The 114,057-nt window shown below is 39.1% G+C and overlaps 4 protein-coding genes, 1 long non-coding RNA gene and 2 pseudogenes across 11 annotated transcripts; 4 read left to right on the forward strand and 3 right to left on the reverse strand.

The window, feature by feature from the left end:
• The first annotated feature begins 1,362 nt into the window (after nt 1-1,362).
• Nucleotides 1,363-4,761, forward strand: LOC143869976 (uncharacterized). The gene is made up of 5 exons (XM_077376512.1): nt 1,363-1,648; nt 2,246-2,640; nt 2,917-3,057; nt 3,277-3,597; nt 4,174-4,761. The coding sequence occupies exons 1-5, from the start codon at nt 1,363-1,365 to the stop codon at nt 4,759-4,761; spliced, it is 1,731 nt and encodes a 576-aa protein (XP_077232627.1).
• A 9,820-nt stretch (nt 4,762-14,581) lies between these two features.
• Nucleotides 14,582-39,780, forward strand: LOC143869977 (chaperone protein ClpB3, chloroplastic-like; annotated as a pseudogene).
• Nucleotides 39,781-49,361: 9,581 nt separating this feature from the next.
• LOC143869978 (pentatricopeptide repeat-containing protein At3g29290 pseudogene) lies at nt 49,362-53,480 on the reverse strand (annotated as a pseudogene). The gene is made up of 2 exons (XR_013244917.1): nt 51,898-53,480; nt 49,362-49,775 (listed from the first exon to the last, which is right to left on the reverse strand). The product of XR_013244917.1 is annotated as a pentatricopeptide repeat-containing protein At3g29290 pseudogene (transcript).
• A 3,144-nt stretch (nt 53,481-56,624) lies between these two features.
• On the forward strand, nt 56,625-69,073 carry LOC143857118 (chaperone protein ClpB3, chloroplastic-like). The gene is made up of 11 exons (XM_077367395.1): nt 56,625-56,948; nt 57,499-57,717; nt 58,578-58,649; nt 58,780-59,023; nt 60,660-60,855; nt 61,005-61,059; nt 63,115-63,265; nt 64,015-64,323; nt 65,755-66,020; nt 66,735-67,652; nt 68,306-69,073. The coding sequence occupies exons 1-11, from the start codon at nt 56,715-56,717 to the stop codon at nt 68,624-68,626; spliced, it is 2,985 nt and encodes a 994-aa protein (XP_077223510.1). The 5' UTR covers nt 56,625-56,714; the 3' UTR covers nt 68,627-69,073.
• Nucleotides 69,074-70,456: 1,383 nt separating this feature from the next.
• LOC143863702 (uncharacterized) lies at nt 70,457-73,470 on the reverse strand. The gene is made up of 3 exons (XR_013240951.1): nt 73,272-73,470; nt 72,140-72,288; nt 70,457-70,887 (listed from the first exon to the last, which is right to left on the reverse strand). It is a non-coding gene; the product is annotated as an uncharacterized LOC143863702 (long non-coding RNA).
• A 3,374-nt stretch (nt 73,471-76,844) lies between these two features.
• LOC143857106 (chaperone protein ClpB3, chloroplastic-like) lies at nt 76,845-90,781 on the forward strand. 2 transcript variants are annotated; one of them, XM_077367382.1, is made up of 10 exons: nt 76,845-77,120; nt 77,656-77,874; nt 78,735-78,806; nt 78,937-79,174; nt 80,802-80,997; nt 81,135-81,189; nt 86,317-86,467; nt 87,223-87,818; nt 88,522-89,433; nt 90,085-90,781. In XM_077367382.1, exons 1-10 carry the CDS (start codon nt 76,893-76,895, stop codon nt 90,403-90,405), a joined length of 2,988 nt encoding a protein of 995 aa, XP_077223497.1. In that variant the 5' UTR covers nt 76,845-76,892; the 3' UTR covers nt 90,406-90,781. The 2 variants fall into 2 exon arrangements, with proteins under 2 accessions (XP_077223497.1, XP_077223501.1); XM_077367386.1 differs by lacking the exon at nt 78,735-78,806 and having other exon boundaries at nt 90,085-90,780.
• A 2,952-nt stretch (nt 90,782-93,733) lies between these two features.
• On the reverse strand, nt 93,734-102,753 carry LOC143857085 (pentatricopeptide repeat-containing protein At3g29290-like). 5 transcript variants are annotated; one of them, XM_077367376.1, is made up of 3 exons: nt 100,644-102,753; nt 99,655-99,833; nt 93,734-93,814 (listed from the first exon to the last, which is right to left on the reverse strand). In XM_077367376.1, exons 1-2 carry the CDS (start codon nt 102,240-102,242, stop codon nt 99,666-99,668), a joined length of 1,767 nt encoding a protein of 588 aa, XP_077223491.1. In that variant the 5' UTR covers nt 102,243-102,753; the 3' UTR covers nt 93,734-93,814; nt 99,655-99,665. The 5 variants fall into 5 exon arrangements, with proteins under 5 accessions (XP_077223491.1, XP_077223485.1, XP_077223480.1 ...); XM_077367370.1 differs by lacking the exon at nt 93,734-93,814 and adding an exon at nt 95,150-95,418; XM_077367365.1 differs by lacking the exon at nt 93,734-93,814 and adding an exon at nt 97,660-98,441.
• Between the last annotated feature and the right edge of the window lie 11,304 nt (nt 102,754-114,057).

Below are 114,057 nucleotides of genomic sequence, written 5' to 3' on the forward strand. Positions count from 1 at the left end.
GATTTTGGAGAGGATTTGGTCCGCCACTTCATGAGTAGCCGCAGGCCGAAGAAAACGACAGCATCCCTGATGGCCTTGCGGCAGGACGACAATGAGCCTCTGAAAGTGTTCGTCCGCCGATTCAACAGGGAGGCACTTCAAGTGCCAAATCTAGATCCCTCAGCAGCCATGAACGCGCTCCTCGCGGGTGCCAGGTCTAATGATTTCCGTCAAGCTGTAGCTCGACAAAATCCGCACTCATTGGCGGACCTCATGGCCGGGGCAGAGGAGTATATAACGGTGGAAGACACACTAGCAGCTCTTAATTCAAATCGGAGGATAACCTCTGAATAGAAGAATCTCCCTAAGCAACGCAGGGAGGATAAACCTCCCCGGAGAGAGAAGTCTCCGCCTCCTCAGAGAAGGGAAGAAAACTTCACGCCTCTCAACACTTCCAGAAAGCACATACTGGCGGCGATCAGTGAAGAGAAATTCGTTAAGTGGCCCGCTAGAATGATCTCCAAAGGAAACATGAGAGATCCTTCAAAGTACTGTCGCTTCCACAAGGACCACGGCCACGACACAGATGATTGTTGGCAGCTCAAAGAGGAAATTGAGCAACTCATCAGCCGCGGTTATTTGAAAAAGTATATCCGAACTGACGGCCGCAAGCCGGAGCGCAAAGGAAAGAGTCCCCAGAGCCGCAGTCCTCGGAGATCGCAGCCACCCTCTGCTCGGGACAAGACCTCTCAGCCCGTTAATGCGCATCCTGAGGCACCTCGATCTCAGCCAAGGGGGGTCATCGGTACAATAATGGGTGGACCAGCCACTGGGGGCACATCCTCTGCTGCCCGCAAAGCATATGCGCGACGAGTTAACGCCGTGCACACAACCAGCAAAAAGACGAGAACGGATAATGAGATCTCCTTCTCAGATGCCGATCTGGACAACCTTATTCTACCCCACGACGATGCACTGGTTTTAACCATGCTCATTGCCAACTGGGAGGTGAAGAAAATTCTCGTAGACAATGGAAGCTCAGCGGACATTCTATACTATCATGCCTTCGAGAAAATGATGATAGGCGACGACCGTTTGAAGCCAGCGAACTCAGATCTATTTGGCTTCTCCGGAGAGGTCGTGAAAGTAGTGGGGCAGATTGAGCTCCCCGTTCTCGTCGGAGACCAACCTTGCCAAGCGTTCGCCATGGTCAACTTCCTGGTAGTAAGGGCTACTTCGGTCTATAATGCTATCCTGGGACGGCCTGGACAGAACCTGATTCGTGCAGTGGCCTCGGCCTATCACCAAAAAATGAAGTTCATAACGCCCCATGGTGTGGGCGAAGTTCGAGGAGATCAACCTCAATCCAGGGAGTGCTACGCGATGGCACTCAAAGGAAAAAATGCAGTAGAATCACTGCCAATCGAACTGCTCGATGTAAGGGACGAACTCAGGGGGAACCAACCCGCTGAAGATCTCATCTCCATCCCACTATGCCCAGAAGATAGTGAGAAGGTGGCTCTGATCGGTTCCTCTCTCAGCAGTAGTATTCAGTATCAGCTTACTGAGTTTCTCCAAGAGAATGCAGATGTTTTTGCATGGGTTCCTGCTGATATGCCAGGCATTGATCCAGAGATCAGCACACACCGGCTTGGTGTTGATTCAACCTGTAGACCGGTCAAGCAGAAGAGGAGACATTTCGCTTTTGAAAGGCGACAGGCAATAAAGGAAGAAGTGGAGAGGCTTTTGAAATCCGACTTCATTCGCGAGATTCGATATCCCGACTAGTTGGCAAATGTAGTCCTAGTCAAGAAGACGAATGGAAAATGGAGAACCTGCGTCGATTTCACCGATCTGAACAAGGCCTGTCCTAAGGACAACTATCCGCTCCCGAAGATCGATCAGCTTATCGATGCTACTGCATGTCACGAATTGTTGAGCTTCATGGACGCCTTCTCCGGATACAACCAGATCAGGATGTACGAATCAGATATACCAAAAACCTCCTTTGTCACAGATCAAGGGACTTACTGCTACCGTGTTATGCCCTTCGGCCTTAAAAACGCCGGAGCTACTTACCAAAGGCTGGTGAACAGACTCTTTCAGAACCAGATCGGCCGTAATATGGAAGTCTATGTAGACGACATGCTGGTCAAGAGTAGTAGCGCGCAGGACCATGTATCTGACCTCAGAGAAACATTTCAGGTCCTGAAAAAGCACAGCATGAAGCTCAATCCCACCAAGTGCACCTTTGGTGTCAGTTCAGGGAAATTCTTAGGGTTTATGGTAAGCCAGCGGGGGATAGAAGCAAACCCGGAAAAGATTAGAGCCGTGATGGAGCTCGCTGTCCCAAAAACTATCAGAGAAGTCCAGCGGCTCACGGGAATGATAGCCGCACTGGGGCGCTTTATCTCTAAATCAGCGGAGAGGTGCCTGCCCTTCTTCAGCGCAGTCAAGGAACTCAAGACTGCGCCCTGGACGGGGGAGTGCCAGACCGCGTTCGAAGAGTTGAAAAAGTATCTGTCCTCCCCGCCACTATTAACAAAGCCGGAGCCGGGCGAGGAGCTATTTCTCTACCTCTCCATCAGCTCCACGGCTCTGGCAGCTGTCCTTGTCCGCGAAGAGCATCGCCAGCAAAAACCTATCTATTATGTCAGCAAGGTTCTTCACGACGCAGAAACACGGTACCAGCGGGTCGAGAAGTTGGCTTATGCGCTGGTAATGGCGGCCAGGAAGTTGAGGCCGTACTTCCAAGCCCACACTATAAAGGTATTGACTGATCAACCACTCCGGCAAGTACTCCATCGACCAGATATCTCCGGGCGACTTGTGAAATGGGCCGTGGAGCTGAGCGAGTTCGATATCCAGTACGCACCTAGGCCAACCATCAAGGCTCAAGTGCTGGCAGATTTCGTAGCTGAGTGCACCATCCCCCAGCCGGTCGCCGATCCTGAAGCTGTGCAGTTCCCAGTTGCAGAGAAAGCAGTTCCTGAAGAATGTATATCAGGGGAAATTCAGACGAAAATCAGGCAACCACCAGCCGAGCAGGGCTCCATAGCCAGCACATCGACTTGGGAAGTATATGTCGACGGGTCTTCAAATAAAAATGGCTGTGGAGCCGGCCTCATCCTCACTGGGCCTGATGAGTTCACTGCGGATTACGCCCTGAGATTCGGATTCCGTACGTCCAACAATGAGGCAGAATATGAAGCCCTCCTTGCCGGAATGAGCCTAGCAATCCAGATCGGCGCCCGGAAATTAAAAGCGTACTGCGACTCTCAACTGGTTGTAAACCAGATTCAATGGGTCTATGAAGCCCGAGACGAGCGTATGATTAAGTACCTCACCAGGGTTCGCCAACTTGCCAGCACGTTCGAAAGCTTTGAGGTCATCAGAGTCCCCAGAACAGAAAATGCCAAAGCAGATGTACTGTCGAAGCTAGCTGCCTCTGGATATACCACTCTTGGAAGCATACGCATGGAGTTCCTACAAAGATCCAGCATCGAAAGTAAAGCTGCAGAGATAATGCAGGTGGAGGATGAGCCGTGCTGGATGGATGAGATCGTTAGTTACTTGTGCGACGATAAGCTCCCCGAAGGGAAGAAGGAAGCCCGCAAAGTGATACAGAGAGCTGCCCGATTCTCCCTCAGTGGCGATATTTTGTATAAAAGATCATATACTCTCCCATATCTGAAGTGTCTGAGACCGAGCGACGCCGCGTATGCACTGCAGGAGACTCATGAAGGAATCTGTGGAGAGCATCTGGGGGGCAAAGCCCTGGCGATCAAGGTGCTACTCAGAGGTCTGTATTGGCCCACCATAAGGCAGGACTCCTTGAGCCTGGTTAAAAGGTGTGAGAAGTGTCAGAGATTCTCTCCCACCATCCACCAGCCCGCCTTAGCAATGGCCCCTATTATCAGTCCACTCCCCTTTGCAGTATGGGGGATGGACATCCTAGGTCCTTTCCCACCGGCCTCCGGAAAGCGCATGTTCGTGGTAGTGGCGATTGATTATTTCACCAAGTGGGTGGAGGCAGAACCTCTAGCGCAGATCACTGAGCAAAATGTGCAGAACTTCTTCTGGAAATCGGTAGTTTGCAGATTTGGGATCCCCCGCGCCTTGATAACGGACAATGGCAAACAGTTCGACTGCCGGAACTTTCGGAAGTTCTGCTCTGACTTACAAATTGAACAGAGGTTCACTTCAGTAGCTCACCCCCAGACCAATGGGCAAACAGAGGTGACTAATAGGATCCTGCTTCAGGGGATAAAGAAAAGACTGGATGAAAAAGCCGGTCGCTGGGCAGACGAGCTCTACCATGTTCTATGGGCGTACCGCACCACTCCTCGAACGCCGACTGGTGAATCGTCATTCAACCTCTCCTTTGGTACAGAAGCCGTGATACCGGTTGATATAGGCACTCCATCTTCCAGAGTCACCAGCTTCAACGAGCAGCTTAATAGCGACGGGCTCCGCGCCAATCTCGATTTACTAGAGGAGATCCGGGAAGAATCTCGAATCCGAGTCGCCGCTTATAAGCAGAAAGTATCTAACTACCACGACTCCAAGATACGTCCCAGAGAATTCCGGACAGGAGATTTGGTTCTAAGGAAGGCAGCTGTCTCCAAGCCAACGAAAGTCAGAAAACTCTCCCCGACTTGGGAGGGACCATATCGGGTGAAAGAAGTCATCCGCCCAGGAAGCTACAGGCTAGAGACACTGGAGGAGTATTTATTACCCCACGCATGGAACTCCAAAAATCTCAGGAACTATTATCAATAGTCAAATTGCCCGGCGTAAAAAGGTGACTTTGTAAATTTGTAAATTTGTTATTATAAATAAATAAATTTTTTTTGCAGACTCAGTTTCACCCTTATACACTGGAAACCCAGTTCACAAAACTTGGGTACTCATTGGAAACCCAGTTCACAAAACTTGGGTACTCACTGGAAACCCAGTTCACAAAACTTGGGTACTCACTGGAAACCCAGTTCTTAAACTTGGGTACTCATTGGAAACCCAGTTCACAAAACTTGGGTACTCACTGGAAACCCAGTTCACAAAACTTGGGTACTCACTGGAAACCCAGTTCTTAAACTTGGGTACTCATTGAAAACCCAGTTCACAAAACTTGGGTACTCACTGGAAACCCAGTTCACAAAACTTGGGTACTCACTGGAAACCCAGTTCTTAAACTTAGGTACTCACTGGAAACCCAGTTCACATACTCACTGGAAACCCAGTGCACAAAACTTGGGTACTCACTGGAAACCCAGTTCACAAAACTTGGGTACTCACTGGAAACCCAGTTCTTAAACTTGGGTACTCACTGGAAACCCAGTTTATAAAATACGGGTGCTCTCAGTCAAGCAGAATAAGTTACTCAGCTAAAGCTTATCGGAAAGAGAAGATCAGATATGGACAAGTATGATTTCATTGATCAGAATGTAGGGCCTCGAGGGCCATTACAAAATTAGCCTCAAAAGGCTGTCAAAATTCCAGGGTCTCAAGGACCATTACAAAAGAAAAAGAAGAGAAGTAAAGCAGAAAAAATGCTAAGAGGCATCTGAAAGAGAGGTAACGTCAGCGGGAGCCTCAGCAGCAGAATCTGGCTCCTCATCAGCAATCTTCGGCCTGGCAGGGAGAGTCAGGTTCGCCAACACCAGGTTCGGGTTGCATGCCTGGAACTCCTGGAGGCAGTCGTAGTATCCGAGACTATAGGCCTCACTCGACAAGCTGAAGAGTTCAGCCTCCTTCGCCTCTGCGGTCTCCTTAACTGCCACCTCTTGCCTCTCCTTGGCTCTCCTCCTCTGAGAGTCCATGGCTTCGGCAGCTTTGTCTAACTTCTGCTTCTCTTGGGCCAAATCCTCCGCCAGCAGCTTCTTTTCAGCCTCAACCCGTCCGATGCTCGTTTGGAGCTCTTGGACCTCGCGGGCCAGCTTTCCATTCACCTCTTCAGATTTGGTGATGGCCTCAGAGAATTTCTTGCTCTTCTGGTTGAGATCGTTGTAGTAAATCCCAATCTACAGATAAACAAATATCAGAGAAAGGAGAACGTAAAGATGGACAGAAAGTAAACAAATCCGTCACCATCATCTCCTTACCTGGTAAAGAGAAGAGAACACCGCCTCTTCACCAGTAGCCGGCGGTTCGTGGAGGACATTCTACTTGTCCTTCCGCAGAAGACACTTGGTCATAATCTCGGCCGCTACCCGGCTCTCGCCTATTGCAGTATCGTCCTTCTGAACGGCCCAGTTGGGTCGAAAGACGTTGTCACTCAACCTCGCAGGAGGACGGGCTCCCGCTCCAGCTCCAGTGGAGGTGCCACCGGATTTAGAAGACCCACCCGCCTGAGCGAAGGGGCCAACTAACCGCACTGTAGTCTTTGCCCTCTGAGCAGGGGGTGGGGGAGTGTCTCGCGATGGGGCTGGACTCGCCAGTTTAGCCGCTTTTCTCTTTTGGCGCTCCTGGAATGCCTGTTGAGCTCCTTCTTGCGCCCGTGGCTGAGCCCCCTGTCTTATTCTTTCAACAGTCGATTGTTTCTTCATCTCTGCAAGTAAGAAAGCAGTGAGAAGCCAGCAAACAAAAGCAAACAGATCTCAAAGACAAGTCTAGCTACATACGTTCCGGAGTCGCGGCACTTATACCCAGTCCGACCAGCATCTCCTCTCTCGAAAACTCCGAGCAGCGGATAACGCCTGTTTGTTCAACCTCCTTCCGCATCAAGGCGAATGTCTTCGCGTCTTCTCCCTCAAGAAGTGGTTTGCGACTTAGTCCGGTGGCATCCGGAGTATCCCACACTAAAGGAACAGGCCAGGGCTCACTGGCTTCCTTATCCTCGACGTAGAAGAACATATTCTTCCACGAGTGTATCGACGAGGGGATGCCAGTAATTACTTTCAGATCAGGGCGCTGGCTGATGTAGATCCAGCCCCCTTCCTTATGTCTCTTCAGATGTGCACAAGCACGGAATAGCGGCAAAGTCATCCTTCTCTCTAGCCGGCCGTGGATAAGATATAGGAACCCAGTCAGTAATCTCCACGAGTTTGGAGCAACTTGGGCGGGGGCCAGTCCGTAGTATCGAAGCACCGCTGTGAAAAATGGGTGCAAAGAAAATCGGAGTCCTGCCCTCAACGACTCCTCATAAATACAGAGATCCTGGCTCTCGTTACAGGCTCTGTCTCCCTCTATAGCTGCCCTCAGTTCAAATCTTGGGGGCACGCAGTATTTATCTCTAATGTCCCCCAGCATGGACTTGGTGAGGTGATTTTCCTCGACTAGAGCTCGCAGGTTGTACTTTGGGTTGGCATCCATTCGCGCTCTAGCGATGACCTCCACTGCCCGGCCAGGAAGGAATGTTGTGGACGCCTCAGCAACGTCGCTTTCAACACTCCCTTCTGCTCGGGGGAGGCTCTCAGTCGGAAGAGGGGTGGTGTTTAAGTCTAAAATCACCTCGTCCTGATCCCCTCCGTCGTCGCTATCTATAATGTCTACTCTAACGGACGGATTAGCCATGACGGGCTCCTGAGGCGGCCTAAATCCTGAACTACTACTGGTGGAGGACTCAGAGCCGGACTCGGAACTGAAACTACTATCAGACATGTAGTAAAAAGAAGGGCTGAGAAGAATACCGGTGAGTAGGGAGCTCATAGAATCCGTGCGCAACTCCAACCACGAACTGCGAAGTCGAACTCACAGTGCAAGAAAAGAAGAGAAGATAAAAAGTGGAAAGTGAAAAATGAGAGGTGAAAACCTCCTTTTATAACTTTTCAAGAGCGGTGGGGCATTAAATGCGAAGCACGCATCTCGAAGGCACCCAAATGGTGCCACGTGTCCCTCATTAATGACGGGCACATTCTCCCACTCGAGAATACGATCAAGCACGCGGGTATTCCTGCGCGCGTAAATACTCGCATCTTCAGAATGGGTCTCACTGGATTTCCGCACTGGATTTCCGGACTTCGGACTGGATATAACACGTTTCAACAAAACGACAAAAACCAGTCCGGCCCAAGCCGTACTGGACGCAAGACGACAAAAATCAGTCCGGCCCAAGCCGGACTGGATATAACGCGTTTCAACAAAACGACAAAAACCAGTCCAGCCCAAGCCGTACTGGACGCAAGACGACAAAAATCAGTCCGGCCCAAACCGGACTGGATATAACTGTGGGACCCGATCCCGCGAGAGGGGTGGGGCGCGAGCCGCCACGATCTCTCTTGGTCTCTCGTACCCACGCGATTGGCTTGTGCATTTTTATTGTTGATTTTAATTCGTCTTTTATGTTTACTTGGGATCACTAAGGCAATCCGAATTCCACACAAAAGAGACTGACAGAGTCGCCACCTAGATGTGGGATCTAAGACCCATAATTAACCAGAAATCTAGACTCGCTACCTGGTTACGAGAATGGAAGGTATGGGGAGTTATCCACCACATGCACCATTCCTGCCCGATAATCGGTCTTCGATTCCAAAAGTTAACTCTTTTGAATTCCTTTTAAATGGCTCATTTAACTCTCTTTTAACGTGCGAACTATGTGACATGCATCCTATGATCTAATTTCAATGTAGATCCTAAGTGTGTATATTGATTACTTTATTTGTTTGAATTCAATCTAAGTGAAAGTTCTCCTAAAATTCTAATTTCATGAAAAATCCTAAGTGATTTGATTAAGCATTTACAAGAAAATTAATATACAAAACACCACAATTTGTTGTAGTGCCGACTCGCGGTTGGTATGCCATCAGACATCCAAGCTGCCTACGTACCCAAGCCTCACTGGGATCAGAGTCGACGTAGTTCGGTGCACCTAAGCTAAGCTACTTATGCCTAACTCAACTAAGACACCGACCTAGACGGGATTGATTGTTTCAACAGTTTTAGGAGAAGTTATTTAATTCAAGTTGAGGATTTTATTATCTTAGGATTTCATTTAAGATGCTATATGATTCTTATCTAAATGCAAGTTGTTCCTTAGACTAATGCAGGTTAGCCTACATCCTAGTTTACTAGGCTTGTCCTAGGGAAAGATTGGGTGACTAGTGTAACTAGACCTATGGCACGGTTGCTATCCATAGCAAGCGTCCGTGATGAGGATGAACTCCTAACTCTAGGACTCCCTAAAACCTAGAACACAACGTGACGTGAGTGTTCCTAAAGGGCTCTAAAGGATCCTACGATGGGAGACCGCAATCCAACGGTTCCAAAGACATGGATTAAATCAATTCAGTTTGTTGAAATGAAAGATTTTCAGCTCTTTAAAAGGTTTCTGATTCCTAACATCTAAGGAATACCAAAGGCTCTAAGGCTTGATAAAATTCATGCTTAGATCGCATTCATGAAAGGGAATCGTGCGCTCTCACCTCGCACAATTTAACATCTAAGTTATAGTACGTTATTGCCTGGCATGTTTCTCAGGATTTCCGTGGACAGTAGACCTCGGAGCCAATATCGTACTATAATTTACATGCTCAAATTGTCAAGGATTGATCACAATTAGTATACGATTATGAATGCGATTTCAACCATTAAACTATCACAGCAACAGGATTTTATAAAGGAAATCAGTGATTCCTAAGATTTCTATTTTGATAATTTAATGATTGAATATGTGATGGAATATTATGATCATCTGGAAATTTTTAAAACAATTTGATTTTAATTCGATTTACTTAAGGATTTTAAAAGGTTTCAATTCAGATTGTAGATTTACACATCAACATATAGCAAATCTTTTCAGAACAAGATGAAATGTTTACAGTAACTTCTCCTTAATTAGATAAGATTACTATAAAAATTTCATAGATTTTAAATGTGTTTTGCTATTAGTTTTTCAATGTTGAAAGTTTCTGTCCAGATTGTAAATTAACACAGTAACGTATAGCAAATCAATTCAAAACAATATGAAACTTCTACAGTAACTTTATTATAATCAGAAAGGATTACTGTAAAAGTTTCATAAATTTTAAGAATGATTTACTATTAATTTACGATTTTACAAATATCTATCTAGATTATGAATTAACAAAGAAACACATAGTAAATCAAATTCAAATCAGTTTAAATTTATGAAAAACTGTAATTCCAGTAATAATTATCAAAAAAATATTTTCAGAAGTTTGTATTGCAATTTACTATTTTTCTCAGATTTAATACAGCATGCATGATTTGACATAAAAATCATAAACAAATATCCAACAGCAACCAAAAATCTTGAAAAATTCACAGGAGATTAGATTAGATTTAATTTGCTTCTCATCCAAATTTCACTTTTGAAAACCTTATAGATTTTTCGAAAATTAGTTTTTTCCAAAAATACCCCTAGAGTTAAATGAATTTTTAAACCCTTTAAATCAAATCAAGAATTCATCAAAAAATTCGTACTAATTTAAAATCTTAAAATTATGTTATTTTTAAATTTTCATTGATTTTGGATCTGTTTTGACATCTTTTTAAATTCAATCTTTAGAATTTTACCCCTTTGAGGGTAAAGTTCAAAAGGTCAAATTGCGGTCAAAACGAAGTCAAAATTCTTCGAAATTCCAGATTTCTACACTTTTTAATGTGCAAAACACTCAGAGATTGAAAAATTCAAAAAGTTGTAAAGGTTTGTTATAATTGCTTTGTAAATTGGATTTTAAACCCTTTTCTTTCCGAAAATTCAATTTTAATATAAAAAATAGATTTTCCAAGAAAAATTTCAGATTATGAAATAACTTAAACTTGATCTAATCTCCTTAAAATTTCACATTCAAATTCTTTAATATTCATGACTTTAAAAAAAAATCACAAATTCAATCATAGCATGCTTCTAGTTTAAGATATATGAAAGAGGGTTTTGGAATACCAACCTTGCTAGCTCTCCTTGTCTCTAGGGTAAGTAATCATCGGATATACGCTTTGTCTTACCCTTTCAATTAGCAAAGAAAACCCCCAAAGAATATCTCCAATATGTTGATTATGTCGAAGAAATATGAGAATTCTTTTTGAAGAACCAAGTAGAAGAGATGAACACTAAAAGAATGGAACAAAATTCCAAGAAAGGAGCAAGAGAGATGCATGAATTTTCAGATCTTCCCCTAGGGTTAGATGAAGTTTCAAGAAGAAGGCCAAAGGTTGTGTGTGCTTGCTTTTATAGAAAAGATTAGGGTTGAGAGAAAATTAGTAGTTTCCAATGTGAGAGCTTCTTTCTTTAGCATGTTTCCAATTTGTGCTTCTTGCTTCCTTTCTTTCTTATTTTCAAATTTAATTAGATTCAAATCTTAATTTCTTGTCAAATAAGACATGCTAAATTACACAATATAGATCCTTCAAGATTAATCTAGAAGCCTTCTCACATAGGAAACTAGCTTTTATGAATGATTTTCGTCCAAAGAGGGCTGTCCACGTTTGAGCTCATTTTCGACTTATTTAGGGGCTGATTCAGAAAAAGTGATAAACTAGAAAGTTGTAGATATTTTTGAGACGTTCGAAACAAGTATAATTATGAATTTTTTGAATAAGAAAGTAAAAAGTTATGGCAATTTTACTAACCTGACTTTACTAGCCCTTTCTAATTATAACTCTTCTTTTCTTTATTATTTTTTTAAAGCAAATATGATGTCACCAACCACCTCATCCCATGTTGGACGTTTTTGCATGTGGCCTCCCCATGTGGGCCACCCACTTATGTGGCCAACCCACATGGGTGGGTCCACATGGACCCCCACCTCATGGGCTTTAGCCCAATGGGCCATATGACATGTATTTCGGGTTTTTTTTCAATGAAAATTCAATAAAATCCTTTAAATTCAATTTTTTTCATTGATGAACTCAACCCATATGACATTCATGGTGTACCCTCGACATATGGTCGAACCATCCCCTTTAGAAAAATAATTTTTCGGACCAAAATACCCTTATTCGATCAAAACACCCAAAAGTGACCAAAATGACCTTAAATTGGATTGCCCCCAAAGGGGAAAGTTAAAAATAGAAAGTCTTCATGGTCAAACCTAAAAAATAGAAAGTTTTTAAGTTTGCTTCTTTTGGTGGGCAATATCAAACATGATCATTTGGTACCCCCTGAAAATATCTAAAATGCCCTTCGCACACAAAATTTCCAAGTTAAGTAAAACCCCTGAGAAATTCTAAATTTAGCAGGTTTTTCAAAATTCATGAAATCATCTATAATCTCTCAGACACATTTCGAGAATCAAAAGAATAACAAAGGAAAATACCAAAATACCCTTGAAGTGCAAAAATGGGCAAAAATGAGGGAAACCCTGGAAATTCTAAAAATAGCAGGTTTTTTCACTTGCTTGAAAACTTGAACTTTCATTTTCCAGATACCATTGGAACACCCTAGAAACCTTTAGGATTGCGAATCAACTTCCAAACACCTAAAATGAGATGAAATCTACCATAAAATGCCTTGATGCCTGATCTATTGCGGAATATAGACTCGAGACTTGACAAACTACCGAATCTTTTGCTTTTTAAAGCGTAGCAAAAATCAGTCCGGCCCAAGCCGGACTGGATATACTGCGTTTCAACAAAACGACAAAAACCAGTCCGGCCCAAGCCGTACTGGACGCAAGACGACAAAAATCAGTCTGGCCCAAGCCGGACTGGATATAACGCGTTTCAACAAAAAAACAAAAACCAGTCCGGCCCAAGCCGTACTGGACGCAAGACGACAAAAATCAGTCCGGCCCAAGCCGGACTGGATATAACGCGTTTCAACAAAACGACAAAAACCAGTCCGGCCCAAGCCGTACTGGACGCAAGACGACAAAAACCAGTCCGATTGAAGCCGTACTCCGGACTCCGGACTCCGTACTCCGAACTGGATATGACGCGTTCTACAAAACGTCAAAATCCAGTCCGGTTGAAGCCGTACTCCGGACTGGATATGACGTGTTTCAGCAAAACGTCAAAAACCAGTCCGGTTGAAGCAGTCCGGTTGAAGCCGTACTCCGAACTCCGGACTCCGTACTCCGTACTCCGGACTGAATATGACGCGTTTCAGCAAAACGTCAAAAACCAATCCGGTTGAAGCAGTCCGGTTGAAGCCGTACTCCGGACTCCGGACTGGACCTCCTCCAGCCTGACTCCGGACTGGACCTCCGGACTCAACTTCCACGCCTGCTCGTCCAGATAATCGATCAACTACACTTTCCCAAGTCACTCAATGACTTGGAAAACTGGGGGCAACTGATGGGGTGTAAAAACTCCAGGCACTCACAGGCTGCCACCTGTCCCAGAGTAGGTGAACTCTAGCCACTCACAGGCTGCCACCTGTCCCAGAGTAGGTGAACTCCAGCCTCTCACAGGCTGCCACCTGTCCTGGAGTAGGTGAACTCCAGCCTCTCACAGGCTACCACCTGTCCGGGAGTAGGTGAACTCCAGCCACTCACAGGCCGCCACCTGTCCTGGACACCTGTACAGAACACCTCACCAGGTTTTCCCCTATAAATAGGGGTTCAAAGCTCAAACCAATGGGTAATGAACAAACCCTCTTCTCCACCCAAAACTCTTAGACTCTCCCCTTCACTCCTGCTCATACTAACTTGAGTGTCGAAGGGCCTGTCCGGAGTAAAACCCGGGTTGGTCTTCTGACCTCGCTTGCCTTGTGCAGGACTCAGCCCTCATAGCAGGACTCAGCGACTTCGCTCCACTTCACTCCGGTCCCTCAGGACTCAGCTCCTCTCGCCATCCAGCTCAGCTCTTACGTCACTGTCGTACCTGTTACCGATTTCCGGTCTAACATATCCAAACAATCAACATAGTGTCCCACTCAAAGACATGTCTCATTAGGATTGTTGATGTTGTGTGGACCCACACATGATCCTAGTTCCATGTCGAATCGAATGATCTGGGCTCGCCCCACTATGTAGTTGGTTGACATGGTCAACTTTATGAAAACCATCACTTTTTCGAGGGCCAATCATTACATATATCAAAACTAATCTCTCAATTAGTAAACAATTGCAACATGTTTTATTTTAAAAAAAGGGGATTTGCTAGGCAATTTTGCGGAAAGCCATTTCACGGCTAGCTTTTGCATGTGAGAACAGCCACATCAGATGAATTAAATGCACAAGACAAGATCTCCCAAAAAGTCAACATGTGTGGCTGCTCTTAGATGCAAAAGCCAGCCGCGAAATGGCTTTCCGCGAAATTGGCGTATGCATTTTAAAGGATAGAAAGAACAGACGACAAGATTTCGTCCATAGGCAGATGTGGATAGATATCAAGCCAGGGCAGCATCCCAGATTCCTTAAATAGTTCCTACTTACAGTTCACAAGTTTAAGAACATTATATTTGATCTTCTTGGTGGATGATCTTTGTTTAGTCATGGGTGGATGCATAAACCATTAGTCATAGTAATGGAAATTGGAATAAGAAAACCACATCAGATGATAATCCGATGCGAACCCAGTTAAGTCAATAGCATGAACATACAGAGCCAACTAGTCTATGTAACAGTTGGAAGTATCCAAACACAGTTTGAAATCTACTCAATCCATAGTAGGTAGGCTGACTTTCATAGAGGAGGATTTCGTTGAAACAACTCTTTTGGCAAGGAAGGATGCCTCCCTTATAAGCAGATTAGAGATGGTAGTGGAGCAACTGTTAATAGGACCCCTTGTTGTGTAGATTTTGGGATTCTAAAAGGGAAAAAATGAGGAATCAAATAAGAAGTTTTCTTCTTCTTTTTGCAGCTTGGATTTTTTTTTTCATGATAAATTAGTGTCTGCAAGTGATGGGGGGGCGGGCGGGGATGAGAGATTTGAGAGTAAACGAATGCAATGAGGATGAGAAGTGGGTAAAAAATCAGTAAACAGTCAATCATAATATGAGTGGAGTTTTTTGTTTCTTAAATTTTCAGGCTTTTCTTGCCCTCTCCTCGCCCAGTTCCTCTAGTACCTATCCCTCTCCCACCGTCCCTCACCATTGGTAAGCTAATATTCCGGAGAAAAAAATTCAGGGTAGCCAAACGTGTCCTACAAAATTATTTAGTTTCTCTGGATGTGCCACTGTGGATACCTTATTCAATCAAGGTTCTAGCAAAAACTACACAATATTATTAGGAGATATAAACCGTTCATTCGTTGGGCCCCCCTTGACATGTATAGGTTGTGCCATATCAACTCACAAACATGTGACATGCATAAACCTATATGCACTTTTTTTTTTTACTTTTTTTTAAAAAAAAATTATTAAATTGCATATTTAAATCATACTTATAGTAACATAATATATATAAAGAGAATAGAGTTCCTGAGGTTACGCTCACAAAACATAAGGCGCCCACTTTGTTTGGATGATCCAAACCATTCATTTGCAAGGCCCCCATCATAGATAGGGTGTGTACCAAATATCAGCTCCATTGGATCATCCTAACCCTTCCAAAAGTGGAGGCAAAAAATGGGCAGATTTGTGGACAAAAAGTGTCTATCCATTTTGCCCTCCACTTTTGGATGGGTTAGGATGATCCAATGGAGCTGATTTTTTCTACACACCCTATCTATGATGGGGCCTTTCAAATGAATGCTTTGGATCATCCTACCAATGTGGGCCCCTTATGTTTTGTGAGCGCTACCTCATATAAGTTATATGAGGTTAACCTTAGGAACCTTTTCTCATATATAAATTCCTATAATTCAATTATTTGTTGAATGGGGTATTTAATATCCATAGAGAAATTAAAATTTATAAGGTTTTGAATAGCCGGAGGGCTTCTCGCATTCAACATAGGTTTTTATTTAATATAATATTCTAGTTATATAAAATAATAATAATTCTCACCGAAAACCCTAAAAACCTAAACAATAATAATTCTCACCGGAAAAACCACAGTTCTCGCAGGAATCCTACTCTCTCGGTTTCCCTACCAATACCCTAAAAAAAGAACCCTAAAAAACCAGTAGTTCTTGCAGGAATCCGTCAATGGCCGCCGCAGGATTCCATCTTCGTCTTCTGCCGTCGATAAATCACAGTGAAAACTCACTTTTAGCTGCTCCTCTCGGCCTCACATTGGATCCCAAAACCCTAAAACTCGTAAAAACTTCAAAATCTTTACAATTTTTAAACAAGAATGATCTTATTTGGACGATAAGTGCAGAGAGTTTCGGAAAGAGTTCGCGATCGGTCATTATTCGACGTGAAGCTCAGAAAGATGGAGGAAGGGTACTCTAATTTTCTCCTTAAATCTTCGAATATTCTTTCATTTATCCTTTTTTCACGATTTATTATGATTAATGTATTGGCTGTATTTCGTCTATCACATAAGAGAAATTTGTTACAAACCTGAATCGGTTCGTAATGTGATTAGATCTTCTTAGAGGGAAGATCAACCTCTTGATCCACTTCGAGGGAAGGATCAATCCTCCTTTGTCAAAAAAGACACAATTTCTAATATAGATTTCTTCATTCCTTTACATTAACAGTAACATCTGCATCTGCTTATATAAAGCACTCAAAGATAAACCTAGAAAGATCTTATTATAAGAATAGAAATAGCTAATTAGAGACCCTTCTAATCTAACCTAACTGCTAAATATATCAAGATATGATCTTATTCACTAAAATATCTAATTAATCTATTCCACTAAGTGGGACCCATCTAGGTACGTATCAAAATTCTGCGTATCCTGTACGCATTTTCTCGACTTTTGCAATTTTTGAATTTTTAATGGTTTTATTCAGGTCCCGTCTTTTTAGTTTTTTTGTATAGTATAATTTGGTCGAATGCGTTTAAAAAAGTATAATTTTTCTTTTTAGGATTTGAATTTCATGATAGATTACTCAAGAATTTACATGGAATTGAGGGATAAAAGAGAGTGGATGGATTTTACTAAAATCACATATTTGATTTATTTATTTGTGTTTATGATTAATCTTTAGGCTGTTTTTCATCATCAAATATGAGAAATTTTGCATATCCTATACGAGTTTGGTGAAATTTCACGTTTTTTGAAATTTGTTAAGTATACGATTGTTCGAACTTGATGAGATTTCACGGCGTTGATTTGGGTTTGGATTTCATGATAACTCAACACGAATTCACAGAGATGGCTTGGCAAGGGGTTGTTTCATATCTAGAAGTGGGAAAAGTGGAGACCGAGCATTTGATGAAGGCGCTGTTGGAACAGAAGAATGGGCTTGCTCGGCGCATCTTTTCCAAGGCAGGAGTTGACAATACCCGTCTCCTTGAAGCTACCGATGAGTATATTCAGCGGCAACCGGAGGTAATTTCTACTGTTTTTATGTTCTATGTTTTTATAGGATGTAGGCTCTTGTCAATTCATAATTTCATCATGTGGATAAGACAAGTTATGTGTTGTAGGGCCTCTCTATCTAATTATTTATTGGACTGACCTCGAGGCAGAGTGTTATACTATAAGAACGTGGTTTGCATCTGAGAACAGCTTAACTTTCTTAGATTTCCTTGGCTTGTATTTATCATATGGATATTGCTTGTACCACTTTATTTTGATCCTATGATCAAAATGCTTTTATCATCCTAAATCCTAATACTTTGTTCTGCACTGATTTATGGTATTGATCAGTCGATTGTTTAAGTTGCATGGTATAATGCATGATGTTTGATAGGGGTGTTCATTATTCGGTTTTAACTGGTTCGGTTCGGTTTTTTGCTAATTCGGTTCGGTTTCGGTTTTTATTTTTGGTTAATTCGGTTATTCGGTTTCGGTTATCTTGGGAAAAAAAACCGGTTAACTGAATAACCGAAATTAACCAAAAATAAACTTATTTTTTCAAAAAACTGGTGTTTGGGCACTCCGTAGGATGATCCAAACCGTCCATTTGATTTATCACAACTTCAATAGGTTGTGCCTAAAAAACCGTTTCGATAGATTGATCATAGCCCTCCATTCAAAAAGTCCAAATAGATTTTTTTGTCTTTTTCTATCACTATTCGGTTCGGTTTCGGTTCGGTTTTCGTAAAATTCGGTCCGGTTTCGGTTTCTGAAATTTGATAACCGAAATTATTTCGGTTATTTCGGTTCGGTTATAACCGATTGAACACCCCTTGTTTGATGCTTGCTTATCTAAACTCAAAATGATCCTGATTAATAGTGTATATTTCCAATGTTGCCTGACTTTGCTGAATGTTCTTAGTGCCAAGCATGATCTACCCGAATCTTCTCTACAATAATTAATTGTTATATGTTCCTTGTCTTTACATTCTCTTGTCCTTTCCTTTCTTAGGTCCCACAACATTTGGTTCTGTCTCCATCTTCCAATTTTGTCAATTAAAGCTTCTTGAAAACTTTAGAACCTATAATGGTGGGTGTATCATATCTTGTTTGATTTTCTTGAGGATAATGAAGCTTTGTTTATTTGACTTGTTATTCATTCAATGTTTAGAGTAGAAGTAATATTTTTAGTTAGGTCCACAATTTTTCCTTTAATGTTATATTTAAAATTTATTTTGGAGTCCTTTGTTTTCACTCTCTGTCTACAATACTTTCAATTGTCCCCCCCCTTTTGACTTACATTATTTGGCAATTGATCATAGGTTCTAGGTGAATCTTCTGGTTCCATGATAGGACGGGACTTGGAAGCTCTCATTCAGCGAGCCAGGGACTACATGAAAGAATATGGCGACTCTTTCGTATCAGTTGAACACTTTTTACTTGCATTCACCCAAGATCAACGATTTGGAAAACAGCTATTTAAGGATTTTCAAATTTCTCTTGAGACCCTGACATCTGCCATACAAGCCATAAGAGGATCCCAAAAATTGCATCTGAGAAACAATTTTTAACTTTCTTAGATTTGGGTTTTGACCATGGCTTGGATTTATCATATGGTTATGTTGATGGATATTGCTTATACCACTTCATTTTGATCCTGTGGTCAAAATGCTCTCATCCTACAACTGGGTTCTACACTGATTTATGGTATTGACCAGTCTATTGTTTAAGTTGCATGGTATACTGCATGATGTATGATGCTTGCCTATCTAAACTCAATTGGATCCTGATTAATAGTGTATATTACTATATTTCCAATGTTACCTGTATTGGTTGAATGTTCTTAGTGCCAAGCATGAACCTCATGGTGGATTTTCTCCCAAGCCCCAACTTTTTGGGTGCTTCCAAGACTTGGACGATAGGGTGGCCCTGTCTGTATTCGTCTACCAATATCTTCTCTACATCAATTGTTATATGTTCCTTGTCTTTTCCTTCTCTTGTCCTTTCGTTTCGTGATTGGAGTATAGTTAGCTCCCACAGGATTTGGTTCTGTTCCAACTTCCAATTTTACCAATTAAAGCTTCTTGATATCTTTAGAAGTTATTCTTGTGGGTATATCATATCTTGTTTGATTATCTTGAGAATAATGAAGATGTGTTTTCTTGACTTGATATTCATTCAATGTTCAGGGTAGAACTACTATCTGGAGTTATATCCACAATTTTTCCTTCAATGTTATATTTTTAAATTTATTATGTAGTCCTTTGTTTTTACTTTTCTCTCTACAATACTTTCTACTGTTTCCCCCATTTTGACTTACATTATTTGGCTATTGATCACTGGTTCTAGGTGAATCTTCTGGTTCCATGTTAGGAAGGGAGTTGGAAGCTCTAATTCAGCGAGCCAGGGAGTACATGAAAGAATATGGCGACTCTTTCGCTTCAGTTGAACACTTAGTACTTGCTTTCACACAAGATACTCGATTTGGAAAACAGCTATTTAAGGATTTTCAAATTTCTCTCAAGACCCTGACATCTGCCATACAAGCCATAAGGATCTCAGAAAGTTATTGACCAAGGTGATAACATCTTTCCTTGTTCCACCTCCACCCTATGGTGGCAATTGCTCCTACAGCTTACCATGTCATTCTATACATCAACCTAATTTCTCGTGACTTTTTATTCTCTATATGCTTTGGTGTCTATGATTATTGATGGGTTTCAAAGTTATTAGCATTTTATTGTATCTTGAAAATCTAATGCTGGAAAGCTTGCTGATCAGCTTAGAACTCGGCTGAATAGACTTGTCCGGTGAGCCCCAAGAGCCAAAAAATACAGGAAATAGGGTAAATTAAGCAAAACATGTTGCAGGCATTTGAAAATTATTTAATTTTAACATACTTAGTGGATTTTCGGCTGGAGGAAATCAGCAATAGTAGTCATCATATTGAGACTCCATCCCCAGAATGGATGCCACTGGATACGGTTTGGAGAAATTTGAACTTCGACGGATCCAACTTTGGTAATACTGGGCTGGTAGGTATCGGTCGTTTACTAAGGGATGAGAATGACATCATGGGCATTTCGGGGCCTAACAGGATAGCAGACTCTAATGACGTGGAAGTTGGAGCAATTAATCATAGGTTGAGGAGTTTACGTGAGCCTATTTGATAGTCCCATACTTGAGGGTGACTCACTCAATGTCATTAGATGGTTGGAGGGAAGTCACCTGATTCCATGGAGGTTCACGCATTGGTTTGACGAGATCCAACATCGTGTGGAGGGACATTCCATAGCCTTTCACCATGTTAGCAGATCGGCTTACTTGGAGGCCGATATACTAGCAAGGGATGGTGTTGTTAGGGAGGGTCTTTAGTTCTTTGATTTTCCTCCCCCTTTCCCCTTGAAGGGTTATTTATGTATTTTATATTCTCTTGTTCTCTTCCCCCATTCTTGACTTTTTTTGGGTGGGTAAGCTGGGATTGAACCTACGTACTCTTAAGTCGAAGAACAAAGCCTTGACCATTGAGGTGGAGGTCCAATCCCAATTCTTGACCGTGTCGGTCATTGGGGTCATTGTTCTTTCCTTATCTCTTTAATATATATTTTCATCATTAAAAAAAAAATTCTTCAAAAAACAAATACTGGATTTTCTAGTAAATATTAGGCTGTCATCGGTTGGTTGTATACATCTTGTACGCACGGATATAGTGCCAAATACACACTTATTGGATCTTCTATGATCTTTTGCATCTAATATTAAAAAATAAAAATGAAAAAGAACATGGTATATTGGTATGGTTATATATATATATATATATATATATATATATATACTTTATTGGATCTTTTTTTTTGGTAGGTAAGCTGGGATTGAACCTGCAACCTCAAGGTTGAGAAACAAAGCCTCAACCGTTGAGCTACAGACCCAACCCACACTTATTGGATCTAGTGCCAAATACACCCTTATTGGTTGTATACTCCCTTGACTTGATAATGGCACTCACACTATTAAAAACTATGGTCTCTCTGATTGGAAAGGATTATGAAATTACTCTTTTAAGAAAAAAAATAACGACCTAAATCGAAGGCACAATCTTAATCATGAGGAAACATGTAAGAAGTGTGTGAAGAGTGCATTTCCGCTAAATTTGGGAAACGAGAAGACCTTAACTTCCAAAGCGAGCTTGCCATTCGTCTAGAAAGTTTTCGGTAACCACCATGGGTTAGATTAAGTGTAATGCTAAAGTTGCTTGGGTTTTTTTTTTTTTTTTTTTAAATGCTGTAGTTGCTATTATATACTGGAACCAGTTCCCCGTGCATTTTGGAACTTCTTGTTTATGTTGTGTTGATGCTTAAGATTTTTTAATTTTAAACTGGAAGGTTATTTTTGATGTCTCACTTTTTGAATATGTTACAGATCCTGAGGGGAAGTATGAGGCCTTAGATAAATATGGAAAGGATTTGACGGCTATGGCACGGGAAGGGAAGCTCGACCCAGTCATAGGAAGGGATGATGAAATTCGTAGATGCATGCAGATTCTTTCAAAGAAAACGAAGAACAATCCGCTACTGATTGGTGAACCAGGTGTTGGTAAAACTGCAATTTCTGAAGGGTAAAGGCTGTCATGCCTGTTGAATTCTTTTTGATGTAACAGATCCCATGAATGATAAGTGGAACAATATTTTTTTCCTTCCCTGAAGTTATGACCTGGGAAGCCCTTCTCTTGCAATAGACGCTTATATAATCTTTACTTTCTCAACAGGCTTGCCCAGAGAATAGTGCAAGGGGATGTGCCTCAAGCTTTGATGAACCGCAAGGTCTGCACTTTTTCATCTTGAAAGATCTTATTAACGAGTAGCTGCTTAAAACTTGGTTATTGCAGTTTTCGACGGCAGAAATTCAGGCACCTCAAAAATAATGTATTTTATTTTAGTTGCTTTACTATGTTGGTGAACGAATTGAACTTTCTGAGCAGTAGCATAAGTTTTATGTTTTTGCATATAGATATTGCTAAGTTGTAGGAGTTACATTTGGAAACTCCAAAAAATTAGTCACCGGACCAAACTGACTCTTCTCCAAGAAGAATTGTTCTGTTCCCTCGAATCTCTACAGAGCGAAAGAGCTGCCTGATGATCCCTTGGATGCAATATGTGCGCGTCGACTCCTTGTGCCAACTCACTCGACTCAGATATAAGCATTTTCTTTTTTGGTAAAGCACAGTCGATGAAAACTGATTTATTTTTCAAAGAAAATCTGACTCAATCATGTCATGCTAACTACTTACGAAATAAGAGGTTGGACTCACCACTCGGAGCCTGACCATACTGAGTCAACTCGGCAGAGTCAGGCAGCAATTTTTGGTAAAGCACAGTCGATGAAAACTGATTTATTTTTCAAAGAAAATCTGACTCAATCATGTCATGCTAACTATTTACGAAATAAGAGGTTGGACTCACCACTCGGAGCCTGACCATACTGAGTCAACTCGGCAGAGTCAGGCAGCAATTTTTAAAAAAAAAAAATTTTTGAATGGTCAGGCAGCAAGTTTTAGAACACTGATTTGAATAGTTAAGGGTTACTTATATCTAGCTTTAAGGGATTTACTTAGCCGTGGTTAGTTGATAACTGGGAACCATTATGTAACTATTATAGGACTCCTCTCTCTCTCTCTCTCCCTCCAAAAAAAAAAAAAAACCAAAAAAAAACTCATAATCTAGAACTTAAGCTAAATTAGCGTTCTTAATTGTTGCTTCCTTGTCATCAGTGTGGCAGGGATTCGGATCCGCACGTCGGGATCCGACATGGATTCCAGGTGTAGGATTCGGCAAACCCCCCAAAGTAGGATTCAGATTCGGTAATTTTTGAATAAAATAAAATTTTCTAAATTTAAATTATATATATATATATATATATGAGGAAAGGGTTCCTGCTAACGTTAGCAGCTAAACTAGCGCTAACGTTAGTCGGGGTGGGCCCGCATTTTTTGTGGATCCAAAGAATTCATTTGATGGGCCCTATCATAGATAGGGTGTCCACAAAAAATCAGCTCCATTGGATCATCTAAGGGTGTCCATTTGTGGAGGGAAAAAATGGGCAGATTTGTGGACAAACAATATCTGCCCATTTTTTTCCCAAACTAGATATGCCCATATAATACAGTGGGGGCCACATTGTTTGGGTGATCCAAAGCATTCATTTGATGGGCCCTCACATAGATAGGGTGTGCCTAAAAAATCAGCTCCATAGGATCATCCTAACCATTCAAACCGTGGAGGCAAAAAATGGACAAATTTGTGAAGGTTTATACACGTCCATTTTACCTCCACAAATCCTAAGGTTGAGATGATCCTATGAAGCTGATTTTTTGGGCACACCCTATCTATGTGAGGGCCAATCAATTGAATGTTTTGGATCACCCAAACAATGTGGGCCTACATTGTATTTTAAGCTAGTGTGTAGATAATTTATCTACACTTGTGTGTAGAAACCGTTCTCTCTCTCTCTCTCTCTCTCTCTCTCTCTCTCTCTATATATATATATATATATATATATATATATATATATATATATATATATATATATGAGAAAACGGTTTCTACACACTAGTGTAGATAAGTTATCTACACACTAGCTTAAAATACAGTGGGGGCCCACATTGTTTGGGTGATCCAAACCATTCATTTGATGGGCCCTCACGTAGATAGGGTGTGCCCAAAAAATCAGCTTCATAGGATCATCCTAACCCTTCGAACCGTGGAGGCAAAAAATGGACAGATTTGTGAAGGTTTACACACGTCCATTTTACCTCCACAAATCGTAGGGTTGGGATGAGCCTATGGAGCTGATTTTTTGTGGACAACCTATCTATGTGAGGGCCAATCAAATGAATGGTTTGGATCACCCAAACAATATTCCCTCCACTGTATTTTAAGCTAGTGTGTAGATAACTTATCTACACTTGTGTGTAGAAACCGTTCTCTCTCTCTCTCTCTCTATGTGTATATGTGTGCATATATATATATATATATATATATATATATATATAGAGAGAGAGAGAGAGAGAGAGAGAGAGAGAGAGGAAACTGTTGGTGAGCTTAAGCGCACCAAACTTATGGTGCGCTTAAGCTCCCCAATCACATGGGTCCCACATTTTCTGTGGTGATCCAAACCATTCATTTGCAATGCCTTATGATAGATAGGGGGTGTACCAAAAATCAGCTCCATAGGATCATCCTAACCCCTCCATTTGTGGAGGACAAAAAATGGGCAGATTTGTGTCTGTCCATTTTTGTCCTTCACAAATGGAGGGGTTAGGATGATCCTATGGAGCTGATTTTTGGTACACCCCCCATCTATGTAAGGGACTTTCAAATGAATGCTTTGGATCATCCTAACAAAGTGGGCCCCCATGTGATTGGGCGCTTAAGCTCACCATAAGTTTGGTGAGCTTAAGCGCACCAACAGTTTCCTCACATATATATATATATATATATATATATATATATATATATATATATATATATATATATATAACTCAACTCAACTAAGCCTTTGTCCCAAACTAGTTGGGGTCGGCTAATGAATCCTTTAGAAAATTTTCATGAAGAAGGTGAAAGGATCTACCTGGGTCAAATTGACTAAGTCTAACCCTGACACTAGTTGGGTTCGTCTACATGGATCATTTTCTTCCATTCTATTCTATCCAAGGTCATGTTCGATTATGTTGCTAGTCCTCAAGTCTTTCCTCATTGTTTCTACCTAAGTTGTTTTCGGTTTGCCTCTACCTCTTTTTACTCCATCAAATTGGCACGAGTCATGTCATTCAAAAAAAAAAAAACTTTGCACGAGTCACTTCTTCTCACTGGAGCATCCAAAGGCCTATGTTGGATATGCCCAAACCATCTTAAGTGGTACTCTCTTATCTTCTCCTCAATTGGTGCCACCCATACCTTTTTACGGATGTCTTCATTTTTAATTCGATCTAACCTTGTGTGGCCGCACATCCATCTAAGCATTCACATCTCCGCTACACTCATCTTATGCACATGCTGCTTCTTGGTGGCCCAACATTCTGAGCTGTACAGCATGGACGGCCTCGCAATTGTCTTATAAAACTTTCCCTTCAACTTGGTAAGTATGTTACGGTCGCATAGAACTCCTAAAGCATGCTTCACTTCAACCAACCTGCTCTTATTATGTGGTTAACATCCTCTTCAGTCTCTCCTTCCTTATGTAGGATTGAACCAAGATAGCGAAAGATATCCCTCTTAGGTACTTCGTGTCCAGTCATATTTACTACATCATCGCCCCGTCTCCTTACATTACTAAAGTTGCACTCCATATACTCTATATTAGTCCTGCTCATAGTTACCAGGGTGGGAAACGGAAACGGGAAACGCATGAAAAAAAATACAGGGGAAACGAGAAACGAGAGAAAATCGTACGATAAACGTCTTATGAAATTATGTGTTTTTTCCACAATGATTTCCGTAAGTTCCACACATGTTTCCTACGCGTTTCATATGCGTTTTCTACGACTGTTGCATATGTTTATCACACGTTTACACATTATTTACATAAGTTTTCCATATGTTTTCCATGTGTTTTAGAAATATTTCTCGAATTTTGTATCATATTTTGGAAACGTTTCCGAAACGTGTTTCCCTCATTTTAGAGGAAACAAGTTTCCCAACCGCGAGAAACGCGTTTTAGGGGAAACGGGTTCCCCCCCCCCCCCCCCCCCTCCCCCGCCCAAGGAGTTTCCGACAACTATGGTCCTGCTCAGTCTAAAACCTTTGGATTCCAAAGTAGTTCTCCATAACTCTAACTTAGCATTAACTCCTACTTTGGGTTCTTCAATTAATATTATGTCATCTACAAATAACATACACCACGGCACGTCGTCCTGGATACCCTCTGTAACTTCATCCATAATTAGAGTAAAAAGATAAGGGCTTAGAGTTGATCCTTGGTGCAATCCTATTGTAATTGGAAACTCACTAGACGCGTCACCTGTAGTTCTGACGTGTATGTAAATATATTCATGAATATTTTGAGGGTGGATGGTTGAGGCGAGTTTTGTATTAAGAGAGTTGAAGGAGGAAGGGGACGATGTTCGAGGGTTTATATTAAAAGAGTACATGTTGTGCTTTCATATTAAAACAAGTTAAGAAGAAAACATGTTTAGAGGGAAAATATACATGATTAGCATTTTAAAAGAGACAACGATGAATCGGATTAGCCCGAAAAAAACAGGATTCGTTCGGGACACGGCTACAATAAGAATCCGGATGTGTCCCATGTGAATCCATGTCCGATTCAGATGCGGAGACATGTCAACACGGATTCAGCATAGGGGGGCAAAGAATCCATGCAACATAGCTTGTCATCCTTAGTGTAGTCATTGTCCGTCGTATGCTTCTTACAAATAAAGGACTGAGATGCTCATGTAATTTTGTTGAGCGCAGATACTTGTTCAACATTTTTAACTTTTTGTTCTAACTTAACGAACCAGTTGCTACAATGTGCAAGAATTACCGGAACGAGTTGATAAGGGCGCTAATTTACTGCTGCTCAAATTGTCCACTTAGGGTGCCATTGACATAGGACAGCCAACTGATAGACTCAGATTAATCAAAAGGATTGGGGAAACAAGTTTGAGCAAACTGGGTTATGAAAAGTCATGGATTCTTATGACGGTTTGTGGTAGGTGGTTGGTGAACTTTTATGGATGACTAGTCGGTTTTTAGGGGTATAGGATCAATCCAAAACAAACGAATAATTTATAGTTATGAGTAATAGGCTTGTGAAGGGTTTTGGGTGTAATAGAGGACTAGACGTAAAGGATTGGGAAATGAACAATTCACAGTTCAGGATTGTGGATGGTTTTCAGGGACTGGATATGGGTCTCAAAGGAACTGATGGGCCTAGACATAGGAAAATTCTGTAACAGGGTTTAGAGGACTGATTTTATGTTTTGTAGGATGATTGGTGGATATATAAGAGATACGAGTGTTGGAATCTAACATGGGTATCGAGTGTCGGATTCAGCAAACCTCGAAAAGAATAATTCGTGGATTCACCAGTTTTGAAAGACAACGATGAATCGGATTTGCTCGAAAAAACAGGATTCGTGTGGGACACGGCTACGACAAGAATCCGGGTGTGTCCCATGTGAATCCATGTCCGATTCAGATGCGGAGACATGTCTACACGGATTCAGCATAGGGGGGCAAAGAATCCATGCAGCATAGTTTGTCATCCTTAGTGTAGCCATTGTTCGTCGTAAGTTTCTTACAAATAAAGGACTGAGATGCTCATGTAATTTTGTTGATCGCAGATACTTCTTCGGCATTTTTAACTTTTTGTTCTAACTTAACGAACCAGTTGCTACAATGTGCGAGAATTACCGGAACGAGTTGATAAGGGCGCTAATTTATTGCTGCTCAAATTGTCCACTTAGGGTGCCATTGACATAGGACAACCAACTGATAGACTAAGATTTGTAGAAAATCCGAGAAATACTTCTCAACACAGATCAAACACGATGTGCAATAATATAGCAAAAGAACGATGCAGAGAAGCACAGTCACACAAGAAACAAAAGATTTTACGTGGTTCGGCACTACCTACATCCACGGGGGAAGATTTTCAGTATTTCGGTTTAGGGTTACAAAGTCTCTTCTTCTTGGCCAAGAATACACAAAAGAATAAAAACCTTAATCCCGCAACCCTAACATGTGGCTTATATATCAACGCCACTACATGGAGAAATCTACCGAAATACCCTTAAGAGAAAACCCAAAACTTATGACAGTTTTGGTGCTCGACCCATGGTTTTCGACCCGCATGTGCGTCGTCGCGCACATTAGTCCGTCAGGGTCCTGTAGAATACAAGACATCTGCACAACAAGATTAATCAAAAGGATTGGGGAAACATGTTTGAGCAAACTGGGTTATGAAAAGTCAAGGATTCTTATGACAGTTTGTCGTAGGTGGTAGGTGAACTTTTATGGACGACCGGTCAGTTTTTAGTGGTATAGGATCAATCCAAAACAAAAGAATAATTTCTAGTTATGAGTAATAGGCTTGCAAAGGGTTTTGGGTGTAAAAGAGGACTAGACGTAAAGTATTGGGAAATGAACAATTCACAGTTCAGGATTGTGGATGGTTTTCAGGGACTTGATATGGGTCTCAAAGGAACTGATGGGCCTAGACATAGGAAAATTCTGTAATAGGGTATAGAGGACTGATTTTATGTTTTGTAGGATGATTGGTGGATATTTAAGAGATACAAGTGTTGGAATCTAACATGGGTATCGAGTGTCGAATTCGGCAAACCTCAAAAAGAATAATTTGTGGATTCACCAAAATTTTTTTTTAATATCAAGTTTTAATTTTTTTTACATAAAATTCTGATAGTAACAAGTAATATAATGAAACTTTTAATAGGCTAAGTAAATATAATGTTTTATTTCCATATAAAAAAATTATTAATAGGATGGATAAACCTCAAAACATGCGGTAATTGTAAAGTTGTTGTAGTAGTACTTAGAAGCAAAAAACAGATAAAAGAGATGTAGAAGTATCACGGTGAATCCTGAAGTATTGGATTTCGACACATATCCAATGATGGTACTTCACCCATTCAGAAGAATCTGTGTAACACGGATTAAGGGTAAGGATGATATCTAGGATGTTCTACAGTCAAAGAATATGATCTGTAGGGGCATGTAAGTTAATAGCGGGGTTTCCGGTCCATGACAGTAATAACTTAAGGAATTATGTAGGCTTTTAAAAGTGTTTATGGGTTACAGGTTAAATGATCAATTTTCTTCTGACTGACTTGGCCTGGTCAATCTCTCTGTCAAGTTATTCTGGTACCAATATTTCCTGAAATGACCTTATTTACATTTGAAATCGGGTGAGTATGTTTGAATTCTTATAAGGGAAGGATGCTTTAATCGCTAGCTACAATATATTTAATTTGAATCCTCATCTTGTTTGCTTTGTTTTTGCAGTTGATTTCCCTTGATATGGGTGCACTCATTGCTGGAGCAACATTTAGGGGAGAGTTCAAGGATAGACTGAAAGCTGTACTGAAAGAAGTGACTGAATCAGATGGACAGATAATTCTCTTCATTGATGAGATCCACACTGTTGTTGGGGCAGGTCACTATTTAGTTAGCATGCTTCGTTATCTAGTTTTTCAATACCTTAATTCTTGAGGTTCTTTGACATGCTTGCAGATTGCTCTGTCCATCTTTCGTTTCGTGCAATTTCATCTGTCACTGTTATATAATCAGTTTATGATTAAAAAGTTATCACTCCAAGTTTTAAAACTCAGCTTGGACTTGATGGGGGCCAAATTATGAGTAGTGAAATATCGCATCAAACGTTTTTCCAAGTATTAAATGCTCCGCCGTTTCTGTTTTATCATTCAAGTATCTGGTCCAGTCTTCGAATAATAGAGTGCTTTAGGGTTTAAAGAAATGACTTAAATCTCCTGAATCGACTGCAGTCATGTCCGAGTCCCATCTACTTGGTGATTTTTTCAAGTACCCACCTAATTTTGTAAACACTGATATAGAAACATTTCCTAAAAGAGATCAATGACATATGTTGAAAGTTGAGTAGATGTTCTTCTGATAATAATGCTTCTATATACCATTAAAAAAATGCTTCTATGTGAATTTTGTTCTTATGCTAGGTCTCAAATGACGTGTTACATGGTTTAAGTGCGTCTATGTCTTGATTCCTTAAACAACCATAGCCACAAATATCCCGACATTTTTTTTTAATATCAAGATCTTTTTTGCAATTTTTTTTATAAACAACAAAATGGAGATATTTTACCAAGATTTTAAAAAATCATCGAGATATCTTCATATGCCTTTATTTTTAGTGCAAAACTATCACGATAAATTCACAATATTATTTGTTGTCCTTTGTTCTTAAATTTAATGTTTTTATATATTTTAAAGGAAAACGCTTCTAAAACAGGACCCCATTTATAAAATAAAGGTGTGAAATTGACTGATGATTTGGTCAATTTTAAATCGATTTTTGGCATTTGTCGGGACTCGTACCCCTTTCTTTGTCTTCATCTGCACGTGTTGCGAAACATAATAAAAAATTGTAAACTCCCAAGAAATTCCCGAGACAAATATTTGTGACTATGACAGCAACACTATCTTGAATGAGATTTTTCTGAATCTTGTAAGTGGAATCAAATGCTGATTAATGTGTTCTTAATTTCTATTGCAGGTGCCACTAATGGTGCAATGGATACGGGGAATCTGTTGAAGCCAATGCTCGGTCGTGGAGAGTTGAGATGTATTGGAGCAACGACCCTTGATGAGTACCGCAAATGTATTGAGAAAGACCCAGCCCTAGAGGGTCGTTTGCAGCAAGTTTTTGTTGATCAACCTTCTGTGGAAGATACAATCTCTATACTATGTGGATTGCGTGAAAGATATGAGCTGCACCATGGAGTCCGCATTTCTGACAGTGCACTTGAAGCAGCCGCAGTTCTTTCGGATCGTTACATTAGTAGGCGCTTTTTGCGTGACGAAGGTAACAATCTAACAATACTATAATTTTCAAAATAGTGCTGGGCTGAACACATGTGATAGATGTTTTGGACATGTCCTGACATGCTTATTAGGACAATATATATCCTTTTTTTAGAGCTATAACAAACCTGAGCCTTATTCCTCATGGTTTAAGGTTTTGGTCGCAACATTTTGGTTTCGTCCCTAACCGACGCGAGCACACGGGTTCGTTAGTGCTATTACAGTATTTTGTTTGATAATTTGACCATTTCGTAAGATTTTGGTTTAGTTTCGGGCAAGGTGGCCATAACAGTGCAAAATGTTGACATTTTGTGGATATTTTCTTTCTTATTTTTAGAAAGAAGAAAAAGGGAACAAAAGTGCCTCTTTTTGCTGTAGATTGTTGACATTTTGTGATATTTTCATTCTTCTTTTAAGAAAGAAGAAAAAGGGAACAAAAGTGCCTCTTTTTGCTGTAAATTGCCATTTGCGCGAGAGAAAGCTGTCAGATTAGCATCTTCAGTCTGTGAGTTAGTATTTGTTTCCGTTCACCCGAGAAGTGATGTTGCCAGTGTTTCCATGAGGAGGAAGGGGATACAGTTGCAGTTTGGATTTTGGTTCACTGTTCAAGCTGTTTCCTTTGCTGGTTTGCCGCTCGCGTGGCATGAGGATGAAGTCTTTTGTGTTGTCTCCTCCTCTGCAACTTTAGTGGGAAAAAATACAGTGGGGCCAACATGATAGGATGATTCAAACCGTTCTTTTATTTGCTCCTCCTCAACAATGCTTTACCCCGAAAATCTTCTCCATAGGATGATCCTAATCCTCTGATCTATAGAGGTTAAAATGGACAATGGATTCATAGATCGAAGGGTTAAGATCAATCCTATTCAAATGTTTTTTTCGGGGTACAACCTATTTAGATTGGGGCCCAACAATTGAATGGTTTGATTGATCCAACATATGGCCCCGCTGTATTTTTTTGGTTGTACTTGCATTTATGAGTGGACACAGTACAAAAACTATGTTTCAAGTCACATATAGCGTAATGTAAAACGAATTACCCTACAAACATTAGCTTATACATATAACGATAAAAAAAATCTATCCAGAAAATTGCTATATTTATAAATTATAACCTATATTTATAAAATTATAACTTATATTTTTAAATTCTAGCTTTTAGATATAAACTTACAAGTTAAGTCGCTTTACGATTGTTAAGAGTGTTGTTAAAGTATAAAAGATTAAGTACCGCCCTTCTCCAACAGCTAAAGCTTTTGGAGAAGTCGATAAGTTTCTAACATGGTATCGGAGCCAAAGGTCTCAAATTCAAACCTCCTCGATGTCATAAAAATCCACATGCAATGGTCGACCCAAGCAAGGTTTTAAATTTTGGCCGAAATCGAAATACAACGAAACCAAAATTGATGAAATGTACAAAATTTCGGCGAAATTTAAAAAAATATTAATTTTTTAATCCTTTACCAAATTTCAACCTAAATTTCGGCCCAAATATTTGAAATTTCGAGCCCCTTTACCAAATCTCGGCCGAAATTTCAGGATTTCGACTTAAATTTCGGTTTCGGTGGGGTCCGAAATTAAGCTCGAAACCGAAATTTAAAACCTTGGGCCCAAGGTGGGACCACATGTGCCACGTGTTTGCCAAGTGGGCCACACGTGAGGGGGAGTGTTAAAGTATAGAAGATTAAGTACTGCCCTTCTCCAACAGCATAAGCTTTTGGAGAAGTCGGTAAGTTTCTAACAACGATAAAACTAGAAACCCTAAAACAGCGGGATCAATATCATCGATCTTCAAAAACTGGTTCTTAAAAGGGTCTATAGGGTGCACATTTTGAGTTTAGAATGAACCTTACTATTTCAGACATTGCCCCGGAGCCCATGTCAATAGGTGTTTGATGCTGTTAAATGACTATGAATGGTTGTCTTGCTTGTGCTGGTTACTAAGTGTGTATTTGTGCGTATTCTAGCATTTCCTGAAGTTCCATCTTAAAATTTTATTAGTTGCATATGTTCATATCTTTTTGTGGTTTTAAAGGAGTTACACTGAAATTTCTATGGTGGCCATAATAGATACTAAAACTGAAACATTATTCCATTCAGCAACTAAAATTTACAGCCAAAAGTAATTTGCGGTGAGAGTTGTCCTGTAATGACTGTGATTCTTCTTCTTTCAAAACTCTAAGATTTAGGCCATTGGATCAGTGAATCTATTTTCAAGGGCGGGGATCAACGATCCATCAATGATCAACCCTTGATCTTAGTTTTAATCACTCTTTTCCCTTTAATTTGTTTTGATCCATAGATCTTAGAATCTAGGGCTATTGAAGGTTATAACTAAATTCCCTAAATGAGAGAAGAAAATAAGTCTTGTTGTAAAAATAATTTCCACGGAAAATATCACTTAAAACGTGGAAAGTCAAAAAAAAAAAAAAAAAGATAAAAAGTTATGGGAAGAAACCCACGTTTTCCCTTGTATGGGAAAACGTGCATATGGTGTGGGCCCACCCTCAATAAATTAAATAAATAAATATATATATATATATATATATATATATATATATATATATATATATATATATATATAAATATATATATATATATATATATGGTATGATGATAGTTAATTTAAAGATGCCTTTGTAGGATTACTAATTATAAGTAATTATTTAGGGAAATATATGTGATTGCTTTTAATTAGCAATCAATGATATGGTGTGATGATAGAAAATTTAAAGATGCCTTTTAGATTTACTAATTATAAGTAATCTTAAAAGGAAATTCCTAGATTTTGGATATCTTAGTTTCTTTAATTAAAAATTCAAAAACTCTTAACAATAGTGGGAACTTTACATTAATAGAAGTAGTGGGATTACTTGGAGATTAAGTAATCTTATGGATGATGTAAAGTGAGAAACTTTAGGGATATAATATTATCATTAATAGTAGATTAGCCAAAATAGCAAATCAAAACAAAAAATTAGGGAATATATGTAATCCCCTCACGCCCAAAATTTGTGGGACGCCCAATTCAAATTTCAAAAAAAAAACCCACGCCCCACTCTTACTTCCATTATATATATTGCATATAGTTGTCTTTAACTTAGTCCCCTTTCACGCAACAACAGTAGAAAAGAAAAGAAAAAGGGAAGAAAAAAGAAGTGGTGCTAGTCATTGTGGTCTTGTGAAACTTTAGAAACTCATCACCCAAGTAAGTACTTCTGTCAAAATTCTTGTTCTCATAATAATTGACTCGAAAATTTTTGGCTTTATGCCAACAGTTGATGCCATCATATAAATCGAAGGATTTTATTGATCTAGTAGTATTAGTTGAAGAGATTTTTTTATGAACTTTTGAATCAAAAGATTTATGATACAAACATATTTTTAGTCATGTGACCTACTAATTTTCCTTTGTACTGATGTATTTTGACTACTCTTTTGGATTAAATAATTTTATTTACAGGATTTGATTTTTTTAGACTTAATGGAACAAATGATTTTTATAAGCATTATCTATTCCATGTACCTGTCATAGATATATATATTGAATTAGTTATCAGTTCTATGTGCCTAAGTGAAAGAAAATGATATTTTGGGAATCTTCTTAACTTCATTAGTGCAATTGAAGTGATATAATAGACAAAAGGTACATATGTCCTATGTAGTACAGAGAAAGAAAAAAAACGATTTTTTTAATCAATGTTAACAGTACACTATGGACATCAAGGACATTTCAAATTGGTGCTATGATCAAAACGGTTGAATAACCATAAGTATCAAATTGAAAATTTTGATCATGACTATGTCTTACGCCTGTTGAACACCCATGTAGGGTCAAATAAAAAAATTTGTAAGGTCGAATCCATAAGTTGACTGATCATGATGGTCAAATAAACTATATAGATAGTTTTGTAATCAACAGACTTGGTGTAAACAGCTAATTACACTGTAGTCTTGTCATATTTACAACCCAACAGTTCTGCATAATTTTGGCAAATCTGTCCATATTTATGTCCTATATATATGAGTATTTAGGTCCAAATTGGACCAGATTTACACCCTGCTGGTCTAAGATTTTTAGGACCAAAAAAAAAATGGACCAGGTTGCATTTGAAAATGAGAGTATCTTATGTCCCAAAAAACAGGGCAGATTTATAATATGTAAGCATGTACTTTCTAGTCCACAATGGACCAGATTTTTGGGTAGTATGTACTTGTATTCTCAAGCCCAAAATAGACCAGATGTATGATTTATAGGTGTGTGTGTGTGTGTGTGTTTTGTTGTCCAAATCAGATCAAATTTATGAGCTTTGAGTGTTTTCCATCATAACTGTATAACTTATCAGTGCATGCTCATAAGAGTATAAGACAAATTTTTCGGGACACATTTCTAAACTAGCAGTGTATGCACAAAGAGCTCCCTAAAATGATTTTTTTGACTACTTCGATCGCATCAAGGCTATACATGTAATAGCTCTAAAGATGATTTGTTTTTTTTATCTAAACAGATCTTATAAAGAAGTATTTTTGAAAGCCTCTTTTATATATCAGATATATATAGGCAGATCTCAAATCTTATGTACGAAGCCAAATAAATCAATTTTCATATAAGTTAGATCATTTCTTCTATCCAATGTCCTTGTACGAGTCGGGTAATTTACAATCCTCTTGCTATTCTCTTAATCTTATATCAAACGTAAATGGTTGGGTATGATTCTTATCTTCAGGATTATTTCCCTCACACTCTCACTTAGAAGCCGTCTCGATATTTACATCCAAGGTTTTACAAGGCAGGTGACAGCTAGACCTTGTGTTGTAATGGTTTCAATATAACTTGTTTCATGCAAAGTAATCTTACGTATACTATTTTCTTTGTGATAACTGTATAGCTCATTATACTAGTTTACTTGAAATGAAATAAATAATAAACTGTTTCTAACCTTTATGTGAAAGGATGCAGGAAAAGAAGGCAAAGGTAACGTACCTTAAAATCCCTAATTGCATATCCTACATGGGGGAGAGTGAAGGGGAAATTAAGGGTGTGGTGGTATCATCCTGGGACCTAAGGTCCAAAGGCCAACGCGAGAAGCGTGTACAGCCTTTCGTTGGCAAACCATCTGAAGGGATAGTATCCCCGAAACGGCTCGGCATTAAATGCGAGACCGAAATCCGAGTCCATAACGCCACTACCTTTGAATAGGGGTAGTGGGTAGTCGTGCGGCAAGGACACCGGCAAAAAGAAGAAAGTTAGAAAAGAACTGATAGAAAAGTAAACTGGGGAAAAGCCGGATGTACCTGGGGAAAGTGCTGTCTCATTTTACATATTCGATGCACACATAACATATCATTCATTATTGTCATTCATTCCTGTTTATACTGATATAGATGGCGTAGTTTTATTCTCCAGTTATTTATTATTGCTTCTAAATGATTGCTAAGGATCTGAATTATTACTGCATGCCCTTTTATATTGTTCCTTTTACTCCGCTCGGTCTCTGGAGGACCCTGCTCTAACGTTGTTTCTTCCACCACAGGGGTTGAGGCGTTAGATGGCGGAGCGTTTGCAAACGAAGAAACCATGGGATAAAGGATCGTGTGATCGGAGAGTTCGCTTCATGGATTATTGCGCTATGACGTCTTGCATCATTTTCTGTTTTATTTTGTCGGGACTTTCTTTAGTTTGAACTTTAGTGATTAAAACTTTACTTTTCATTTGGAGTATGAGTATTGAAAGGACCTCTTGTTATGATAGACTTATAAAAATTAAAAAATTAAAAAATTCATGATTTTTACGTTGTTCTTTTGCTCGTAGCGACTTGATGGAATCAGGTTGTTAAATGTCCCTGCAGTGATGTTGCATTACATTAAACAATATACCCTCTTTAGCTTTTATTTATTAATTATATTGATTCTATTAATTTTTATGCAGTCATATTTTATCTGGAAACTACTACTTTTTTGTTGTTTTTTAATCAATTAAATATATGGACTCACCATATTAGTCTTGCTAACATCATATCTGAGACCCTATGTCCATGTAGGCACCGGCACATGCGCCAATGTGTAAGAAAACAAACAGTATTCCTCCAAAAAAAAAAAAACAATGTGCTTGTTGTTTCAACTGTCAACCTTTGAGGTCGTGTGTTTAACTTCAATCACAGTGTTTAACTTCAATCACAGCTTACCGATCAGAAAAAATGTAAAATAAAAAATTCAAGCAACACTATTTCATAGTCCATTTGGGATGCCAAGTGCTAACGCATCTATATTTGTTCCACCTATTGATCTAGTTGATGAGGCAGCTGCCATACTGAAAATGGAGATCACTTCAAAGCCAACTGCTCTCAATGAAATCAACCGCTCTGTTTTGAAACTAAAGATCCGTCTTTCTCTTACTAATGATACTGACAGAGCCTCCAAAGATAGGTTGAGTTGCATTGAGGCAGAGCTGTCTCTATTAAAAGAAAAACAAGCAGAGCTGACAGAGCAGTGGGGGCATGAGAAATCTGTAATGACCCGAATTCAATCCATCAAGGAAGAGGTATCCTTCTCTCCCGTGTCCTGCTTTAGTATTCTTGAGCTTGTTCAGATTAAAAATATATTCATTAGCTCATAACTTCCTAACCTTTTTTGCGGATAGAAATCTTGGAAAAAGGTTTGAAAACCTAGAATGGCTTGTACTTTGAGGGGCTGTTTGGATACGTAGATTTTAGAATCCTGGTTTTAGGTTGAAAGTGGTGTAAAATTCTAGATTTTACAACCCATTTTTGTTTTTTTTGAATGGTAGGATTTTACAATCCATTATCTTGGATTTTAAGTAAGAAATCCAGGTTTTAGAAATCTCTCCCCCATCTTGAGATTTCAAAAACCTGGAAACATGGGATGATCTCCTACTCTAGCTCGACGGAAAGAAGGGCGAGAAATCAGAAAATGACGGACGGTCTCCTCTCATCTCCCATCCCGGATTTTGAGGAAAGCCAAGATTCTAAAATTGTGTATCCAAATGGCTAAAGGTTCGAGTCCGGGTTTGACTCAGAACTCTGTTAGCGATTGAGTTATGCAAATATGAAAGCTTCTGAATTTTTCGAGTTTTGAGTCTCGATGCAAATCTTGTTTAATCCAAGCCAAGTCTTTGGTGGCTTTTTGGCATTCCATTAGGCTTCTAAGTACTGAAATTGAATGTTAATTATCCACTTTATTTACATGGCTTTTCCTGCTGTAGATCGACAGGGTAAATCTAGAGATTCAGCAGGCTGAACGTGACAATGACCTTAATCGTGCGGCTGAATTAAAGTATGGGAGTATTATTTCTTTGCAACGCCAACTAGAAGTTGCAGAAAAGGAGTTGGACGAATATCTAACTAAGCTCTGGGAAGTCAATGCTGAGGGAAGTGGTAACTGAGTCTAACATTGCTGAAATAGTCAGCAAAAGGATAGGTATTCCTGTTTCCAAACTTCAACAGTCCGAGAGAGTACAGCTGTTAAATTTGGAGGATGAGCTACATAGACGTGTGGTGGGTCAGGAACCAGTTGTGAAATCAGTAGCCGAGGCCATCCAACGGTCCAGGGCTGGTCTGTCCAATCCTCACCGCCCAATTGCAAGTTTTATGTTCGTGGGTCCCACTGGAGTTGGCAAAACAGAGCTAGCCAAAGCTCTTGCTGCATACTTGTTTAACACTGAAGAAGCTCTAGTGCGGATTGACATGAGTGAGTACATGGAAAAACATTCAGTCTCCAGATTGATAGGAGCAGCACCACCTAGCTATGTTGGCTATGAAGAAGGCGGGCATCTAACTGAGACAGTTAGAAGGAGGCCATATGCTGTTATTTTGTTTGACGAGATTGAGAAAGCCCATTCGGATGTCTTTAATGTTTTACTTCAGGTTTTGGACGATGGTAGAGTGACTGACTCGCTGGGTTGCGTTGTGAGCTTTACCAACACTGTCATTATCATGACATCTAACGTACTTTCAAAGTACATACACAATACGGAAGTTGAGTCCAAGGATTTGGGTTATGAAACCATTAAGTAAAGGGTGATGAATGCTGTGAGATCTATCTTTCGTCCCGAGTTTATGAATCGTGTTGACGAGTTCATAGTATTCTAGCCTCTGGACCGTGAGCAGATAAATAGTATTGTGAGGTTACAGGTATGGTGATCCTTCCTTGCAAACATTTTTTTAGAACTTTAAAAATTTATTTTGTGTCACAATGTGTATCGCATAGGAGTTTTTTTAATCAATTTCCAGACTTTGCACTTGACACCTATATGAAAAAAAGTTGTTAGGTTTCAGTAATCTTTTGATTTTTGATTTTTTTTTACTTACAGCAGTTTATCAATCTTTTGTTAGATTTGGTTGCAGCATTGAAATATCACCATATATTTTAGAACTTTCGACTTTTGCTGATTTTTTATTATTCTAGGTCTTTAATTCAGCTTATATTTAGAAGCTTTTGATTTTCTTGCTGTTTGCTGTTTCTGTTTGGATTTTATGGGGCTTTGAATTTCAAGGTATTTGCTAGGGACTTTCATAGAAAGGCATTTCGCGGCTGGCTGTTGAGTGGGAGAGCAACCACTTCAGATGAAGTAGATGAATAAGACAACCTACTGAAAAGTTCCAGGGGGGGATCTTTAGAATGACTACTGCTTAGCTTTCAATTCGCCTCTGACCTTCAAATGATATGCCTTTCTGCGAAAGTCCCTTGCAATTCCCATATTTTAAACCTTTTAATTACTAGCAATTTATTATTTTTGGATCTTTTTCCCCTCTGGGCTTTTTCTAGTGTTCTTTTAAACCTTTTAATTACTAGCAATTTATTATTTTTGTATCTTTTTTCCCTCTGGGCTTTTTCTAGTTTTCTTTTAATATGCTTCTTATTCAGCATATGTTTGCATTCTGCATTACAGTGGCAACGAGTACAGAAGAGACTCAGTGTCCGGAAGATTGTAATTCAGGTGAGCGAAGCTGCAATTGAGTTGTTGGGTAGTCTTGGATATGACCCCAACTATGGATAATGGAAAGCTTCCGCCACTGGTTTGTAGTTAATATAAAAAAAAAACTTACCAGGTTTTTACTTGTCTTTTTTTTTTAGCGATCTGAGACCAGAAATTAGGGTCGTTACAGAGAGCTTTCTCAGAGAGTCTCTGATTGCGTTATTTTCCATCATAAGCCCCATATAAAGCTCTGATAAAAGGTATCCACCTCATAGAAATTACTCTAGTGCAAGCAGGGTGACGAATAAAGTTGAGGAGTTGACAATGTCTGTCAATTTCCTTAGTTTAAATGGAGAAGTTTTAGTTTGGGACTTTTAGTTTATTGTTTGGTTTCAGACTATCAATGTTAAGTCATTTTTAAGTCAATGGTTTGGAATAATGATTACGTCTAATTTAAGGCATTAAATCTGAAATCCCTCCACTCACTACTCTAACGAGAAAAGCTGAGGATTGAGGATCACTGTCTTAGCTATAGTTTCCTTTGAGTAATGTAATAGATTTCAATTGGATAATGGAAAGCTTCCGCCATTGGTTTTTAGTTATGATAAAAAAAAAATACCAGGTTTTTACTTGTCTTTTTTTTTGTAGCGATCTGAGACAAGAAATTTGGGTCGTTATAGAGAGTTTTCTCAGAGAGTCTCTGATCGCATTATTTTCCATCATAAGCCACATATAAAGCTCTGATAAAAGGTATCCACCTCATAGAAATTACTCTCACATCTTTGTATACAATATCTTGTTCTTTCTTTTTTTGAATGGTAACAGAATTCATTAAAAAAGGAAGACTGAGAAGGTCCCCCCCTCAAGTTCTTTTGTTGTATCAACCTCTTGTAGAAATCTGTGTAGAAATGTTTCTGCCCTATTGAGTAGAAAATGACAGAGAATAGATCTATAAACGAATCAAGTCGTAACACGTTCTTTCATTGTGTATTTGCTCTTCTCATCTTAGTGTGCTTGAGATTTGATCGGTAGAAAATTATTGTCATATGCAATCCAACTGCGGCATGAGTTTCAGTTTAGAGAGATCTATTGAGAAAGAGAAATTAAAGTGGTTATAGAAAACTGTGAGGGCTTCACGGTAATTAGTTTTCATCATCTATGCATTATGTATTTTTTGTGCCCTTGAATGAGTGAAATGTGGAAGAAAATATTTCTCTACAGAAGAAGTTGTAATGATTTTCTGCTTAAGCAGATTCAATCAGCATATATAAGCTTCTCTTATTTGAGTGATTCTCATGCAATTTGCCGGAAGAGTACTCTCATTTTCTATTGGAAAACAATTGGCTTATACTGAAAATTTGTGCTGTCATTTCCCCACCTTTGAACTTGTTGACTTTTACTGTAGTCCCATGTATTGCTTTGTCAAGAAGGTGCCCGCTACCTTAAAATCTCATCATTATCATTATCATCTTATGCATCATTATCATTATCATCTCTTTCTGTATTGTCTTGTTCTCCTGCTCCAAGATTCGGGCCCGCAAGAATATTTTCAGGGAAAATAGAAAGAGGAATGTTGAACTTCTCATGATTCTCTCTATTATTAGGATAGTTGTATCAAAGAGAAAATCAAGAAGAACAAAATCAGACATTCTTATTTGATAAGTCTAAGGAAATTACAGATTTATTTTGATTCTGAACAAGATTAGAATTGTTCTTATATTTTAGTCTTTTATTTAAACCCCTTGAGATGGCTTATTGTCAGGAACTATTCTCGTGTTATCTGGTTCTTCTGCACTGATTAAGCAGATATGCAGATTGAACCGATGGGGTCAAAAAGATCCCCCATTCATAGATCGACACGTGGCACCAATGCAAGCTCACATGCTCATCACCCAACAAGGGTTAATAGGGTCATCACAGCCTAAAAGGAAAGATCAAGTGTAAACCTTGCCCAACCACAATCTTGCACCTGTCCAAGGGCATGAAGGAAAGGGTAAAGTTTGATCCACTAATAGGCCGACACCTGTCCCCAAGGGTAAAAGGGTAATCTAATACCCAGAACTCTACTATAAAAGGCCTCCCAAGGCTCAAAGGTAAATGACTGAATCCCAAAGAATCACCATTCCTAGCTTTGGTTCCCCTTTTTGTGCCCGTTAATGACTTGAGTGTCGAAGGGCCCATCCGAAGCAACGACTCGGGGTTGGTCTTTTGACCGGGTGCTCCCTTGTGCAGGGCACAACTCCTTAGCCAGTTCGGACAACTAGGTCTTGCCAGATCAGCTCTTTTGTCACTGCCTCATCTGTTATCGATTTTGGGCGTAACAGATTGGCGCCATCCGTGGGACCCTGAACTAAAAGTCGTTCTAGGTCTCAAGAAAAATGGTAGGTCGGAAGAGTGGTCGAGTACCCTCTGGTTGAGCAGTACAACCAGCATCTCATCACGCCCCTCAAAGTGGACGAATCGCGTCGCAAGTGGTTGTCCCCCCAACGCCAGCAAAGCAAAACCCAGCTCGCGCAGAGCATCCTACTCCCACTTCAGCTCTTACACCCGAGCAAATTCAAACCCTCTTCTAGATGGGTCCATCACTCCAGAAGTGTTATGCTGTCTTAACACATCAAGTTGGCCCATGTGATCTCTAGCTCCTTTAACTCCTGTGTGGTACATCTTCAAGCACGACCAAGTGGTGTGTTGATTCCTCACATGATTGTCCTGTCTTAATACAACACTTCAAGGCAAATTGATTAGTATTAAAAAACATAATCAATTTAGTTTGAGAATCATCAAAACAAGGTAAGAGGATGAGCCATTGGGCTTACACCAATCATGGCGGCCCAAAAGCTGAGGCCATATTTTCAAGCACACGATCAAGGTTATGACTCATCAACCGCCCAAACAGATCCTCCACAGGCCAGACACTTCAGGACGACTCGTGAGGTGGGCAGCGGAACTCAGTGAGTTAGATATCTTGTACTTACCAAGGCCAGCAATAAAGGCCCAAGTACTGGCAGACTTCGTTGTTGAATGTACCTTACCAGCACAAAATGCCACGTCAAAAGCAGATGAGACGATTCAACCTCCGGGTGCAGAGATTACAACTACACCCGGGGGGCAAAGCCAAGAAGGAACGATTCAACCACTAGGTGGGGAGGATACAACTCCACTCGGGGGCAAAGACAAGAAGAAATACTTCTGAACAAGAATGAACTGGAAGAAGCCGATCCAGACAGCAGCACACAAATAAGAGAAGAAGACTACACTCCTCTCAACGCTCCTAGAAGTCACACACTCATGACTATCCGAGATGAGCAGTACCTCAAATGGCCTTTGATAAAATGGAGTAAAAGAGATGAGCCGAAATATTGTCGATACCATATAGATCATGGGCATGACAGTGACGAGTGCCGACACTTGAAAGAGGAGATATATAATTTGATTAGAAGAGAGCACCTAAGAGACTTTGTAGAAAGGGGAGCCCGTCCTCATAGAACACTAGAACGCGGAATTCCAAACCAATCTCCAAGCCCCATAAGTCCCCGAAGACCACAGGAGCAGAGTAGCCCAAGAAGAAAAGAACACCATCAACAACTTGTTGGGGTCATTAAAACCATAATCGGTGACCTAACGGCAGGAGGAACCTCGTCCTCTACGCAGGAAGCTTACGCAAGGCAGGTCAACTCGGTTCACCTCCCTGATAAATAGAAGAAAACAAATCAATTCATCTCTTTCTTCGACAAGGACTTGGAGGGAGTGCTTCTCGCCCAGGACGATGCCGTGATAATCACCATACTTATCGTCAGTTTCAAAGTACACAAGATATTGGTGGACAACGGAAGCTCCGGCTACATTCTGTACAACCACGCCTTCAAATAAAACGGAAAGTCGCCTTCAGCCGGTCAATTCGGACCTGTATAGGTTCCCTAGAAATGTCGTTCGAGTATAAGGGTCCATAGAGTTATTGGTGCTAGTAGGATCCCCAACTTTACCAAACCTCTGCTATGGTGAATTTCCTTGTTGTCAAAGCACCCTCGGATTGGGCCTAAGACCGAGCTCCTCTGTTAGAATAAACACAAGTCCAAAAACCTGAGTCCCAGCTCGGGTTGGACATGCCTAAAGCCTGAGGTCGACCTCGGGTTTGGTCTAAGACCTACCTGCTCGGCTAGAATGAACATAAGTCCAAAAATCTGAGTCTCAGCTCGGCTTGGACATGCCTAAAGCCTGAGGTCCACCTCGGGTTGGGCCTGAAACCGACCCGTTCAGTTAGAATAAACATTAGTCCAAAAACCTGAGTCCCAGCTCGGGTTGGACATGCCAAAAGCCTGAGGGCCACCTCAAGTTAGGTCTGAAACCGACCCTTTCTGTTAGAATAAATATAAGTCTATAAACCTAAGTCCCATCTCGGGTTGGACATGCCAAAAGCCTGAGGGCCACCTCAGGTTGGGCCTGAAACCAACCCGTTCGATTAGAATAAACATAAGTCCAAAAATCGGAATCCCAGCTCGGGTTGGACATGCCTAAAGCCTGAGGCCCACTTTGGGTTGGGCCTGAAACCGACCCGTTCGGTTGAAACTTTAAAATGCTAATTCCTAACTCGATTTGAACGTGCTCGCTTCGGACCAAAAGCCTGCCTCGAGCTAGGTCGAAGATCGAGTCATTACTAATGCAACGATTAAACCTATCCAAAAAAGGATTAGCTGAAGCTCGCCGTGATGACCAGTTTATCCAAAATTCGGCCGATCTGGATACAACACAGCCTTTCACACTTGCCCATAGAGAGAAAGTGGTAGCTCATCCGAAATCCAGGTTCTGAAATCCAGGTCATCTAGAATTTTGCCGACCTGGATATAACGCAGCTTCTACACTTGTCCCACAGAGGATGATTAGTAGCTCTTCCGGAATCCAATGCAATCTCAAGTCGGACGAACTGGACATAACGCGTGGGTAAAACTTAACCTGAAGAAGGCTAAGTTGTAGCTCATATGTTTTTCGGCCGACCTGAGATGGACGACCTGAACCGGCTGACCTGAATCAGTTTCCAGTTCATCCGTTTCCTAAGCCGATCTGGATATGACACAATCCATAAAATTCTGGTCATCTGAAGCCGACCAGGATATAGCGTGATTCGCTACAAGACAAAATTCTGGTCATCTGAAGCCGACCAGGATATACCTCGATGCGCTACAAGATAAAATTTTGGTCATCTGAAGCCGACCAGGATATAGCATGATTCGCTACAAGACAATTCTGGTTATCTGAAGCAGACCAGGATATAGCGTGATTCGCTACAAGACAAAATTCTGGTCATCTGAAGCTGACCAGGATATAACGCAATTCGCTACAAGACAAAATTCTGGTCATCTGAAGCCCACCAGGATGTAGCGCGATGCTCTACAAGACAAAATTCTGGTCATCTGAAGCCGACCAGGATATAGCGCGATTTGCTACAAGATAAAATTATGGTCATCTGAAGCCGATCAGGATATTGCGCGATCTGCTACAAGACAAAATTCTGGTCATCTGAAGCCGACCAAGATATAGCAGGATTCACTACAAGATAAAATTCTGGTCATCTGAAGCCGACCAGGATATTGCACGATTCGCTACAAGACAAAAATCAGTTTATCTCAAGCCGAACTAGATGCCAAGTTTGCACAAAAGGACAAAAAACTGCTAAAGTGAAGCAGTTCGGCCCACTCAGTTCGTCCAACTTCAGTTCGGCCTACTCAGCTCGCAAAAGGACAAAAAACTGCTAAAGTGAAGCAGTTCGTCCAAGCTTCAGTGCTGCCTACTCAGTTCGGCCAACTTCAGTTCGTCCTTAAGCCGAACTGGACGCCAAGTTTGCGCAAAAGGACAAAAAACTGCTAAAGTAAAGCAGTTCTTCCAAACTTCAGTTCGGCCCACTCAGTTCGTCCAGGCTTCAGTGCGGCCTACTCAGTTCGTCCAACTTCAATTCGGCCTACTCAAGTTATCCATAAGCCGAACTGGTCGCACGTTGTGCAAAAGGATAAAAACTGCTAAAGTGAAGCAGTTTGTCCAAACTTCGGTTCGGCCCACTCTGTTCGTCCAAACTTCATTTCGGCCAACTTCAGTTCGGCCTACTCAGTTCGGCCTTAAGCCGAACTAGACCCCAAGTTTGCGCAAAAGGACAAAAAACTGCTAAAGTGAAGCAGTTCATCCAAACTTCAGTTCGGCCCACTCAGTTCGTCCAAGCTTCAGCGCGGCCTACTCAGTTCGTCCTTAAGCCGAACTGGACGCAAAGTTTGCACAAAAGGACAAAAAACTGCTAAAGTGAAGCATTTCGTCCAAACTTCAGTTCGGCCTACTCAGTTCGTCCAAACTTCAGTTCGGCCTACTCATTTCGGCTTACTCAATTCGTCCTTAAGCTGAACTGGACGCCAAGTTTGCACAAAAGGACAAAAAACTGTGAAAGTGACGCAGTTCGTCTAAATTTCACTTCGGCCCACTCAGTTCGTCCAAGCTTCGGTGTGGCCTACTCAGTTCGGCCTTAAGCTGAACTGGACGCAAAGTTTGCGCAAAAGGACAAAAAACTGCTAAAGTGAAGTAGTTCGTCCAAACTTCAATTCGGCTAAGCTTCAGTGCTGCGGCCTACTCAGTTTGGCCTTAAGTTGAACTGGATGCTAAGTTTGTGCAAAAGGACAAAAAACTGCTAAAGTGAAGCAGTTCAGCCAAACTTCAGTTCGGCCCACTCAGTTCGGCCTACTCAGTTCGTCCATAAGCCGAACTGGAAGCAAAGTTTGCACAAAAGGACAAAAAACTGCTAAAGTAAAGCAGTTCGGCCCACTCAGTTCGTTCAAACTTCAGTGCGGCCTACTCAGTTCATCCATAAGCCGAGCTGGAAGTAATGTTTGCGCAAAAGGTTAAAAAACTGCTAAAGTGAAGCAGCTCGTCCAAACTTCAGTTCGGCCCACTCAGTTCGTCCTTAAGCCGAACTGGACGCCAAGTTTGTGCAAAAGGACAAAAAACTGCTAAAGTGAAGCAGTTCTTCCAAACATCAGTGCGGCCTACTCAGTTCGTCTATAAGCCGAACTGGAAGCAAAGTTTTCGCAAAAGGACAAAAAAAAACTGCTAAAGTGAAACTGTTCGTCCAAACTTCAGTTCGGCCCACTCAGTTCATCCAACCTCAGTTCGGCCCATTCAGTTCGTCCTATGCACGAAAAAAAAAGAGTCCGACTATATGCTGATCTGGTACTCAGGATGGCTAACTGATATGCTTCCCCAAGTCGAACACATCGACTTGAGGAATCGGGGGGCAACTGATGGGGTCAAAAAGATCCCCCATTCATAGATCGACACGTGGCACCAAGGTAAGCCCACATGCTCATCACCCTACAAGGGGCAATAGGGTCATCACAGCCTAAAAAAGGTAAGGTCAAGTGTAAACCTTGCCCAACCACAATCTTGCACCTATAAAAGGGCATGAAGCGTAAAATTTGATCCACTAATAGGCTGACACCTGTCCCCAAGGGTAAAGGGGTAATTTAATACCCAGAACTCTAGTATAAAAGGCCTCCCAAGGCTCAAAGGTAAAGGACCGAATCCCAAAGAATCACCATTCCTAGCTTTGGTTTCCCCTTTTTGTGCCCACTACTGACTTGAGTGTCGAAGGGCCCATCCGGAGCTACGACTCCGGGTTGGTCTTCTGACCGGGTGCTCCCTTGTGCAGGGCACAACTCCTTAGCCAGTTCGGACAACTAGGTCTCGCCCAGATGAGCTCTTTTGTCACTGTCTCATCTGTTACCGATTTTGGGCGTAACAGATATGTTACTCTATAATCTTCAATGCTTATCATTTTCTGCTTTCTAGAACGGCTAAACGGGAATAATAGAATCGTGCAGAGCTTTTGTATTTTAAAAAAAAAAATCAGCAGTTTTAGCCATGTGAAATTAAAGATTTGGAGAAATGGGTATAATCGGCCAGGTTTGGTAATCGTTGTTCCCTGGGATTTTCTGATTTTTTCATGTTATACAGGTGTAAAAGCGGGGGTTGGGCATGTAGCTCAATGGTTGAGGCTTTGTTCCCCAACCCGATGTAATCCCAGCTTACCTATAAAAAAAAGTGTAAAAGTGCCGGCCTCAAGGGTTAAAGAACCTAAACTTAGTCGTGCTTGGTGTAGGAACAAAGTTGTCATTGATAAGAACTTAAATTTTGTAGCCAAATTGATACTATCCATGATTTGAATTTTCTGGGTTACACTATGCGGTTGGAGAAAGATCGAAAGATCACTTTAAAATGAGAAATTTTTAGGGAAATGATACCCCCAGCCCCGCCTCTGACGGATAAAATCCCCCCCTTTTAACGGTATTCATTAAGTTTAATAGGCAAAGAAAAATGCTAAAGGGGGTGAATTTATCCTCAACCAGTGAACCAATTTGGGGCGTGGTGAAGAATATCATTTGCCAATTCTTATGGTTGAAAGTTAGAAAGCGGGAATAAATATCATTTCTAGCTCTGAAACCTGTCTCTGGAAAATGGTGAATTATTGAGTTGGAAATATCCATATGGGTTGGATTTTTGTGCACTCCTTTGTTTTGAAAATGGTACTCGATCTTTTTAGTTGGTGTACGCATATCTAGTTGTCACAATTGAAAAGAAACAATTAGACAATAAATTTGGGAAGTGCTTAACAAGGGATTTGCTAGGGTCCATCGCAAAAGGCATTTCACAGATGCTTTGTTGTATGTCAGAGCAGCCAACTCGTGAATGATGACAAAACCTGCTGAAAATCGAGCATCCGTGGCTGCTCTAACATGCGACAGAGCACCTGCGAAATGCCATTTTGCGATGGACCCTAGCAAATTCTGCTTAACAATGTGAGAAGTGCTAGTATCGAATGAAAACATTGGATATTGTAATATCAGGGCCAAATTGAGATTTCAATATCCATGCCTATGCACGCATTGCCATATTTTAATAATTGCACAAACTCACCTTGTCTTTTCTTTCTAAATTAGCTTGTCAGACAAGATGAGTTACTCCAGTTACCAAAACATGGTTGTGCTGATATCATTTCCCTATATTTAGCGTCCATTCAGTCATATCCAAACAATCAGAATTGGGTCCCACTCGAGGAGAAGTTTCATTAAGATTGTTGATGTTGTGTGGACCCCCCACGCATGATCCTAGTTCCATGTCGAATCAAATTATCTGGGCTCGCCCTCACTATGAAGTTGGTTGACATGATCAACTGTATGAAAATCATCACTTTTCATAGGGCCAATCATTGCATAAATCAAAGCTAATCTCTCAACTAGTAAACAATTCAACATATTTTATCAGAACATGGAAATGCGTGGGTAGGCTTGGCTTTTTCTTTTTCTTTTTGCAGTTTCAATTGGTTTGGCTTCCTATCAAACTAGATACTTTAGATTTTGAAGGGAGTATATCACGTTTACTTGAATCATATCAGTATTGTTTGAATATAACTTTGAAGAATTCTCTCTTCAGGAAAAAAAAAAAAAAAAAATTGATGTTCTGGTCATAGAGGTTGTGTTTCCTTATTTCTAATTAGACTAATGGTATAATTCAATTCGATCTCAGAGCAATGGTATTTATTATTCATTTGTACAAGCAATATATATTTTTCTAAAGGATTCATTTAGCCGATCCCAACTAGTTTGGGACAAAGGCTTTGTTGAGTTGAGTTGAGTTGTACAAGCAATATATCTCAGCTGGCATTCATTCCACTTTCCAATACACAATCACTATATGCTGTCGCATTTTGCTTTAGTTACATTAGTTTGACAAATAGATATGCCTTTTCTTTTTAGATTAGCCAAGAGTGATCATACCCCAGTCTTTGATTTGTAGAAATGGGTTCTGATTCTTCGTTTATCTGCTGTACTAAGGATGATGTATTCCTGATGAGGATGAGAATAATACCGGATTACTGTCTAGGAGTCCTTTGGCTGGTGCTGAAGCATCAATGCCCATGTTTCACCGTCAGGTTTAAGTCCGCTGTTGTGCATTCGCTTGTACAGCTTCTTTGACAATGTGGTTCGGCCTCGTAGGCACATGCCATGGATAAGTGCATTATAAAGAGATGCATCTGGTGTGGCATACTGCAAAAATAAATAAAAAACACTATAAGGTATTGGAAAAACAAATTCATGGGTACCAATCTGTGCCCATGTGGGTGTGGTGGACACAAACACATGCTAGAGGGTGACCCATCAACTCCAAAACAATGAATATTAGGAGCAGAAAACAGAATACAGAGTGAAAGTGATTGATGCTAGGGTAAGTAAATCAAGTTCATTAGCCCGTAAGAAGAGCATCTACATTTGGATGTAAAGGGTCAAAACAAATAGAAATACCCCACACACGCATGCACACACTATCTCATTCTCAGATGAAGTAGCAGTCCAGTTCAATTTTCCTATAGAGGAGTTGCTACCTTAGAAAGCAAATTGCCATCACACATGGCTATTGATCCAATAACATCCAAAGAATGTTTTCCGAAGCAAGAAATAATATAGCATTATGCTGCACACATCAAAATCTTCAGCTTTCTTAAACCATTGATCTCAAAGCTTTTTCTCAAGGGGGCTATAGCCTGGAGATGGTGTTTGTCTGTCCAGTCACAATAATTCCATTGTATTTTCTAGGTTTTGCCATGCTTGTAAGCATAACAAATCATCTTCTTTATCTATTCCATAGTTGCATGGATGTTCTACCCCCGGCTACTCAACATGCCAGTCCAGAATATTGAGATGCACACTTTTTTGGGTCTCAAAATAGCATACTTTCTACTTTTTTTCTGCCTCTCCATTTTTGGGTCTCAACATGTACAGCAATCAGTAATTTCAGTGATGATTCTAGCAGGTCTTCATGGCCAATGCACTGCTTCCGCACCCAAGAAATGATGTTCATGCCTTCATGGAGTCCCCTTCCACCTCAAGATTGCTGTGGAAGTGAAGTCATGAGTAAAGAGCTTAAGGCCAGTCATGACACTCCAGGTCAAACTTGTTTCACATACCCACAATTGGGTATGCATATGTCACGCAGACCTCTTTCACATACCCAAATGCCTTCAACCAACCATGTGAGCCACAATCCAAGTCACACTGATTTGGATGGAACTAGATTCAAGATTCTACATGCCATTATCAGTAAATACCAAGATAAAACTTCTTTGCCATGGACTTCCACCATCATTGCAAATAAAACACTATATTACAAAACATAAAAAAGTGGTGGAGGTTTCCTCACACTAAGCGGGAATGTAATTCAACTGCATATTGTCTTGTTAATCTAGGTTTTGAATTTGAAGGGCTTGAACGTTGTAGAAACATTATGCCAACAAGAAACTGCAACTTTACATGAATAATTTATTTATCGATAAACTTCATTCCTTTGGAAAAACCGAAAAACAAGGCAAGCCATGCGTATAATCAGCTGCTTGAGAACATACCAAAAGATGCAAAAACGAAGATCGAACAGACCAATGAAAACAGAACAAATAGATACCGTAAATAAGAAAAGATCCATTACTCAACTCAACTCAACTAAGCCTAGCCTTTGTCCCAAACTAGTTGGGGGAGAAAAGATCCATCACGACTTCAAAATTACTGAAAGGAGAGCTTGAAGATGAATCTACATAAATGTGACAATGAATTTTACACTGAAAATTATTGAACGGAAAGCTTGAAGAAGAATCTACATAACTGTGAAAATGAATTTCCCGAAAGATGCTGGGCACACAAAAATGCACCTTTCAGGACAAATCCTTACTTTATCTCCTTTTGGTATTATTTATGCAGTTAAATTGATTTCTTATTTATCTGGGTATGGTTTCTATATTTTATAATTCTCTAAAATAATATTTACATAATAATCTATCTCCTAGTATAATATGTTAGGCTTTATGAGATCACCATGAATGACGCCAACACATCTCCATGTCCAACTTATAGAAAAGAATTGTCTTCTATTGTGAAAAGGAATCTCTCAAGTCACAGACATGCATGGAAAGTCCAAATGCAAAGTGGTTTAAAATCTGACACAAATAACGTACCATAATAGCATCTCTCAAGTGTCAAGTACTGCATAGTCAAATTATAAACTTGGGCGAGCAAGATTTGGCTCGGAATTTGGCAAACATGTTCAGATGATTTCTTCTAATCATGGAGGGAAAACTAAAAATATGCAGATAACGTAACATGTCAAGAAATGGAAACTTACATCAAGGATTTTCTCCGCTTCAGCCCATAGAGATTCCCAAACGCAAGATCTTATCAATGACAAATAAGTGAATGTGTCAGGGTTGCATTTCTGATGGATCATATGTTTGTAGACTTGCAAAGCAACTTGTGGCTTCCTTGCAGCCTCACAAGCACCAATAACATGATTATACAACACATTCGAAATTGGCATTCCACTTGCTTCCATATGCCACAAAAGTTGCAAAGATCGATCCCGTAAACCAAGTCTCTGACATGACATTAGAGACACATTATAATGATGAGCATTCAAATCAGAGCTTTTCTCCCTACTAATGCTCTCAAAAAGTTGAAGGACATCGGCATATCGATTTCCCCTGTACAGGGCACTAAGCAATGTATTCCATGTATAAACATCAGCTACATGACCCGAAGATTTCAATAGATTATAAATTCTAAATGAAAGATCAACTTCCCCAGCTTTCCCAAGACAATTGATCAATGCATTATATGCAATAGCATTTGGCTTCAACCTACCATCCAACATAAGTTGGAAAACATCAAGTGCCAAAGCCCACTTTCCCTCTTTTGCGCACCAATTATAGCTTTCATCACATCCTCACATGTTTTAGTTTATTCTGAACCATTTCTTGAAAAGCATCAAGTGCCAATTCAGTCTGACCACATCGTACGAAAGTACTAATCAACACTCGATAAGTAACCATTGTTCCACTATAACCATCCTCCTTAAGTTTTCTCCACAGCCCTTCCATTTGAACCCAATTATATGCTTTCCCACAAACTGATATCATTGTGTTGTAAACAACAGCATCAAACCTACTTTTCAACTTTTTTTCCCCTTCCAATTCCATGAACATTTTCAAAGCGGAATCACAACCTCGAGCGCTCACAACTGCTTTGAGGATCAAGCTGTATGTATGACCTGTAACTGTTTCCTTCTCCTTCATTATATCAAACACTTTCAATGCATTATTGAGAGACCCATTTCGCAATAGACACGAAAGGAGAGAGTTACAAGCATGTATATTGGGTCGAAGACCCGACGCCTCAATTGACATATACAATTCTAATGCACTCCTAACCTTGTTTGATAAGTGTCAACATCCTTTTTTATAATACCTCTTCATCCCTTTCCTCTAAAAAATGAAGCTTGGTATCAAAAGTACAGTGACTTCCCTCTAGAATAGAACAAGATGGGTTAATTCTATGTTCTAATTTTCGTTCATCAACGCTCATATTAAGTTTTTCTTCTTTCTCTTGAACTAAATTGTTGACTTCTTCTTCTTCAAAAACCAACCCAGATTCAAAACCAACAACCCTGACCAAATTATCCCTTGTTCTTATAGACCCAAATGCACATTTCACTGCTCTAATTTGCAGTGGCTGAATTCCATGCCCATTACCATATTGCTCTAAGTCATTATTTACAACATATTTTCTACTTGTTTTTCTTCTGTAAGAACTAAAATCTAAGTTACAGTATAAAGATCTGACAAGGATTATATTTTTGTGATTTATTGGGTGGTGTGAAAACCCATTTGGTGTGATGGAAATTGAGGAGGAACTCCTTAATACTTGTATCATAATTTCAAACCAAAAGGAGAAAGTAATTAAAATATGACAACTCAACGTTAGAACAGTAAGAGTGTTAACTTACCAAGTTCTCCAAAAGCTTAAGCTGTTGGAGAAGGTAGTATTTAATCTTTTATACTTTAAGACTCCCCCTCACGTGTGGCCTCCTCTTTTTAGGGTTGGCCTACACGTGTCACATGTGGCCCCTCTTTTGGGTTTTGCCATTACATGTGGATTTTGCTACTAAGGAGGTTTGAACCCAGGCATTTGCTCTGATACCATGTTAGCTTACCAAGTTCTCCAAAAGCTTAAGCTGTTGGAGAATGCAGTATTTAATCTTTTATGCTCTGACAAAGAGAAAGACATCCAGAATATTGAAAAACAGAGCTCCATATCACTGACCAGTTGAAGGGGTGTTCCAAACTCTAAAACACAGAGAAAATTTGGACTTAATCAATTGAGGGGGAAACCCCAATTTATTTAAGAACTTACAATATTAAAACATGCATGAAGAAACAAGAGACTTTTAGATGAATGAGAGAAAACCCAAATCACTAATAGCTTGAAACGTTACATATGTCAGTCGAAGCATTACAGAGTATTTAACATAAATAGGAAAAATGTGATATTTTACCACCATATATAAGGTTCTGTTTTTTGGGGTGAAAGACCTAGAAGACAAGAAACATGAGCGTCTTGTATCAAAACATGGGTTGTGTTGAAATCATTTCCCTATTTTCCCCCTATCTAACTTATCTGCAGCGACCCACCCTATTGAGTTTGGAAAGGAAAATTATTTCTAAATTTTCTCTTGTTTAATGTTAACTCTCTGTTAAGAGGGTCAACAAAACTTCCTCCAACCAAAATTTCTTCCTAGAATACTTTCTTCACCATATAAATAGGGTTCGACTCTACAAATAGTCGTCGTCAAGATCAATCCTAATGATCAATTTTTTGGTACAAAATAGGGTAATTGTGACCGCTGGATCTTGTAAAGACTCTACCCGTACCACCATAAACGGATATCCCATCGATAAAGATAAATGACCACAAAATCAATGGTTTAGCTTGTCTTAGTAGGACCCTAAAACTATATTTTTTAAAAGAGATTTTGCTAGCGCAAAAGGTATTTCCCATATGGTTTGTTGCATGCCAGACCAGCCACTTCGTGAATAAAGACAAAAGCTGCTGAAAAGTGAGCCTGTGTGGCTGGTCTGTCATGCAACACACCATTTGAGAAAATGCCTTTTGCGATGGACGGTAGCAAATCCTTTTTTATAAAAATGTATGTCTCTATCTTAATAGGAAATCATAAGTTAATAATCTGTATATATGTCCTACTAGTACTAGTCTCTAAGATAGAGAGGCTCTATTGTACAAGGCACTACTCTCATAATTTTACATTATTTTAATCATCGGTTAAAGACTATTACAATTCCCAAAGGGCGATGGTATTTTCGGCCCGTCTGCATTACGCATGTGCCCCCATATAAGGTGATTTGAAGTCAAAAGGCATTAAAGTTGCCCTCTTGTCACGTCAAATCACGTTATGGGGGGGGCATGCGTAATGCAGGGTGAGTGAAAATATCATCTTCCAATAAACAATAGGAAAGTGCAAAACAAGTCATCCGTGCCATTATAAAAATACAGCAGTGTGGATATCAGTCTTCAATTATTCATTTCTTTTTACAAATGTTAGCTCTTTATGTGTTTTTTAAAATAAGATACAATAATTAGAGATCTAGTATAAGTATATAATTATAACTAAGGTCAATCATTGGATGGTCAATACTCTCACCGAGCTTAGAAGGGCATGTATTCCTTCCTTGAATCTTTTACCTCTCCTTTCCCTGTCACGAAAAATATGGTGAAAAAAACTCGGGCTCTTTACCATCCCCCAATTGACAAAGCTTTGGCTGAAAAATTGGAAATGTTATCACAAGAGGTCAAAATGATTAGAGAGCACTTTGCTTATTGGCTACAGTGAGCATCTTGGAAATTGTAAAAGAAAATTAGAAAAAAGAGCACACACAAAATATATATGAGAAATAATAAATCTATTTCCTTTTTAGCATTTCTACTCCTCTCTTTCATGTTTTTTTCCTGAAATTGGCTGCGTTTGTACTTCTTTTAACTGTCTTTTACTTTGTTTTAGAGAGAAGATGAACAAAAGAGGGTGGGAATATATAGCGGCCAGGAATTTTTGTTACCTAAAGTTTATCATTAAAATGTTAAGTTTTGCTACCTAAAGTTTATCATTAAAATCATATCAGCTCCACAAATTGAAGGGTTTAAGATAATCCTATGAAGCTGATTTTTGTGAACACCCTTTCTATGATAGGGCCTATCAGATGAATGCTTTAGATCACCACAAATAAGGTGGGACCCATGTTTTTTTTTTCATGATAAATTAGTGTCTCCAAGTGATGAGAGAGGAGTAGGGTGGTGGGAGAATGAGAGATTTGTGAATGCATTGAAGATTAGAAGTGGCTAAAAAATCAGTAAAAAGTCGATCATAATAGGAGTGGAGTCTTATGTTTCTTGATTTTTCAGGCTTTTCTTGCCCTCTCCTCACCCAGTCTCTCTAGCATCTATTCCTCTCCCACCATCCCTCACCATTGGTAAGCTAATATTCCAGTGAAAAAAAAATAATTCAGGGTAGCCAAAAGTGCCCTAAAAAAATTATTTAGTTTCTTTGGATGTGCCTCTGTGGCTGCCTTATTTAATCAAGGTTCTAGCAAAGAATACGCAATATTAATATTAGGCAATCTAAACCATTCATTCGTTGGGCCCTAACATAGATTGGTTGTGCCTCCAAAATTTTCTCAATATAATGGTCGTAATATTATTAGGCAATCTAGTAATATGGGAATTGCTAGCGTCAATAGTAAAAGGCTTTTCGCGGCTGGTCTATCCACGTGAGACCAGCCACCTCGTGAATGAAGACAAAAGCTGTTGTCTCAATTAACGAGGTGGCTGGTCTTATGTGCGACAGAGCAGCCACGTAAACCCTTTTGCGATGGACGCTAGCAATTCCCATTTTATATACGTCTAGAAAATCTTTAAACCACACGATCAATGATCTCCAGAAATTGGTCATTGGGTCCCACCTCATTCGTTTTTTCTTACTAACACTCTCTAGAAAGCAAGCTCGCACTCTCTCTCTCTTATCTCTCTTTCAAGAACCTCCGAGAATTTCCCTTCTAAAAACCCTAAAAAAAAAGTAATTCTCGCCGGATTCCGTCAATGGCCGCCGCAGGACTCCATCCTCGTCTTTCGCTGTCGATAAATCACAGTCAAAGCTCACTTTTAGCTGTCCCTCACTTCTCTCTCCGCCTAAAAACCCTAAAACCGCTAAAAACCCTAAAATCGTTACAATCTTCAAACAAGAACGATCTTTTTTGGACCAGAAGTGTAGAGAGAGTAAAAAAGAGTTCGCGATCGGTCAGTATTCGATGCGAAGCTCAGAAGGATGGAAGGGTACTCTAATTTTCTCCTTAATCTTTGAATTTTCTTTCATTTATCCTATTTTCACGCTTTTTTATGTTTTTATGATTAATGTATTGGCTGTATTTCGTCATCAGGTAAGAGAAATTCTGGATATCCTGTACGAGTTTTCTGAAATTTCGCAATTTTTGAATGGTTTTATTCAGTCCTGTCTTTTTTTTTAATATATTTTGTTAAGTATAATTTGGTCGAATGCCATTTAAAAAAAGTATAATTTGGTCTAAATGGATAAGATTTCATGGCGTTGATTAGGATTTGAATTTCATGATAGATTACTCAAGAATTTACATGGAATTGAGAGATAAAAGACAGTGGATGGATTTTACTGAAATCACATATTTTATTTATTTATTTGATGTTTATGATTAATCTTTAGGCTGTATTTCGTCATCAAATATGAGAAATTCTGCATATCCTATACGAGTTTGGTGAAATTTCACAGTTTTTGAAATTTGTTAAGTATACGATTGTTCGAACTTGATGAGATTTCACGGTGTTGATTTGGGTTTGGATTTCATGATAGATTACTCAACACGAATTCACAGTGATGGCTTGGCAAGCGGTTGTTTCATCTATGAAACTGGCAAAAGAGAGCAAGCATCAGATAGCGGGGATGGAGCATTTGATGAAAGCACTGCTGGAACAGAAGAATGGGTGTGCTCGGCGCATCTTTTGCAAGGCAGGAGTTGATAATACCCGTCTCCTCGAAGCTACCGATGAGTATATTCAGCGGCAACTGAAGGTAATTTCTACTGTTTTTGTGTTCTATGTTTTTATAGGATCTAGGCTCTTGTCAATTCATACTTTCATCATGTGGATAAGACAAGTTATTTGTTGTAGGGCCTCTCTATCTAATTATTTATTGGACTGACCTCGAGGCAGAGTGTTATACTATAAGAACGTGGATTGCATCTGAGAACAGTTTAACTTTCTTAGATTTGGGTTTTGACCTTGGCTTGTATTTATCTTATGTATATTGCTTATACCACTTTATTTTGATCCTATGATCAAAATGCTTTTATCCTAAATCCTAATACTGTGTTCTGCACTGATTTATGGTATTGATCGGTCGATTGTTTAAGTTGCATGGTATAATGCATGATGTTTGATGCTTTCTTATCTAACCTCAAAAGGATCCTGATTAATAGTGTATATTTCCAATGTTGCTTGACTTTGCTGAATGTTCTTAGTGCCAAGCATGATCTACCCGAATCTTCTCTACAATGATTAATTGTTATATGTTCCTTGTCTTTACATTCTCTTGTCCTTTCCTTTCTTGATTGGAGTATAGTTAGGTCCCACAACATTTGGTTCTGCCTCCATCTTCCAATTCTGTCAATTAAAGCTTCTTGAAAACTTTAGAAGCTATAATGTGGGTGTATCATATCTTGTTTGATTTTCTTGAGGATAACGAAGCTTTGTTTATTTGACTTGTTATTCATTCAATGTTCAGAGTAGAACTACTATTTTTAGTTAGGTCCACAATTTTTCCTTTAATGTTATATTTTAAATTTATTTTGGAGTCCTTTGTTTTCACTCTCTGTCTACAATACTTTCTACTGTCCCCCACTTTTGACTTACATATTTGGCAATTGATCACAGGTTCTAGGTGAATCTTCTGATTCCACTCTCATTCAGCGAGCCAAGGACTTCATTAAAGAACTACTAGTTGGAGTTGGGTCCACAATTTTTCCTTGATGTTATATTTTAAATTTATTTTGGAGTCCTTTGTTTTCACTCTCTGTCTACAATACTTTCTATTGTCCCCCACTTTTGACTTACATTATTTGGCAATTGATCACAGGTTCCAGGTGAATCTTCTGTTTCCATGTTAGGACGGGACTTGGAATTGGATGCTCTCCTTCTGCGAGCCAGGGACTACATGAAAGAATGTGGCGACTCTTTCGTTTCAGTTGAACACTTAGTACTTGCTTTCACACAAGATCCTCGATTTGGAAAACAGCTATATGAGGATTTTCAAATTTCTCTCAAGACCCTGACATCTGCCATACAAGCCATAAGGGAATCTCATAAAGTTATTGACCTAGGTGATAACATCTTTCCTTGTTCCACCTCCACCCTTTGGTTGCCATTGCTCCTACAGCTCACCATGTCATTCTATACATTAACCAATTTCTAGAGTCTTTTTTCCCCTCTATATGCATAGGTGTCTATGATTATTGATGGGTTTCAAAGTTATAAGCATTTTATTTTATTGTATCTTGAAGTTCTAATGCTGGAAATCTTGCTGATCAGCTTAGAACTCGGCTGAATAGACTTGTCTGGTTAGCCCCTAGAGCCAAAAAATACTGGAAATAGGGTATAATTGAAAAGAAGTAAAACATGTCGTATGCATTTGAAAATTATTTAATTTTAACATACTTAGTGGATTTTCCGCTGGAGAGAAATCTGCAATGGTAGTGAGCATATTTAGAGCCCATCCCTAGAATGGGCGCCTCCGTGTCCGGGTTGGAGAAAGTTTAACTTTGACGGATCCAGCTTAGGTTCTCCTGGGCTGGCGGGTATTGGTGGTTTACTAAGGGACGAGAATGGTACACCATCATGGGCCTTTTCGAGGCCTATTGGGTTAGTAGACTATAATGAAGCGAAAGTTAGAGCAGCTCATCATGGGTTGAGGAGTTTAGAGTGGAGCATATTTGATAGTCTCATAGTTGAGGGTGACTCACTCAGTGTCATTAGATGGTTGGAGGGAAGTCACTCGATCACATGGAGGTTCGCGCATTCGTTTGATGAGATCCAAGATCGTGTGGAGGGATTTTTCATAGCCTTCCACCATGTTAGAAGGCCGGCTTACTCAAACGCCGATAGACTAGCAAGGGATGGTGTTGTTAGGGAGGCTCTTCAATTCTTTGATTTCCTTTCCTCTTGAGGGTTTTTTTTTTCTTATTTTAATTTTTTTTTTTTTTTTGTATATTCTCTTGTTCTGTGCCCCCATTCTTCACCTTCTCGGACACGGGGGTCACTGTTCTTTCCTTCTCTCTTTAATATGTTTTTTTATGATCCAAGAAAAAAAATTTCTTCAAAAAAATATATTGGATTTTCTAGTAAATATTAGGCTTTCATCGGTTAGTTGTATACATTGTAGATGCATCGATCTAGTTCCAATTACACACTTATTGGATCTTCTATGATCTTTTGCATGTTAATATAAAAATAATATAAAATAAAAAAAGAACATGGTATGGTGGTATACACACTTATTGTATCTAGTGCCAAATGCACACTTATTGGATCTAGTGCCAAATACTCCATATTGGTTGTATGCTCCCTTGAGTTAGATAATGGCTACGGTGTTTCTGATTGGAAGGGATGATGAAAATACTCTTGTAAGAAAAAAAAATAATGACCTAATTGGAGGCACACTCTTAATTAAGAGGAAACATCTAGGAAGTGTGTGAGAAACAAATTTCCCCTAAATTTGGGAAACGAGAAGAACTTAACTTCCGAAGCGAGCTTCTGGGGAAGCAAGCTTCCTATTTGGCTTGAAGGTTTTCGGTGACCATGAGTTAGATTAAGTGTAATGCTGTAGTTGCTGTCATATACTGAAACCAGTTCCTTTTGCATTTTTGAACTTCTTGTTTATGTTGTGATTGCACGCTTAAGATTTTTTAATTTTAAACTGGAAGGTTATTTTTGATGTCTCACCTTTTGAATATGTTACAGACCCCGAGGGGAAGTATGAGGCCTTAGATAAATATGGCAAGGATTTGACGGCTATGGCACGGGAAGGGAAGCTCGACCCAGTTATAGGAAGGGATGATGAAATTCGTAGATGCATGCAGATTCTTTCAAGGAGAACAAAGAACAATCCGGTACTGATTGGTGAACCAGGTGTTGGTAAAACTGCAATTTCTGAAGGGTAAGGGCTGTTATGCCTGTTGAATTCTTTTTTATGTAACAGATCCCATGAATGATAGGTAGAAAAAAATTGTTTGGTTTCCTGAAGTTATGACCTAGGAAGCCCTTCTCTTGCAATAGACGCTCATATAATCTTTACCTTCTCAACAGGCTTGCCCAGAGAATAGTGCAAGGGGATGTGCCTCAAGCTCTGACGAACCGCAAGGTGTGCAATTTTTCATCTTGAAAGATCTTACCAATGAGTAACTGTTTAAAACTCGGTAATCGCAGTTTTCGACGGCAGAAACTCAGGCACCTAAAAAATAATGTGTTTTGCTTTAGTTGCTTTACATGTTTCGGTGAAGGAATGGAACTTTCTGAGCAGTAGCATAAGTTCTACGTTTTTGCATATAGATACTGCTAAGTTGTAGGAGTTACATTTGGAAAGTTCAACAAACCAGTATTCTGACCAAACCAAAATCTCCTCCAAGAAGAATTGTTCTATTCCCTCGAATCGCTATAGCGCGAAAGAGCTGCCTGGTGATCCCTAGGCCGCAATATGTGCACGTTGACTCCTCCTGCCAACTCAGCTGACTCAGAAATAATTGCTTTCTTTTTTGGTCAAGCACAGTCAATAAAAAATGACAATTTATTTTTCGAAGAAAATCTGACTCAATCATGTTATGTTAAATTGCTAACTATTTATGAAATAAGAGGTTGGACCCACCACTCGGAGCCTGAGTTTACTGATGAAAATTGACCATTTATTTTTCAAAGAAAATCTAACAAAATCATGTTTTGCTAACTATTAAGAAGTAAGAGGTTGGACTCACCACTCGAAGCCTGACCATACTGAGTCAACTCGGCAGAGTCAGGCAACAAGTTTTAGAACACTAATTTCTTATATCTAGCTTTAATGGATTTACTCAGTCGTGGTTAGTTGATAACTGGGAATCATTATGTTTCTATTATATCACTCTTCATTTTAAAAAAAACCTACTATATAACTCCTAATATAGAAGAAAGCTAAATTAGCATTCTTATGTGTTGCTTCCTTGTCATCCTTAATGTAGTCATTGTCCGTCGTAACTTTCCTTACAAAAAAGGACTGAGATGCTTGTGTAATTTTGTTCAGCGCACAGATGCCTGTTCAGCATTTTCAACTTTTAGTTCCAAGTTCCAACTAAAAGAACCAGTTTCTACAATGTGCAAGAATTATTGGAACGAGTTGATAAGGACCTTAATTTACAGTTGCTCAAATTGTCACTTAGGGCGCCATTGACGTAAGACTGCCAACTGATAGACTGAGATTAATCAAAAGGATTAGGGAAGTAGGTTTGAGCAAACTGGGTTATGAAAAGTCAATGATTGTTATGACGGTTTGTGATTGGTGGTAGGTGAACTGTTATGGACGACCAGGCAGTTTTTAGGGGAATTGGATCATTCCAAAACAAAAGAATAATTTCTAGTTAAGAGTAATAGGCTTGCGAAGGGTTTTGGGTGTAAAAGAGGACTAGACGTAAAGGATTGGGAAATGAACAATTCACAGTTGAGGATTGTAAATGGCTTTCAGGGGCTGGATATGGTTACCGAAGGGACTGATGGGGCCTGGTAACGGACATAGGAAAATTCTGTAACACGGTTTAAAGGACTGATTTATGTTTAGTGGGATGATTGGTGGATATATAGGAGAAAACTGGTATGTGCATGGACTATTAAGCGCTAGGGTACGAGTGTTGGAATCTAACATGGGTATCGGGTGTCGGATTCAGCAAACCTCAAAAAAGAATAATTCGCTGATTCACCAGAATATTTTAATCAATTATCAAATTTTAATTTTTTTACATAAAATTCTGATAATAACAATTAATGTAAAGAAATATAACAAGAAATTTTTAATAGGTTTAGTAAATATAATGTTTTATTTCCATATAAAAAAATTACTATCAGGATGGATGAACATCAAAACATGCGGTAATTGTAAAGTTGTGGTGGGAGTATTTAGAGAAAAACAGATAAAAGAGATCTAGAAGTATCACAGTGAATCCCGAAGCATTGGAATCCGACACATCCAATAATGGTACTCACCCATTTAGAAGAATCTGTGTAACATGGATGTTCTACAGTCAAATAATATGAACTGTAGGGGCATGTAAGTTAACAGCGAGGATGCTTTAAAATCGGTTGAGTATGTTTGAATTCTTATTAGTGCAGGATGCTTTAATTAATACCTACAATTGATTTAATTTAAATCCTTATCTTGTTTGCTTTCTTTTTGCAGTTGATTTCTCTTGATATGGGCGCACTCATTGCTGGAGCGAAATTTAGGGGAGAATTCGAGGATAGACTGAAAGCTGTACTGAAAGAAGTGACTGAATCAGATGGACAAATAATCCTCTTCATTGATGAGATCCACACTGTTGTCGGGGCAGGTCACTATAGTTAGCATGCATGGTTGTCTAGTTTTTCAATGTCTTAATTCTTGAGGTTCTTTGACATGCTTGCTGATGGCTCTTTCCCTCTTTCATTTTGTACAATTTCATCCATCATAGTTATATAATCATTTTATGATTAAAAAGTTATCACTCAAGGCTCAGCTTGGACTTTAACATTAAAAAAAAAAGAAAAAAAGGCTCAGCTTGGACTTGAGTAGATGGAATTCTTCCGACAGACGCTTCTCTGTGAATGTTCTTCTTATGTTAGGTCTCAAATGACACGTGTTACATGTCTTAAGTGCATCTATGTTTTGATTCCTTAAACATCAACCATAGTACAAATATCTGACTTTTTTTTTTAAAATATCATGTTTTTTCTTTTTTTTGCAATTTTTTGATAAAACAACAAACTGGAGATATTTTCCCTAGTTTTTTTTTTTTAAAATCGAGATATCTTCATATGCCTTTATTTTTACTACAAAAATATCACAAAAATATTGCAATAAATTCACGATATTATTTGTTGTCCTTTGTTCTTAAATTTAATGTTTTTCTATATTTAAATATTTTTCTACTTTTTTCCTGATATAAACCCAAACATAATAGTTTTTTTTTTAAATATCCCGAGGAAATTCCTGAGACAAGTATTTGTGACAATGACAGCAACACAGTCTTGAATGTGATTTCTCTGAATCTTTTAAGTAGAATCAAATTCTGATTAATGTGTTCTTAATTTTTTATTGCAGGTGCTACTAATGGTGCCATGGATGCGGGGAATCTGTTGAAGCCAATGCTCGGTCGTGGAGAGTTGAGATGTATTGGAGCAACAACCCCTGATGAGTACTGCAAATATATTGAGAAAGACCCAGCCCTGGAGCGACGTTTCCAGCAAGTTTTTGTTGATCAACCTTCTGTGGAAGATACAATCTCTATGCTACGTAGATTGCGTGAAAGATATGAGTTACACCATGGAGTCCGCATTTCTGACAGTGTACTTGTAGGAGCTGCAGTTCTTTCGGATCGTTACATTAGTGGACGCTTTTTGCCTGACAAAGGTAACCATCTAACAATCATATAATTTTCAAAATAGTGCTGGCTGAACACATGTGATAGACGTTTTGGCCATGCCCTGACATGCTTATTAGGACAAAATATATCCTTTTTTAGAGCGATAACAAACCTGAGTCTTATTCCATTCATGGTTTAAGGTTTCGGCCGCAACTAACCGACGCAAACACATGGGTTCGTTAGTGCCATTAAAGTACCACTCAAAAAAAAAAAAAAAAAAGAAAAGAAAGAAGGGTCTATAGGGTGGCACATATGTGGGATCATGGTCGTTGATCTTGTAGATTCAAATGGTCTTGATCCCATTCCGGATAACCAAAGTTCGAAAAAAATCTACAATTGTTACTTTTGGCTGAAACTGAAATAGGATTGATGAATCAAGGGCCTCGGATCATATGATCAAGGTGATCTCAATGCCATTTGGCTGGTCTTATTGTTTCTTTTTTGGATGAATAGATCTGATCATGAAAATGAGACAGAAGTTATTTTAAGAACAAAATTTAAAATCTATGTGAGATCAAGATTGATCTTGATCTTCTCATATTTGAGTCCTACAAGAGGCTATTGGGTGGCATGTATGTGAGAGCAAAACAGTTGATCTTGTGGTGCATCATGAGGCACATATGTGAGATCGTCCGTTGATCTTCCTTATATTGTACTTTCTTCATAGAATTAATGAATTGAATGGCTCTTTTCCTACATTTTGTGCTTTTTTGAAGCATATATTTATTCGGTTGTATGCATTTTGAGTTTATAATGAACCTTACTGTGCTTATTCTAGCATTTCCTTAAGTTTCATTTTAAAATTTTTATTATTTGCATATGTTCATATGTTTTTGTGGTTTTAATTTTTGGAGGAATTCACCATTCAAAAAAAAAAAAAAAAATTTTTTGGAGGAATTCAACTGAAATTTCTTTTGTGACGGTGATAGATGTCCAAACCGAAACCTTTTTCAATTCAGTGTGTAAAATTTACAACCAGAAGCAATCTGCGGGACGTGTTGTCCCTGAAGTGATGTTGCATTACCTTAAACAATATACCCTCTTTAGCTTGTAATTATTAATTATACAGATTCTATTAATTTTAATGCAATCATATGTTATCTGGGAACTTTTTTGTTGTTGTTGTGTTTTTATCAATTAAACATATGTACCCACCATATTAGTCTGACTAACATCATATATAAGACATTGCGCATGTGCCAATGTGTAAGTTGGAAAGCAAACAGTTTTCCTCAAAGAAAAAAAAAGAAAAAAAAAACACTAAAGGTTCTTATTGTTGCAACTGTCAACCTTTGAGGTTGTATTTTAACTTCAATCGCAGCTTACCCATCAGAAAAAAGAAAAAAAAAGAATTCAAGTAGCACTATTTCATAGTCCATTTGGGATGCCAAGTTGTAACACATCTATATTTGTTGCAGCTATTGATCTAGTTGACGAGGCAGCTGCCAAACGGAAAATGGAGATCACTTCAAAGCCAACCGCTCTCGATGAAATCGACCGCTCTGTTTTGAAACTAGAGATGGAGCGTCTTTCTCTTACTAATGATACTGACAGAGCCTCCAAAGATAGGTTGAGTCGCATTGAGGCAGAGCTGTCTCTACTAAAAGAAAAGCAAGCAGAGCTAACTGAGCAGTGGGAGCATGAGAAATCTGTAGTGACCCGCATTCAGTCCATCAAGGAAGAGGTATCCTTCTCTTCTGTGTCCTGCTTTAGTATTCTTGAGCTTGTTCAGATTAAAAATATATTCATTAGTTCATAACAGGGGTGCAACTCGGGTCGATTTTTAGGAATTCGGTTGAGATTTTACCCTAAAATTGGGCCGGGTTTGGGGTGATTCCAATTCATTTTCTAGCAAAAGCTCAATCCGACTTTACCCAGGTTCCACCCCTAGGTTCCACCCCTAGTTCATAACTTCATAACCTTCTTTGTGGATAAAATTTTTAGAAAAGGTTTGTAAACCTGAAATGATTCGTACTTTGAAGGCCTGAATACAGATTTGACTCAAAACTCTTTTGAGTGATGAGTTATGCAAGTATGAAAACCTTGTCTGATTTTTTCTAGTTTTGAGTCTCTAGCAAGTTTGTTTATGCAGTATTCAGTTGAGTTTAGTCTTTAATATTTTTTTTGAATGGTAGTATTTAATATTTAATTGAGGGTTTTTTCTCTCTCTCTAGTTACTCAGTAAAGAGGTTTCGGTGTAACAAAAATTTTGAAAATTCGAACTAATTGAGCTTTTTTTTTTGGGTTTATGGAAATCGAGCTCCGTTTATCTCAATGCAAATCTTGTTTAACCCAACCCAAGTCTCCGTTGGCTTTTAGGTACTCCATTAGGTTTCTAATAATTACTGAAATTGAATGTTAATTGTCCACTTTATTGACTGGGCTTTTCGTGGTGTAGATTGACGAGGTAAATCTAGAGATTCAACAGGCGGAACGTGACTGTGACCTTCGTGCAGCTGAATTGAAGTACTGGAGTATTATGTCTTTGCAACCCCAACTAAAAGTTGCACAAAAGGAGTTAGATGAATATCAAAATTCTGGGAAGTCCATGCTAAGGGAAGAGGTAACTGAGTCCGACATTGCTGAAATAGTCAGCAAATGGACAGGTATTCCCATTTCCAAGCTTCAACAGTCCGAGATAGAAAAACTATTAAATTTGGAGGATGAACTCCATAGACGTGTTGTGGGTCAAGACCCAGCTGTGAAATCCGTAGCCGAGGCCATCCAACGGTCTCAGGCTGGTCTTTCAGATCCTCACCGCCCTATTGCAAGTCTCATGTTCATGGGTCCCACTGGAGTTGGCAAAACAGAGCTAGCCAAAGCACTTGCCTCATACTTGTTTTACACTGAAGAAGCTCTTGTGCGGATTGACATGAGTGAGTACATGGAAAAACATTCAGTCTCCAGATTGATAGGAGCACCACCTGGCTATGTTGGCTATGAAGAAGGCGGGCAGCTAACAGAGACGGTTCGCAGGAGGCCATATGCGGTTATCTTGTTTGATGAGATTGAGAAAGCTCATTCGGATGTCTTCAATGTTTTACTTCAGGTTTTGGACGATGGTAGGGTGACTGACTCGCAGGGTCGCACTGTGAGCTTTACCAACACTGTCATTATCATGACATCTAACGTAGGTTCAGAGTACATACTCAATACCGAAGTTGGGTCCAAGGATTTGGGTTATGAAACCATTAAGCAAAGGGTGATGAATGCTGCGAGATCTATCTTTCGTCCCGAGTTTATGAATCGTGTTGACGAGTATATAGTATTCCAGCCTCTGGACCGTGAGGAGATAAATAGTATTGTGAGGTTACAGGTATGGTGATCCTTCCTTGCAAACATTTTTTTAGAACTTTAAAGATTTATTCTGTGTCAAAATGTGTATCGCGGAGCAGTTTTTCTAATCAATTTCCAGACTTTGCACTTGACACCTCTATATGAAAAAAAATTCTTAGGTTTCAGTATATCTTTTTTTTTTCTTCCAGCAGTTTATCGTTCTTTTGTATGATTTGGTTGGAGTATTCAGATTTTCAGCATATATTTCAGAACTCGACTTATGCTGATTTTTCATTATTCTACGTCTTCAATCAAGCTTATATTTAGAAGCTTTTGATTTTCTTGCTATTGTTTGATGTTTCTGTTTGGATTTTATGGGTCTTTGAATTTCAACCTATATTTCAAGGGATTTGCCAGGGACTTTAACAGGAAGGCATTTCGCGGCTGGCTGTTGCGTGAGAGAGCAGCCACACAGGCTAACTTTTCAGCAAGTTTTGTCTTATTCATTTACTTCATCTGAGGTGGCTGCTCTCTCATGCAACAGCCAGACGAAAAATGCCTTTTTGCGAAAGTCCCTAGCAAATCCCATATTTTTAATCTTGTAATTACTAGCAATTTTTTATTTTTGGATTTTTTTCCTCCTCTAGGCTGATATGCTTTTGATTTACCATATGCTTGTATTCCGTGTTCCAGTTGCAACGTGTACAGAACAGAGTCAGTGGCCGGAAGATCGTAATTCAGGTGAGAGAACTTGCGATTGAGTTCTTGGGTAGCCTTGGATATGACCCCAACTATGGTGCGAGGCCTGTAAAACGTGTGATCCAACAGCATGTTGAGAACGAGTTGGCCAAGGGTATTTTGAGAGGAGAGTTCAAGGACGAGGACACCATCATCATAGACACGGAGATCACTGTGTCCTCCAATGGTCAACTCCCCCAACAAAAGCTGGCCTTCAAGAAGCTGAATTCAGTTTCAGCTGGAGAAGATCAGAGAGCCTTCTCAGAGAGTTGCTGATCTTGTTATTTTCCATCATAGGCCTTATTCAGTAGAAAATGACGGAAAATAGATCTATATACGAATCAAGTCGTCAACACGTTCTTTCACTGTGTATGTATTCTTCTCATCTGACTGTTATTGAGATTTGATTAGTAGAAAAATTGTTGTCATAAACAACCCCAACTGCGGCAAGAATTTCAGTTTAGAGAGTTCTGTTGAGAAAGTGAAATTAAAGTAGTTAGAGAAAACTGTGAGGGCTTCACAGTAATTACTTTTCATCATCTGTGCATTCTATGTTTTTTTTGCTCTTGAATCAGTTTGAAATGTGGAAGAAAATATTTTTCTACAGAAGAAGCTGTACTGAGATCCAATCTTCATATATAAGCTTCTCTTATTTGAGTGAATCTATTTTCTCTGATAAGTGGTTATGCACACTGAACCATGAAATGATCTGTTACTCTATAATCTTCAATGCTTCTCATTTTCTGCTTTCCAAAGCACGAATTTTCTGGTTTTTTCAATCTATACAATGAAAATATAGTAAAAGCACGGCCGAAGGTTATACAACATAAACCTAGTCGTGCTTGGTGTAGGAACAAAGATGGATTTGATACTATCCGTGATTGAATTTTCTGGGTTACTCTATGGAGTTGGGGAAGGATCACTTTGAGAAAAGAGGAAAATGATAAATTATCATTGTTGAAAGTTTGAAAGCAGGAACGAGTAAATATCATTTCTAGCTCTGAAACCAGCCTCTGAAAGTTAGGAAGCAGGAATAAGTGAATTGTTGAGTTAGAAATATTCTTATTGGGGTGGATTTTAGTGCACTCTTTTGTGTTGATAATGGTCTCCCTTTTTTGTGTACACTTTTACAATTGGAAAGAGATTGACAATAAATTTTGGAATTGTTTAATGAAGTGAGGAGTGCTATTATCGAAAGAAAAATTCTCATGAACCCACCAAATATTTTCTCCAATGATGTAGGAACAAAGATGTATTGCTTTGAGAACTTAAATGTTCTTTCCAAATTGATACTATCTGTGATTGAATTTTCTGGGTTACTCTATGGAGTTGGGGAAGGATCACTTTGAGAAAAGAGGAAAATGAGAAATTATCATTGTTGAAGGTTTGAAAGCAGGAACGAGTAAATATCATTTCTAGCTCTGAAACCAGCCTCTGAAAGTTAGGAAGCAAGAATAAGTGAATTGTTGAGTTAGAAATATTCTTATTGGGGTGGATTTTAGTGCACTCTTTTGTGTTGATAATGGTCTCCCTTTTTTTGTGTACACTTTTACAATTGGAAAGAGATTGACAATAAATTTTGGAATTGTTTAATAAAGTGAGGAGTGCTATTATCGAAAGAAAAATACAGAAAACTAGAACTCTATTTTGAGTAGAGTATATCTTTTCCTTGTTTTTCAGCTACTTCTCACCCTTACCTCACTCTCAGGCCTCACCCTCTATTCTGTCCCTCTCCATAAACCATTATTCCGAGGAAAATTTTTCTTGAAGCCACCAAATATTTTTTCCAATGATTTTTTTTTTTTTTTTTCCAATCAAGGCCTAGCTCGTTTTGGATTTTGATTACTCTTCAATGATAAGGGCTCGTCCCTCACTATGTAGTTGGTTGACATGGTCAACTGTATAAAAATCATCACAGCCAATCATCGCATAAATCAAAGCTAATCCCTCAATTAGTAAACATTTGCAGTGGATTCTATTTAAAAAACAAGAGAGAGAGAGTCAAAGCACTAAAACATCATGAGATGCTTTTACAAGCCGATAATTTTTTTTTCTCAAAAAAGAAAGAAAAAGAAAACTGATATTGCATTGCAAAGGATAGAAAGAACAAAGGTCGAGATGTTGTCTGTTTATAGAAATCAAGCAATCAAGCCATGACAGCATCCTGGATTCCTCAATTAGTTCCTACTTACACAGTTCACAAGTTTAAGAACATTAGATTTGATCTTCTTGGTGGAGGATCTTTGTTTAGTCATGGGTAAATACATTAACCCTTTAGTCTCATGGTAATAGAATTTGGAATAAGAAAACCACATCAGATGATAATCTGATATGAACCCAGTTTAGTCAATAGCATGAACATGCAGAGCCAACTAGTCTATGTAACAGTTATAAGCATCCGAACACAGTCTGAAATCTACTCAATCCAAAGAAGTGTAGGCTGACTTTCATAGAGGAAGATTACCTTGAAACAATTCTTTGGGGGCAAGGAAGGATGCCTCCCTTACAAGGAGATTCATATTGATGTAAATGGAAATCTTGCATGATCACAGGGAAGCCAATCAACTAGCTTACTTACTTACAGTTCTGGAGAAAAAAAGGCTTTTTATAGGATTCAGTCCTATTCAAGTAAGGTCGGTGTACTGGGCATGGGACATCTTGTCCCTATTTTAATCATTAATGAAATTGTCATTTTTAAAAAAAAAAGAAAAAAGGATTCAGGCTTATGCCTTGTAATTTAGTTCTTCGTGTCCCATCTCTGAGATTCAGTGCTTTATAGGAGAACTTCCTTTTCAGTCATTCCCAATGTCCTTCCTTAGAATGGCTGTTCTCATCTTGGGCTCTTTGTGGATCAGAGATTTGAGTTGCAGGTTGACCCAAGAACATGGGTTCTTTGAGGCTGCGAGAGATGAGAGATTTGGAGATGCTTGGCTCTCTGCGCTGCATATTGCTGCTGAAAATGGTCGGATTGAGGTGCTTTCCATGATTTTGGATCTTTGTTGCATGTATTCGGATTCTTGTGTCGGGATCCGACACGGATTAGAGGTGTTGGATTTGGCAAACCCCCGAAAGTAGGATTTGGCTATTTTTATTAAATAAAATAAAATTTAAAAATTAAAAATTTAAATATGTGTGTGTGAGAGAGAGAAAAGAGTTCCTACTCCTCCGAGTAGATAACTTATCTACTCCGTGGGCTTAAAATACAGTGGGGGCCACATTCTTTGGGTGATCCAAAGCATTTATTTGATGGGCCCTCACATAGATAGGGTGTCCCCAAATAAACAGCTCCATAGGGTCATCCTAGCCCTTCGATTTGTGGAGGCAAAAATGGACAGACTTGTGAAGGTTTATACCCGTCCATTTTTGCCTCCACAAATCGAACAGGTTCGATGATACTACAGAGCTGATTATTTGGGCACACCCTATCTATGTCAGGACCCATCAAATGAATACTTTGGATCACCCAAACAATATGGCCCTCATTATATTTTAAGCCTACAGAGTAGATAAGTTATCTACTTCGTGGAGTAGGAACTCCTCTCTCTCTCTCTCTCTCTCTCTCTCTCTCTCTCTCAAACAATGTGGCCCCCATTGAAAATTTTGAGGGTGGAGGGTGGAAGGGTTGGAGTTATTTTTGAGAGAGTCTGGGGGGAGGGGGGTCGAGGCGCTGGGGTTGTATTAAAAGAGTAGGGATTGTGCTTTGTGCTTTTATATTAAAAAGTTACAAAGAATTAAACTTGTGATTTTCAAGTGAAAGAGATAAAGCATTAAACTTAAAAAGTGAAGTACCAAATTCCCATGAATCAACTGGATATCCCTTTGAAATGGTGTGCTCTATGAAACTGTGAGCATTACTAGAGTTCCAAGAGCCTCCCATGACACCCTTTCTTATTTGATGTCTCCCATTGAGTGCGTTAAGACCAAACGTCACAATTGCTCTGCAACAACAAGAGTTAGACACCAAACACAGCAGCACTTTTGGTAACAAGAATCAATTTGTATTGGTATAAACTTCTAAATGGCGGCGTATCTAATTTTCCTATGAATTCAGTTTGCTTAGTGTTAGAAGGTGTATGTGTGCCTAAGGGCATTTTGGTCATTGTACTCTTCTTCTTACAGAATATATACAATTACATGATGAAACTCTGAGAAAAAGCGTATTGAAATACCATTAATATATATATATATATACACACACACACACACACAGGTGAGGGGAAGTCCATCCCTGACTTACATTCTTCTCCTCCTCTTCTCTCAACATGGTATCAGAGCAAAGGTCCTTGGTTCAAACCTCCTTGATATTAAAAATACACGTGTAATGGCCAACCCAAAAGAGGGCCCACAGGTGCCACGTGTGGGCCAACCATAAAAAAGTGGGGCGACACGTGAGGGGGAGTATTAAAGTATAAAATATTAAAGAACGCCATCTCCAACAGCTTAAGCTTTTGGAGTAATTGGCTGTTTTCACATGGTATCAAAGCACAACTCCTAAGTATAAGCTATTCTCTCCCTTACTTGGATGGAAAAAGTGTCAAGGAGAATATAAACCATACATAGCACACAACAATTCTGTAAAAAATCATTTGTTCTGTAGGAACAATTGTTCACAACTTTCCACAGTTATTACACAACAATTGGCTTTCATCTAATATATTTCTAGGAGCTACTTTGGCAAATGATAACAGCCAAAGGACAAGCTAAAATTTTGAAGCTTATAGCAATAAACTAATGCCTACTAGTTGATGATTATCATATTAATAAGTAATCTGAATACTCAATACTAATAGGTAAACTGAATACTCAATATTTTTATAAAGCATGCATGTCTTGCCCTAAATTGTATAGGTCTAGGTAATATACCCTACATGTTTAAACAGTCACAAAAACAAAAATGAAGTTCTGGAAATAAAAGCATTACCCTGTATTTCTGAAAAAAGAGTTGAGCGCATCCCACCTCTCCATCCGCAAACAACCTTTGGAGAACCCAAACATCCCACCTGCCAACTTTCTAAATGGGTGGCATAGAGGTCCCAGCTTTCCCATGTCATACAATACTTGGTCTTGGAGTGAGCCTCCAATCCTTATTCTCAGACCATGTTCAAAACCTACAATGCCAGAAACAAAGAAAAAGAAAATCAAAGCTAGAAATATGTGTATTGCTTGTATTAGTATCTATTAAGAAATCCAAACAATAACACTTGAAAGGATTGCTTTCTTTTCATCTCCCTTTCCAAAAGGTACAATTGATATATCCGCCCATACTCTTTGCTTGGGACACCCAAAATCAGCGTACGTGACAATCTGGCCCGTTGAACACTTCCCGTAAGTCTTGTCCTCTGCCAGTCATTGATACACTAGATTTGGGTGTCTAAGGAAAAGAAAAGGGTCGCATATATGACTTCCCTTTCCCTGAAAGCTCCCAACAAACAATATAATAGTGCAAAACAAGTCATCAGTGCCATTATAAAAATACAGCAGTGTGGATATCAGTCTTCAATTATTCATTTCTCTTTACAAATTACAAAAGTTAGCTCTATATGTATTAGAGATCTAGTATACGTATATAATTAGAACTGAGGTAAATCATTGGATGGTCAATACTCTCACCAACGTTAGGAGGGCATGTATTCCTTCCTTGAATCTTTTACCTCTCCTTTCCCTTTCATTCCTTTTTTGTTGCACCTTTCAAATCAACCACACCTACATGCATAAATTAAGGGCAACAGGTGTATCACTCTTTCTCTCACTCACGTGGGGGGAGTGGACTGACTCTCCATGTCCCTGTCTCCCTGTTTAGATATGAGATGATGAACAATATGGTGAAGAAAACTCAGGCTCTTTACCATCCCCTAATTGACAAAGCTTTGGCTGAAAAATTGGAAATGTTATCACTAGACGTCAAAATGATTAGAGAGCACTTTGCTTATCGGCTACGGGGAGTAACTTGGAAATTGTAAATGAAAATTAGAAAAAGAGCACACACAAAATATATATATATGAGAAATAATAATTCTACTTCCTTTTTAGCATTTCTACTCCTCTCGTTCTTGTTTTTTCCTGAAATTGGCTGCATTTGTACTTCTTTTAACTGTCTTTTCCTTTGTTTTAGAGAAAAGATGAATAAAAGAGGGTGGGAATATATAGCGGCCAGGATTTTTTGTTACCTAAAGTTTATCATTAAAATGTTAAGTTTTACTACCTAAAGTTTCTCATTAAAATCATATTAGCTCCACAATTTGAAGGGTTTAAGATGATCCTATGAAGCTGATTTTTTGTGGACACCCTTTCTATGATAGGGCCTATCAGATGAATGCTTTAGATCACCACAAATAAGGTGGGACCCATGTGTTTTTGGTCGGCAGACTAGAGAATGATCTCTGGTCGGCAGACTAGAGACACTTTCCTCTCTGTATATATAGAGCTCATTATTCAAACAAACATTGTTAAGATTTTAATGATAAACTTTAGGTAGCAAAACTTCACATTTTATTGTGATTTCATACCTTAAAGGATGTCGCTTTGAAAAAAATAAAATTAAACCCCGTTTTCTTGAAAAACTTTAAAACCACTGATTAATAGAGAATATTTATAAAAAAAATTTAAGTATTAATGTTATTTTGAAATTAAAATTTTGAAAAATCTGCCTTCAATTTTTCAGCTTTTAATTTTAATTGGTTTCTCTATTTTCATGTTTTCACTTATGTCATTTTTAATTTTAATTACCTCTTTTCTCAAGCTGGCATAGTAAGAAATATTTTTCACTCATCATATTAATCTCTCTCTCTCTCTCTCTCTCTCTCTCTCTCTCTCACTTCTCGGTTTTTTCCAACATTTTTAGACCTTTTTTTACCCATAGACATTTTAAACCACATTTTGGTCTCAAAGCGTATTTTTTTTGCCATCATACATTTTTGCAAACTATGGGTATGGCATAACATACATTTGTGATTAAGACAGTTTAGTATGGTAGATCACGCCATTTGTACGTCCCATTTATAAGATCACCACCGAGGCCATGTCTAGCGGCCATGATTATTTTTTTTTCATGATAAATTAGTATCTCCAAGTGATGAGAGAGTAGTAGGGTGGTGGGAGAATGAGAGATTTGTGAGAATACGAATGCATTGAAGATTAGAAGTGGCTAAAAAATCAGTAAAAAGTCGATCATAATAGGAGTGGAGTCTTGTGTTTCTTGATTTTTCAGGCTTTTCTTGCCCTCTCCTCACCCAGTCTCTCTAGCATCTATTCCTCTCCCACCATCCCTCACCATTGGTAAGCTAATATTCCAATCTATGTAAGGGACTTTCAAATGAATGGTTTGGATCATCCTAACAAAGTGAGCCCTCATGTGATTGGGCAAGCTAGCTTACCATAAGTTTGGTGAGCTTAACAGTTTCCTCTCTCTCTCTCTCTCTCTCTCTATATATATATATATATATATATATATATATATATATAGAGAGAGAGAGAGAGAGAGAGAGAGAGAGAGAGAAATAATAATTCTACTTCCTTTTTAGCATTTCTACTCCTCTCGTTCTTGAAATCATATCAGCTCCAAAAATTGAAGGGTTTAAGATGATCCTATGAAGCTGATTTTTTGTGGACACCCTTTCTATGATAGGGCCTATCAGATGAATGCTTTAGATCACCACAAATAAGGTGGGACCTATGTGTTTTTGGTCGGCAGACTAGAGAATGATCTCTAGTCAGCAGACTAGAGACACTTTCCTCTCTATATATATATATAGAGCTCATTATTCAAACAAACATTGTTAAGATTTGTACGTCCCATTTATAAGATCACCACCGAGGCCATGTCTAGCTGCCATGATTTATTTATTTTTCATGATAAAGAGTAGTAGGGTGGTGGGAGAATGAGAGATTTGTGAGAATACGAATGCATTGAAGATTAGAAGTGGCTAAAAAATCAGTAAAAAGTCGATCACATTATGAGTGGAGTCTTATGTTTCTTGATTTTTAGGCTTTTCTTGCCCTCTCCTCACCCGGTCTCTCTAGCATCTATTCCTCTCCCACCATCCCTCACCATTGGTAAGCTAAACCCATTGATTCGTTGGGCCCTAACAAACATAGATAGGTTGTGCCTCAAAAATTTTATCAATATAATGGTCGTAATGTTATTAGGCAATCTAGTAATATGGGAATTGCTAGCGTCCATCGTAAAAGGCTTTTCGCGGCTGGTCTGTAACACGTGAGACCAGCCACCTCGTGAATGAAGACAAAAGCTGTTGTCTCAATTAACGAAGTGGGTGGTCTTATGTGCGACAGACCAGCCACGAAAACCCTTTTGCGATGGACACTAGCAATTCCCATTTTATATACGTCTAGAAAATCTTTAAACCACAAATCTCCAGAAATTGGTCATTGGGTCCCACCTCCTTCGTTTCCTCTTACTAACAACCTCCGAGGATTTCTCTTCCCGCCTCTCTCTCTTTATTTTTCCTTCTTCGGAAAGGAAATATCTCAAAAAAAAAAAAACCCTAAGAACCCTCAAAAAAGTAATTCTCGCCGGATTCCGTCAATGGACGCCGCAGGACTCCATTTTCGTCTTCCGCTGTTGATAAATCACAGTAAAAGCTCACTTTTAGCTGTCTCTCACTTCTCTCCCGGCCTCACATTGGACTGCAAAACCCTAAAATCGTTACAATCTTTAAACAAGAACGATCTTTTTTGGACGAGAAGTGTAGAGAGATTAGGAAAGAGTTCGCGATCGGTCATTATTCGATGCGAAGCTCAGAAGGATGGAAGGGTACTCTAATTTTCTCCTTAATCTTTGAATTTTCACGCTTTATTATGTTTTTATGATTAATGTATTGGCTGTATTTCGTCATCAGGAAAGAGAAATTCTGGATATCCTGTACGAGTTTTCTGAAATTTCGCAATTTTTGAATTTTTCAATGGTTTTATTCAGTCCTGTCTTTTTTTTTTTTTTTGTTAAGTATAATTTGGTCTAATGCCATTTAAAAAAAGTATAATTTGGTCTAAATATATAAGATTTCATGGCGTTGATTAGGATTTGAATTTCATGATAGATTACTCAAGAATTTACATGGAATTGAGGGATAAAAGACAGTGGATGGATTTTACTGAAATCACATATTTTATTTATTTATTTGATGTTTATGATTAATCTTTAGGCTGTTTTTCGTCATCAAATATGAGAAATTCTGCATATCCTATACGAGTTTGGTGAAATTTCACAGTTTTTGAAATTTGTTAAGTATACGATTGTTCGAACTTGATGAGATTTCACAGCGTTGATTTGGGTTTGGATTTCATGATAGATTACTCAACAAGAAGTCACAGTGATGGCTTGGCAAGCGGTTGTTTCATCTATGAAAGTGGCAAAAGAGAGCATGCATCAGATAGCGGGGGTGGAGCATTTGATGAAAGCACTGCTGGAACAGAAGAATGGGCTTGCTCGGCGCATCTTTTGCAAGGCAGGAGTTGATAATACCCGTCTCCTCGAAGCTACTGATAAGTATATTCAGCGGCAACCGAAGGTAATTTCTACTGTTTTTGTGTTCTATGTTTTTATAGGATCTAGGCTCTTGTCAATTCATACTTTCATCATGTGGATAAGACAAGTTATTTGTTGTAGGGCCTCTCTATCTAATTATTTATTGGACTGACCTCGAGGCAGAGTGTTATACTATAAGAACGTGGATTGCATCTGAGAACAGTTTAACTTTCTTAGATTTGGGTTTTGACCTTGGCTTGTATTTATCATATGTATATTGCTTATACCACTTTATTTTGATCCTATGATCAAAATGCTTTTATCCTAAATCCTAATACTGTGTTCTGCACTGATTTATGGTATTGATCAGTCGATTGTTTAAGTTGCATGGTATAATGCATGATGTTTGATGCTTGCTTATCTAACCTCAAAAGGATCCTGATTAATAGTGTATATTTCCAATGTTGCTTGACTTTGCTGAATGTTCTTAGTGCCAAGCATGATCTACTCGAATCTTCTCTACAATGATTAATTGTTATATGTTCCTTGTCTTTACATTCTCTTGTCCTTTCCTTTCTTGATTGGAGTATAGTTAGGTCCCACAACATTTGGTTCTGCCTCCATCTTCCAATTCTGTCAATTAAAGCTTCTTGAAAACTTTAGAAGCTATAATGTGGGTGTATCATATCTTGTTTGATTTCCTTGAGGATAACGAAGCTTTGTTTATTTGACTTGTTATTCATTCAATGTTCAGAGTAGAACTACTATTTTTAGTTAGGTCCACAAATTTTCCTTTAATGTTATATTTTAAATTTATTTCGGAGTCCTTTGTTTTAACTCTCTGTCTACAATACTTTCTACTGTCCTCCACTTTTGACTTACATATTTGGCAATTGATCACAGGTTCTAGGTGAATCTTCTGGTTCCACTCTCATCCAGCGAGCCAGGGACTTCATGAAAGAACTACTAGTTGGAGTTGGGTCCACAATTTTTCCTTGATGTTATATTTTAAATTTATTTTGCAGTCCTTTGTTTTCACTCTCTGTCTACAATACTTTCTACTGTCCCCCACTTTTGACTTACATTATTTGGCAATTGATCACAGGTTCTAGGTGAATCTTCTGGTTCCATGTTAGGACGGGAGTTGGAAGCTCTAATTCAGCGAGCCAGGGACTACATGAAAGAATATGGCGACTCTTTCGTTTCAGTTGAACACTTAGTACTTGCTTTCACACAAGATACTCGATTTGGAAAACAGCTATTTAAGGATTTTCAAATTTCTCTCAAGACCCTGACATCTGCCATACAAGCCATAAGGGGATCTCAGAAAGTTATTGACCAAGGTGATAACATCTTTCCTTGTTCCACCTCCACCCTTTGGTTGCCATTGCTCCTACAGCTCACCATGTCATTCTATACATTAACCAATTTCTAGAGTCTTTTTTTCCCCTCTATAGGCATAGGTGTCTGTGATTATTGATGGGTTTCAAAGTTATAAGCATTTTATTGTATCTGGAAGTTCTAATGCTGGAAATCTTGCTGATCAGCTTAGAACTCGGCTGAATAGACTTGTCTGGTTAGCCCCTAGAGCCAAAAAATACTGGAAATAGGGTATAATTGAAAAGAAGTAAAACATGTTGTATGCATTTGAAAATTATTTAATTTTAACATACTTAGTGGATTTTCCGCTGGAGAGAAATCTGCAATGGTAGTGAGCATATTTAGAGCCCATCCCTAGAATGGGCGCCTCCGTGTCCGGGTTGGAGAAAGTTTAACTTCGACGGATCCAGTTTAGGTTCTCCTGGGCTGGCGGGTATTGGTGGTTTACTAAGGGACGAGAATGGTACACCATCATGGGCCTTTTCGAGGCCTATTGGGTTAGTAGACTATAATGAAGAGGAAGTTAGAGCAGCTCATCATGGGTTGAGGAGTTTAGAGTGGAGCATATTTGATAGTCTCATAGTTGAGGGTGACTCAATCAGTGTCATTAGATGGTTGGAGGGAAGTCACTCGATCACATGGAGGTCCGCGCATTCGTTTGATGAGATCCAAGATCGTGTGGAGGGATCTTTCATAGCCTTCCACCATGTTAGAAGGCCGGCTTACTCAAGAGGCCGATAGACTAGCAAGGGATGGTGTTGTTAGGGAGGCTCTTCAATTCTTTGATTTCCTTTCCCCTTGAGGGTTTTTTTTTTCTTATTTTAATTTTTTTTTTGTATATTCTCTTGTTCTGTGCCCCCATTCTTGACCTTCTCGGACACGGGGGTCACTGTTCTTTCCTTTTCTCTTTAATATGTTTTTTTATGATCCATGAAAAAAAATTTCTTCAAAAAAAAATATTGGATTTTCTAGTAAATATTAGGCTTTCATCGGTTGGTTGTATACATTGTAGATGCATGGATCTAGTTCCACTTACACACTTATTGGATCTTCTATGATCTTTTGCATGTTAATATAAAAATAAAATAAAATAAAATAAGAACATGGTATGGTGGTATACACACTTATTGTATCTAGTGCCAAATGCACACTTATTGGATCTAGTGCCAAATACTCCATATTGGTTGTATACTCCCTTGAGTTAGATAATGGCTACGGTCTTTCTGATTGGACGGGATGATGAAAATAATCTTGTAAGAAAAAAAAATAATGACCTAATTGGAGTTACACTCTTAATTAAGAGGAAACATGTAGGAAGTGTGTGAGAAACAAATTTCCCCTAAATTTGGGAAACGAGAAGAACTTAACTTCCGAAGCGAGCTTCTGGGGAAGCAAGCTTCCTATCTGGCTTGAAGGTTTTCGGTGACCATGAGTTAGATTAAGTGTAATGCTGTAGTTGCTGTCATATACTGAAACCAGTTCCTTTTGCATTTTTGAACTTCTTGTTTATGTTGTGATTGCACGCTTAAGATTTTTTAATTTTAAACTGGAAGGTTATTTTTGATGTCTCACCTTTTGAATATGTTACAGACCCCGAGGGGAAGTATGAGGCCTTAGATAAATATGGCAAGGATTTGACGGCTATGGCACGGGAAGGGAAGCTCGACCCAGTTATAGGAAGGGATGATGAAATTCATAGATGCATACAGATTCTTTCAAGGAGAACAAAGAACAATCCGGTACTGATTGGTGAACCAGGTGTTGGTAAAACTGCAATTTCTGAAGGGTAAGGGCTGTTATGCCTGTTGAATTCTTTTTGATGTAACAGATCCCATGAATGATAAGTAGAAAAAAATTGTTTGGTTTCCTGAAGAAGCCATTCTCTTGCAATAGACGCTCATATAATCTTTACCTTCTCAACAGGCTTGCCCAGAGAATAGTGCAAGGGGATGTGCCTCAAGCTCTGATGAACCGCAAGGTGTGCAATTTTTCATCTTGAAAGATCTTACCAATGAGTATCTGTTTAAAACTCGGTAATCGCAGTTTTCGACGGCAGAAACTCAGGCACCTAAAAAATAATGTGTTTTGCTTTAGTTGCTTTACATGTGTCGGTGAAGGAATGGAACTTTATGAGCAGTAGCATAAGTCTACGTTTTTGCATATAGATACTGCTAAGTTGTAGGAGTTACATTTGGAAAGTTCAAAAAACCAGTATTCTGACCAAACCAAAATCTCCTCCAAGAAGAATTGTTCTATTCCCTCGAATCGCTATAGAGCGAAAGAGCTGCCTGGTGAACCCTAGGCCGCAATATGTGCACGTTGACTCCTCCTGCCAACTCAGAAATAATTGTTTTCTTTTTTGGTCAAGCACAGTCAATAAAAATGACAATTTATTTTTCGAAGAAAATCTGACTCAATCATGTTATGTTAAATTGCTAACTATTTATGAAATAAGAGGTTGGACTCACCACTCGGAGCCTGAGTTTACTGATGAAAATTGACCATTTATTTTTCAAAGAAAATCTAACAAAATCATGTTTTGCTAACTATTTAAGAAGTAAGAGGTTGGACTCACCACTCGAAGCCTGACCATACCGAGTCAACTCGGCAGAGTCAGGCAGCACGTTTTAGAACACTAATTTCTATATCTAGCTTTAAGGGATTTACTCAGTCGTGGTTAGTTGATAACTGGGAATCATTATGTTTCTATTATATCACTCTTCATTTAAAAAAAAACCTAATATATAACTCCTAATATAGAAGAAAGCTAAATTAGCATTCTTATGTGTTGCTTCCTTGTCATCCTTAATGTAGTCATTGTCCGTCGTAACTTTCCTTACAAAAAAGGACTGAGATGCTTATGTAATTTTGTTCAGCGCACAGATGCCTGTTCAGCATTTTCAACTTTTAGTTCCAACTAAAAGAACCAGTTTCTACAATGTGCAAGAATTATTGGAACGAGTTGATAAGGACCTTCATTTACAGTTGCTCAAATTGTCACTTAGGGCGCCATTGACGTAAGACAGCCAACTGATAGACTCAGATTAATCAAAAGGATTAGGGAAGTAGGTTTGAGCAAACTGGGTTATGAAAAGTCAATGATTGTTATGACGGTTTGTGATTGGTGGTAGGTGAACTGTTATGGACGACCAGGCAGTTTTTAGGGGAATAGGATCAATCCAAAACTAAAGAATAATTTCTAGTTAAGAGTAATAGGCTTGCGAAGGGTTTTGGGTGTAAAAGAGGACTAGACGTAAAGGATTGGGAAATGAACAATTCACAGTTGAGGATTGTAAATGGCTTTCAGGGGCTGGATATGGTTACCGAAGGGACTGATGGGGCCTGGTAACGGACATAGGAAAATTCTGTAACACGGTTTAAAGGACTGATTTATGTTTAGTGGGATGATTGGGGGGTATATAGGAGAAAACTGGTATGTGCATGGACTATTAAGAGCTAGGGTACGAGTGTAGGAATCTAACATGGGTATCGGGTGTCGGATTCAGCAAACCTCAAAAAAGAATAATTCGCTGATTCACCAGAATATTTTAATCAATTATCAAATTTTAATTTTTTTACATAAAATTCTGATAATAACAATTAATATAAAGAAATATAACAAGAAATTTTTAATAGGTTTAGTAAATATAATGTTTTATTTCCATATAAAAAAATTACTATCAGGATGGATGAACATCAAAACATGCGGTAATTGTAAAGTTGTGGTGGGAGTATTTAGAGAAAAACAGATAAAAGAGATCTAGAAGTATCACAGTGAATCCCGAAGCATTGGAATCCGACACATCCAATAATGGTACTCACCCATTTAGAAGAATCTGTGTAACATGGATGTTCTACAGTCAAATAATATGAACTGTAGGGGCATGTAAGTTAACAGCGAGGTTGCTGGTTCAAAAAAGTAATAACTTAAGGAATTATGTAGGGTTTATAAAGTGTTTACGGGTTACAGGTTAAATGGTAGCTAGTGTTAAGAACTGGACAGTCCACAAAGATGCACTCTACCAGCGTTTGTTGGTTGCAGGAGGGGTCAATAACGAAACTGGTGGAAGTTTACGAGGTGCAGGTGAGGTACTGGGCGTGTTTCAAATGAGCAACAGGTAGTAGACTTGTTTTCTTTAACCAGTAGAAGCTTACGATGGGCATGGGATATGGTTTCAGGTTTGTTGCAGGTTTCAGATAGGGAAAAGATAGGGTTCTGTGCGGGGCAATAGGATTAAAGGGTTTTAGTTCAAGCTGATCTTTCGTAGGGTTTTCGGAAGGAACGCAGGTTCAGTTTGGCTGCTGGGTTAGTTTGCAGGATTTTTGGGTGGAACAGGCAAAGTTTCACAGGTTCTTGACAGCTGTATAGTTGCAGGGTTTAATGTAATTCAGGGCTGCAGCAAGGCTGGGGTGATGTTAGGTGTTAGTGGGTAGAAGTTCTTTATGCCCAATCTAAATAAAAAAAGAAAGTTGGTTACCACCTTTTGATTAAAAAAAGAAAGATGAATCAGCTCGAGCCTGACCCATCCTGGCAATTACAAGGTCACTTTTGGCACGATTAGTCAAGTCAGCTCCTTGACACCCTTGAGCCAAAATGCTTTTAAATTTCCACCGAAACCGACACAAAATTACCAAAATGTTTCCGCTTCCATCCCCACTGAAACCGAAATGACCGAAACACATAAACCAAAATCGTAAGTGTAATAGGTATATATGATATTAGTATGTATTATATAATTATATTTATAAGTAGTGAATGCAAAATGTGGTACATGCATTATTATAAATTTTTATATGAATTACAAGTGAAATTTGACAAGTACTAAATTGTTTGACATGCGCGACAGTGCATGTCATTAGGTGTTTGATGTTTTTAAACCATTATGGATGGTCGTCTTGCTTATATAATGATTTCTAAGTGCGTATTTCTGCTTACTCTAGCCTTTCCTGAAGTTTCATCTTTAAATTCTATCATTTGCGTATTTTTTTTATACATTTCCTTCATTTTACAGGATTTCCACCCAAATCGAAACGTTTCCGTTTCCGCCACAACCGAAACCGAAACCGAAATTTATAACCTTGCATGCTGACATGTTCAAGTATCAACATCAAATGTATGATGGCCTGGCATGCTTTAGACATATATTTGATTATTATGCTCTATCATTCAAAAGAGGGGAAAATCTCATGTTAGATGTTCTTTCCATTTTCCTTATTTTTCGATTTTAATGCCTAAATTTCATTCTGTTCTGTTTGCCATCTCTGACACCCTAACACCCTGTCGACATGCACATGTCTGTCTGTGTCCAAGTTACTTGGTCCAATCAGGGATTCTGGGTACTCATTTTCATGAGTGCCATAATGGCAACTCATTCTGAAGCATGGTTGATTACTAACTGCCCTCCAAGCGTTGGTGCTAAGGCGGGCTGTACCATCCATGGTTGCTTATTCCACTCTTGGTCGTGCTTGTCATTTGGCTAAGAACTTAGAAATTAGCATTTCTTTGTGACCATCTGGATTCCTATTTTTTTTAAAATTACAATTCCTACTTTATAAATCATGTACTACCTCGTGAAAATTTATGACTGGAGAATCAGTTTGTCTGACTGGATTGGATGGGATGCAAGTCTGACATGATATGACATCTTAGTTGACTTTTCAAACGGCTTGTGGAACTCTTCACATTCAGTTGTCTTGGATATCTAGTCATGTTATTGTTTTACATTTCTCCTCTTTACTTGTTATGGCTTGTGATGGTGTCATTTTAATCTACTTGTGGCATTTCTATGATTTAAAATCATGAACGATTGATTGCTGAGCTGATTAATCTTTAATAACAATATTCATTTTTTCTTTCTGTTATTTATTTGGCCGACTATGTTCATAAACTTACTGGTCTATTCAAAACTAGGCCAGCTGGGTTAAGTCTGGCCGGGCTGTGTAAGTCCGAAATATGTCTTCAAAAATTGGCTGAATCAATCATTTTAGTGGTCCATTGGGTGTATAAATGATAAAGTTTCTTCTGACTAACTTGGCCCAGTCAAACTCGGAAGCAGAAAAACCAATTTCCCACTTGAGCTTGAGTTTTTTAATGTTGAAGCTGACAATTTTCTCTGTCAAGTTATTGTGGTACCAATATTTCTTGAAATGACCTTATTTACCTTTGAAATCTGTTGAGTATGTTTGAATTCTTATTAGTGCAGGATGCTTTAATTTTTTTTTTTTTGAATGGTAACTGATTATATTATAAGGGAGGATCGAAAAACCCTCCCGCACCCCACTGGGCCGAACTTACAAACTGACAGAAAAGAAAAGAAACGAAACAATAATAAACAATTAGGGGGGAAGATAATCGAAAAGTTCCAGAGACTGTTTGACCACCCCCTCTTTAGCCAACCTATCAGCAATATCATTGGCTGATCTCCTTACATGCAAGAAGTCAACCGAGCATCCGACCGATAAGTCCTTTATTTCGTCAAAAATACGAAGAAATCTCCAAGGAGGAGAGACTGAACCCTTAAGCCACCTTATAACGTTGACAGAGTCTCCTTCCACCAACGAGTGCGCTAACCTCTCGCGACCAATCACCAAGAATCCTTGATACGCAGCTCTGACTTCGGCTTCGGTAGAATCAGCGACACCTAATGGCCCAGAAAAAGCCTTTACAACCACCCCCTCTGAATTCCTTAACACGCCCCCGATCCCTGCTGGGCCGGGGTTACCCAGGCTTGATCCGTCGAAATTCAGCTTAGAAAAACCTACAGGAGGTTTAACCCATTGCTGAGAGATTCTAGGAACGGAGACTTGGCTGTTACATACCACTTTCCAACCCGCCCATAAGTCGAAAGCCGAAATAAATTTGAACATCGGCATCGCCCTTGCCCATGAAATCGATAAGACAACTACCTTGATATATAAGTAATAGGGAGAATTGGATCGCCCTTCAAACAGCCTATTGTTCCTTTCCGACCATAACACCCACAGCGAAGCCATTAGAGAGATTGACCACAATACCTTGCCTTTTGACTTCCATTGCAGGATGCTTTAATTAATACCTACAATTGATTTAATTTAAATCCTTATCTTGTTAGCTTTCTTTTTGCAGTTGATTTCTCTTGATATGGGCGCACTCATTGCTGGAGCGAAATTTAGGGGAGAATTCGAGGATAGACTGAAAGCTGTACTGAAAGAAGTGACTGAATCAGATGGACAAATAATCCTCTTCATTGATGAGATCCACACTGTTGTCGGGGCAGGTCACTATAGTTAGCATGCATGGTTATCTAGTTTTTCAATGTCATAATTCTTGAGGTTCTTTGACATGCTTGCTGATGGCTCTTTCCCTCTTTCATTTTGTACAATTTCATCCATCATAGTTATATAATCATTTTATGATTAAAAAGTTATCACTCAAGGCTCAGCTTGGACTTTAACATTAAAAAAGAAAAGAAAAAAAGGCTCAGCTTGGACTTGAGTAGATGGAATTCTTCCGACAGATGCTTCTCTGTGAATTTTCTTCTTATGTTAGGTCTCAAATGACACGTGTTACATGTCTTAAGTGCATCTATGTCTTGATTCCTTAAACATCAACCATAGTACAAATATCTCTGACTTTTTTTTTTTAAATATCATGTTTTTTCTTTTTTTTTGCAATTTTTTGATAAAACAACAAACTGGAGATATTTTCCCTAGTTTTTTTTTTTTTTAAATCGAGATATCTTCATATGCCTTTAATTTTACTACAAAAATATCAAAAAAATATTGCAATAAATTCACGATATTATTTGTTGTCCTTTGTTCTTAAATTTAATGTTTTTCTATATTTAAATATTTTTCTACTTTTTTCCTGATATAAACCCAAACATAATAGTTTTTTTTTTAAAATATCCCGAGGAAATTCCTGAGACAAGTATTTGTGACAATGACAGCAACACACTCTTGAATGTGATTTCTCTGAATCTTTTAAGTAGAATGAAATTCTGATTAATGTGTTCTTAATTTTTTATTGCAGGTGCTACTAATGGTGCCGTGGATGCGGGGAATCTGTTGAAGCCAATGCTCGGTCGTGGAGAGTTGAGATGTATTGGAGCAACAACCCTTGATGAGTACCGCAAATATATTGAGAAAGACCCAGCCCTGGAGCGACGTTTCCAGCAAGTTTTTGTTGATCAACCTTCTGTGGAAGATACAATCTCTATACTACGTGGATTGCGTGAAAGATATGAGTTACACCATGGAGTCCGCATTTCTGACAGTGCACTTGTAGCAGCTGCAGTTCTTTCGGATCGTTACATTAGTGGACGCTTTTTGCCAAGTTGTAACACATCTATATTTGTTGCAGCTATTGATCTAGTTGACGAGGCAGCTGCCAAACTGAAAATGGAGATCACTTCAAAGCCAACCGCTCTCGATGAAATCGACCGCTCTGTTTTGAAACTAGAGATGGAGCGTCTTTCTCTTACTAATGATACTGACAGAGCCTCCAAAGATAGGTTGAGTCGCATTGAGGCAGAGCTGTCTCTATTAAAAGAAAAGCAAGCAGAGCTAACTGAGCAGTGGGAGCATGAGAAATCTGTAATGACCCGCATTCAGTCCATCAAGGAAGAGGTATCCTTCTCTTCTGTGTCTTGCTTTAGTATTCTTGAGCTTGTTCAGATTAAAAATATATTCATTAGTTCATAACAGGGGTGCAACTCGGGTCCATTTTTAGGAATTCGGTTGAGTTTTTACCATAAAATTGGGCCGGGTTTGGGGTGATTCCAATTCATTTTCTAGCAAAAGCTCAATCCGACCTGACCCAGGTTCCACCCCCAGTTCATAACTTCATAACCTTCTTTGTGGATAAAATTTTTAGAAAAGGTTTGTAAACCTGAAATGATTCGTACTTTGAAGGCCTGAGTACAGGTTTGACTCAAAACTCTTTTGAGTGATGAGTTATGCAAGTATGAAAAGCTTGTCTGATTTTTTCTAGTTTTGAGTCTCTAGCAAGTTTGTTTTTGCAGTATTCAGTTGAGTTTAGTATTTAATATTTTTTTTGAATGGTAGTATTTAATATTTAATTGAGGGGTTTTTTTTTCTCTCTAGTTACTCAGTAAAGAGGTTTCGGTGTAACAAAAATTTTGAAAATTCGAACTAATTGAGCTTTTTTTTTTTTTTGGGTTTTATGGAAATCGAGCTCCGTTTATCTCAATGCAAATCTTGTTTAACCCAACCCAAGTCTCCGCTGGCTTTTAGGTACTCCATTAGGTTTCTAATTACTGAAATTGAATGTTAATTGTCCACTTTATTGACTGGGCTTTTCCTGGTGTAGATTGACAGGGTAAATCTAGAGATTCAACAGGCGGAACGTGACTATGACCTTAATTGTGTAGCTGAATTGAAGTATGGGAGTATTATGTCTTTGCAATGCCAACTAGAAGTTGCAGAAAAGGAGTCAGATGAATATCAAAATTCTAGGAAGTCCATGCTAAGGGAAGAGGTAACTGAGTCCGACATTGCTGAAATAGTCAGCAAATGGACAGGTATTCCCATTTCCAAGCTTCAACAGTCTGAGAGAGAAAAACTGTTAAATTTGGAGGATGAACTCCATAGACGTGTTGTGGGTCAAGACCCAGCTGTGAAATCCGTAGCCGAGGCCATCCAACGGTCTCGGGTTGGTCTTTCAGATCCTCACCGCCCTATTGCAAGTTTCATGTTCATGGGTCCCACTGGAGTTGGCAAAACAGAGCTAGCCAAAGCACTTGCCTCATACTTGTTTAACACTGAAGAAGCTCTAGTACGGATTGATATGAGTGAGTACATGGAAAAACATTCAGTCTCCAGATTGATAGGAGCACCACCTGGCTATGAAGAAGGCGGGCAGCTAACAGAGACGGTTTGCAGGAGGCCATATGCTGTTATCTTGTTTGATGAGATTGAGAAAGCTCATTCGGATGTCTTCAATGTTTTACTTCAGGTTTTGGACAATGGTAGGGTGACTGACTCGCAGGGTCGCACTGTGAGCTTTACCAACACTGTCATTATCATGACATCTAACGTAGGTTCAGAGTACATACTCAATACCGAAGTTGAGTCCAAGGATTTGGGTTATGAAACCATTAAGCAAAGGGTGATGAATGCTGCGAGATCTATCTTTCGTCCCGAGTTTATGAATCGTGTTGACGAGTACATAGTATTCCAGCCTCTGGACCGTGAGCAGATAAATAGTATTGTGGGGTTACAGGTATGGTGATCCTTCCTTGCAAACATTTTTTTAGAACTTTAAAGATTTATTTTGTGTCAAAATGTGCATCTCGGAGCAGTTTTTCTAATCAATTTCCAGACTTTGCACTTGACACCTCTATATGAAAAAAAAATCTTAGGTTTCAGTATATCTTTTTTTTTTCTTCCAGCAGTTTATCGTTCTTTTGTATGATTTCGTTGGAGTATTCAGATTTTCAGCATATATTTCAGAACTTGACTTATGCTGAATTTTCATTATTCTACGTCTTCAATCAAGCTTATATTTAGAAGCTTTTGATTTTCTTGATATTGTTTGATGTTTCTGTTTGGATTTTATGGGTCTTGTAATTTCAACCTATATTTCAAGGGATTTGCCAGGGACTTTAACAGGAAGGCATTTCGCGGCTGGCTGTTGCATGAGAGAGCAGCCACACAGGCTACTTTTCAGCAAGTTTTGTCTTATTCATTTACTTCATCTGAGGTGGCTGCTCTCTCATGAACAGCCAGACGAGAAATGCCTTTCTGCGAAAGTCCCTAGCAAATCCCATATTTTAAATCTTTTAATTACTAGCAATTTATTATTTTTGGATTTTTTTGCACCTCTAGGCTGATATGCTTTTGATTTACCATATGCTTGTATTCTGTGTTCCAGTTGCAACGAGTACAGAAGAGAATCAGTGACCGGAAGATCGTAATTCAGGTGAGCGAAGCTGCGATTGAGTTGCTGGGTAGCCTTGGATATGACCCCAACTTTGGTGCGAGGCCTGTAAAACGTGCGATCCAACAGCACATTGAGAACGAGTTGGCCAAGGGTATTTTGAGAGGAGAGTTCAAGGACGAGGACACCATCATCATAGACACGGAGGTCACTGCGTTCTCCAATGGTCAACTCCCCCAACAAAAGCTGGCCTTCAAGAAGCTGAATTCAGTTTCAGCTGGAGAAGATCAGAGAGCCTTCTCAGAGAGTTGCTGATCTTATTATTTTCCATCATAGGCCACATATAAATCTCTGATAAAAGGTATCCACCTCATAGAAATTACTGTCACATCTTTGTATACAATATCTTGTTCTTTTGTCTTATCAAATCTGAAATCTGTGTAGAAATGTTTCCGCCTTATTCAGTAGAAAATGACGGAAAGTAGATCTATATACGAATCAAGTCGTCAACACGTTCTTTCACTGTGTATTGATTCTTCTCAGCTGATTGTTATTGAGATTTGATTAGTAGAAAAATTGTTGTCGTAAACAACCCCAACTGCGGCAAGAATTTCAGTTTAGAGAGTTCTGTTGAGAAAGAGAAATTAAAGTAGTTAGAGAACACTGTGAGGGCTTCACAGTAATTACTTTTCATCATCTTTGCATTCTATATCTTTTTTGCTCTGGAATCAGTTTGAAATGTGGAAATTTTTTTTTTTTCTACAGAAGAAGCTGTACTGAGATCCAATCTTCATATATTAGCTTCTCTTATTTGAGTGATTCTATTTTCTCTGATTAAGTGGTTATGCACACTGAACCATGAAATGATCTGTTACTCTATAATCTTTAATGCTTCTCATTTTCTGCTTTCCAAAGCACGAGTTTTCTGGTTTTTTCAATCTATACAATGAAAATATAGTAAAAGCACGGCCGAAGGTTATACAACATAAACCTAGTCGTGCTTGGTGTAGGAACAAAGATGGATTTGCTTTGAGAACTTAAATGTTCTTTCCAAATTGATACTATCCGTGATTGAATTTTCTGGATTACTCTATGGAGTTGAGGAAGGATCAATTTGAGAAAAGAGGAAAATGAGAAATTATCATTGTTGAAGGTTTGAAAGCAGGAACGAGTAAATATCATTTCTAGCTCTGAAACCAGCCTCTGAAAGTTAGGAAGCAGGAATAAGTGAATTGTTGAGTTAGAAATATTCTTATTGGGGTGGATTTTAGTGCACTCTTTTGTGTTGATAATGGTCTCCCTTTTTTGTGTACACTTTTATACCTGCCACAATTGGAAAGAGATTGACAATAAATTTTGGAATTGTTTAATGAAGTGAGGAGTGCTATTATCGAAAGAAAAATTCTCATGAAGCCACCAACTATTTTCTCCAATGATTTTTTTTTTCCCCCAATCAAGGCCTAGCACGTTTTGGATTTTGATTACTCTTCAATGATCAGGGCTCGTCCCTCGCTATGTAGTTGGTTGACATGGTCAACTGTATAAAAATCATCGCATAAATCAAAGCTAATTCCTCAATTAGTAAACATTTGCAGTGGATTCTATTTAAAAAACAAGAGAGAGAGAGAGAGAGAGAGCCAAAGCACTAAAACATCATGAGATGCTTTTACAAGCCGATAATTTTTTTTTTGTCGAAAAAAAAAAAAAAAAAAAAAAAAACTGATATTGCATTGCAAAGGATAGAAAGAACAAAGGTCGAGATGTTGTCTGTTTATAGAAATCAAGCAATCAAGCCATGACAGCATCCTGGATTCCTCAATTAGTTCCTACTTACACAGTTCACAAGTTTAAGAACATTAGATTTGATCTTCTTGGTGGAGGATCTTTGTTTAGTCATGGGTAAATACATTATTAACCCTTTAGTCTCATGGTAATAGAATTTGGAATAAGAAAACCACATCAGATGATAATCTGATATGAACCCAGTTTAGTCAATAGCATGAACATGCAGAGCCAACTAGTCTATGTAACAGTTAGAAGCATCCGAACACAGTCTGAAATCTACTCAATCCAAAGAAGGTAGGCTGACTTTCATAGAGGAAGATTTCCTTGAAACAATTCTTTGGGGGCAAGGAAGGATGCCTCCCTTACAAGGAGATTCATATTGATGTAGATGGAAATCTTGCATGATCACAGGGAAGCCAATCAAGTAGCGTACTTACAATTGTGGAGAAAAAAAGACTTTTTATAGGATTCAGTCCTATTCAAGTAAAGTCATTGCTTCTTAAACTATCTACTGCTGAAGAGCCTGAAGTTTCTTGTATTTGTCTTCATTTCCTTTCGGTGTACTGGGCATGGGACATCTTGTCCCTATTTTAATCATTAATGAAATTGTCATTTTTAAACAAAAAGAAGAAGAAGAAGGATTCAGGCCTATGCCTTGTAATTTAGTTCTTCGTGTCCCATCTCTGAGATTCAGTGCTTTATAGGAGAACTTCCTTTTCACTCATTCACCAATATTCTTCCTTAGAATGGCTGTTCTCATCTTGGGCTCTTCGTGGATCAGAGATTTGAGTTGCAGGGTGACCCAAGAACATGGGTTCTTTGAGGTTGCGAGAGATGAGAGATTTGGAGATGCGTGAAGCTCTGTTAGACAGAGAACCAAGCGTTATGGAACATACTACGGTGTGTGGTTGGCTCTCTGCGCTGCATATTGCTGCTGAAAATGGTCGGATTGAGGTGCTTTCCATGATTTTGGATCTTTGTTGCATTTATTCGGATTCTTGTGTCGGGATCCGACACGGATTAGAGGTGTCGGATTTGGCAAACCCCCGAAAGTAGGATGTGGCTATTTTTATTAAATAAAATAAATTTTAAAAATTAAAAATTTAAATATGTGTGTGTGAGAGAGAGAAAAGAGTTCATACTCCTCCGAGTAGATAACTTATCTACTCCGTAGTGGGGGCCACATTCTTTGGGTGATCCAAAGCATTTATTTGATGGGCCCTCACATAGATAGGGTGTCCCCAAATAAACAGCTCCATAAGATCATCCTAGCCCTTCGATTTGTGGAAGCAAAAATGGACAGACTTGTGAAGGTTTATACCCGTCCACTTTTGCCTCCACAAATCGAACAGTTGCGATGATCCTACGGAGCTGATTACTTGGGCACACCCTATCTATGTCAGGGCCCATCAAATGAATGCTTTGGATCACCCAAACAATATGGCCCTCATTATATTTTAAGCCTACAGAGTAGATAAGTTATCTACTCTGTGGAGTAGGAACTCCTCTCTCTCTCTCAAACAATGTGGGCCCCATTGAAAATTTTGAGGGTGGAAGGGTTGGAGTTATCATTGAGAGAGTCTTGTGGGGGGGGGGGGGGGGCGAGGCGCTGGGGTTGTATTAAAAGAGTAAGGATTGTGCTTTGTGCTTTTATATTAAAAAGTTACAAAGAAAATAATTTTAGAAGGAAAATATACAGGATTTGGATTTTAAAACAGACAATGATGTGTCGGATTCACCCGAAAAAATAGGATTCGTGCGGGACACAGCTACAACAAGAATCCAGGTGCATCCCACGCGAATTCATGTCCGATTCGCGTGTGGAAACGTGTCGACACTGATTCTACATAGGGGGCAAAGAATCCACGCAACACAGTTTTGGATCGATCTGTTCATCCAGCTGTCTTGAGTTTTCATAAACAAATTCCCCTTATGTTGGCTGCAATGCATGGAAAAAATCAGCTGTGTTCAGAAGCTCCTACAAGCAGTAGTAAATAATTTGAAGTTTGATTCAATGCATGGAAGAACTTGCTTTCATTATTACAGTGATTCGGCGAATGAGCCATTCTTTGTGCTACCCAGTGGGGATTTCCACGATTTGTGAATGTTACATATGGTAGTGAAGCAACTGAATTGTTTTGGCATTTATGTAGAACCCTAGAGGCAGCCGTACCTTATATAGAACCCCCATTGTGGTGTAGATTTTGGCATTCTAAAAGCAAAATGAGGAATCAAACAAGAAGTGTTATTTTATTTTTTTACTTTTTCAGTTTGAGTTGGTAATTGGCTTCCAATCAAGCTAGAATCTTTGGGTCTTAAAGGGAGTATATCACTTTTACTTGATGTTACCAACTTCTCCAATCGCTTAAGCTGTTGGAGAAAGGCGTTATTTATCTTTTATACTTTAACACTTCCCCGCATGTGTGGCCCACTTGGCAAACACGTGGCACATGTGGTCCCACTTTGAGCCGACCATCGCATGTGGATTTTTACTATCCAGGAGGTTTGAACTCGAGACCTTTGGCTCTGATACCATGTTGAGAGAGGTAGAGAAAAGAGAGAGTAAAGAGTGAGAGAAAAGATTGAGTTTCAAAGAATGTAACATCCGCCGAGAAAATGATCGTCGCAGGCGAGGACTGTAGCAACGATAACCCTTTTGGGTCCGAGAGTAACCTAGAAAGATACACCGTTCGGCCCGAGGATCCAACTTATCTAATCCTGACCCAAGAACGTGGATAAAACAGAGACAGCCAAAAACTCGAGGTGTAAGAGGGAAAGGGTCAGAGGTAGGACGGAGAATCGAGAACGGAGAGGTGCCTCCAAGGACCGAAGAGGAAAGCCTATTCGCCAGGTAGCATGCTGTGAGTACAGCATCAGCCCAAGAGTCTTAGGGACCCGCATCTGAAAGAGTAGTGTCCGGGCCCCATCTAATAAGGAGCGAAGCTTCCTCTCAGCCACTCCATTATGCTGAGAGGTATGAGCACATGAGGACTGATGATGAATGCCTCGCGAAGAGAGGAATTCCTGAAAACCATTTGAGTAAGAGAAATACTCATTTGCATTGTCAGTGCGAAGACATTGGATAACACATGAGAATTGATTACTAACTTCAGCATAGAAATCACGAAACACAGAAAAAACTTCAGAACGATATTTTATTAAATAAGTTCATGCCATACGTGAATAGTCATCAATAAAGACCACAAAATAGCGAAATCCAAATAAAGAGGTAGTCCTCGCAGGACCCCATACATCAGAATGAACAAGAGCGAAAGGATGTGAAGCCCGACTAACAGTCATAGAGGGAAATGACACACGATGATGCTTCCCAAGTTCACAGGCCTCACACTGAAAAGACCTAACAGATGAAGAAGGAACGAAGGGAATCCTGCGTAAACGCTCCATAGACGGGTGACCTAGACTGCAATGCCACTGGTATGCATCGACCGAGCCATGTAGAATCGGATGGGACAGAGTGCAGTTGAGACGATAAAGGGCATCCACCTCACGGCCCGAGCCAAGCATCCTCTCAGCCGAGAGATCCTGAAAAAGACAATATGAGGGAAAAAATGAGATAGAACAATGAATATGCTTTGTTAATTGACTAACATAAAGTAAACTGAAAGGTGACTTGGGGACACAGAGCACAGATGATAATGTAACGCCTGGTGAAGGGGAACAACTGCCAACACCAGTGATAGGAGAGGTACTCCCATCAGCAAGAGTAACAGAACGTGAAACAACATGATGAAAATCATGTAAGGATGACTGGGTAAGGATGACTGGGTACCCGTCATGTGATGAGATGCTCCCGAATCAATAATCCAGGAGCTAGAACTAGATAGGAACGAAGCAGGAGAACTACCTGGTTGAACAAGACCAGCAGTAGGAGGGCGGCTGGCAGACTTGAAACGCTGTAGCTCATCATAGTCGGCACGAGAGACGACCATATGATCTGTCAGAGTAGCCAGTGGTGTCTGTGAGGGGTTGTCAATAGGAGCAGGCGAATCTGGAAGGGCAAGATGTGCAGTACAGCCCTGGCGAGGATCTGGAGTGTGACGCAGCTCAGGATGGAGATCAAAGCATGTCTCGTGATAGTGACCCTCACACCTACAATGAGTACAATAGGGCCGAACTCGACCTCCACGGCCACCCTCTCGACCACAGCCGCGACCAAAAGTGCCTCCTCCTCGGGAAGGGCGGTCAGCGACTCCATAAGCAGCAGTAGTCGAGACATCCACGGGAGTAGGAACAGTAATGCCAAGTGCATACTGCTGAGCTCGTAAAAATACCTCCTGAAGAGTGGGTACAGTACTAGACCCAAGAATCTGTTGTCGAAGATGAGTGAACTCTGATCCAAGACCCTTAAGGAAATGAACAACACGAAGCTGATCCCACTGTCTGGCTGCCGTGGTAAGATCAGTGGTTAGAGGCATAAGAGCATCCAGCTGCTGGCAATAGGAGACAAACTATATGTAGTAATCATGGACTGTAGAATCACTGCGCCTGTGACCCATCCAGCGCAAATAAGTGTCGCAGAGATGGGCGACATTCCCCTCACCAGAATTTAATGCCGCAGTGTGCTCCCATACCTTTTTGGCAGTAGGGAGATCCATCATGGTGCTAGCAATGGCAGAGGTCACTCTGCCATAGAAGTGTACGAACAAGGGCATCATCTACATCACAATCATCAAAGGTAGGGTCAGTCTCAGGAGGGGGATCACGACGAATAATAGAAATCTTTTGTCGGGCCTTCAGATATGTCTCCACAGCAATCTTCCAAGTCAAATAGTTGGATCCATCAAGACGGGAAGTGGTAATCGGTGGGAATGACGCATCCACCGAAGACAAAGACGATGACGCAGCCTGACGCGGCTGGGAACTAGTAGCCATAGCTGGAGTACGAATAATAGGGTCCTCAATACGAGGGGTATCTTCCATAAGAGACCGGGAAGAAGACTGAAGAGGACCAACAACGAGCAAGTAGAGACAAGGATGAAGACTATAAGCAAGCTAATAGACCGCGGCTTCGTGAGGACAACATATGCATAAGGGAGGCATGAGATAGCCTCACGACATAAAGACAAAGTTGAGACAACTCTGAGCCACAAACATCGCAACGATGTAAGTACAAATCCAGAACAACACCATGAAGATAGTGATCAAGCCGAGCAAGAAAATCTAGGGCATAGCTATGACCCAAAAGAGGAAGAAGAGATTATGATGGATCAGATTAGGGCATGGAAGAGTGGGGAAAAGAGGGTACTGTAGCAGGAACGGTAGCGATTTACTGTAGCAGTATTGTAGCGATGTACTGTAACGGGTACTGTAGCAGTACTGTAGCGGGTACTGTAGCAAAGAATGGAGGGGTTATGGTTAGAGTTAGGGATGGAGAAGATGGAGGTGGAGGTTAAGGTTAGGGTTAGGGAAAAAAGAAGAAAAGAAAAAAAAAAAAAATGACCCTAGGCATCCATGCCCTAGAGCTCTGATACCAAGTTAACTTACCAACTTCTCCAATCGCTTAAGCTGTTAGAGCAAGGCGTTATTTATCTTTTATACTTTAACACTTGAATTACAGCAATATTGTTTGAATATAACTTTGTAGGATTCTCTGCTGAGAAAATTCCTTCAGAAAAAAATATAATAATGGCTGTTCAGGTCATAGCGGCAACTGCCGTACCATTAGGATCTTGGGATAACTAAAATCTCTGCATATTCCAAAACCAAAAGTCTGAAGTTTAAGCTGTCATTCATTTCCCACAAAACAGTTGTAGTAAGCTTACAAACTATAGCATAAACAATAAACAAGAGTGAGCATTGTTGGTAAAAGCATAGCATGATAGACCAGTCCTAGTATATAATCTTACATGTACACATGAATAAAAAAATAAAAATCTAAGAAAAGGCCATTGTTCTAAAATTAGATTCATGACCTACAAGATGGGTGGTTGCAGTGGCAATAGCATCTGCTAGTAATTTTTTTCAGACAGAATTCAATGAGAAGTAAGAGAATGCAAAGAGTCCTCTCTCATTGTATGAGGACTCTTAATGCCAGCTAAAACATATTGATTTCCAGTATGTCATCCCATTGGCACTACGAATTCTAACGTGGTGGAAGCAAAAGCTCTATCGATTGAATTACAGATTTTCGCATCGCACTTTGATGGTCAGTTGGTGGTAGAAGCAAGAGTCCACTCTCATTGGGATTCTTAGAATGCGGTAAAAAAATGGGGTACGGAAAGGAAAAACTGCCCTGGTGATTGGGATCAGTCATAAATGAGGACTCAGTTTTCCTTTTTCTGTTTTTACCTAGCATGATTTATCACAAATTAACAATTTGTCATGAAATGTAAGATTATGGTCAATTTGACCCATATCTTATTTCCTCAAGACAACTGGTTCAGCGATATAATGCTCATTCTGATTCGGGAACAAATACCTATTCATACAAGTGAATGTGAAGGGATTCATTACCAATATGTCAATTGGCTTATGAATCATTCTGCAGGTCCCATCTTGCTTCCACCAACCAAGGTTTTAAATTTCGGCTTCGGTGCTGGTTTCAGCCGGCACGGAAATGGAAACATTTTGATTTCGGTGGAAATATTGTAAACTCACGGAGACATGGAAACCTATGCAAATGATGAAATTTTAAGTCGAAACTTTAGGAAATGCTATAATAAGCACAAATACATACTAAGAAACCATCACATAAATAACAAAATTGTCTATAATGGCTTATTCACATCGAACACCTAGTGACTTGCGTTGTCGCACATGTCTAGAACATTATAGTCAATAAAGAAGTACAATGTAATGAAGTATAAGAAAATACAATGACCAGTCGCCCATCTAAGGACCCCAACTCTATGTCAATACCCATAGAGTTACGAGGTATTATTAGTCCCATGTCGATCTGACATCCCATGCATAAGATACGACTATTTTACTGTGAAGTTCAATGAGGTTGCCTGTCAAATACCATTCTCTACATTAACGAAACGGATGGAATGCAAAGAATAACATCTTTCTTTTTTTTTTTTGTTCCGGCCATTTCGGTTTAATTTCGGGAATTTCGGTTTAATTTTGAGAATTTCCGTCAAATTTTGGGAATTTCGGTCTAATTTCAAGAATTTTGGTCAAAATTTCGGGGAAATAAAGACATGAATGGAAAACGATATCATATAGATTTTGTTTCAGTGGGGATGGAAATGGAAATATTTCGGTCATTTTGGGGAAATTTAAAACCATGCCACCAACAAGATTGAGAATTTGCTTTTTAATGGAGAACCTTTATTAGAAACCTTGACCAAGCGATGTTCAAGGGCTACACCCAAACAAAATCAAAAGATGCAAGTACAATCACCCTCAAGGGGAAAGTGATCAAAATCCTATCTCTCCACTCTGGATCGATCCAGCTGATACGCCTCACTATTAGCTGAGTGGAGGACATGCAAAAACGACTGGGAACTTTGTTCGTGATTCGGAACAAGCATGTAGTGCCTGCCTTTTCCTATATTCTAAATCATTTTCTAGTACTTTTTTTTAAATCATAAAATTTTCAAGGAGTGATAATAATTCAATTCGATTTCAGAATAATGATTCTTATTATTTATTTGTACAAGCAAAATATCTCAGCTGACATTCATTCCATTTTCCAAACACAATCACTATATGCTGTCGCATTTTGCTTTAGTTACAACTTACATCAGTTTGACAATAGATAAGCGTTTTCTTTTTACATTAGAAATGGGTTCTGATTCTTCATTTATGGGTTACCTGATTACCATCTAGGAGTCCCTTGGCAGGTGCTGAAGCATCAATGCCCATGTTTTACCATCAGGTTTAAGCCCGCTGTTGCGCATTCGCTTGTACAGCTTCTTTGCCAATGTGGTTCGACCTCGTAGGCACATGCCATGGATAAGTGCATTATAAAGAGATGCATCTGGCGTGACATACTGCAAAAATAAATAAAAAATTATAAGATAGAAAAACAAATTCATGGGTACCAATTTGTGTGGGTGTGGTGGGCATAAACACATACAAGGGGGGTGACCCATCCACTCCAAAACAATGCATATTATGTTGACCATCTATATTAGGAGCACAACACAGAATACAGAGAAATTAATGCTAATGATTGCCTATTATGGAATACAGAAATTGTAATCACGTCAAGCGACAACTTGTCTCCTGTGTGCAGTTGTAATCTGCCAATTTTGTGGTATCAATAAAAGTTACTGTTCTGAGAGCTTCTTTATCTATTCTATAGTTGCATGAATATTCTACTCCCAGTTACTCAACATCCCACTCCATAATAATGAGTTGCAGACACTATTGGGTTTCAAACTAGCGTACTTTCTACTTTTTGCTACCTCGCCCTCGTTTTTAGTAATCCATATCCTTCTGTCAAAGTTTTACAACAAGAGGCATCAATAAACTAAACCTTTTGATATTTGATATCTACAATATGTTAACTCCCCAAAATCAAGAAATGAACAATTGAGTGAACAATTTTTTGGAACAGTAATGGAATTTTAACAAACAAAAGAACAGCAAGAAGCAAAGCTAGCAGACTCAATTGTGGGTATGTGAAAGATTTGGCTCAGAATTTAGGAAACAAGAATAGCTGATAGGAATGTGAAAGATTTGGCTCAGAATTTAGGAAACAAGAATAGCTGATAGGATGTCCAGATGCTTTCTACTTATCATAGAGGGAAAACTAAAAATATGTAGATAATGTAACATGTCAAGAAATGGAAACTTACATCAAGGATTTCCTCCGCTTCAGCCCATAGAGATCCCCAAACGCAAGATCTTATCAATGACAAATAAGTGAACGTGTCTGGGTTGCGTTTCTGATGGATCATATGTTTGTAGACTTGCAAAGCAACTTGTGGCTTCCTTGCAGCCTCGCAGGCACCAATAACATGATTATACGACACAGTCGAAATTGGAATTCCACTTGCTTCCATATGCCACAAAAGTTGCAAGGATCGATCCCATAAACCAAGCCTCTGACATGACATTAGAGTCACATTATAATGATGAGCATTCAAATCAGAGCTTTTCTCCCTTCTAATGCTCTCAAAAAGTTGAAGGACATCGGCATATCGATTTCCCCTATACAGGGCACTAAGCAATGCATTCCATGTATAAACATCAGCTACATGACGTGAAGATTTCATTAGATTATAAATTCTAAATGCAAGATCAACTTCCCCAGCTTTCCCAAGACAATTGATCAATGCATTATATGCAATAGCATTTGGCTTCAGCCCACCATCCAACATAAGTTGGAAAACATCAAGTGCCAAAGCCCACTTTCCCTCTTTTGCACATGCACCAATTATAGCTTTCATCACATCCTCACATGGTTTTAGTTTATTCTGAACCATTTCTTGAAAAGCATCAAGTGCCAATTCAGTCTGACCACATCGTACGAATGTACTGATCAACACTCGATAAGTTACCATTGTTCCACAATAACCATCCTCCTTAAGTTTTCTCCACAGCCCCTCCATTTGAACCCAATTATTTGCTTTTCCACAAACTGCTATCATTGTGTTGTAAACAACAGCATCAAAACTCCTCTTCAACGTTCGTTCCCCTTCCAATTCTACAAACATTTTCAAAGCGGAATCACAACCCTGAGCACTTGCAACTGCTTTGAGGATCAAGCTATATGTATGACCTGTAACTGTTTCCTTCTCCTTCATTATATCAAACACTTTCAATGCATTATTGAGAGACCCATTTCGCAAAAGACACGAAAGGAGAGAATTACAAGCATGTATACTGGGTCGAAGACCCGACGCCTCAATTGACATATACAATTCTAATGCACTCCTAACCTTGTTTGATCTGCTTAGTGTCAACATCCTTTTTGATAATACCTCTTCATCCCTTTCCTCTAAAAAATGAAGCTTGGTATCAAAAGCACATAAAGTTCCCTCTAGAATAGGACAAGATGGGCCAATTCTATGTTCTAATCTTTGTTCATCAGCACTCATATTAAGTTTTTCTTCTTTCTCTTGAACTGAATTGTTGAGTTCCTCTTCTTCACAAACCAACCCAGATTCAAAACCAACAACCTTGACAAAATTACCCCTTTTTCTTGCAGACCCAAATCCACATTTCACTGCTTTAATTTGCAGTGGCAGGATTCCAGTCCAATTACCATATTTCTCTAAGTCATTATTTACAGCAGTTTTTCTACTTGTTTTTCTTCTGGCTGAACTAAAATCTAGGTTACAGTATAAAGCTCCTACGAGTTTTTTATTTTTGTGATTTCTTAAGTGGTGTGGGGAGGGAAACCCATTTGGTGTGATGGAAATTGAGGAGGAACTCCTTAATACTTGTATCATAATTTCAAACCAAAAGGAGAAAGTAATAAAATATGAAAACTCAACGTTAGAACAGTAAGAGAAAGACTAATCTTGGAAAAGAGAGCTCAATATCAGTGACCAGTTGAAGGGGTCTTCCAAACTCAAAAACCCAGAAAATTTGGATTTAAACAATTGAGGGGGAAGCCCCCCTTTATTGAATAACTTACAATCTTAGACCATGAAGCAAATTAGGGCTTGAAACATGAAGAAATAAGAGAGTTTTAGATGAATGGAAGAAAACCCACATCACTTGGGAAACCTAATAGCTTGAAACCCGTGAAGAAATATGTGATTTCGTCCTCATGAAAGAAAACCCACATCAGTTGAAGCATTGCAGAGTATTTTAACACATGGGAAAAATGCTGAAAGAAAAGGGTGAGTGATTTTTATCGATAGATATTCACAGGAGCAGATTTTGTCATTTGATTTATTCATCTGAGGTGGCTCCACTCAAATGCAACAGCCCATATGCGAAATGCCTTGTGCGATGACTTACTTGATAACCCCCATTTCATCCCTCTCTAACAATTTTCAAATGATGGCTTGGTGAATGGGATTCCTACAAATGATCAAATCTGAAAGAGGGATCAGTAAACCTCTCCAAAACCAGGCCCTGTGTTCTGGATTTTGAAATCAAACGTAAATTTGAGTCAAATAATCAGTTTTGGACTCACAATCAGTTCTCAAAATCCAAAATAAACAGGGCCTAAATCCTTACCGGTCAAGGTCATGTTCACCAAATATCTCAAGACTGACACATTTCTTGAAGTGAAACAATAAGCGAGAGACTCTTGGGTGGATGCATATCTTAAAGATGCAAAGTGAATTCATCAGGACCAATAGAATCGATAGTAAAATACAAAGAGAATATTAGATATGCTGGGCACTTCAAAGCTAAAGGAGATACTTTAAATTCCTCACCCACAGGTGGGCCGGGCCGGGCCAACCCGCAGGTGATGCGGGTGCGGGTCACACGGGTCGGGTCAGGAAATGACCCGTATTTTTGCGGGTCAGAATTTAGGTGACCCGCACGGCCCGTGGGTGGGCCGGGTCAACCCGCGGGTCACCCGCAAATTCAAACAGTCGTTTATTTTGGGAAATGTTATCACTGGATTTTGATGAGGGCGGTATGACTAGCACCGCGGGATGATCCAAACCGTCCATTAGATGGCTCACAACCTAAATAGGTTGTGCCCCAAAAATCATTTTAATAGGTTGATCAGTGATCAACCCTCTAACATTTTTTACCGATCTGAATGTTAGAGGGTTGATCACTTGATCCTAACCTTCTATGGATCGGAGGGTTAGGATCAACCTATGGTGCCAGCCACAACCTATTTATATTCTATGCTGCCAGCCATAACCTAGTCAGTCATCAAACCCTTAAAAAATAGATTAGCATGACAATATCACCATCCTTTGCACTAGAAAAAAAAGCCATCTAACTAGATTGGCATGACAAAATCACCACCCTTAAAAAAGCCAAATGAACCACGGGTGCCCGCGGGTTGACCCGACCCGAACCGTGTTTTTGTGGGTTGGGTCACCTGTGGGTCAGTTTTGACGGGTCACTAAAACTCAGACCCGTGCCCGCAAATTTGCGCGTGGGTAGCGTCGACCCGCGGGCACGGGTCGCGTTTGCCAGGTGTACCCACACTTACACCTTGATAATAGTTCCCAACAGGGTATCCCCCACCCCAACTATCCGGGTGGCAATGTTTCTGGATTGCCGAAATCAGGAATCAGAATCGACATTTTATTCTGATTTCCCTGTAAACAGAATGAGTCTGAATCTGACTACAGACGATTGCCGTTTGAATTGAATCCTAGCCATAAAGAATGGGTACGACATGAGATGTGTATAACCAGACCATTGATCTAATGGACCCAATGACGTGAACATGTAAAAAGAACATCCAGCAGTAAGATTAAGGCATACAGAGAGCACATATATTTGGGTTTCCAAATTTTCTTCTTGAACTACCAATAAAACTGATGAATCATAACAATTGAAAATTCAAGTGAGATGAAATGTTGTAAATTCACTAATTAAAAAGGCAGTAGTAGCTGTGGAGAATCATAAAAGAGAACTGTAAAATTGAAACTAGTAACAATGAAATTGCTGAGATAAAATTCTCAAAGATTAAACCGCTGAAAATATAAAGGGAACTAAATAATAATTTCCCACACCCTTGATTCAATAAAAGTTACAAATGAAAATGAAAATGAAAAAAAGAAGATATAAAATAAAGGGAAATGGGCAGATAACATCATAGGAAAGTTAAATGAAAAAGAAAACGTTATAAAATAAAGGGAAATGATATTCCCAAACTCTCGATTCAATAAATTGTGACATTAAAATTAATACTAAGCAAAAACTTAGGGGAGTGATAAATCGACCCCCATATATCTTAATTCGACTCCCCATGTGTCTTTCTCTCTCCTCTGCGTTAGAGAGAGAAAGAGGAGAGAGACAGACAGACAAACACATGGGTAGGGCTGGCAATTTCACCTGGGAAAGCGGGGATCTGCCCCGCCCCGCCCCGCTTGGGGAGGGGATTCCCCGATTTGAGCGGAGCGGGGAAGGGGATTTAAAAAATTCCCCGGTGCGGGGAAGGGGAGGAGAAGGGGATGGAGTTGGCCCCGCCCCGCCCCGCCCCTCATTATTGCCCTTTTTTTCTTGTATTTTTTTAAGTGCTTTTTTTTTTTGGGAAAACTACTAGAAACCTCCTGGATCGAAACATATCTACAAGATTCCGCCAAAATTTTCATAGAAATAGCTTTTTATGTTTTCTTTTACCCATAATCCATTGGAAATGGTCCCTCATTATATTAGTATATCACCCTTAGAAATCCCTAAAATCTCTCCATCGGACCATCACTGTAAGGCAACATTAAATTCTTTAAAAATCTCCCTCCCCCAAATAAAGGCAACATCTCTCTGATGAGTGATGAGATTTATATGGTGTGCGCTCGTATAGTCCATTATTTTTCAAAAAGTAATGTATGGGCTACACCATAGGATGATCCAAACCGACCATTTGATAGGCTACAATTTAAAAGTACTTTACAGGCCACACCATAGATCATCCAAACCGTCCATTTGATGGGCCACAACGTAAATAGATTGCGGCCCAAAAATCATTTCCATAGGATGATTGCAACCCTCCGATCTATAGAAGGTACCATAATATGCAATTCCTCTATAGATCAGAGGGTTGGGATTATCCTATGGAAATGATTTTTGGGCCACAACCTATTTACGTTGTGGTCCATCAAATGGACGGTTTGGATCATCCTACAATGTGCCCATCAAGTGGAAGGTTGGATCATCCTATGCCTATGGTAGTATGGTGTGCCCATCAAATGGACGGTTTGGATCTTCCTATGGTGTGGCACGAACAGTACATTTTGGCAAGTGGGATTGGGAATTAGGGATCTGCTAGGGACTATCGATCAATTAAATGAAGCTGAGAGCAACCACCTTTGTCCCCATGTTAATAAAATGAATAAGACAAAATCTTAGCCTGTGTGGGTTGTGTGGCTACTCTCACATGCAACAGCCAAGCCGCAACATGCCTGAAGTGATTGTCCCCGAAGGATGCGGGGTGGGGAAGGGGAGGGGATGTGGATTAGATATTCCCCGTGGGGAGGGGAGGGGGATTCCCCACCATCCCCGCAGTGGGGAGGGGGAGGGGAGGGGGAAAATTCCCCGCAGAGGGGAAGGAGTAGGGGACCCCAACATCCGGCCCCGCCCCGCCCCGTTGCCAGCCCTACACATGGGGGGTCGATTTAAGATATTTGGGAGTCGATTTATCATTGCCCAAAACTTAATGCATTACGAAGAAGAAGATATACAATAAGGCCCTGTTTGGATTCCATGAGTTTTCTGAAAAAGTTTGGAAAAGAATAGGTTTGAAAAGAAAAAATCCACAAGAAATGTTTTTCTTGCAAATTTGCAATGAAAACAGGGCCTAAAGGGAAATGATATTCCTAAAATAAATTGTATCATTAAAACTAGTAACTGAAGCAAAAACTAATGCAATAGGAAGATAAAAAGTTCTAAACGAAAGAGGGAAGTGATCCTAAAAAATGTGTTTGGGAAGTAATCTATTGAAATCTCACTGAAAACACTGGAAACAAGTCCTAAAAAGGAGTCTGGGAAGTGAACTTTTGAAATTTCACTTGACAATACCGAAAGAAAGTTTCTCATTTGCGCTGCTCATATTTACCACATTCCAGTGCCATGAAACTCTAAATTTCACTCCAATAACATTTTCTTTGCAGTAAAAATACCATGTATTCTACAATATCAATATCAAGTTCCCTTTTTTTCTTCTCCATCCAGGTAAAAGAAATTTCATCAAAATACAAAACTCACCATTTGAGTTAGCTTCATCTGAATGCACTGATCAGATTTAAAATCAACAGGCCAAACCACAATTTCATTAAATGACAGTCAGAATACAAAACTTACGGATGCTTGGTTTCTTTAATTTACAGGCTCAATCTACAACAGGTGCGGTAGGGAGAGACTGATGTGGTGTACATTGTTGAATCTGAAGGTCCGATGCATCACTCAGATACAGAATGCCGCACTTTTAGACTTATGTTGTGTACACTGCTGAATCTAAAGGTCTGTCCACCTCTGTGCTTTTATTCCTAAATAGAGGAATCTCCATGTGCTTCTGTTTGGAATCTGGTATTTTCTAGTTTTCTTGCAATTTATTATTTTCGGATCTTTTTTCCCTCTGGGCTTTTTCTAGTTTTCTTTTAATATGCTGTTGATTTACCATATGTTTGCATTCTGCATTACAGTTGCAACGAGTACAGAAGAGAATCAGTGACTGGAAGATCGTAATTCAGGTGAGGGAAACTGCAATTGAGCTGTTGGGTAGTCTTGGATATGACCCCAACTAGGATACGAGGCCTGTAAAATGTGTGATCCAACAGCACGTTGAGAACAAGTTGGCCAATGGCATTTTGAGAGGAGAGTTCAAGGACGAGGACACCATTTACATAGACACGGAGATCACTGCATTCTCCAATGGCCAACACCCCCAACAAAAGCTGGTGTTCAAGAAATTGAATTCGGTTTCTGATGCAACGGCTGAAGAATATCAGAGAGCCTTCTCAGAGAGTCTTTGATCTTGTTATTTTCCATCATAGGCCACATATAAAGCTCTGATAAAAGGTGTCCACCTCATAGAAATTACTCTCACATCTTTGAATAAAATATCTTGTTCTTATCTTGTATCAAATCGAAAATCTGTGTAGAAATGTTTCTGCCTTATTGAGTAGAAAATGACAGAAAATAGATCTATATACAAATCAAGTCGTAACACGTTCTTTCATTGTGTATGTGCTCTTCCCATATGAGTGTGATTGAGATTTGATAAGTAGAAAATTATTGTCATATACAACCCAACTGCGGCAGGAGTTTCAGTTTAGAGAGATCTATTGAGAAAGAGAAATTAAGGTGGTTAGAGAAACCTGAGGGCTTCACGGTAATTAGCTTTCATCATCTATGCATTGTATATCTTTTGTGCCCTTGAATGAGTTTGAAATGTGGAAGTAAATATTTTTCTACAGAAGAAGCTGTAATGATTTTCTGCTTAAGCAGATCCAATCAGCATATATAAGATTCTCTTATTTCAATGATTCTCCTGCAATTTTCTGGAAGAATACTCGCATTTTCTTTTGGAAAACAATTGGGTTATACTGAAAATTTGTGTTCTCATTTCACCACCTTTGAACTTGTAGATTTTACCGTAGTCCCGTGTGTTGCTTTGTTAAGAAGGTGCCTGTTGCCTTAAAATCTCATCATTATCATTATCATCTTCTGCATCATTATCATTATCATCTCTTTCTGTATTGTCTTGTTCTTCTCCTGCCGCAATATCCCTTGCAAGAATATTTTCAGGAAAAATGGAAAAAGGAATGCTGAACTTCTCATGGTTCTCTCTATTATTAGGATATAGTTGTATCAAAGAGAAAATCAAAACGAACAAAATCGGACATTCTTATTTCATAAGTCTAAGGAAATTATAGATTTATTTTGATTCTGAATAGGATTAGAAGTAGAAAGCCTAAGGAAGTTACATAAATTATTATTTGATAAGTCTAAGGAATTTATAGAGTTATTTTGATTCTGAATACGATTATAATGGTTATGTTTTTTCTCTGTAGTGTTTTATTTAAACCCCTTCAGAGGGTTTCTTGTCAAGAACAATTCTTACGATTTCGGGCTCTCTGCACTGATTAGGTTGAAATGCAGATTGAACCATGAAAATGGTCTGTTACTCTATAATCTTCAATGCTTCTCATTTTCTGCTTTCTAGAGCGAAACAGGCAGAATAGAATCGTGAGGAGCTATTTTATTAAAAAAAATAATCAGCAGTTTTAGCCATGTGAAATTAAAGATTTGGAGAAATGGGTATAATCGACCAGGTTTGGTAATCGCCGTTCCCTGGCATTTTCTGATTTTTTTTTTCATTCTATGCGGGTGTAAAAGTGGGATTTGGGCATGTAGCTCAATGGTTGAGGCTTTGTTTCCCAACCTTAGAGATAATCCCAGCTTTCCTACAAAAAAAGGTGAAAGTGTGCAGACTTAAGGGTTAAAGAACCTAAACTTAGTCGTGTTTGGAGAAGGTTAATGAACCTAAACATAGTCGTGTTTTGTGCAGGAACAAAGATGGCATTGCCCTAAGAACTTAAATTTTGTATACAAATTGATCCTATCCATGATTGAATTTTCTGGGTTACCCTATGGAGTTGGAGAAAGGTCACTAAATGTTTAGGGAGATGATTCCCCCTCTGCCGTTCCTGCCGCACCCTACAATAGTGCGGTAGGGAGAAGCTGATGTGGTGTACACTGTTGAATCTGAAGGTCCGATGCATCATTCGGATATAAAGCACCGCGCTTTTAGGCTCATGTTGTGTACACTGGTGGATCTGAAGCTCTGTTCACCTCTATGCTTTTATTCCTGAATAGAGGAATCTCCATGTGCTTCGGTTTTGGAATCTGTGGTATTTTCTAGTTTTCTGGCAATTTATTACTTTTGGATCTTTTTTCCCTCTGGGCTTTTCTAGTTTTCTTTTAATATGCTATTGATTTACCATATGTTTGTATTCTGCATTACAGTTGTAACAAGTACAGAGGAGAATCAGTTACCGGAAGATAGTAATTCAGGTGAGGGAAGCTGCAATTGAGCTGTTGGGTAGCTTGGATATGTCCCCAACTATGGTACGAGGCCTGTAAAACATGTGATCCTGCAACATGTTGAGAACGAGTTGGCCAAGGGCATTTTGAGAGGAGAGTTCAAGGACGAGGACACCATTTACATAGACACGGAGGTCACTACATTCTCCAATGGCCAACTCCCCCAACAAAAGCTGGTGTTCAAGAAAATGAAATCGATTTTTGATGCAACGGCTGAAGAAGATCAGAGAGCCTTCTCATGCAATTTGCCGGAAGAATACTAGCATTTTCTGTTGGAAAAGAATTGTGTGATATTGAAAATTTGTGTTGTCATTTCCCCACCTTTGAACCTGTTGATTTTTATTGTAGTCCCGTGTGTTGCTTTGTTAAGAAGGTGTCTACCGCCTTAAACTATCATCATTATCATTATGATCTTCTGCATCATTTTCATGTCTTTCTGTATTGTCTTGTTCTTCTCCTACCGCAAGATTTGGGCATGCAAGAATATTTTCAGGGAAAATGTAAAGATGAATGTTGAACTTCTCATGATTCTCTCTATAATTAGGATTTAGTTGTATCAAAGAGAAAATAAAAAAGAACAAAATCAGACATTCTTATTTGATAAGTCTAAGGAAATTATAGATTTATTTTGATTCGGAATATGATTAGAAGTTGAAAGTCTAAAGAAGTTACATACATTCTTATTTGATAAAGTCTAAGGAAGTTACAGAGTTATTTTGATTCTGAATAGGATTGTAATGGTTATGTTTTTTCTTTGTTGTGTTTAATTTAAACCCCTTCAGAGGTTTCATGTCAAGAACAATTCTTGCGATTTCTGGCTCTCTGCACTGATTAAGTTGATATGCAGATTGAACCATGAAAATGGTCTGCTACTCTATAATCTTCAATGCTTCTCATTTTCTGCTTTCTAGAGCGAAACAGGCATAATAGAATAGTCCAGAGCTTTTTTATAAAAGAAAATATTCAGCAGTTTTAGCCATGTGAAATTAAAGATTTGGAGAAATGGGTATAACCGACCAGGTTTGGTAATCGCCGTTCCCTGACATTTTCTGATATTTTTTCATTCGATGCTGGTTTAAAAGTGGGGTTTGGGCATTTAGGTCAATGGTTGAGGATTTGTTTCCCAACCTTAGAGGTAATCCCAGCTTTCCTATAAAAAAGTGAAAGTATGCGGCCTCAAGGGTTAAAGAACCTAAACTTAGTCGTGTTTGGAGAAGGTTAAACAACCTAAACTTAGTCGTGTTTTGTGTAGGAACAAAGATGGCATTGCTTTAAGAACTAAAATTTTGTATACAAATTGATCCTATCCATGATTGAATTTTCTTGGTTACCCTATGGAGTTGGAGAAAGATCACTAAATGTTTAGGGAGATTATTCCCCATTTGCCGCACCCTACAACAGGTGTGGTAGGAAGAGGTTGATGTGGTGTGCACTGTTGAATCTGAAGGTCCGATGAATCACTCGGATACAGAGCACCATGCTTTTAGGCTCATGTGTTGTACACTGATGAATCTGAAGGTCTATTCGGCTATGTGCTTTTATTCCTGAATAGAGGAATCTCCATGTGCTTCAGTTTTGGAATCTGTGGTATTTTCTAATTTTCTGGAAATTTATTATTGTTGGATCTTTTTTCCCTCTGGGCTTTTTCTAGTTTTCTTCTAATATGCTTTTGATTTACCATATGCTTGCATTCTGCATTACAGTCGCAATGAGTACAGAAGAGAATCAATGACCGGAAGATCGTAATTCAGGTGAGGGAAGCTGCAATTGAGTTGTTGGGTAGTCTTGGATATGACCCCAACTATGGTACGAGGCGTGTAAAACGTGTGATCCAATAGCACGTTGGGAACGAATTGGCCAAGGGCATTTTGAGAGGAGAGTTCAACGATGAGGACACCATTTACATAGACACGGAGGTCACTGCATTCTCCAATGGCCAACTCCGCTAACAAAAGCTGGTGTTCAAGAAATTGAATTCCGTTTCTGATGCAACGGCTGAAGAAGATCAGAAAGCCTTCTCCGAGAGTCTCTGATCTTGTTATTTTCCATCATAGGCCACATATAAAGCTCTGATAAAATGTATCCACCTCATAGAAATTACTGTCATATCTGTAATACCCGGTAAAAATAATAGTTATTTTGAGTAAAAACTATTCACATGTTACTATTCTCCTCAGTTTTTCCTATAAATAGAGCAGCCAGGAAGAGAAAAGGAAGAAACAGAAATAAATGGGAGGAGGAGAGGGAGAAGAAGAAAAAGGCTGGGAGATCACTTCTCCATGATCGTTGTCATCTTCAAGGTCAAGCATCTTCAAATTCCCACTTCTCAGGTTTGATAAGGTAGGTGATAACTAGACTCGATTGGTATATTTTCTCAATGAAAGTGATGGGGATATGATTGTATGTTGTTTTAATCAGATATTTCTTATATGTTTTACTTCGAACATTCATTATTTATATTTGGGAAATATCAATTCATATTGCTTTCAAATTGATGAAATGTGTTTCATTCTGGAAAATGAAATGAAATGTTTGATTTCATATGCACGAAAAGTTTGAACAAAAATGAGAAATGAAAGAAATGGAAGAGGTCAAATTATTCCTGAATATAGGAATCTCCATGTGCTTCTCTGTGGTATTTTTTAATTTTCTGGCAATTTATTACTTTTGGATCTTTTTTCCCTCTGGGCTTTGTCTAGTTTTCTTTTAATATGCTTTTGATTTACCATATGTTTGTATTATACATTACAGTTGCAACGAGTACAGACGAGAATCAATGACCGGAAGATTGTAATTCAGGTGAGGGAAGCTGCAATTGAGCTGTTGGGTAGTCTTGGATATGTCCCCAACTATGGTACGAGGCCTGTAAAACGTGTGATCCAACAGCACGTTGAGAACGAGTTGGCGAAGGGCATTTTGAGAGGAGAGTTCAAGGACGAGGACACCATTTACGTAGATACGGAGGTCACTGCATTCTCCAATCGCCAACTCCCCCAATAAAAGCCGGTGTTCAAGAAATTGAATTTTGTTTTTGATGCAACGGCTGAAGAAGATCACAGAGCCTTCTCACAGAGTCTTTGATCTTGTTATTTTCCATCACAGGCTACATATAAAGCTCTGACAAAAGGTATCCAACTTATAGAAATTAGTCTCACATCTTTGTATACAATATCTTGTTCTTATGTTGTACCACATCGGAAATCTGTGTAGAAATGTTTCTGCCCTATTTAGTAGAAAATGACAGAAAATAGATCTACATACGAATCAAGTCGTAACACGTTCTTTCATTGTGTATGTGCTCTTCTCATCTGACTGTGATTGAGGTTTGAAATGTAGAAAATTATTGTCATATACAACCCAACTGGGGCAGGAGTTACAGTTTAGAGAGATCTATTGAGATAGAGAAATAAAGGTGGTTAGAGAAAACTGAGGGCTTCACGGTAATTAGTTTTCATCATCTATCCATTCTATATCTTTTGTGCCTATGAATGAGTTTGAAATGTGGGAGAAAATATTTTTCTACCGAAGTAGCTGTAATGATTTTCTGCTTCAGCATATCCAATTAGCATATATAAGCTTCTCTTATTTGAGTGATTCTTATGCAATTTGCCGGAAGAATACTAGCATTTTCTGTTGGAAAAGAATTGGGTTATACTGAAAATTTGTGTTGTCATTTTCCCACCTTTGAACCTGTTGATTTTCATTGAAGTCTCGTGTGTTGCTTTGTTAAGAAGGATGCTGCTGCCTTAAAATCTCATTATTATCATTATCATCTTCTGCATCATTTTCATTATCATCTCTTTCAGGACATGCATCATTAGGGGTTTTTGATCGAATTGACCCACATGATCCTAGATCAAGGAGCTATGATCATCTGATTAAAGTGGGGCCAATGGCAATGGACCTGACTTGTGTTTGTGGGTCATATTCGGATCAAACGATCCTTTTACATCCAACTATCCAAGCAAAGAAAGCTATTCACAGTCAACTTGGTAGGGAGTAACTTGGTAGGTGTCATTACCAATATAGAGAGAGAAGAGTGAAATAAAGTGAGAAAAAAAGGCATCATTCCCAAGAAATCGAAGCAAAAAATCACCTTTTTGGGGTGGTTTCTGGGTGGGATTTTATAGGGAGTAAACAAGGGTGGCACATTAACATTAGCAGACATGCAATGATTAACCAAGAGGCATCCATGGTAGTCTCTAGGGATTTCAATTTCTCTATATTCAAGTAGCTTATTGTTGAGAAATCTTAACCACCAAAATAGTTTAACTGATGAAAATCCATGGTAATCCCTGTTCCTTTTGGATTTTGAGAATTGATTTTGAACCAGAAGTGATTTGGGAACCAAAACTGCGTTTGATTTGAGTAAAATAATCAGTTTTGGACTAAAAAATCAATTCTCTAACAGGGCCCGAGTCTAAACAAATGAGTTGCTAAGAAGTCGATTGGTAATAATTCTCTATACAGTTGGCTGATATGAGCAACTGTATAGAGATCATCACCCTCGCATGACCAATCATTGTATAAATAAAAGCTAGGAACAATTACCAATGGTTGACAAAAATTAGG

The sequence above is a fragment of the Tasmannia lanceolata genome, unplaced genomic scaffold, assembly GCF_043159265.1.
Source record: "Tasmannia lanceolata isolate RefF3 unplaced genomic scaffold, GAP_Taslan_0.1 ptg000003l, whole genome shotgun sequence".
NCBI lineage: Eukaryota > Viridiplantae > Streptophyta > Magnoliopsida > Canellales > Winteraceae > Tasmannia > Tasmannia lanceolata.

Bases quoted from the DNA above. Each gene is read 5' to 3' on its own strand.
- LOC143857106 (XM_077367382.1), top strand. From the start codon at position 76,893: ATGGACGCCGCAGGACTCCATTTTCGTCTTCCGCTGTTGATAAATCAC. The intron at 77,121-77,655 runs GTACTCTAATTT...ATTTCATGATAG, and splicing joins AAGCTCAGAAGGATGGAAGG to ATTACTCAACAAGAAGTCAC. The intron at 89,434-90,084 runs GTATGGTGATCC...TCTGTGTTCCAG, and splicing joins ATAGTATTGTGGGGTTACAG to TTGCAACGAGTACAGAAGAG.
- LOC143857085 (XM_077367376.1), bottom strand. From the start codon at position 102,242: ATGATACAAGTATTAAGGAGTTCCTCCTCAATTTCCATCACACCAAAT. The intron at 99,834-100,643 runs GTAAGTTTCCAT...TTATTTTTGCAG, and splicing joins AAGCGGAGGAAATCCTTGAT to TATGTCACGCCAGATGCATC.
- LOC143869976 (XM_077376512.1), top strand. From the start codon at position 1,363: ATGGCACTCAAAGGAAAAAATGCAGTAGAATCACTGCCAATCGAACTG. The intron at 2,641-2,916 runs GTTCTTCACGAC...ACCATCCCCCAG, and splicing joins CTATCTATTATGTCAGCAAG to CCGGTCGCCGATCCTGAAGC. The intron at 3,058-3,276 runs GTATATGTCGAC...GTTGTAAACCAG, and splicing joins CCAGCACATCGACTTGGGAA to ATTCAATGGGTCTATGAAGC.
- LOC143857118 (XM_077367395.1), top strand. From the start codon at position 56,715: ATGGCCGCCGCAGGACTCCATCCTCGTCTTTCGCTGTCGATAAATCAC. The intron at 61,060-63,114 runs GTGTGCAATTTT...TTCTTTTTGCAG, and splicing joins AAGCTCTGACGAACCGCAAG to TTGATTTCTCTTGATATGGG. The intron at 67,653-68,305 runs GTATGGTGATCC...TCCGTGTTCCAG, and splicing joins ATAGTATTGTGAGGTTACAG to TTGCAACGTGTACAGAACAG.